This window comes from Panthera pardus, unplaced genomic scaffold (assembly GCF_024362965.1).
Source record: "Panthera pardus isolate Hobbes unplaced genomic scaffold, ASM2436296v1 HiC_scaffold_13, whole genome shotgun sequence".
In the NCBI taxonomy this organism is placed as follows: domain Eukaryota; kingdom Metazoa; phylum Chordata; class Mammalia; order Carnivora; family Felidae; genus Panthera; species Panthera pardus.
The window spans coordinates 82,865,836-83,010,014 of NW_026526688.1; the positions used below are offsets into that span (position 1 = coordinate 82,865,836).

Below are 144,179 nucleotides of genomic sequence, written 5' to 3' on the forward strand. Positions count from 1 at the left end.
TCCCTGAGTTCGAGCCCCACGTCCGGCTCTGGGCTGATGGCTCGGAGCCTGGAGCCTGCTTCTGATTCTGTGTCTCCCTCTCTCTCTGCCCCTCCCCCGTTCATGCTCTGTCTCTCTCTCAAAAATAAATAAACTTTAAAAAAAATCACATTACCCTCAAATGTAACACATACTCAAATACCACATAAAAGATCTGCTCCCAACTACATGTATTTTAATATTACTTGATGGTCCCATGTCCTCTTGTAGAAAGATCAAAGGTGCTTTCTACATGTTCCTGGGGATTTAGATTATTTTGCCATAGGAGACTGAGGAGATAATTATGATAAAATTTCTTCTTCAGCAGACAATATATAATTTACCTTACTAGCTTCAGATTCTGGAAAATTAATTTTGTTCTTTTTAAGCAGGAAGTACATGTCTCTCAACATACGATGAAAATTTTAACTAATTTCTGTTTTTTCAAACATAGAAACTGAGGCAAAGAGCATATTACCTTTTAATTACTATCCACTATTATTACCTTTGGATGAACTGAACTCCTGTAGCTCTGGAATTTTGAATTGCTTTTTAAAAAAGTGTTTCTGAATTTAAAAATTAGAAAGGATAGAGCATTGCCAACAGACTTTCTGGAGCTGGGTAAAATTTCAGCCCCAGACATCGATAACACAGAGATAAATAAGTTTTCCTTATATTCAACATTCACACATGAATCTGTAAACTGGAACTTTTGTTGTCTATGAAGGAGTGAGGAAGGCATATGATGAGGGCAGCATCTAATTTAATAGCCCTTTACCAAACATCTCATTTCAGGAATATAACCCATCTCATGTCAAAAATCCACGTTAAAAACATACCACAGATGTTATCCGTTAGGGGAGGGGTTGAGGTTGGAGGGAAGGCTGTAGAGAGAAGTCAGTTTGTTACGGGAAGTCAAGATCACCAAGAGTGACAGAGAAATTCCCAACAGCCAGAGGACAGAGGTCAGTGTGTGACAGGGAACAAGGGAAGGGCCTGGAGAAGCACTTCTAGGAAGGGATACAGAAAACCAGGCTCCAGCTCTGGTCATCATTTACATTACAGAGGATTTCACATATTACAAAGAGCTTTCTGTACATTACTTTCTTCAGACCTCATTGTGGGAAGGCAGGTTTTACTAGCTACATATTGCAGCCAGGGGAACAGAGACCCAGAAGGCGACCTGACTTGGGTTGTGGCACTTGCCTAAGGGAACATAACTAATAAGCAGAGTCCAGACCTTCTCCCAAACAGGCTCACTCCTCTTCCCAGTACCTCACATTTGGACTCCCCTGTTATTACCAGAAGCTCCAAACTTTACTGTTGGCAACGACTTCTCCTACCATGTAAATTTTAGCATGTTTCATCAGCCTAAGATCCAGTTTGTTTCTTTCTTCTGCTTTGATTGCACAGTATATAGGAAATCTGATTCAAATGTATACACAGTTGTAAATAGTAACAATTTTTTAATAGCTCCTCTTGTAATTTCAAGAAAATTTCAATTAAATAAAAATAACAGAAAAAGCATTTTTTCCAATAACTGCATAAAAATGAGTTAAGCTGGCAGCACAAATTATAGAGTTGTCTCCAATGTATTAAGGTACAGAATTCAATGTACCTGTTGTTTTTATAACATAGTTTCAACAGTGTCTGTGTGCATATACAAGCACTATTCTATGTATATAATATGTATGTATACATGCATATGATATCTATGACATACACATGTGTATATACATATACAGAGATACATATGGAGGCAGCGATATATATAAACACATACATATATATAATGACTTGAAATTAGAGTCAAGTATTTGAAAAACAAGGTATTACTCTATGTGTGTGCCACCAAAGTTTGCTCTGAATCTTTGAAAAAACAATAAGGGTGATAACCAAATGACTTTATCAACAAGAATTAATTGGGTTGTATAAGAGGGCTATGAGAGAAGCTTACAGTGCTGAAGAATTGGTCTTAGATCATTATATTCCTGTGTCTGAGCTTTATGAATGAAAGAACAAACAAATGAGTTAATTCATCTTTATTTGAGGCAATCAATCCATAGATATTTACTGAGTGACTTCTGCTGGCTAAAACCACAATGTTATGAACTCTAGGGGATATAAAGACACAGTCTAAATAGAAGTTAATAATGAAGAACAAACAGGAACAGATAACCAACCTTACAGAGAAGTGAATAATGAGTACCATGAGAGTCTTGTGAACAGTAAGTAGTCAAGTGGTTCAGAAGGGGAGAAATCGCTTCCATCCCAGGGATTCAGGATGTTGTAGAGGGGGTTCAGCTGGTGCCTGATAGGTGATTGAAACTGGACTCACAGAAAAATGGAAGAAGGGCATTCCAGGCAAAAGTAGATACCACAAACTACTCTGTAGTTTAAAAGGGGGTTGGGGGGCTGGTGCCTAGGTGACTCAGTTGGTTAAGGATCTGACTCTTGATTTCGGCTCAGGTCATGATCCGAGTGTGGTGAGATTCAGCCCACATCGGGCTCTGTGCTGGGTATGGAACCTGCTCTATCTCTCTGTCCCTCTCCCCCTCTGTCTCTCTGTCTCCCTCTCTCTCTCTAAAATTGAAAAAAAAAAAAAAAAAAAAAGGCAGGCTGTAGCCTTTTGGGGAGTCATTACCTGACAGACTATATAATTTGAACTCTGTCCAAGAAAGGCAACCACACAAAGCTTTGAGGGAAGGGAGAAGCATGATCAAGTGGTAGGGTGCAAGATGATTAGAGACTTGGGAAATTGTCCAGGCATAAAGTAACAAGTCTGGAGGAGGGTAGTTGCAGTGGAAAAGGAAAGTGAAGATATGAAAACAATTAAGTCTTAACTAACCAAGGCTCTGACTAGACTCTACATCGCCTGGAGGACAGAGATTGCATTGTATTTACCACAGTGGCTGACTCTTAGCAGGCCGGTATTTGGAAATCTGGATTTTTGCAGAGAGAATGAGTACAGAAGAGAAAAGAAGGAAGGCTTTTAATGATTACACTTAAAAAAAAAAAAAAGTTTATTTATTTTGAGAGAGAGAGAGAGAAGAAAGAATCCCAAGCAGGATCCATTCAGCACAGAGCCTGACGGTGGGGTCCGATCTCACAATCACGAGATCGTGACCTAAACTGAAATCAAGAGTCAGAGGCTTAACCAACTGAGCCACCCAGGAGTCCCACTGATTACACTTTTGAACCTAAGCAGCTAGAAGAAAGGTGGCATTGTTAACTAAAATGGGAAAATCAGTGGTGAGACCATTCTGATATTAAAAATGACTATAAGCAAACCTCACCTTACTGTGCTTTGAAGATACTTGCGTTTTTGACAAACTGAGGGTCTGTGGCAACCCTGCGACATGCAAGTCTGTCAGCACCATTTTTCCAACAGCATTTGCTCACTTCGTGTCTCTGTCACATTTTGCTAATTCTCACAGTATTTCAAATTTTTCATTATTATTATTTTGAGTTGCTGTGATCTCATGATAAAATGTTAACGGATGAGGAGTTGGGCGAACACGAAAGTGGTTTCTTGAAACTGCTTCTGGTGAAGATGTGGTGAAGATTGTTAAAATGACAACACAGGAGTTAGAATGTTCCATAGACTTGGTTGATAAAGCAGAGGCAGGGTTTGAGAGGACTGACTCCAATTTTGAAAATTCTACCATGGGTAAAATGCTCTACAATATCATCACATGCTACAGAGAAATCATTTGTGAAAGGAAGTGTCAATCCATGTGGCAGACTTCATTGTTGTCTTAATTTAAGAAACTGCCACGGGCACACCAGCCTTCAGCAACCACCTGATCAGTCAGCAGCCATCAACACTGAGGCAACACCCTCCATCCGCACAAAGATTACAACTCACTGAAAGCTCAGCTGATAGCTGGCATTTTTTTTTTAGCAATAAAGCATTTTTAAAATAAGGTATGTACATTTTTTAGACTTAATGCTATTGCACACTTAATAGACTACAGTGCAGTGTAAGCATAACTTTTATATGTACTGGGAAATCAGAAAATTTCATTTGACTCGCTTTATTGAGATATTTGCTTTAATGCAGTGGTTCGGAACTAAACCTGCACTATCTCCAAGATATGTCTGTAGAATGAAATTCGATAACTGCGTTGAATTGGAATATCACCATTATCCCAGTCCCCGTTACCACACCTAATCTATTACTGACCCACAAAATTGTTTTTAGGTCAGGTCCTGCTGGCGTCTCTACAATAACATGAGTCATTCCTTTCCTCAGGATGACTGTCTTCTTTCCTAAGTTCCTAACGCCAAACTTCTGTAACTCTGGGAAGTAATTACAAGAGCAAAGAAAAAAAAAAGGACTGATTGCGCTCAGCCTGAAACCATAGCACCAAAAAGGCCCAGTCCATTGGAGCACCATCTAGCCCACACTGTATAGCCAAGGGGACAAAAGACAACCCCCTGACAATGGTTCCTCAGACCTCAGATCCCAAGAACCTGTAATGACACCAAACGTGAAATACATCTGGCATGACGTGGACTGTATCACAGGTACACAGAAGTGGGTGAACTGTTCACTAATGAGTAGTACTCACTAGCTATTTTAAGACCAGGAAAAAAAAAAAATTCAGTCCCAAACAGATTATTTAGTTGGACTTATTCTCTCACTTGTTCATCATTTTTTTAATCAGTGCTTCTGTGGGCCTTTTTATACAAAAGGACATTCTCTATTTCTGCCAAGTCTGAAAATGTTATCCAATTCTTCCTCATAAAGACGGCAGTTTGCAAACTTAGCTCACAAATTCAAATAACTGTGTAATTACCCACCACATCTTTAATTTAGAGCGTCTGACATTGTAAGGCATAGAAGTAAAAGTAATGGTACTGAACACCATAAATGTCTCGATAACAAATAAACCAATAAAAATATTACTCAAGATAATGCATGCAGTAAGAAAACTCGTAGAGGATTTATATGTATGCTTAAGGCATCCATTCAAAATTTGCTTTTACAATCACTTTAAATGAATAATAAACATGTTACATTACTAAAAATAAAATCATTCAACACAGTAACAGAAGCAAAGAGAGCAGCTGGCATGTGCACTCTCCTACTGCAGCTGTTTTGTATTATTAAAATTTTACATTTTACAACTGACACTAAAGCAATCTAGACTTTTCCAAATGCTATATTGATTTGGACTACTTAAAAAATGTTTCCCTCATAGCCCAAAAATACAACTTAAAAAAATTTCTTTTTAATGTTTATTTATTTTTTAGAGAGACAGAGAGACAGAGCACGAGCTGGGGAGGGGCAGAGAGAGGGGAGACACAGAATCCAAAGCAGGCTCCAGGCTCTGAGCGGTCAGCACAGAGCCCGACGCGGGGCTCGAACTCACAAACCGTGAGATCATGACCTGAGCAGAAGTTGGAACTTAACCGACTGAGCCACCTAGGCGCCCCCCAAAATATAACTTTTTAAACTTAAAACCATAAATGTCAATCCCCATATTACAGTGGGTCTACATGCTCAAATATATGTAATTGTATATATATGAATTGTATATATGAAGCTCTTAATAAGCTTCATATGCTGCATATTTGCATCTGTTTATAAGATTTTTGTTTCAAGAAGACCTGTAAAGGAAAATAGACACAATCTTCAAAATACAGACTATGTATTCCCCTGAAAATTATGTAGGTATGAAGGCCAAATCTAAAGAGATCTATACATAACAGACCATGTAATTATGTGAAATACGGCAACTGGACATAAACTTTGGAGTAATTCAATGAAAACATCTTACTGGACACCTACTATGTGTTGGGTCCTGGAGGCACAAATAAATGAAAACAATTCTTGCCCCCAAAGGGAAGGCATGAGCAAGGAAACCACAGATGCTGGGATGCCTGGATGCCTCCATGCCAGTTACTTTCTGGGTCATCTCATTTAAATCTCACTCTGAGAGGTTGTCCCATCGCCTCATTCTTTCTCTCCCTGTGAACCTTCTCTCCCCTTCTGTTGTGTCTTCCCCTACATTTATCCACCACTACTTCCCTTTCCTCTGTCTTTTCCTCCCTCTAAGACATCCTAATTACTCCCCCTCTGCCATAAATCCTCCAGAATAGAATAAGAGGCACTGGGAAGATATTGCTCCAAAAGATGGCCTGCATACGAAATTTAAGACCAGGTCAGTGTATGGCCACTATGAAACCCACTCTTGGCTTCAACCTCCCTGCTGCATTACAGCCCCCTAAGGTCAGTTGCTGTCTGCCCAGGAAGCTTTCGTGACATACAGCTTTATCTCTACTATGGGGTCAAAGGACACAGCTCTATACCCATGGTCATTTCTTATGATCCCAATTTAAAATGAAACTAAATGTATGTGAAGGTCCTCTCTCCCTGGCCCATGCTATGCTATACACCCTGTATTGCTACATATTCCCATAGTGCCGAAAAGATGGACATCTTCCAAAAATTGCTAATTTCTTAGCAAACAAAAGAGACTTTGTGCAACAACATTGTGTCCTTTATAGATGACAACCATGCTTGAGTGTGAAGCATGCGCTTTGTTCTCCCAGCAGAGACCAAGACATCGTCTTTCTCCTCTATTTTCTTTTTATGTCTTGATTGATTCATGTTATCTGTCTAATCGTTAAGTATTTGAGATCAGAGCTCTTTTACACTGTCCAAGCACAATATGATCACACATGTTAACATTGTTGACCCTCCAAAATAATAATGACATTTGGCATTAATGATTCAGAAGTTAGTTTTTCTCTCCTAAGCAAAATTTGTCCAGTGACGCCAAGGTGCCCACACCTATCCTATAATCAGGAGGGGGAGAATGACAGCTTGTGCTACTTGATGTGATCTCAGGAAGCCATATCTGCTGGTCTACAGGCTGCTTTCAGCAGGTCCAGTGTGTTTCTCTCATGCTAGGACACACGCAAATATAGTCTCGTTGGATCATCCTGCTACTTTCAGAATCTTCTTTTAAAATACTTTTGTATGCCCATTATAAATTAGCCTTCAGTAAATGATTAGGTCAATTTCCTTTGGCAGCCCTCATAGTTTAATAAAACTTGTTCAAGTTTACTGAATATATTGAAAATGCCCTTGAAAGTCAAAATTAAATAAATTCACCACTTTAAAAATATTAAACATCATAATTAAAGCTTCCTTGCGATTATTCTGAATGATATTTCAAAATCATCAGGTCAATTAGTGAAGCAACATTTACATGACATCTTCTCTGTCTTCATTTTCGGATCACTTTAAATGGGAAAGTTGCAGGAGTTTGTAGTCCAAACTGATGGAAATACACACATTTATAGCCCAAGGATTTCTCATTTGTCAGTTGGTTTGCAAAAAATTGGCTCTAAAGAAATCATGGTAGGAATAAGTGTGGCTACATGATATATTGTTGGTATTCTTTATTGTCATTATTTCTGGGGGGAAAAAACTAGTACTAAAGTGATTTGCTCTTCTTCGTAAGAGGCTCCAGAATTGATTTCCTACCTAACCACCCACACATGAATTTACATGGAGCAGTGCATTAACTCTAAGTATGAATAATCAGTCCCTTACTAATGAGGTAGAATTCAAATTAGACTTTCTCCCTTCAGCTTGCATGGTAAATGTTTTCCTACCAAGTTAGCAATCTTTACAGGTTACAACTAGTTCATAATATTGTTACATACCCACCCTTGGCTGAGGTGGGGCTGCTACACAGGTGGTTCTGAAGGACAGAGTGGTCAGAGCATCCAGCCAAAGAGGGTTATTCTCAAGACTTTAATGGCATTAGCCTTGCCAGTGTCAGACTTGCTTGGGACCCATGACTCTTCCTTCTTCTTCTTCTTTTTTTTTTTTTTTTAATTTTAGAGAGAATGAGAAAGAATGCAGGTACAGAAGAGGGACAGAGTGGGGGGGAGGGGTGGGAGAGAGGGAGAGAGAGAGAGAGAGAGAGAGAGAGAGAGAGAGAGAATCTTAAGTAGGCTCCATACTGGGATTCTGAGCCAAAATCAAGATTCAGCCACTGAACTAACTGAGCCACCCAGGTGTCCCTCTTCCTTTCTGATCTTACCCCTTTTGGAGTGGAAATGTGTATCCTACGCCTGCCCCACCAGTAACTTTGGGTTACTGGTTTCATAGGTTTGCAGATGGAGAGGACTTTTGCCCCAGGATGAATCATATCCCAAGAATCAACCATAACTGATTTAAATGGTATTTGGATATTTTGGACTTAGAGTTGATGCTGGAATTCGTTAAGACATTTGGAGATGTTGGGATGGGGTGAATGTGTTTTGTATGTGAAAATGGTAGGAATCCGGGGGAGGACAAAGCAAGAGTGCCATGGTTTAAACCACGTCTCCCCAAGATCCATACATTTCAGTCTTGACCCTCATTACCTCACAGTGTGATCTTATTTGGAGATAGCATCTTTACAAAGATAATAAAATTTAAATGAGGCCATTAGAGCGGGCCCTAATCCAATATAATTGGTTTCCTGAGAAAAGGGAAATTTGGGGGTGCCTCACTGGCTCAGTTTGTTGAGCGTCCGACTTTGGCTCAGATCATGATCTCACAGTTCGTGGGTTCAAGCCCCATGTTGGGCTCTGTGTTGACAGCTCAGAGCTTGGAGCGTGCCTCGGATTCTGTGTCTCCCTCTCTCTCTGCCCCTCCCCTGCTTGTGCTCTGTCTCTCCCTGTCTCTCAAAAATATGAAGACACAGAGGGAGGAGATGGCCATCTACAAGCCAAGGAGAGAGGCCTGGAACAGAGCTTCCCCTTAGAAGCCCTAGGAAGGAACTAAGCCTGCCGAACCTTGCTTTCAGATTTGTAGCCTTCAGAGCGGTGAGACCATAAATTTCTGTTGTTTAAGCCACACAGTGTGTGGTACTTTGTGATAGCAGCCCTAGCAAACTAACACAACACAATTTAATACTAATGAATTAACACAGAAAATATGCTGATCTTTAAATCATAAAGGTTATGTGATATTTGAACATTTATTCAACGCTATAAATTATACTTTGCAGTAAGATATTGATAAAGCTTTAATTTCCTTATAAAACGTAATTAATAAACATAGAATTATATCTTAAAAGTCATGTATTTACTATGCATATTCTGCATTTGTGTAATTGATTTAAAGGAAAAAAGTCAAAATAGAACACTCTGACAGCATATGCCAAAGAAAAAATAGTTAAAAGTAATAGTAATTATATATAATGGATAAATATGCTACCAAGTCCTTTTCAGAATTTGGCTGAGCTTTACATTTCAGAGCTGAGACCATGATTGTACTATTCAACAAATCAATTCTTAAGAGAATGAAAAGTTGATTTATTAAAAATGCATAATTCCCCATGAGATAAAGCTTGTATACAAATAAATAGAACTATGTCTAAAAGTCAGACTTCCTCTTACTTAACTCATTCAAATTAGATTAAGGAAAAACTCAAATAATGAACAAAATAGCATCCTTAAGTCATTCTGACGTCAGATTCAACTGAGATTTCTCCAAAAAAACACTGCCAATTAAATAATATCACTCATGAGAGCTCTTGCTTCTAAAATTTGAAACTTCTCTAAAGCAAATCTCTGCTAAATAAACATTGTACCTATGTACACTACAAATGAATAAAGAATACCAAGTACATTAGAAAGCATTCAATCTTTTAACTTTGATCCTTTTTTTATATGTGTTCTTCATGCATTCCTTTGAAATAAAAAATAGTTACTTCTTTTATGTGTTGAATAGTTTAAAGGAACATGGTCAGGGGAGCCTGTGTGGCTCAGTCAGTTAAGCATCTGACTTCAGCTCAGGTCATGATCTCACAGTCTGTGGGTTTGAGCCCCATGTTGGTCTCTGTGCTGACAGCTCAGAGCCTGGAGCCTGCTTTGGATTCTGTGTCTCCCTCTCTCTCTGACCCTCCCCCACTCACTCTCTCTCTCTCTCTCTCTCTCTCTCTCAAAAATAAGTAAACATTAAAATTTTTTTTAAAATAAAAAATAAAGTAACATGATCACTTAACATGTCATAAATCACCCCTGAATATTGTCTTTTGTTCTTCCAGGGTCTTGTTTTCAACCAGGAATGAGGCCATTTGAATCAACTCTTTGTACTGGTGCAAAGAAGAGAGCTCTTCATCTACCTCCCACAGGCTCCCCTGCCCTTGACTCCTTGCCACCCATCATCTTCTCTGAACAGCGACAGCCTGAACGGGAACCCTGGAAGTCAGGGGTCATGCACCCAACAGCCGGAAGGATGGCTCTTTCTGGCATGAGAGCTATAGGACCACCTGCTCTTTTCCAGATGTCAGTTGAAATCTCAGAAGAGCAGACAAACCATTCTGATTCCTCTCCTCCCTTTCCCACCCCACACTCCCTGGTTCCCAAAGGCTCTGATAATAAGCGTGCACTTTACATTAATAGGATAGCTAGAAGTCATTGTTGGGAAAATTTCAGAAGGTAATGAATGCAGTGCCACATCTTTGATACAAGCTGCATGGTTACATATAAGCGCATGATGATCTCTTTGCCCCATTGGGTGAAGCTTGCCTTTGACAACACCCTGTAGTGTGTGGAGGCACAGAGAACAGTGGTGCCCATCCCCGGGCACGGAGATCCCTGTCCAGATCCACGCCAAAGAAGATATGGTCCTGGATACAATCATTGAGATGCAGCGGCAACCACTGCCTTCTTCAGGATGGAGGGACCAATAAGAAATACAGACGCCCCGCTAACTCTGTGGGACAAAGCTGACTTGGCCACTGATGGGCTATGTTCTTAACTGACTTAACTCTCTTAAAGTTGCTGTCCTGACAGATGGCAAATGACCTACATGGCCAATGGATGCCATTTTCTTTTTTCTTTCTTTTTTTTTTGAGGGGGAGGCTTATTTGTTTTCTTGACCTACTGCCTTCCTAGAACATGTTCTTCAATGTCTAAGAGACCATTGCCGGCCCCAAGGCCAATTAGAGTAAAGCCTCCAGCTAGGTTTTGCTGCAGTTTATAACGTTAAACATTTGCAAGCAATCTGATTCAAGGCATTCATCTTGTGATATTTAGAATTTAGGCCCTTTTATTCTCCAGCTGGTAGAGAAAAAAAAAACAAAAAAAACAGCTGCAGTGAAGACCAATTGAATAGCTTAGCCCTGACACAGGGAGCAGAGAGAGTGTTGTGGAACTTCTCAGTTCATGGGGCAGGAACCTGACCTACTTGTTCTCAGTCATTTCCCCTGAAAGCTAGATGTGACTTTTCTGAAAATGGACTGCCTCCCTGCCAAAGCATAGGCAGGATATTTGGACACATTGTCTCCTTTGTATGACCTATTAAATGTCATTTATGTACTCCAGAGCAGAGACCATTATTTATGGAGTGGGACTTGACAGAAAGTTCCCTGGAGTGACAGGGACATATGAGGAGTCTTTCCCTGCAGGACGCACTTTTAGTGAAAGTTGAATTAATTTAGAAGGTAAAATGCGGCTCAGTTTAAACAATACATTTGGGATGATGAGAGATAAAAAGCATGCAATATGGATAAGTGAAATTGCTCTGTGTTGGGTGGGCGGGGGAAGCTTTCACAAAATAAATATTTAGCTAGATGTCAAATTTGCATTCTCTAAGCAGAGCTGTCACCAGCCTCTAAGGAATGAACAAAGTCTGAGGATGGGAGCAAGCAAAGCTGGTAACAAAAGGGTTAATGGAACCAATAAGCACAGCTGCAACTTTTTACCCAGACCTTTTTCATTTGCCCTTAAATTTCCGAGTCTCCTCCTTCTGGAAGGTGGATTGGAGGCTTGTCTTTGCATCGCCTCCGTGTGGGTGCCTTTCAAATAAGCCCTTTCCTTGCTGCCCCCTTGATGTCTCAGTGATCATCTTTGCTGCCTGTCAAGCATATGAATTTGGCAAGCTGGCCAGGAGCTTTTTGCCTGTGGTTCGTGGGCCCCCAGCGTGTACTGGGAGTCCAGTGAGGACTCCGAGCACCTGCCTGGGCATTCTTTCCTAGGGACCTTCCCTAGGCAACCCCCCCACCTGGGTGCCGCTAACCTTTGGCACTCAATTTAACTCTTGCTGCAAGAAAAGGGTTTTGGGGTTTGGTTTACACAGACAGACACAGCTCATGTGAGTACTTCGTGGGGAATAGCACCTGAGCATATTTCTTCCTCCTCTCTGGCCGGGCTCTCCCTCTCTTAGATTTCCTCCTCCCATTCGGTTGTCTCCATATAGGCAGTGTGGGTTCTCGTCACCGTCTTTTCTAGCTTAAGCTGATAAGGAAGCCATTTGGTTCAGTCAGTGATGCTCCGACCCTTAGGCAGGAAGTAGAAAGCCATCTGGTTCAGTTGGTGAAGCACTAACTTCTGGGGAGGAACCAACACTTGCAGAGGTACCCTAGGCTTCATTTGGTTTGTTTGCTGCTGCAGCTTTGGGTAGGTTTCCATACAACTGACCATGTTCTAATTGGAAAATGGGAAATGACAATTTGATTCCCAGATGCAGCCGTTGGGCCGTATTCTCCAAAACGGAGCAATCTTTTTTTTTCTTTTAAGCATTGCTTGGCCACAATATTCAGAAAGGTGACCAAGTAATGGTTCCATGAATTATAATACTATCTTGCAATCAAACTTATTTTGTAAAAGAGAAAAACTTGTAAATTGGGCTCTAAAATTTTGTTTGCATCTTTGCATTTGTATGTGTTCATGTATGTGGTATGTTGTGAGATAATTTTTCTACCTTCAAAGGTGTTGCTAAAATAAATTTGTAAAAGAGCTCTATTTAGTTGGTTTAAAGGCAAGCGCTTATAAGAATTTGGACATTCTAAAACTCAGAAAGATAGAAACTAACTCAAATGTATTTCAAATTCATGCAATCTTGGAAAATACTCAGTAGTAAAACTAACTTAGGGTTGTTGGTTTAATTAAAATGGACATGTTTTTAGAATTATCAGCATTAAATGTAAAACTCTTATTTCACTCATGTTTATTGAAAGTCAAATAAGTCAAATAAGTTCATAAGTTTCCATTCCATTTGTCAGGAAAAAAAAAAGACCTGAGAACTTTGTCAAATGCCTTAGAAAGTTTTATGGGCAATATAAGAACAAACAGATGTAAACAATTTTAATAAATGTAATTAAGACTACTTAAAATAAGGGAAACAACTCTGTATGCAAGGAAAGCAAGACTGGTTATTTAAAGAGGGAAAACTTAGGACAAAATCTGAATGAATGTAAAAGGAACATTGCAGAAGGTTTGTGAGAAGGGAATCTTTGGAAAGGAATTTTGTGCACAGTCAGGATGAAGACTATGGAGATTAGTGTGTAAACAAGTGTGTTAGGGAGTGATCAGCACCTGGCAAGGAGAAGGGGAGGGTAAGAGCAAGGTTAGGCAGGAGCTGAGTGGTAGCACATCAACAGAAACCTTAGCTGACTCTCTGAGGAGTTCCAAATGTTGGATTGCCCTTCAGAATCCTCCTAAATTGGGACAAAAGGGTCGGACTTTTATACCCTCTTGTTGAACAGTCATTGGATGTGAGCACCTGGGGAGAAGGCATGCCCTTGGCAAGGCAGCTGTCTTCAGTCAGGGCAACCCCCCAGTGGCATCAGAGAGTTGGGGACCATCGGTGGTGTCCCTACAGCCCAGAATCCGACATTTCTGATGGGGATTCTGGTCAGCACATCCCAGCACCCACCCACCACAGGAACTCGGATCCACACGGTTCCCCGGACTTCCTGGTCTCAACATCAACATGGGAAATAACAGGTAAGAAAAAAGGGAGAGGGGCGCCTGGGTGGCTCAGTCGGTTAAGCGTCCGACTTCGGCTTAGGTCATGATCTCGCGGTCTGTGAGTTCCAGCCCGGCGTCGGGCTCTGTGCTAACAGCTCAGAGCCTGGAGCCTGTTTCAGAGTCTGTGTCTCCCACTCTCTGACCCTCCCCCATTCATGCTCTATCTCTCTCTGTCTCAAAAATAAATAAACATTAAAAAAAAAAATTAAAAAAAAAAAAAAAGAAAAAAGGGAGAGATTGAATCATTTTTTAAAATTCATCTTCCTGGAAAGAATGAGTCTTAATATTATAAGTATACCAGTAAAAGATTAGAATTTGGTGTGTCTCTGTTAAAATGAGATTTTTCTTAGATTATTGGTCTAAATTATAAATAAAGGTTTTTTATTTTTAAACTGTCTAGAAAAATGAAGCTTCTATGTTTTGTCTTTATTAGGTATTTGATTACTTAATGCTGCATCTTCTCAATATTAAAAGTTACAACTATGTAACCCTCTGCATTTACCTTAGAATCTTATTGCCACCTTCGCTGTATAATTTTACAATGATCTCTAATTTTATTTAGGCATGCGCTTTAAAACCTTGATATTTCAGAAACACTTCCCAAAATTAAGCTTCTAAATTAAATCTTTTTGACTAATTAGGCTTGTTTGTTATGTCAAATCACATGGGAAGCATTATCAAATAAGTGATGATAAATCTCCTTAGGTTATGTTACATGGTTGAATGCTAGAACTGTTCAGAATTTGTATAAAATTCCTAAGGTGTTGATATGTCCTGGTGTAATGCCATCACTTGCAATTCTAATTATTAAAGTGTTGTGTGTCACAGAATTTTCTTGTCAATTGCATTGTAATAACAAATACAGGTCTCTGATATCTTTAAGGTCCTAAAACTAAATCTGGAACTAATGGGAAAACTGCAGACAGACTCTTGTTAAAAACATTGCTGGTTCTCTAAAGTTTGCTATTCCAGATTTAAGGCTACCTATGATTTGTAGAAATTTGTAAGATATTCCTTTGTAAACAAATATTTACATTTATCTTTATCTCCCTACCTGATCCCTCCAAAATTCAGACACTTCTATTTTCATGGCAATGTATTTATTTGCATAAGTTTAATAAAAATCTGTTCTCCTGATGTCAGAACACAATGGAAAAAACATTGGTTATATTGCCAAGGCTTTGACTGGAATGTCCTAATTTAGGGAGATATGCATAGACTCAGCTATGACCAGACTGCTTTAAGGAATTAAGGTTGACTTCATGGAGCCAATGTAGTCTCTGAAAAATCAGCCTGATACCTTGCTTACAGGGTTCCAGCAGCCTTCCCAGGTGAGTAAAGAAGGTCACTTCCTGGCAGGTGCAAGAACCTCAGGACACTTGGGGGAACTTGAGAAGAGAGGAATTCAGCCAAACCTGTAGGAATTGCAGGTGAAATCTGATGGCAAGTATTTGGCTTGGCTTCTTAGCCTTGAGAGGCAATCAAAAGTTCAATCTGAAAATCAGATATGAAATTCAATATGAAAGTTTCCAGGAAAGCAGATGTAAAAAACAAGCAAACAAACAAAAACCTATATGGCAAATCACTGTTTTGCTGCACTTAGGGTAAATAATTAGGCCAAGTTTGTCATAACTGGACTTATTTTAGAAACAAATTAGCGCTAATTTAATTATCTTTGGAAATGGGGGTGATTTTAGAGAAATTCTATTTCAGTAGCACACCTTTGTTACTAGTTAGATTCTAGTTCTGATTAACTGTCTTTTGAGTGTTTGTTGTTTGCCTATAACTGAGCTGGGTTCTGAATTCTGGTTTCCTCAAATATCTGGCTATGACTCTCCAAACTAATATTTCCTATTTTCTCCCATTCTCTTGACACGCAATCACTGAGAAATAAAACTGTTCTTTTTACGGAAGCAAACTGAAGCTAGACAACTTGAGGTAAACTTCGAGAAAAACTGCCGTGATGCCCCATGTTTAGACTGTCTTTATGCCTGTTGCTTCATAAACCACTCAAAGATCACCAGAGACATACAGATAATTGAGCAAGTTTATTCCAGACATCCTGATCTGATGGATTTGCTATTGGAAAATCCAGAGTTTGAGATGTTTATGGACAAGAACAGTTGTATGGATCCAAAACCATTAAGAGCTGATTGCAATGGTGACCCATCAGCTATTGTCCACTGCTGAGGACACCAGAAATTAGACTGATTGCCCAAGGGAACAACTGGGCAGATCAAGCTACCAGGCTGGCGGCCTATACTAAGGTCCAAAACCCTCTATAATTATAGACTTTAGTGCTAGACATAGATTTAACTAAAGTATCAGCCCCAATATTCCTTGGAGGACAAAAAAAAAAAAAGCTAAGGAATGGGGATTTAAACACCATGCTGACATTAAAGCCAGCTGGAAATATAATGAATCCTTATTTCAGAACATCTTATGGGAGAAATAATTAACTATATTCACCCAAGCACCTATTATGGGTGAGATGCTACTCTTCAGTGGATCCAGAAGTATATTGCAGATCCCAATATTTAGAGAACTATTAAAAATGTGACAGCTGGACTAAAAAACAATCTTAAGACTGGGCCCGTCCCAGTGTTAAAAGGTATGCAATTTAGAGACACCAAACTTGGAGAAGATTGGCAGGTAGATTTCACCATGATACCAAAACAACAGGTAATTTTTTATATTTTCTATTTGTAGACAACTTTACAGACTGGGTTGAAGCTTTTCCATGCTGTTCAGAGAAGTCCTCAGAAATTGTCAAAACACTTGTAAGCAAAATCATTCCTAGGTTTGAATTGCTGCTAATAACTCAGAGCGACCGTAGAGCTGCATTTGTGGCAAACGTCATACAAGCAGTGCCCAAAGCCTTGGGAATTAACAGAAATTAAACTCCTTCCCAGAGACCCAAATAAACTGGAAAAACAGAATAAATGAACTTTAGCTAGGATATGCCAAGAAACCAACTTGGGAAAAAGCCTTGACAGGTGCCTTGCTTTGGGTTAGAGCAGCTCCTTAGAAGTAGGCTTGGTTTAAGCGCCTGAGAAATGTCATATGGAGGAGTCTACACTTTTTTCATGACTTAAGAGTTCCTGGGGCACCAGGGGTGCCTTGGTGGCTCAGTTGGTTGAGCGTCCAACTTTGGCTTAGGTCATGATCTCACGGTCGGTGGGTTTGAGCCCCACATCAGGCTCTATGCTGACAGCTCAGAGCCTGGAGCCTGCTTCGGATTCTGTGTCTCCCTCCCTCTCTACCCCTCCTCTGCTCTCTCTTTCTCTCTCTCTTTATCTCTCAAAAATAAACATTAATTTTTTTTTTTTTTTAAAGTTCCTGGGGCACCTGGATGGCTTAGTCGGTTAAGCATCTGGCTCTTGACTTTGGCTCAGGTCACGATCTCATGGTTCATGAGATTGAGCCCTGTGGCCAGGGCAGAACCTGATTGGGATTCTCTCTATCTCTTTCCCTCCCCTGCTCATGCTTTCTTTCTCAAAATAAATAAATAAACATAAAAAAAAAAAAAGTATGAGTCCTGTCCTGTCAGGAACTCTATCAGGTACGTTCAGTACATACATTTGCTTCCAGCAGGTTGAAGCACTCCACAGATGTGCCCTTACAGCACCCGAATCCTGGACTTAGTGTTACTGAAGCTGGAAGACCAAACACCCAGAGCACCGACTCCAACTTCCTTGTACAAAACCTTGCAAGGTGCTGTTGACCACCCATCCCTCAGTGAAACTAAAAGGAATTAAGCCATGGATTCATGACACTCAAATTAGAAGAATCCACAGGTTCCTTATATCCTGTCAGCAAGGAGAACATCAAAAAGAACCTCGGTTGGACCAGGAAGCCTCTGAAGGACTTGCAACTATTTAGGAAAGCTAGTTCAAAGAAATATATGGATAAGTACAACAAGCTACTTGGTTAAAACAAATCTCCCTGAAGGCTCTAGATAAACTATAGTACAAGAACTACTATAAAAATATAAAAATCCAGGTAATGTAAAATGTTGAGTTTCAGCATAGAGCTAAAGATTGCTAAAAGAGCGCAGAAAGCTCCCATTCCTCTCATCCTGATCTTTGCCCCATTTTAGCAGGAAGTGGCTAGAATGGCCATTGTCCCAATTTCCTCAAGAATGAGAAAGGATCAAAAGACTGGTAACCTAAGGGTTAACAGGACTAATAAGCACAGCTGCAGCTTTTACCCAGACCCTTTTCATTTGCCTTTAAATCTCACGACCCTCCTCCTTCAGGGAGGTGGATTGGAGGCTTGCCCTCCTGTCTGTTCATCTCCTCCTTTGGCAGCCTCCTGAATAAAGCCTTCCCTTGCTGCATGCTCCATGTTCTAGTAATTGTCTTTGCTGTGCATCGGGCAGATGGACTTGGGTGCAGTTACAAAAAAGTTATCCTATCCTTGCACTATTTTTGTTTGTTTTGCCTGATACCTGGACTTCATAGTACATCAATTACTACTTCTTAATCTTTTATTCATTCAATCAACAAATAGCTATTATGTACCTGCTGTGTGCCAGTCCTTGGCATAAGCACTGGCTATCAGGGTCAACATTGCATCCTCCCTACTCTCACGTTGCTTCATCAAGTTATCCACAAATGCATAATTACAAACTGATTTAAAGTGGCTTGGGGAGCATAGGAAAAAGTGTTCCTGAAGAAGATGGACATGAACTGAGAGGAAGGAGGAAAGCCAGAAGGATGTGGCTAATGGACAATATGAAAAATAGCCATGAGATTTGGCCACATGGAGTTTGCCAATGACCTCAGGTAGAATTTTGTTGATGTTTCTAACATGGAAGCCAGACAGTAGTGTTCTAGGAGGGAGGGAGTGGGAGGATAAGTAATTTAGACAGCAGGAAAAACAAAAACCCAAACCCCACTTTCAAGAGGTTTGGTAGGAAAAAAAACAGAACAGAGAGAATGTTAGCTGGAGGGTTCGAGGACAAAAATAAAAACTTGGTAGTTTAGCCTTCCATCATCTCAGCTGCCTACACCCATCTCTGCCTATGATGAAAATAGCACGTGGACCAGATAGTTGCCCAGAGTGAGTGGTGCTTGGACAGGAACCAAAATTACACTCACGCAGGAACATTCATTTGGTAAAGTTTAATATATGCAAAAAAAGTTCAATGATAGAAAAACCATCCTTTGTACAAGGCAGTAGCTGTATGAACTATAATTCCTCTTGCATTTACAATGGAATTTTACCTGTTTCAATTCAAAAAAAAAATTTTTTTAATTTCTGGGCACACTGGACTAGCATAATTAGGCTAAACATTTTGTTTTAAATTTACCATCTCTTAATATTCTGTTATGTGAACAAATCTATACTAATGGGGTATACTAGCATTCTACCTTAGTGGATTATGTAGACCCCTGGCATTTCACTGGCTGATTAAAATATTTAGAAAATTAACTCTTTCAAGGCAACAGCAGATTATTTCTACTCTGGGAGTCAGTGCTGCTGCTGCTGCTGCTGAAATGAATCCAACCGACATCTGCAACACAGTAAAACAAAATCTGAGGATAACATTCTACATGTTTAAATTCCCCTTGAAGTCATTTTTACCACTACAGTTTTGGATGCCTCTATTTTCATGGACATCAACAAGTCTCACATTTACATTAATTGCATAAGAAAGCGCATTGCCATTTTATTTACAGGAAAAGATCAGTCTTCCCTGTGCTAAAAGGACACCTCTAATATTTTTTTAAAAACAAGGATGGGAAGCTAAGTAACTAACACTACACCCACGGAAGGCAGGCATCCTTAACTAAAAGCCAGGAAGAAAGAGCCTGATGGCATTCCAAGTGTTAAATAGATTAATTCACAGAAATCGATCCAAGGGCCTGGGGTATTCTGCGGTTTCTCTTGACATTCTCACCTCTGGCTACTATATATTTTTCTACAAAGAAAGTACTTAGGAAACAGCATGTCTAATAAACTCAGAGGGAGTCACTGTTGATCAGATTCGGAAACCACATTCTAAAAAAAAAAAAGGAAAGCAGCCAACCTGCGCCCCCCCCCCCCCCCGTTGTGGTATGTGAGACCCACTGACTAGAAACCAATTTTAAAAGCTATTCGAGTTCGCCTGCCTGGATGCTCATCTTTTTCCTCAAGAAGTGAGCAGAAGAAAAATGCCAGGGTTATTTTGGAAGCACCGAATTACAAGATCTGGAATAAGCAGCTTCATCAGACAGGCAGCTAGAAAATCCTGTTTGCAAAACAGCTCCCACTAGCTTCTTTAATGTCCGAAGTGAGACTCAATTTCGGCTAGAAAATGCACGCCTGTCAGCGGTAAGGAAGAGGTATGGTGGCGCTCCCCCCGCCATCAGAAACACGGTTGCCTGGGTGAACGGACCGCGGGAGCGCTGTGTCTTCCACGCGCAGAACTGACCCGGTACAGTCGCTGTCACTCTCCCAGTCCTAAAGGACAATCTCTTTGAGGCGTCCGGGGAGAACATCCCGACCAGCTGGTTTGAAGCAGGCAGCCGGGGCTGCGCGGTGGCCGACTACCCCTCCAGGCACGAAGGTCAGTAAGGTAGCCAGGTTAAAGGCACAAAGGAGAGGAGGGGCGAACTCCGGCACCCTCGCCTTAGGTGTCGGGGCGTTGGGACAAATCCAGCGGTCCCGGGAACTAGCCGAGGAGAGACTTGGGACTCAAGCAGGGCAGAAGGTGGGCAGAGCCCCTTCTCCCCGCAGCTTTTACCTGCAACAGCCGAAGCACGGCCACCGGCTCTTGCTGAGTCCGCGCCTCGGCTCCCGACTGGACAGCAGCCACTCCCTCCCCAGCCTGCACCTGCAGCTGAGCCGGCCCTCTTCGGACTGGGCAGTCTCCGGGACATTCCAGCGCCCAGGTCCCATGGCTGGGACTTCTCGGCGCCCCGCTGGGACGCCCCGGCAGCTTGTCGCGGCGCTCGCCTACGTGCTCCTGAGCTGCCCCGTGCTACATGGACAGGTGCCCTCGCCTGGGACTGAAGCCCACCCTGCGCTCTACTGGCCCACCTGGGGCGCACCGGGCCTCAGTAGCCCTGACGGCCCTAGCGTCCTGATCGCCAACCCCGGACTCCGGGTTCCTGTGGGCCGCTCGCTTTGGCTCGACCCGCTCCGGGACCTGGTGATTCGAGTGCAGCCGGGGGACTGGTGCGAGGTGACGGTGCTGGAAGCCCTGCCGCTGAGCCACGGCGCGCTCTCCCCTGGCCGCTTCCCCTGCGCCTTCGGACCCCGCCAGGTCCAGTACACCCACTTCGGCTCCCGAAGCCCCGGGCGCGCTCGGGTGCGGCTGCAGCTGCGCTACGACGCCCCGACTTATACGCTAGCACTGCCCTTCACGCTGGCTGTGGACGTGGTGTTTCCCCAGCCGGAGCTAGTGATGCGCAACAGGCCTTTGGCGGTGGAGAAGCTGCGGGGCTGGAGCCACGCCATCGACAAGAAAGTACTGGACTTTGCGTCCCTGGTGTCCGCAGGCTCTGCCCCCAGCAGGTGCCGGCTCACCCTTCTTCCTCCCCAGGGCGGCCCACTGCCCAAGTATGGGCGTTTGGTGGACGCCATGGGGGCCCCTCTCCCCAGGGGCAAGGGCGTAGACTGTGAGGCTTTTGTCAGAGCTGGGGTGCGCTACCAGCATACCGCCACCACCCTGTCGCCCAGTCGGGACTATGTACCCTTTATGGCGGAGCTGCTAGGGCCAGAAGACAGAGGCGCGGGGTCAGCCGAGGTGCTGCTCCGTGAGCATTTCCAGCTGCTGGTGAACATCCGCGACGGAGTAGAGAACACCGCACCTCGGCCCAGTTTTGTGGCCCTGATGATGATGGAGGTCAATCAGTTCTTGCTGACAGCCCTGACCCCTGACGCACTGGCTGCGGAAGACACGGAGTCTGACCCTGATGACCTGGTTTTCAACATTCTCAATGCCCCCACAACCACACGAGGGCACGAGGGGTACGTGGTCAGCACTGACGACCCCCGGGGCCTTCCAGTCTCCTTCTTCACCCAGCGGGAGCTTCGGGAACTGAAAATTGCCTATCAGCCCCCTACAAAGAAATTGGATTCAGAGCAGCTCTTCCAGTTGGAGCTGGAGGTGGTGGACGGAGATGGTGCCACCTCAGACCCCTTTGCCTTCATGGTGATAATGAAGCCCGCAAACACTCTGGCCCCAGTGGCTAGATATAACCGGGGACTGCTGCTATTTGAAGGTCAGTCCAAGCCCCTGTCCAGCACCCACAGCCTTCAGATCAGTGATAACGATAACCTGGAAGAAGTGACAATAACTGCAGTTAGGGGCTTAAGACATGGGCAGCTGATGGTGCTTGGGGCACCCGCTGGGTGCAAGCATTTCACACCGGTGGACCTGGCAGCAGGGCGAGTGGTTTACCAGCATGATGGCAGCAACACCTACAGTGACAACATCATCTTCCGGATGGAGGATGGACACCACCAGGTGGAATTCCTCTTCCCCGTCACCATCATACCTGTCGATGATGAACCACCAAAGGTCAAGGCCAACACCGGGCTCTCTGTTACAGAAGGACATGTGGTCCAGATTTCCCCCTTTGTCCTGAGTGCTACTGATATTGACTCTGAGGACTCAACCATCCACTTTGTGCTGGAGGACCAGCCTCTGGAAGGGAAAAAGGAAGAGGGAGGGCAGGATCTAGCCCCTGGTTCCTCCTACTCCAGTCAGTACCAGGGGGAGATGCTGCTGCGGCAGACTGAACCACCTCTGTCCCCTGAAGATGAGGACTGGTCGTATGTGGAAAGAGAAGGACTTTATGAGAAGGTGGTGACTGAATGGCTTCAGCAAGACATAATGGGAGGGAAACTCTTCTACCGCTATCTTGGACCCCATAGCCCTCAACCTGTAGTGGCCCGGCTGACTTTCCATGTACAGGATGACCATGAGCCACCCAATCTATCCAACCAACACTTCTTCACTGTCAGGGTCCAACCAGTGGATCTGAAGAGTCCGGAACTATTTCCAGGAACTACTCTAGAAATGACTGTGCAACAATACCAACTCACTCACTTCCAGAAGAAATTCCTCCAATATACTGATGAGGACTCAGATGACCAGAACCTGTGGTACACCCTGCTGACACCCCCAACTGACACAGATGACAACCACCAAGTCCTGGCTGGAGAAATTGTCCTCACTGATTCGCCAGACATGCCCATCATGCGCTTCACCCAGGCCCAGGTAAATCTGCACCAAGTTGCCTATCAGCCCCCACAGAAGATGCTGGGTGTCACACGACGGGTTGTGCAGTTCACCTACCGAGTGGAGGATGCTGCAGGCAATTGTGTGCCTGGCACATTCACGTTATTCCTAAAGCCTGTGGACAATCAGCCTCCCAAAGTCACCAACAGAGGCTTTACTGTCTTAGAGGGACAAAGTTTTATCCTCAGCAGGAGTGAACTGGGTGTCATAGATCCTGACACAGATGTTGACCAGATTGTCTTCATATTAGTCTGGGGTCCCCAACATGGACACTTGTACTACTTAAACAAACATATGACCCCAGGAGAGCTTTTCACACAAGCTGATGTAATTAATGGGAGTGTCTCTTACCAGCACAGCAGAGACCAGACTACCAATGACACCTTCCATCTGGAGGTAAGTGACGGGGTTCACCACATACCCATCACCATCCAGATTTCTGTGCATCCCACTACAGCTGACAAAACTCCCAGGATCTCTATTACAGGTGGTCCGTTATTAGATGTTTCCATTGATGTACTAGAGAACAGAGCCGCTGAGATCACCACGGGCATCATACATGGCAAAAAGAAGGGCACAGATGACTTGATGTTGTCTTTCATTTTGGAAGATAGCCCAAAATTGGGTACTATTCTCGTGCATGGTTTACCTGCAGAACGATTCACCCAAGAGGACCTCATCAGTGGGGCAGTGGTCTATGTCCACACTGGGGGTGAAGTTGGTTTCCAGAAACAACATGATGCCTTCAGCCTCACCCTCTCCAAGGGTTCTTATCAGTGGTTGGTGGGGAACAGCATAGTGGAAAGAGTGCAGGTGCAAGTGGTTGTGCTGCCTGTGGACAATGTGGCTCCCAAAGTCTCAGTGGCAGAGTCTTACATTGTTGATGAAGGTGGGAAGAGTCCCTTGACCTTACAACATCTCAGTATTGAAGATGTGGACACACCCCAAGATGAAATCCTATGCACAGTGACTAGTCAGCCAGCCTCTGGCTACCTGGAAAACATTGCACCAGCTCCTGGCTCAAAAGAATCACGGGCTGGTAGCCCCATCAGTGCTTTCTCCATCAGTGATGTCCAAGTGAGGCATATCAATTATGTACAGAGTATTCACAAGGGGGTAGAGCCACAAAAAGATCAATTCACCTTTTATTGTTCTGATGGCATCAACTTCTCCCCAAATGTTGTCTTCCCCGTAATCATTTTACCCACCAATGACGAGCAGCCTGAACTTTTTGCTGGTGAGTTTGTGGTATTAGAGGGGATGAGCCTGGTCATAGACACCCCACTGCTCAATGGAGCAGATGCTGACTTGCCACAGAATGAGCTTCGCTTTCAGCTCACAGCCCTCCCTCAGCATGGACGAATCGTACAGCAGCTGGCCACAGGCAGCCAGCCCATCCACAGTTTTACCTTACAGGAGATCCAGGAGGCCTCCACCATTGTGTATGAGCATGATGACTCCGAGACCACAGAGGACAGTTTTGAGGTCTGGCTGAGTGACGGCAAGCACGTTACCCACAGGAAGGTACCCATTGTGGTGATCCTAGTGGATGATGAAACCCCTCAGCTGACCATTAATGATGGGCTGGAAGTAGAGACCAGACACACTAAGGTCATTACAAATTGGGTCCTCAAAGCCACAGATCTTGACTCCGATGAGAAGAGCCTCAGTTTTGTCCTCCGTTCAGGGCCTCAACAAGGGCTTCTACAGCGACTGAGAAAACCCAGAGGGGAGGTGAGGAACAACCTCACCCTTGGGATGAATTTTACCCAGGATGAGATTAACAGAGGCCTCATCTGTTACACTCACACAGGCCAAGGAGTTCTTGACATTGTCAAATTTGATGTGACTGATGGGATTAACCCTTTGATAGACCGCTCCTTCTACATCACTGTTGGCAGTTTAGACAGAGTCTCACCTGAGGTGGTTAGCAAAGGGATTACCCTGACAGAAAGTGGCAGAGCGACCCTTACCACCAATCTGCTTAGCACCAGCGACATCAACAGCCCTAATGAACAGCTTCACTTCAGAGTCACACGGGCTCCTAGCCTGGGGCACTTGGAGAGCTCTGACCACTCTGGGAAGCCCATTGCCTCTTTCACTCAGCTACAGTTGGCTAGCAACAAAATATGCTATGTCCACACTTCAAATGATGAGATAAAGATGGACAGCTTTGAGTTTCAAGTGACTGATGGACACAACCCTGTGTTCCGAACCTTCAGGATCTACATCATAGATGTGGATGATAAGAAACCTATCTTGACCATCCACAAACTAATGCTGCAAGAAGGGGAAAGCAAACAGATCACTCCCTTTGAGTTAACAGTGGAAGATAAGGATACTCCAGATGATCTTCTCCTCTTTACTATCACCCAGCTCCCCATCCATGGCAGGATTTTGTATAATGGCCACCATCCTGTGACCACCTTCACCAAGCGAGACCTGAATGACAACCTGATTAGCTACTGGCATGACGGCAGTGAGGCGACTGAAGACTGTTTCTCTTTGACTGTGACAGATGGCACTCATGCTGACTTCTATGTCTTCCCAGACACTGTCCTAGAGACACACAAACCTCAGGTAATGAGGATCCACATAAGTTCCCTAGATAACAGACTCCCCCAGATTGCCATTAACAGAGGTGCATCGGCCTTGAAGCGCCTTCACACTGGACACATGAGCTTCTTGATTACCAGCAGGTCTCTGAGGACAGAGGATCAGAACAGTGTCCATGGGCTCCTGAAGTATAAAGTGACCAGAGGACCAGAGCATGGCTTCATTATCAACACTGGCCTTGGGAACAAGAGTACGCGAGTGTTTACACAAGGTTAGTAAACAATGTCCCCGATGCCTCTGTCCCTCTCCTTGAGCAGATTAGATCTCCCAGGTCTGTTTAAAATTGTCCCAAGCTCTGCATTTGCAGAAAAATTCTGATTCTGATGAAATACAATGGAATGCAAGATTATTCAGATAACAAAAAAAGGCAAGTAGTCTTTCTTCAGCTATTTCCTCAGGATGCCCATTTAACAGGAACCCTTGGACAGCTAGTAAGGCTTTTAGTTATGCCTTAAAATTACAGAATGCAGGTGGACAGCCTCTGAAAAATATCATCATAAGATATGATTACATTAATTTTGAAAATATCCATTGAATTTCAAATTTTAAGTAAAGAAGCATACTTAGGAATTGTTTTCATAGTTCATTAGTAAGTTTAGTTTTCTGAAGATGATATTTTATATTTAGATTTTAGAGACAAATATTACACTGCACATTTTATTGTGTTCAAATAATTTTCAAGTAATTTCTGCATCTAAAAAAAAAAAGGCATAGAACTAAATTTTCCTAAATGCGGAAGGATATGTTTGAAGGATTTTTTTCTTTCTAAATATATTTGTTGTTACTACTAATGGTGAACTTGAGGCAGGTTCCTCTGTTTTCCCAGGCAATATGACACCTGGTCGCTTTGGTAGCCCTTTACATTGTCTTAACACTTTATCGTGCAGCTCTGTGTGCATGAGATGTGAAGAGATTAAAGGAATTTTCTACATACGATACATTTAAACCTAAATACAGTCTTAGAGTAAAACTTATGAAGGCTGTTTAAAAAATAATTTAATTATCAGAGTACCTGGGTGGCTCAGCCAAGCATCTGATTCTTGATATGGGCTCAGGTTGTGATCTCACAGCCGTGGGATTGAGCCCTGTGTTGGGCTCGTGCTGAGGGTGAAGCCTGCTTGGGATTTTTCCTCTCTGTCCCTTAACTGCTCATTTTCTCCCTCTCTCTCTCTCTCTCTTTCTCTCCCTCTCCCTCTGTCCTTCCCTTCCTCTCAAATAAATAAAACTTTAAAATGAAAATAAAAGGTAGTTTAGTTACATTTTCAGAATTGTCTCTAAAGCCAATGAAATCATATATGGTTTTACAAGAGAGAGAAGAGAGATAGAGAATCCCAAGCAGGCTCCGCACTACCAACACGAAGCCTGATTAGGGGGCTCGAACTCAGGAACTGTGAGATCATGACCTGAGCCAAAACCAAGAGTCAGTCGCTTAACCGAGTGAGCCGCCCAGGCACCCCATAAGAATTATCTTTATAAATAAATACCCCCAAAATGCAAATTGTCTTTAAAATACTAATAATTACCAATACAAAAACACAATAATAGACCCAAGGGACAAATTCTTAAAAATCCAAGAGAATAGGTAATAATAAAAAGTCATGATTTGATTCTCATTTTCTTTTTCCTTAGAATGCAGCCATTGTTCTTGTTTAAATTCATTTTGACAAATAGTTAATGAATAACTGCCATCAGACCAAGCTCCATGCTTTTGCAGAAGACCTAAAACCACATGGACTCACCTCTCCATAGAGGGCCCAGATGTTGTGAAACATGCACATCGAGAATGTCCTTTTTGGGGGGTATTATCCTAAAGTTCATACACATGGCCCAGTAACAAAATTTTAAACTAAGTTCTATTTTTGCTGGTATAACATTAAGAACAATTTAGATTCATGTTCACTTAATCGTTTTTAAAAAGTTAGATTTGTGTTCATTTCATCATTTTAAAATTTCTTTATTGTAGTATTTTCATGCCTTAAAATATTGACTTTTTTTTTTAAGTTTACTTATTCATTTTTGAGAGAGAGAGAGACAGACAGAGAGAAAGCAAGCAGGGGAGGAACAGAGTGAGAGAGAGAGAATCCCAGGCAGATGGTGCTCTGCCAGTGCAGAGCCCATCACAGGGCTGGATCTCACAAACCGTGAAGTCATGACCTGAGCCCGAAATCAAGAGTCGTTCACTTAACCAACTGAGCCACTCAGGCGCCCCAAAATGTTGACGTTCTTAACATCCTCATTTTCTATTGTGCCATTATGATGAGTGAAACTTGCTCTTTCATCAGCTGACATTGATGAGAGCAGGATCTGCTATGTGTTGAATGAAGGCAGCAAAGCAACAAAGGACCTCTTCTACTTCTCTGTTGAAGACAATGGTAAGTCAGTATTGAAACCTTAAAAGGGAGTCTTGGTTATTGAAAAGCAATATGAAATTGAAAAAACTAAATCATTTGCATAGTAATCACAATCAGTATATGTCATAATACAAACAAATGAATTCTTTTTGCTTTATTTGTGATCCCATGTCAAATGGTTCTTGACAAATGTTTTTTGGAAGGCAAAGCAATGAGGAATTTCAATAATGAGATATGAAGTATTTTACCTGACCTAGATTACGTGTGACATCCCATAAGCAGGTAAATCTTTTCTTCAGGAGGTTCTGAGAATCTGACTGGTGGCTTCCTATCATTCTGGAACACATTAGAAAACCCACCCTTAGATTTTGTTAGGATTTTCAGCTCCAGAACTGAATCTTAGTGGCTCCTTCTCAGAATTGCAATCTTCCTGGATGCAGTGAAAAATATATTGACTGGCATAGAGGAAAACTTGCTTAAAAAATCGCCTGTGTGCTGCACCTATATTGGTTTACTCTGTCTTCAAAGTAGCCGATTGGGAAGCAACTAGCTAACAACAGGCACTCTCTTTACACAGCTAGGAATATGCTGACTATGTTGTCAGTGAAAAATTATTTTGCAGTATAACAAGATAATTGCAAAAATTATGTCTGTGTGCTGCTTGCCACTCAATAACTTCTCTCAGTATAAATCATTACTCATTCCCAGTAAGTAACATGCATTTTCTTCTTCAGTCTTGTGTAACCATTCAAGACTGTTTGGAAAGCAGACCTACATGAAGGCCATATGGTATACTGAGCTTGAATCCCAACTGACCCCATGTGACCTTGAAGAAGTTACCTTGTCCTCTCTGTGGTTCATTTCACTCATCTGTAAAATGGCAGTCTTCATACAAGTTCCAGAGGGCTGCCAAGAGGATTAAGTGAGATAATATGTGTAAGCCTTTGGCACAAAGTAGATGCTCATTAATAATGAGTTACCTTCTCCACTTCTAATGAGACGAACTATAGTGGAAACCACTAGCCCCTCCTCTCAATCTTCTCACTTAAAGTTTAAATGTTTATTTAATTTGGAGGGAGAGAGAGACAGAGTGTGTGTGTGAACAAATGGGGGGAGACCAGAGAGGAGGAGGACAGAGGATCCAAAGCAGGCTCTGCCCTGACAGCAGGAAGCCCGATATGGGGCTGGAACTCACAAACTGTGAGATCATACCCTGAGCAGAAGACAGATGCTCAATCAACTGAGCCACCGAGGAACCCTTCACATGAAGTTTAAAAACAGAGCTTTCCTTCATTCCCCAGGTTCCCAAGGATGAAAGTCCCTAAAAAGATGAAGATGAATTTAAGTCTTCTAAACTGATTCACTAATGTAAAGCGCATTTGAGACCCAAATGATTTATAGTGACTATTCTTCTGATTTTGAGTGGGATGATATTCTAAAAAGATATATATCTGACTTGGACACTATGCTTTCTGGGCAACATCAGAAACAGAGTCAGTCTGTGTTGATAAATGTGAATTTTATATTGCGACCATTTTGAATATGTACTTTCTATGGGCCAGACAATGCTTATATACATTATGGCTTTGGGTTTTTACTATAAAATAAGAGGTAAATGTTACGATGCCCATTTGAAAATGAAGGCACCAAGGTTGACTAACTGTACTCATGCCATATAGGTAATAAGAAGGTGAACTAGAATCAAACTCAGGTGTTGCAGGTTTCAAAGCCAAGGTTCTTAACCACTATTGCTATACCACCTCTGTTCAGGAAGATAAAATCATGAACAGAAGTCAGAGAATAAGGCAAAGATAGCACTTCTTCACCTAACAAAGGGGCCCCTAGCAAATTAAAGTGATAAGAATAATCAAGACTCTAAAACATTTGCAGATACATTTACTCATAGTTGGATCTTAAAACACATATGTATGTCCATATGCTGATTAAATATTTATGCATTTATTTGGGGCACCTGGGTGGTTTAGTCGAATAAGTGTCCAACTCCTGATTTCAGTGCAGGTCACGATCTCACGGTTCATGAGATTGAGCCCCGCATAGGGCTCTGTGTGCTGAGAATGACACAGAGCCTGCTTGAGATTCTTTCTCTCTTCTCACTTTCTGCCCCTCCTCCTCCCCTACTCCTTACCTCTTTTGCACATGCTTTCTCTCTCTCTCCCTCTCAAAATGAATAAGTGACCTTTTAAAAAATATTTATGCATTTATTTGTTCCCTGGATTTTTTTATTGTGTTCTGAGTGCCATACACAGAGCTGAGATCCATGTTGCCATTTTTAGAATTCTTGGAATCGTTTACAATCGCTAAAGGACCCACTTAAACATTTTTGTACCAGGTATTTTTAAATTGTATAAATTTATTTCTCTACAATAGCCAGTTTCATCTTTTCTTTAAAAATATTCCAATTTTTAAAATATTTCCCAAATAGAATGAGACAGCATATAGCTTGACAGTGTATAGCACTTCCAGTTATTTAAGCTTTTGGAACTGGACACACTTCTAGGGATACATTTTCTTACCAATGGGCTGAAATAGAATTTGTTGTTGTTGTTGGTGGTGGTGGTGGTGGTACCGACTTTGGAGGCATTAAAAGAAGACTGTGCCCTACCTCTAGGACCATGCATTAGGCACATCCTCAGGTGAGCTCAGGGTCTTAAAGGTGAAAGCATTGTCAGTATGACTCTAGAGCTGCAATTTATTAAAACCCCAAAGCTTGACAGCAGGAAAGCTTTCAGTTCATAGGCTCTGAAACCAGGCTCCCTGCACTCAAACCCCAGTCCCACCGTTTAGTGGTTGTGTATCTTTGAGGAACTGTGCTTTCATTTGCTCATCTGTGAATTGGAGACAATCATAGTGTGTATCTCATAGGATTATTATGAGGATTTTATTGGTTTCCTATTGCTGCTATAGTGAATTACCACAAATTTAGTGGCTTAGAACAACACACACTTGCAAGTCTGTCCATCAGAAGTCCAAAATGGCTCTTACTGTGCTAAAATCAAGGTTTAGACAAGACTGCCTTTCTTTATGAACACCCTAGGGGAGAACCCATGTCCTTGCCTTTCCAGCTTTAGAAAATGTCCCATTCCATATTAAAAGCCATAAGTGTCCAAGTCCTTCTCATGTTGCTTTACTAAGGCACCAACTCTCCTCCCTCCCTCTTTCACTACAAGAACGCTTGTGACTACATTGGGCTTACCTGGATAATCCAGGATACTCTCCCCATCGCAGAATCTTTAATCACATCTGCAGAGTCCCTCTTGCCCTGTAATAAAACATACGTATGAGTTCTGGGAATTAAGAAGCGGACGTCTTTACAGGGTCATCATTCTAAGTACTACAAGTACTAAAGAAACAACCCACACAAGGCATTGAAGAGTGCCTGGCACAAAGCAAACACACAGTAGATGTTATTACCTTTAGAACTTTTAGCCGAGATACCAAATTTTTATTTCCCTTCTTTTAGATAAAAAGAAGTTTAACAATTTATTCCTGAAACTCTATAGTTAAATCAGTTAATTACTTAAAAAGGTCAACTTTAAACTATTATGGTGAGTTATCTTATTGGGGTATTGCCTGGAACTCTTGGTTTCTCATCCTTTTCTCTGCCCACTCATAAACTGATTCCATATTTGTTAGAAGTCTGCTAAGGAGACAAAGGAAGAAGAGGAAGTAACTCAAATCCACTGTACAGGTTTTGCCCGTGCTTGCTCAGGCTCTGCACAAAGGAATAGCTTGCCTATCCGCATCCTGTTTCCTGTATCAATTGTGCCTTTTTCTTTTTGTTCTGCTGTAGTTAAATGAAGTCGCACATGCCACAAACGTAATAGGATACGTTTCTTCTTTCCTCTCAAATAGTTATGAGCATACCTATACTTGTATACAGAGCTGAACTGGGAATTCACATGGAAATTTTTGTCAATGTACCTGGTTTGTATGTTGCATCAGTTGCTGCCTCATCAATTTTCAGTAACCAAGACTAAGGCCATTGCTGTTTAAGATCTCAGTCTTTTTTATAACATTGGTGGTAAACTTCATTATGTTCAAGGTTCTCATGAAAGTCACTGGTGAAATAGAGAATACATTTTAGATTCATAAAGCTCTGAACTGTACCCGTTAAGCATACTGTCAAGTGCATTTGTATTCCTCCTTAAGTCATTATACTTATAGATTTGTCTTGAAATGTTGCATATCTCTACTATACGTAACGCTGAACAGATCTGTTCCACTTACCATATAATAATATTAACTTAATATATATAGCACTTAACATTTCTCCAAAGTGTTTTACAGATGTTATTTCAATTGATCCTTACTATAACCTGTAAGATATAAGTTATCATCTCAAATTTTACAATGAAGAATGGATTTGAAGGATTAAAATGATGCAACCAAAGGAACCATCAGAAACATCAAGTCCATTCTTTCTAATAAGCCACACTGAATGATTATATGGGTGTCAGACAATTTTTAGTTTGGCGATGTACTGTAGATATGTCCTTAAGACCAGAAACAAATTGCTTTATTTTCTCTTAAATTATTCAGCGTCTAAAACCAGTTTGATTAACACTATGCATTTTGATATTTACATTTGACCTGATACTTGCCTCATGGTCTGTATGAATACCAGTTTTCTGTTTAGGTGAACTGTCTTCTTCAAGTTATGAAAATAAAGTAGTGAACAATGATTTTTTTAGGACCAGTGATAGAACTAACCATAAGTCCAGTGAGTCTGCCCCTGTTTTTAAGGTAATATCATGCTTGTTTATTTAGAACTTTAAACTCCCTAGAACACATCTGTGAATTCAAGAGCAAGACAGAAAATGTCTCTGAGTAGTCCAATCAAAATCCATGGCCCAGTATTTTCACACTTGACTCAAAGAAGCCCTTTCCTGGAGTCTAATTACTCTTATTTCCCAAACAATTCTAATTTCATTTTAAATAAAAACAGTAATAAGAAGAGAGTGGAGGGTAAAAAGCAAAGAGTTACAGAATGCAGAAGGGATAGATAAAAATGAGCAGCTACAGAATTCAAATTCAGGAGAAACCAAGAGACAATATAGAGAAGAGACAAAATGTTCCATGTATTTCTATGACTATAATATGGCAGAAGCATAACTGCAGTAAAACTATAAAATATTTTGCCAGCCTTCAGGATGATGTCATAATAAACCTGTATTTAATATGGAAAGAGGTTCATAATGTACTCTTAAAGAAAATCAAGTAGAAAACAGTATGCAAAGTTGTAAAGGATGATTACATTTTCACGTATACATCCATATGTATATGCATAACAAAAAGTCTAAAGTATATGGAGCAAGATGTTAAAAATGGCTTGTAATGGCAGTGATGGATTTTAAGTTGTTTTTATTTCTTTTGACTTTTCTTTACATTTTCTTGTGTAAATGCCCTACAGTGGCCACTATTATCAGGGAAAAAAAAAAAGCAATTTCCATTTAAGAAAAAAGAACACTTGATACATCACAACCAACTTCGTTCAATAATATTGATTTAAATGGCTAACCGTGTTACTCTGGCTTATAAATAATTCAAAAATGTCTCCCTGAATAATGTAATGGATTCAAAAATCCAAACAAAGGAGAATCAGGGTGGATTCTTTTCAGACGGGAAGGAATCAACAGTTTACACTTGTCACTGACTCTTTCCTTCATGAATCCTACCTGCTTATATCTTTTATTCCTTCCTACCGTGACCAGAAATGAACTGTTAGCTCTTGGACAAGCCATAATAAGCAAGGCAGGTCCAAAGGCTATAGAGCAGACGGCTAGAGGGACAAGAAAGGCTCACCACCAGTGTCCCATGTTTAGTACCAATCTGTGGAAGAATTAGTTCAGAGCCACAAAGTGTAGGAAATAGCTAGAGGGTTGGATGTGATGATACTGTGCTAAGCAAAACTTTGTCATCCCCTTTCCTTTGTGAAATATGCTAGGTAACCTTCCCTTTGTGTCACTTGTGATTTGATTTGATTTTTTCACTTTTATACCGAAGCCACTGATTCTTTATAGAAAGAGAGAAGAGGTACTTCTGTTTAGATCACCTTACACGCTGTCTAGACAGTCAACTCAGCCATATTTCCTCTCAGTTTGGAGGCCACACCCGTAGCTTAACTGTCCTGCAGTGATATTTTGCTACAAATTAATTCTTTTAGAAATGGCAACATCTTTCCACAACACTCAGTATGGAGTCATTTTTAGGAAGAGCATTCAGTGAATGGGAGAATGGTAAGGAACAATATTGAAAACTAGCTTAATGGCACCCTATTCAAGCCTTGTTTTTAGCATTGCTAATTATACTTCCTGCTGACAGCTTTAAGTCTTCAATTCTGCATAAAAATACCTGACTGTATGGGTATTTTTAACATAGTCTAAAATGTTTAAACGGCCAATAATTCCTCCACCAGATAACTTGCTGTAAACATTTTTTTAAAAAATAAATGCATGTACATGGTTAAAGAATAATAAACTGTACCTTGATACCTGATCCCTTTCCCCAAAGGAGGAATTGTTCTTTCTGTTTTCTTACAAAAAGAAAATCACATAGCAGAAAATATATGTATATCCTTTTTAATTTACACAAAGGAGATTATTTATTTTTTATGCTTGGCTCTGAGCCTTGCCTTCCTGTGTTTAATGTATGTCTATATTATATCCACACATATATTGAACTAGTAAAAACAGATCAACCTTATCTGCTTTATTTGTTTTAGACAGCTATGTAATATTTTACTTTTGACTGTATTGTAGCCTAATTAACTGGTTATGTAACCCAAAGTATTTTTTTGCTCTCTCATTTTCAGTGCTACTATGAACTTACTCTTGACCTACATTTGTGAATGCATACGTTTTCTTAGCAATGAAAGATGCTGATTTAACCTGGATATTTGCATGTCTAAAACATGTCTAAAACATTCTACCTTTTCCCTAAATTCATAGTTGCTTCAGACATGCAAAACTTTTCCTCACAACAGTACCAAGACAGACATGTAGTTCAGACAGAAAATGTGAAAGCAGTTTATTCCAAAATTAACTATTAATCCTTAGAAGTTAAAAAGTGTCAGCAGGGGCGCCTGGGTGGCTCAGTCGGTTGAGCGTCCAACTTCAGGTCAGGTCTTGATCTTGCGGTCTGTGAGTTTGAGCCCCACGTCGGGCTCTGGGCTGACAGCTCAGAGCCTGGAGCCTGTTTCCGATTCTGTGTCTCTCTCTGCCACTTCCCCGCACATGCTCTGTCTCTCTCTCTGTCAAAAATAAATAAACATTAAAAAAATAATTTTTTTTTAATTGTCAGCAAAGAAAAAAAAAAAAAAAGGAAAGCCTTTGCTTCTGGGAAGTGCTCCCAGAAATCCCTGAAGTTTTATACCCAGTCAGTTATTGCTTCCTTGGCTCTGCTAGGGCTGACTTTGGAGGAGTATCTAGTTTGGGTATTTTTAAGGTCTGTCATGGCTGAACTTGCAAAGATTGAGTCTCCAATTTACAATGAAGTCTGAAGTCTGCAGGTGCAGTGAACTGCCCAGGATGGACCGCTCTTCTGAGTAGAGGTCAAAACAAGTTTTGCTAATCTCTAGCTCACTGGTCAGCGGGGTCATGAGGACCACTATGCAGTGACAACGAGAGAGACAGGGCAACCTCATCCGTTTACATGTCACACGCAGAGTGGAGTCTAAGTCACAGCATTTTATAAAATATTGTGTGTCAGTGCCGGGTGCTGGGCTACTACACCTTATTCACAGTGTGGGAATACTTTTAAACCTCATAATTCTAGATAATTCCCACATCCTATTTTGTGTGACACCAACTAGCCCATGCTTGATAAACATAGCAACTTTTTTAAAATATACTTAATAATAACAAATAGAATTCTTTACTTGGTTTCCACATAGAAAATTAAGTGGGGATTTGAGATAAAAGTTCTTCAGATGTTGAGGTGAAAGTGAGATGATTTCCAGATGATTTTCTCAGTTCTCCATTTTATTCTGCTAGTGCTAATGTTTTCAGCCATATTGTTTTAAACTAAAAATAATATGTGTACAAACAAAATATATTCAAATAGTCCAAAAGAGTTAGCACACACACATACCTCTTGCTGTAATTATGTCTTCCATTAATTTTGAAGTCCTAGAGGTCTGGGAGATAGCAGATAACTTAAATTTTATTTACTTATTGTCTGCTTTTTAATCTTTATGTAAAAAGGGAGTTGTTTAGGATTGTAGTTTGGGCTGTGTGTACCAGGTAAAGAAGAAGAGGAGATAGTCTGGCTGATTAAATTGATGTGTTCAATCGAATCATATAATCCTGACCATAATCTGTGTTAGAATTGAAATGACTTCCTGACAATACCTAGCATATGATAGGTGCTCCAATCATATTGGTTGAGCAAAAGTATAAATACAAACTCATGAAAAAGCTACCAAATCTCAAATTCATTTTATGATTTGTAGAGACTGTATGCTTAGTCATAGTTGTGATTTAAAAAATAATATCGATCATAATTATGGATAATTTGGAAAGAGATTTTTGAAATTAAAAAATAAATGTATTTTAGAGTTTATGATCGACAGCAAATAATCTCAAAGAAAAATTGCTTTGGTCACTTTATCTTTGAGCATGAAAGCATTTTGTTCATCGTTTTCTCCCCATAAAATAAAACACAGGCTTATTTTTTTACCGTAATCTACTTTTTTAAGCCATGCAATTCCATGTATAAAAGTTGAAAGCCAGGCTGAGCATGCAGTAACCTAGGAAAATTCTGGTATGAGAAAATAATCACTCTTCACAAGGATGATTAATGAAAGGAGAAAACATTTTTGAAAGCTAAGAAATCTTATGAATGGTGCTCTTTTAGCATTCTCTACTAGTAAGTCAATACTTACTATATTCAGGGAGTGTCTCCTTTAGATCACATTATTGTGCATCGCTTGCTTTTCATTTTCCAGTTGCTAAATATCCTCATTACCACATACATCAATTTAAGAAACATTTTATTGCTTGAAAAGAGAGTTTATTGCTTAAAAAAAGGCAAAGCTGTTTTTGTCTTGTGTTATGTAAACAGGCTCTTAAAATAATCACTTCAGGGATGAATTTAAAATAAAACTTGACAGGGGTGCCTGGGTGGCTCAGTTGGTTAAGTGTCCAGCTCTTGATTTCAGCTCAGGTCTTGATCTCCAGGGTCATGAGTTCAAGCCCTACATTAGGCTCTGTGCTGACAGCAAGGAGCCTCCTTGGGCTTCTCTCTCCCTCTCTCTCCGCCCCTGCCCCACTCATGTGCATGAGCTCTCTCTCTCTCTGTCTCTCTTTCTCTCTCAAAATGAATAAATAAACATTAAAAAGTAAAAGTAAAATAAAATAAAACCTGACAACTTCAGCATTAAATTCCATGGACATAACACATGTGCCTACTAAATAGATAATTATAAATAAACAAATACACATATGTGTATATACACATATATATATTAGTTTATGAGGTATATATGGACACATAGAGCTCTCTGAACTGAGAAAAACATTTTGACTTACTTGGAATGGCTAGTTAACATGTATCCATCTTCTTGATAATGAAGTAAAGTAGTTTGGTTTCAAATTCAGGTTCAAGATTTATTGAACGTCTATCTTGTCCTGGGTATTGTGCTCGACATTTGAATTCCTTACCTCTCATTTAATCTCCACAGTATCATCATGAGATAGGTATTATCCCCCCATTTTACAGGAAAAAAGCTAACTCTTGGTGACATTGGGTAAAATGACTATTAGTATTAATGTTATTAGCACTTGAACATGTGGAAGGATAAGACAATCACAAAATCCTAGTTCTTATGAAATTAAGTCAGTATTAATATTATCCTTAAATGTATCAATCTGCTCTTTGTTCAGAAATTACATTTTGCTCTGGAATGCAGAAGACATTTAATTTAAAGCAGAAATTGTAGGCAAATACTTGGAAGCTGATGTTTATATACTGCACATGCATAAAGGCAAGTCCTTCAGAGAGAGGAAGACGAGAAGCACAAATGAGCGAATGATGCCATTGCCACTTTTACAAATCAGAAGTCACTGTTTCAGCTTAGGTCAGATGACTCATCTGCAGTTTTGAATGACTGGAGTCACTGAAGACAATATTTTTAATAGAAAAATTATCTACAGATTGCATTCTGACTGAGCTTCAAATAAGTTGGGCTGCTGGGCATTTTGCTCATCATTCACTATCAGGCCACAGACACACTGGCTTGGCTCCATGTACGATAATGATTCAGACTTTTCTAAAGTAATTTGCAAAAAGTGGGAATGAATATGCATATATCCATCTGTGCCCTTTCAGCCTAAATATATGAGAAGCTGTCAGAGAAACAAAACCTATGTAAGAGGCACAGAATGAATATCAAACCCTGGCCTCATTAGCAGGAGACCATGTAGTTAAGTATGCTAAACATCCCTCGTGTTAACCTGGTCAGGTTTCCAGAGGCTGTGTCCTAGCGGTAGCATAAAGCCAGGAAGTCAGTAGCAATGTGATGTCAGCCTCTTGAAATCTCAAGCTAACGTTAGGGTATGGGGTTAACTGATAAAATGATCAAGGATCACAGTGTTTTGTTCATTAGGTGTGTTATTAGAAATAGAGCCTGGGGGCACCTGGGTGGCTCAGTCTATTGGGCTTCCGACTTCGGCTCAGGTCATGATCTTGCGGTTTGTGGGTTCGAGCCCTGCGTTGGGCTCTGTGCCGACAGCTCAGAGCCTGGAGCCTGCTTTAGATTCTGTGTCTCCCTCTCTCTCTGCCCCTCCCCTGCTTATGCTCTCTCTCTCTCTCTCAAAGGTAAATAAATAAATATTAAAAAAAAAAAAAGAAATAGAGTGTGGAAGTAGAATGTTTGGCTTTTGCTACTCTTTTGTGACAAGAGTTTAAGAAAGTGAACATGGGAATGTACCCTTCTGCAGATATAAGCAGAGGGAGCCTTGGAGCTTCCAAATCATCGTTAAGTGACGTCTTCAGTATTCCGCTTTTTGGCTTTTACTTTCTTCTTCTTTCTACCTCTCCTTTCACCTTCTGTCCTCACTTTCCTTCTCGTTAGCTTTTAATTGCTTCTGCACAACTTAGAGAATTAGTTCTGGAGGCTCGTCATATTCCTCTTCTTCTCTGGTTCTTGGTTTTTTTCCAGCCCTGCAATATACTTCACCTATGACTTTATTCACATTTCTTAATCCTACTTATGCATTCTTTTCCATTCTCTAAGATAGTGTTCAGAAAACAGAACATACTTTGGTGTATATATTAAAAAGTGTTTGACAAAGTGTTTGACAAAAATAAAATACTATCATTAAAGCAATCCCTCCATCTTATAATAAGCAACTTTCTTAATACCTGGCCTTAGTTACATCGAACAAATGTGCTGAGGAAGGTATGCAAGTTGTTATTTTGGAAGTAAAAATTCTCTGAAACAGAATGAGGTGTGATGATGTTCATGCAAAAAGAGCGAAGAACATTAGAAACATCCACTAGAAAATAAAATCCTGCTGAAGGGAGAGAAATGGAATCCCTTTGAGCTCAGCCATGTAAAAGGTTTCCTTCACACGAAGAGCTTCAAGAAGCTAGACGTCCCGTCTTTAATCATCAAGGCGGGCACTAAGCCATGCTCAGGACAGGCCCTTTGGTAAAGTTGGCCGTGTTACAGCTGGAAGCATCTTCGCTCTGGAGAGCCAACTGAGTTTCTCAGCTGAAATGATTATGATAGCCTGAAAATGGCTGTGGTCTCTGCTTCCTGTGATGAAAGAAAAATGGAATATGCATCAATTGGCACAGCATTGGGAGAAAAGAAAATGGGTTTCTTGAGACAGTGACTTTCTGGTCTTTTTAAGTGACTGCACAGAGCTGCTGGAGTTAAATGATTATTTGGGGGAAGACCTGTAATGGATTTCCCATTTCCTTTTTTAAAAAGGCAGTTTGATCTTACATGCTCTGTTAAATTAATAAATGCTGCCTAGCTTCAGAGTCTCAGTGGCCAAAATTGTGTGCGTAGATGAATTAAAGACATTAAAGGCAAATCCAGTTTTTCTCCTGTGTAGTTTATTTTCAGTAAAATAAATCTGTAGATCTTAACCCAAGAGATCTGTAGATACAATTCAGACGGTCAAGGAACTTGAATGAAAAAAAGTAAAAAGAATATCTTTATAATTACTAACCTCCACCTAAAATACAGCTTTCCTCCCAATTATACATGTAGATAACAAATGATAATACCACCAGCAAAACTTATGGCTTTGTAACCAACCAATAGGAATAACAGATATTTTAATATCAAATTATGGGAATTGTAGAGATGTCAAAGTATCCTTTATATTCATCACTACTTTGAAATTTTGGTGATAATTACTATTGGAAATTTTTTTAATAGTCTTATGAGATAATTCACGTACCATAATAATTCATATTCATCCATTTAAAGTGTACAGTTCAGTGGGCTTGGGTATACTACATTATTAATTTTTTTTTAATTGTAGTCATATGTGTAGCATAAAATTTGCTGTTTTAGCCAGTTTACACATATAATTCAGTGGCGCTAATTGCATTCACAGTGTCATACAACCATCACCACTATTTTCAAAATTTTGTATATACCCCAAACAGAAATGCTCCAAGCATTACACAGTAATTCCCCAACCCCCCTCCCCCAGCCCTTGTAATTTCTAATCCACTTTCTGTCTCTATAAATTAGTCTTTCTGTATATTTCACATAAGTGGAATCATACAATATTTGTCCTTTTGTGTCTAGCTTATTTCACTGAACATGATGTCTTAAAGGTTCATTCATGTATCAGTATCAGATGTACCAGTACTTCATTTTTTAAAAAAAATGTTTATCTGAGAGAGAGAGAGAGAGAGGCGGGGAGGGGCAAAAAGAGAGAGAGAAACAGAGGATCTGAAGTGGGCTCTGTGCTGATAGCAGACAGCCCGATGCAGGGCTTGAACTCACAAACTGTGAGATGGTGACCTGAACTGAAATCAAGAGTCAGATGCCTAACCAACTGAGCCACCCAAGCGTCCCTCAGTACTTCATTTTTATCGCTGAATAATATTCCATTGTGTGCATATACTACATTTTGCTTATCCATTCACCTGTTGACATATACTTGGGTCATATCCACCTTTTGGCTGTTGTGAATAATGCCATAATGGACACTAGCATAGGAGGGTCTATTCTAGTCCCTGCTTTTCATTCCTTTAGGTATATATATATCTAAGAATGGAATTGATAGGTCTCATGGGCTAATTCTATGCTTAGCTTTTTTGGTAACCACCCAACTGTTTTCCATAGCAGCTTCAGAACAAATGTTTACTATTCTGATAACTGTGTTTTAATATAATTGAGTTTTACATAATTATAACCATTTTCTTGTGTACATTCGGAAACATTGTCTGAGGAACGGTCCCCAGGCTGTCAAAGGGCTTCCATAACACACACACAATATATCAAGAACCTCTGCACACTGGCTTCTCTTTTGTTAAGCAAACTGATTTAAATCTGTGAAATCCTGGCAAGTGTTTGATGTCTAGAACTAAAATTGTCCATCATTATAAAAATAGTGATTTTGCATTACCTTGGAAATTCAGTTCAGCTGAGCTAGACTAAGGACTGAACTTTAAAAATGCTTTCAGAATCAAATTTTCTTGGCTGATAACATAATAGGCATCTTTACTAACAAACATGTTAAGAAAACATAATATGCACTTCAATGGGTAAGTACAAGTTCCGGCTTTCAGTATTCTAGAGCATAAGGGCTGGTTGGATGAGTATACTTTGAAAAGCCAGATCGTTCCTGAAATGTGGCTGATTTATCAATCAGTTACAGTGGAGTTCCGAAAAGAGAGAATAAAAAATATGAATGCTTCAACAATTTGCATCCCTCCCATAGAACTATAGTCGATTTAAAACATCATGAAATGCATTCATTCACAGTCTTGTGCAACCATCATCACTATATATTTTCAAAACTCTTGTCACTTCAAACAGAAGCCACATAACCATTAAACAGTATCTGTTATCATTAATGTGTCATTTATGTAGAGGTTCACTTAACCTCTGTGTTTTTCAATGAGAAATATATTGTAGCCACTTACTCAGTCCAAGTGTTTAAGATTTAGAATATGATTGTCATCAACTATGAAAAGAAACACATAGGAAGAACTTGCCTCAAATTTCAGAAATGGCATAGTTCTGTTCTGACTTAAGTATCTCTTATTTAATTAGCAAATATTTATTGGGTACCTGCTATATGCCAGGCTCATGATATATAACAGGAAAAAAGGCATAGTCCCAGCTGTGAAGCAACTTACAGTCTCATGGGGGATAAGTTAAAAGTCAGGGTAAATGCTATATTGAGAGTCAGTTTAGATTGTTATGAGAGCAAATGTGAAAGGCATCTTATCCAGAACTGAAACGAGGCTTCCCAAGATGTAGCCAGGTGAGGGAAAAAGGAAAAGAAGAGTGGAAAGGCAAAACAGAAGAAAAAGCAGAGGAAATTTGGGGACTGCCGTGAGCTCACTCTAACTGCATGGGTCAGAGAACAGAGGCTGTGGCAGGAGCTGAAGCAGTGAGCAGGCTCCAGACTAGGAAAGATGTTCTCAATGTGTCAGTGGACTTTATGCTGAAAGTGAAGAAGAAACAGTAAAGTTCAGACAGAGCAGTGATGTGATTACCGGGAGCTATGTGCACATAACTTTGCATTATAGAGACTAGATCACAGGCAGAGGCAAAAGTAGAAAGGGGGAGATTGCAGTAAGATAAGTGAGAAATAATGTTGATATAAGCTTAAGTGGTAGCAATGAGTGTGGAGAGAAGTGGATAGATTTTTTTTTTTAATTTGTAGGAGCTAGAATTGACAGTTCTTGAATTTGAGGGAGCAGAGAGAGGAACTCAAGAGTGATGCCTAGTGTCTTCTTTCTAACATTATTATTGTCTCCCTAATATACTGTGTTCTCCCAAAGTTTTAAATGCAAGTGAACAGCCATTCGCCAGTGACTGATGGTCTGTGTCCTACTGGAACAACAGAAGAGAACAGAAAAATATAACCAGCTCGAAAAATACAAGCCTGATATTGCCTTTTGTACAAGGCATAGAGACTCGAAGAGGCATTGGTAACTGAGACTCATGCTAAGACTGATGTTTTGACTGGGCAAGAGGATAATCAAAAAGGGGGACTGTTGAAATAAATTCCTAGGCCCAAGATGGAACTGTTTCTGCCTAGGGTGTCACATCAGGGAACTAAACTTAGATAACTTTCGTGTCCCTGTAAAAGCTCCACTTGACCAGAACTGCAGTATACCCAGTCATCCAATCTCCAAATGCCAAGCCAACTCTGGGCCTTCTCACCCCAATCAAGGGTGACTGGGTGACCCCAGCCAATCAGATTTCTCTATTTGTTTCTTCCTTGGTCTTTATTCTTTATCCTATAAAATCTTCTTGCCTCCCACCCATTTTGCAGTTCTCCAAAAGGAAAATGTTCACTTCATGAAGTGTTAAATGAAATTTGTTTATGTCACCTAAAACAAAACAAAACAAAACAAAACAAAACAAAACAAAACAAAGTGACGCCCAGGTTTTTAACGTGGGAACCTGGGGGACATGTTGGCAAGGAATAAGGAGTTCTGCTTGGAAAATGTTGAGTGTCAAGTTCTCATTCCAGAGCCAGTACTTACCAGCCCTATGGCTTTGGGCAAATCTTAGGACTTTTTGAACCTCTGTCTAAAATGGAGATGCTGATTTCTGTCTGGTTCACAGGATGTGATGAGGCTCTAATAACTTATGCTTGTGAAAGCCCTTTAGAAACTATATAACTGAAGAGTACTGTGATTGAGATGTGAGTACTTCAGTAACTGACTAAAACCTTATTCAGTGTCATCATTGCTATCCTGAATTACAATTTAGAGATAGGCTTAGTGGGAAAATATAAGCCAGGGAATCAGGAGACCTGAATGTCTGCTAGCTCCACAATGGAGGACTGGTCCTCCTCTGAAACATAAAGTTGCCAAACTCATCATCTCCAAGGGCCCTTCTGGCCCTAAAATTATAAGAATGTTGTTAACTGTTGTTTTGAAATCTATTGGATATCCAGCATGATCTTAGTAGGCCTAAGGGGATTATTCTTGTGGACAGCAGTTCAAGAATTTTCAGTCACCATTAGCCTACTTTATGGAGGAAAGAAGGCTCAGGCTTTCTGAGAAACTATTATTACACAAATAAGTACATATGTGATTAATATGTTACTTGATCAATGTGAATGTGTTGCAGAAACAGTATAATTGAATATGACTAAGGGATGGTAAAATGTGATTCATTTGGTGCAATGAAGAGTCAAGAAGGGTATGAAGTAATTCTAGTATCTCCTATTGGATTTCATTTTATGGATTGAATATATGAAGTTTGATTTTCCCTTGTGCCTTTAATTGCAAACAGCAGAAAATCTGTAAAGTCCTAAACAATTCCCTGCTAGATTATTTTATGCTGTGCATTGCTGAACATAAGCAACCACTCCTGGGGCTTCCCCTGCCCCTTAGTTTTGTTTTGTTTTGTTGCAAAATCTATTTATTTACATGAAATTTAAGTACATAAAAATACATGAAATGTAAATATAATATCTTAATACCTTTATTGAGATATAATTCGTGTATCATACAATTCACCCATTTAAAGTACACAGTTTAATGGTGGGGCACCTGGATGGCTCATTCGTTAAGCGTCTGACTCTTGATTTCAGCTCAGGTCATGATCCTGTGGTTGGTTTGTGGGTTTGAGCCCCAGGTCGGGCTTTATGCTGACAGTGCAGGGCCTGCTAGGGATTTTCTGTCTCCCACTCTCTCTGCCCTCCCCCATTCTCTCTCTCTCTCTCACTCTCAAAATAAATAAAATGAACTTAAAAAAATAAAGTACACAATTCAAAGGTATTAGTACATTCCCAGGATTGTGCAACCATCACCACAGTCTAGTTTGCTAACATTTCGTTCCCCCAGAAAGAAACCCGTACCTGTTGGCAGTCACTCTAGTCATTTCCCCTAGCCTGTCATTTTCCCCTAGCCTGCCCTAGGCCTTGCCAACCCCTAACCTACTTCCTGTCTCTATAGATTTGCCTATCATGCACTTTTCATATAAATGGAATCATGGAATGTGTGGCCTGTTGTCTGGTTTCTCTCACTTAGCATAGTGTTTTCAAAGTTCTTTCACATTGTAGCATATAGAAATACATCATTCCTTTTATGGATGAATAATATTCTATTGTGTGGATATACCATTTTTTATTTATCTTTCGTCAACTGATGGGCATTCGGCTTGTTTCCACTTTTTGGATATTATGAATAATGTTGCTAGGAGCAGCCACAAGTCAGTGTTTGTGGGGATGTATGTTTTCATTTCTTTTGGGTGTATACCTAGGATTGGAAGCCTTCCCCTAAGTTTTAATAACCCAGAGCTTAATATGTGTTCTCACTGATGCCATGGGGAACCCTTTATTACAGTTGGAAGACTAATAATGAATGTCAACTAATAGAAAATCGATTGAATTTCTTTTGAAAACACATTTTAGGGCTAGGCATTTTTTAAGTGTGCACAAGTCAGTTGTTTGCAAGTTTATCATCACAACGGGGTGAGAAATCTGTAGTGCAGTAAGTACGTTTCAGAGAGGCTCAGTAACCTAAGATTGTAGTCTGTTTTCTTTAGAGACTTCATGACTTCAATAATGCTTACTGCAAGTAATACCAGTCATTAATACAGGGTTTGTGTCCATGGGGGGAGGAGGGCAGTGAGAAGACTCAGTAAATTTGGCACAAATCCCTTGAGCAGAGTTTTACTTTCCTATTAACACAAGCTTTTCTATTATGAAGCTTCACAGGGAATTTTTAAGACATCTCTAAGACTTCACGGCTGATAGCCTATAGCTATATGCCCCAGGTCCCTGGTTCTTGCCCCTCCTCAGGACAAATTCACTTTCATATGTCCTTAGGATTATTTTGGTGTGAGGTTTAAGAAGCACTGATGGATGGAATTTTTTTTTTTTTCACATGGCTGTGATATGACTTGAAAATAATTTAACTGGTATTTCCTGAGTGGAGTGCCACGGAACTAGTTGTTAAAAGATGTTGCATTAAAAGAAAAAATAAAATCCTGTGTTTAAGTAAGTTTGAGAAGTAATGAGAGTAACAAATTTATAGTTCCTTTAATTTAAAACTTCTCAGAGGCCAGAGAGTTCTCTTGTCTCTGCTCAAAATGAAAGATCTAGAACTACCTGCCACGACCTTCAAAATTAGACCTGTAAAGCATTTCACAGAAGTTAAACCTTTGCCTTTTATTTTAAAAGTTGAGTTGACCAAAACAATTACAGTAATTAGAAATCATCCCAAATGTTAATTTTAGAGCACTGAGGAGATATTCATGAAAAAGTACTCTCTAGATGTAAAACACTCCAATTTTATGAACCACTGAATACAGTTTTGTCTGCCTGCAATGCTTCTCTTCTCTTGTTTTCTCATGTGTGACAGTGTTGGGATTGGTAATGCCATTTCCTTAACTGTTTCACCTGGCCTGTTTTCTGATAAAATGGCTTCATGCTGGCAGACACATTTTCCATGATTAATTAAGCATGAAAGGGTGATTTTTTTCTACACAATTTCACCTTTCAAGCTTTAAATTGATTTTCCTTTGCAGCTCCAATTTTTCTCTCCTGTGAACTCACTTGTTAGGAAAAAGAGCCCTAAATAGGAACCTGCTGGTGTATGGTGTAACGGATATTTGGAAGGGGTCTCTGACAGAGGTTTCTGCAGTCTTTTGGTCTTAGTGTCCAAGGAACATCATACAGGATTTTTTTACCACAACACCCGGAAATCGTTGTCTTGCCTGTTTGAAGAATGAAGAGGTGGACACAAAATGAGCAGCAGGCAAAAGTCTATTAGAGTAGAAGATCAGAGAGGAAGAATAGTATGAAAGCTCTCTTTACAGAGAGGGAACATTCAAAAGTGAATGCCCCAGGACTATAGGCAAGCATCCTTGTTTTATAAGGTTCTGATCAGCTGTCCCTTCCCTTCCCCCTCATTCCTTCTCAGGTTCTACCCTCATTGGCTTGATAGCTCTAGGTGCTGCGTTGTTCATTCCTGATTGGCTCATTTCTATGGTATGAGGGATGGTCTATGGCCTTACGTTCCTTGTGGGTGACACGTTTTTATGGTCTACTACTTATTTTTGGTTAGGTCTTTTGTCAAATTCCTGAGGGAAATTTGCGGGGGAGTAGGTGGTGTCTATCACATTCTTAAGAGAAATCTTACGCATGAGACGGTTTGCTGTTGTCAGACACTCCCAGCATTGTTCCAAAAGATGTGTTTTTCCCACCCAGGGACCTCAGGTCCTATGCTTTCCCTGTCTGCCTATTTTATCCTATCTTTTCCTATCGTACTAGCTACAGCCTGTGCCATCAGAACTCAGTTCCCTGCTTGGACCACCTGACATAGAAATAATAGGAACAGCTCTCCTATGTCTATTCGTACCAGCCATTTCCTCTGCGCTTCTCCGATTCCTTCACTTACATATCTCTTTAACTCTGACCTGTGTCATTACTAAGCCGAGCATACTCTGCACAGCTCACTGCAAAGTAGTATAGCATAATGCAGTTTGGAAATCCTGTTTCAAGAATTGTTGTATGACAAGTTCAGGAAAGTTGAGTCTTCTCTTCCTTCGGGCAGTAGTTCCAAATGCCAAGGAAAATGGGGTCACTCCAGATTAGTGGATGTCATTGCTTTACTCATAGTTGCTCTGGAAGAAGCTGGTTATAAATCATATGCCAAAACATATAAGCTGCATTTAATGGAAAACAAGTACAGCTAGAAGATTGGAAATAATTGCATTCACTCCAATTTATCTCTTCTTTTTATTCTTACCAACAATCATGTTATTGCTTATTCATTTCACTCAAAGTTACTAATGTTAATTTGTAAACAAAAGATTCTTTAATGTGTTGTTCTAAGTCTGAATTTAAATCAGTATCTGTCTTGCTAGCACATACTAGAAAGATTCTCTGCCGGCCTTGAAGAAGAAAACAGCCATGTTGCAAACTACATGTTGAAAGATCCACATGGCAGTCATGGGGTATTGGAGTGTTGGTGGGGTTCATGGGGTTAAGAGCTGACAACCAAGAAAGAATTCTTGAAGATGTCTTTGGTGCAAAAAGGTGATTTTATTAAAGCATGGAGACAGGACCAGTGGGCAGAAAGAGCTGCACTGGGGTTGTGAAGAGTGGCTCCTTGTATACTATGGGACTGTGGGAGGTAAAGTCAAAAGGGAAGTTTCCAAAGTGATTTTCATGTGCTAAAGATTCACAGATTACTGGAGGCCTAGCTATTGTCAAGCTAAGGTTGTTTTTCCCTCTAGCAAAGCATTAACACTAGGACGTTAGGGAATTCCTGGACTTTAGACTATTGATGGGATGTCTTTTTTCTTGTAAACTGGTGGTGACTCTTATTAATTTAACCTTTTTTTTGTCTCTTCCTGTTTTGGGGTAGCCAGGAGTATCCAAGGAACATCATACATATACCACCTGGTGGAGGGGAGGTGGTGTGCTAATTTGTACTTTGCCCTCAGCCTGCCTTATGGTCCCTCATCAGCAGGAAACTTCAAGGGACCTCTAGAAGCTGAGGGCAGCATCCAGCCAATAGCCAGTGAGAAACTGGGACTGTTAGTCACACAACAACAGGAAAATGAATTCTGTCAATAATCTGAATGAGCTTGGAAGCAGATCCTTCCTACTCAAGGCTTTGGATAAGGATGCAGTCCAGCTAACACTGTGGTTGCTGTCTTATGACCCTGAGCCAGGGACTCAGCTAAGCCATGTCTGTATTCCTGGTCCATTGAAGCTGTAGGATAATGTGTGTGTGCTTTATTCAGCTTCTAAGTTTGTGGCAATTTTTACATGACAGTAAAATACTAATACAGGAACCACTCTCTAATAATTATGTCAGAGCCACTTGTGTTTCAGTTTTACTATGTCTTATAATGTATGCCCAGAATATAAAAGAATAGAGGTAACCTTCAGATTTGCTGGATGCTAGGATCAATTATTCAGCTTTTTTCTCCAAGCTCTTCATGTCATTAAGAACAAACAGGCAGGTATGATATTGTGATTTGTACTAAGAATACATAGGAGTGAGGCACCTGGGTGGCTCAGTCAGTTAAGTGTCCAACCTCTGCTCAGGTCATGATCTGATGGTTCATGGGTTCGAGCCCTGTGTTGGGCTCTGTGCTGACAACTTAGAGCCTGGAGTCTGCTTCATATTCTTTGTCTCCTTCCCTCTCTCTCTGCCCCTCCCCCACTTGTGTGCATGTGCTCTCTTTCTCAAAAATAAATAAACTTAAAAAAAAAAAAGGAATACATGGGACGACTGGGTGACTCAGTCAGTAAAGTGTCTGACTCTTGAATTTGGCTCAGGTCTAATCTCATGTTTCATGAGATGAAGCCCCATGCTGGGCTTTGTGCTGACAGCACAGAGCCTGCTCAGGAGTCTCTCTTTCCTCTCTCTCTCTGCCTCTCTTTCTCTCTTTTTCAAAATAAATAAACATTACACTAAGGAATCTACTTCTGAAATCATTGTTGCGCTATATGCTAACTAATTTGGATGTAAATTTTAAAAAATAAAAAAGGAAATAAGATAAATAAATAAATAAATAAATAAACGTTTAAGAAAAAAAAGTGTATATTTGATCTTCTCCCCATTTTGGAACCAAGCTTCTAACCCCCCTTGAATTCCTGTAAAGAGAATAGTCAAGGCATCATTTGTTATGTTAATGAGGCGACTCTAGAAAGCACCTAAGGATAGGGGCTGATTAACTGAGGAGCCAACCTTGTGTTTAGATGGTTAGAAATTTCATTTCCACCCTTTCAACCCCCCACAACCTGTAGGGAGGGAAAAGGGGCTGAATCAATCATCAGTGACCAAAAACCGAATCAATCATGTCTATGTAATAAAGCCTCCATAAAAACCCAAAGGGCCTATTAATTAGGGGAGCTTCCAGGTTGGTGAACATGTAGAGGTACTGGGAGAGTGGCACCCTCAGAGAAGGCAAGGAAGCTCTGCATCCCCTACCCTGGCTGTTTCTGAGTCATACCCTTTTATAATAAGCCGGCAATCTAGTAAGTAAAATGTTTCTCTGAGTTCTGTGAGCCACTCTAGCAAATTAGTTGAACCCAAGAGGGAGTCATTGGAACCTCCCATCTATAGCCAGTTGGTCAGAAGCACAGGTGACAATCTAGACTTGCAATTGTCATCTAAAGTGTGGGCAGTCTTGTGGGACAGGGCCCTTTACCCTGTGGGATCTGATGCTCTCTTGGGGTAGATAGTGTCAGAAATGACTTGAATTGTAGGATACCCAGCTGGTGTCAGAGAATTGCCTGGTGGTATTGGAAAAATTACACATTGGAATTGGTGTCAGCATCATAGCAAACATGCATGGTCTTTACCTCAATCCATCCAACTCACAACACCCAAAGGGACTGAATGTGATGTCTTTCTTTTTTCTTTCCTTTCTTTTCCTTTTCTTTCTTTTCTTCCTTCTTACTTTCTTTCCTTCTTTTTTTCTTTTTCTTTTTGTCTGTTACATGAACTAACTCATTTATTATAGAGTAACAATGTTTCAAATGGTGGAGCTGCTCCTGGCCTTTCAAGTCCTTCAGTCTTCTGATGGCAGATGTTACTGTGATGGCAGAAGTAGTGATGTAGGTCTGGGTACTACCTGCTGCTGTTTTCATGCAGGAATCACAGTGCCAGATCCCCGCAGCTTGTCTTTTCATCTTGGTTTAGCCTAAGAAGGAGCAAGTGTACTTGGCTTGCTGACTAATTTCAATTTTCTTCACCATTTTCCTGAGGGAGACACCATAATGAGTTCCATGTTTACTGATGATTCCAACCTTCTTGGTGCATTTAGCCATGTCATCACAAACTAGGTCTGAGTCCAGAAACTGAACGGGATTTATTTCTACATTCCATTACTTTTGCCAGCTCTGTTTTCTATTGTTTGGTATGGCTTTTAAAACTCTTTATGTATTATTCTTCTTCTAAAGGCAGGAAAAAGTCCATTTGAATGAATAGTTTAGTTCTTTTTAAAATCACGTCTTTAGAGCACACCAGGAAAACCAAATAAACAAGGAGGAAACTGGCACTTTGCACTGGTTTAATATGAAGCACAAAATGGTGAGATGCTATACGCAGTTGGGGACTAATGCAAAAATACAAAAGATAGAAAAAATTTTAAACTGTTAGTCATTCAGAGACTAAAATAAATGTAGTGCTAACAACTGGTCCATTGAAATGAAAATATAATAATATTGACTTAAAGTCCACAGTTCCATTAAGTGCTTAACTGATTCTCTTGCCCTGTAGGTCTGTCCCTTCCTCTCCTCCTTTATCTTCTTAGAGGTATAGAGAGAAATAGACTTGATTTTAGAGTGTTCTTTCTTTCTTTCTCACAGGTCAAATGACTTTCTGATGTCCTTATTGGGTTCTCACAATTCTAATTAATATAGAACCCAGGTCTTTCTAAGGTCCAATGAAGTCGTTAATAAAAGATATAGATATATAACATTTTAGTTGGCCACTTTACTAATCAGTACCCACTGAAATGAAAGCAGTTACTCTCTGTTAGTAAATGAATTCTAGGGCTCTCCAGATCCCAGCATCCTGTGCTGTGCCTCTGAATGTGCACATCCCTATTATGGGCACCAGGGTGCTTACCAAGAGCAACTCTGAGCCATCTTATCTGAAGTATTTGGTTTTTGAGAATTGGGATGTTGATCTTTTGTAATGTGTTTTCACCCATCCTATGAGCTCCTATTGAATTCACAGGAAATCAAAAGATTCTATCTCACTTGGTTTATGTACAGCAAGCCAAATGCTTGAAGAAATTTAGTGGATGATAGAAAAACTGTCTAATGATGAACATTAACTCTTTGTTTCCAGAGTCTGTAACAATTAGAGGAAAACTAGCAACATTTTAAACAGGGGGGCGGGAGTGGGACATGTTTTAAAAACCATTTAAGAATTCTGTTGTTTTTTATTTAACACTGTGGAGTTATATTGCTATCTGTGCTTCTGGAAACACACACACACACACACACACACACACACACACACACACAAACTAGATAGGGTTATCTCCTATTTAAATAGTGAGTAATATAGAGAATATGAATGTTTTTAAAAGAAATACCGAGACCACTGCAGTGGTCAAATAAGGGAGCACTGAGTTTACTGACTTGCCAGGCAAGGAAATACACATCAGTGAGGAAATTCAGGGTGGTTCACTAAAGAGGAGAAGTCAGGGACCCATGTATCCCAGAAAGGGGAAGTTCACTGTGTTTGTGCTAATTAAGGACCAAAGCTTACATACAAGAGAGGGTGAAATGACTCCGTAGTACTGATATAACTGCTTAAAACAAGTCACATTTTTCATTGGTCACAGAAGACTCTTCATTTGGGTCTGGTGAGGATCTAACATACCAATCATTGTTTATCTTTAGCTGGTGGGTGCTTTAAATTCATAGCAGTTTCAGCTAAGGCTGTTTAGAACCAACTGTGGGAGATACAACATCCACTTTTGATATCTCCTAGGCAAGAGCTGTCGCAGGTATAAAGTTCATTTATAGTCCCTCCTATTGATTTTCATCTATCTAGACAAAACACAGTGATTACAGAAGGATAGGCAAATTATCAGATTTTCAGGTCTACACCACAATTTTGATGAGGGGGGCTAATTTTATAAAATATCACTGTCTTTATCAGAGTCCCTTCAGACTCCCTTTGTTACAGAATCATCAGATGGTTGGAATAGTGATGGTGCAATGTTTATGATTTTGTTAACAATTGACATGACACGAGCAATACTTAGGAACAAGGAGAGAAAGAGCATAACTAATGTATATAGAATACCCCCCAACTAGCTTCCTGTTTTACCAAGCCCAAGCCATGAAAGTAGATGTCATAGATTGGTTTGTTCAATTTCAACAACCAGTTTTCTTCTCAGTTTTATGCAAGTCCCATGAACTGGTCCTAGAACTTACACCAAGAAGCAACAAAAGATGCTAACCAGTGTGAAAACAGAATCTTGATTTGCCATTAAACAAACTGGAGCAATTCTGTTATCTATACTATCAAAGCAGGTACACGGAGGCTCGTGTATTAACAATCATGTATTAACAATGTATTACATATATAGTTTCATATGCAATGACAAATAGGTGAGAGAAAGATTTGTATACAGCTTTCGATTTTTATTTTTATTTTGAGAGAGAGAATGAGCATATATGAGCAAGAGAGGGACAAGGGGGGGGCAGAGAGAGAGAGAGAGAGAGAGAGGGAGAGAGAATCTTAACTAGGTTCAAAGCCCAGCATGGAGCCCATTGTGGAGCTCAATCTCAACACCATGAGACCCATTACTGGACCCATACCTTAAACCACTTATAAAAGTTAACTCAAAATGGATCACAGGGGTTTAGTCAGTTAAGCAGTCAAGTGTGCATCTCTTGATTTGGGCTCTGGTCATGATCTCACAGTCGTGAAATGGAACCCCATGACTGGCTCCACACTGACAGTGCAGAGCCTGCTTGGGATTCTCTCTCTCCCTCCCTCTGCCCCTTCCCTGCTTTTGTGCATACATGTGTGTGCACTCTCTCTTTCTCTCTCTCTCTCAAAATAAATAAATAAACTTAAAAAAAATGGATTATAGACTTAAATGTAATCCCTGAAACCATGAAACTCTGGAAGAAAACATAGGGACAAAGTTCTTAACATGAGTACTGGTAATGATTTTTCAGATATGACATCTAAAGCGCAAGCCACAAAATCAAAAGAAACTACCAAGAAAGTGAAAAAGATAACCTATGAAATGGGGGGGGGGGGGGAATTTGCAAACCATAGATTTGGTAAGGAGTTAATATCCAAAATATATAAAGAACTCATACAACTCAATAGAAAGCAAGGAAGAAGGAAAGAAAGATAGAAAGAGTGGGCAAAGGATCTGTATGGACATTTTTCCAAAGAAGATATATGAAAGGTCAACAGGCACATGAAAAGATGCTCAACATCACTAGTCATTAGGGAAATGCAAATCAAAACCACAGTGACATTACCTCATGCCCGTTAGAATGTCCATCATCAAAAACACCAGAGATAACAAATGCTGGCGTGGATGTGGCAAAAGGGAACTCTTGTGCACTACTGGTGGGATGTCAGTCACTAAGGAAAACAGTATGGAGGTTCCTCAAAACTCCTAAAAATAACATATGATACAGCAATTCCACTTCTGGAAATATTCAAAGGAAACAAAAACATTAACAAAAAGATCTGTGCATCCCCACATTGACAGCACCATTATTTACAATAGCCAAGACATGGAGACAACCTTAGTGTCCATCAATGGACAAGTGAATAAAGAAGTTGTGGTATATATACACAATGTAATATTATTTAGCCATAAAACAGGGAAATCCTACCATTTGCAAGAACATGGATGGACCTTGAAGGCATTTTGCTAACTGAAATAAGCCAGACAGAGGAAGACAAATACTGTACAATCTCACTTAAATGTGGAATCTAAAAAAAGAAAAAAAGAGATTAGACTTACCAGAGGTGGATTGTTGGGAAAGGGAGAATTGGAAGAAGGTGGTCAAAAAGTACTAGCTTCTAGTTACAAGATAAATAAGCACTAGGGATGTAATGTACATGATGACCACAGTTAACACTGTTGTACAATATACAGGAAAGTTCCCATGAGAATAGATCGATCCTAACAGTTCTCATCACAAGAATTTTTTTTCCTTTTTTCTTTTCTTCTTTCTTTTTATTGTACCTATATAAGAAAGTAGACATTAGCTGAACCTATTGTAATCATTTCATAATCTATATAAATCAAACCATCATGGTGCATACCTTAAACTTTTCTCAAACTGGGCAGGAAGGGGGAAGTATGGGAAGTATGGATAAAGAATAGAAAAAAAGTATGTTCAGTGGGTATTTATTGATGCCTCAAGGTAACAAGAATTTAAATCTTGTGAAGGGTCTTGTTAACACTCCCAGTCAACATTTCTCTTTCCCTGGGTTGCCATTAATTTAACTTCCACAAAGGAAAAATAAACCAAGAGTCTGTATACCCATGTATGGTATCAGGAGGAATCCAGAGATTTTCCAAAGGCTACAGTGCGATCAGAGGTTGCCTGATGAACAGGATGAGCAGAGGAAGAGCATCACATCCAGCAGGGGATATGGAACATGAGTATAACTAAAGAAAACTTAGTTACAATGAGGAGTTGCTCTGAAGCTCAGATATAGCTAATATTTTCACACCGATGAGGCAGAATCTACAACTGCAATCAAATGCATTTAGAACGTTCAGGGAAATGTAACAGTCATAGAAACTTGTTCTGATACATTTTTTTTTCCATCAATGGCATTCTCTTGTTTTACTATCCTAATTAAAATGTGAAATTAACTCTATTTTGTAAAACTAAGATTTGTAAGCCACAGAATTTAGGTTTAAAAAAAAAAATCATAATCCTTAGCTCCAGAAAATATATCAGGATATATCCTAACACTTTAAGTAATGAGTGCAAATGAATCCCTTCTACAACTCAAGTTTTTCCCCAGAGGATTTTTGAATGGATATTAGGTATATTTTATATGAAAACACTTTTAAACCTTTGTGTTATATCTCTAAACTTTCCTAGCATTTCCAAGCAGTTGTACAGGTTTGGTCAGTTTTATAAACATAGATTTTTCTTTTCCATCTAATATTGTCTTTTTTGAAGGATCTGAGTTTAAAGCTTCATAAAAGCTCTTTGGGCAAATTAGGTAGATCAAAATCGTTCGTCTCTGTCACTGGGGAAAGGGAAAAATTCTTCCCAGAGAATTCATGTTGCAATAGCTGTGTGCTAAATGCATCTGACTGAATTAAAACAAGTAAACAAAACAGGAAGACAGGGTCCAAACATCTAAATATGATTAAAAGGACATGTTGGGAGATGCTTGCATCTAGAATAGTTTCAGAAAAGCTTAATGTATCAGAGGAAAAAAGGGGAAGGGGGCAGGTATTATGGTGACTGTATTAGTCACTGTTCTCCAGAAACACAGAACAGTAGGTGTAGAAGAGGTATAGGAAGTGTGTGTATGAGAGAGACAGACAGAAACAGAGTATTGGTTCACACAGTTGTAGAGCTGGCAAATTTGAAATCTGCAGGGTAGGCCAGCAAGTGGGCAACTGAGGCAGGTTTTTATGTTGCAGTCTGAGTTAGAATTGCTTCTTCTCGGGGAAACCTGTCATTGCTCTTAAGACCTTCAACTGATTGGATGAAAGCCACACCCACATTCCCTTTTACTTAAATTCAACTGATTGTAAACATTGATCACAACGAAAGAATACCTTCACAGCAATGTCTAGACTAGTGTTTGTCAAAAATACTGGGCATCATCTTTTTTGTTGACACGTAAAATTAACTTACATCACAGTAACAGTTTTGCCAAAAACTTTATTTATTGATTGATTGATTTACTTACTTACTTACTTACTTATTTATTTCAATAAGTATTCAATGGGGCACCTGGGTGGCTCAGTCAATTAAGAGTCTGACTTCGGCTCAGGTCATGATCTCACAGTTGGTGAGTTTAAGCCCACATCGGGCTCTGTGCTGACAGCCCAAAGCCTGGAGCTTGCTTCAGATTCTGTCTCCTTCTCTCTCTGTCCCTCCCCTGCTTGTGTTCTCTCTCTCTCAAAAATAAATAAATAAACATTTTAAAAATAAACAAATAAATTCAAGTTAATTAGCTTACTATTGGCTTCAGTATACTATTGGCTTCAGGAGTAGAACCCACTGAATCATCACTTATATATGACACCCAGTACTCATCCCAACAAATGCCCTCCTCAATCCTCATCACCCATTAGCCCATCCCCCCACCTACCACCCCTCCAGCAACCTCAGTTTATTTTCTATCTTTAAGAGTCTTTTATGGTTTGCCTCCCTCTCTGTTTTTATCTTATTTTTCCTTCCCTTCCCCTATGTTCATCTGTTTTCTTTCTTAAATTCCAGGTATGAGTGAAATCATATGACATTTGTCTTTCTCTGACTGCCATATTTCATTTAGCATAATACACTCTAGTTGCATCCACATTGTTGCAAATATCAAGATTTCATTCTTATTGATGGCTGAATAATATTCCAGTGTGTGTGTGTGTGTGTGTGTGTGTGTGTGTGTGTGTGTATAAAACCATAGATAGATATAGATAGATATAGATATAGGCAGATATACCACATCTTCTTTATCCATTTATCAGTCAATGGACATTTGGGCTCTTTCCATACTTTGGCTATTGTTGATAGTGCTGCTATAAACATTAAGGTACATGTTGGGTTGCTCTCCTCTTGAAGCAGACTACAGATCCGCCTTCAGCACCACTGGAATCTCGTGCACGTGCTGCATGAGAAAAGCAGCCACATGTGTCTTAAGAAGTGTTTCTCCTCTGTTCCCTAGTGATACTTATTCCCAGTCTGTTGTGTCAGCCAGTATTAATATATAGAAAGAAATCCAGAATCTGGAAAATTATGGAAATAATTTTGGAAAGGATAATCTTGATAGAAATAGCATATTTTGATCCTTGATTCATGACTTCTGCCTGGGCCTGCCTAGGAAAACCAAAAGTCCATGTAGTCTAATATAACTGTGGAAAATCATGCTGGGCAAAGGACCTTGGCTTAAGGGGCCATCATATTTTTGTTCTATGGTTGGTGCCATAAAATTCATATGCTCTGAGTTGGAAAATATTTCCTTTCCTTATAAACCCCAAGGGACACTTTTTAAAAGAAATTATATGCCTTAAAGATTGAGTTTTCATCTTATTATTTTAAAAAGAGTGAAATTGAGAGAACGGTGTCGCTCGTCCTATGACGCGGAAACTCGGACCATAAGGATCTAGAGACGAAAAGGTTGGAAGACGCAGTCCCCAGCCCTGTGTGTTGGGAATTGAGCGGAGAATGGAAGCTGAAAGTGGAAATCAAGAAAAAGCAATGGAAGAAGAAAACCCTGAAAAGAAAAAAGAAGTAGAAAAAAAGAAACGGTCACGAGTTAAACAGGTGCTTGCAGATATTGCTAAGCAAGTGGATTTCTGGTTTGGAGATGCAAATCTTCACAAGGATAGATTTCTTCGAGAACAAATAGAAAAGTCCAGAGATGGATATGTTGATATATCACTTCTCGTGTCTTTCAACAAAATGAAAAAATTGACCACAGATGGAAAGTTAATAGCCAGAGCACTGAAAAGTTCATCTGTTGTAGAGCTGGACTTAGAAGGCACCAGAATCAGGAGAAAAAAGCCTTTAGGTGAACGACCAAAAGATGAGGATGAGCGGACAGTGTATGTGGAATTACTTCCCAAAAATGTTAATCACAGCTGGATTGAAAGAGTATTTGGGAAATGTGGCAATGTTGTTTATATAAGTATACCACATTATAAATCTACTGGAGATCCAAAGGGATTTGCCTTTGTAGAATTTGAAACAAAAGAACAAGCAGCAAAAGCTATTGAGTTTCTTAACAACCCACCAGAAGAAGCACCAAGAAAACCTGGCATATTTCCTAAGACAGTAAAAAATAAGCCTATTCCTGTCCTTGGAGTATCAGAAGAAAAGAAAAAGAAGAAGAAGAAGAAAGGCCGAATGAAGAAAGAGGACAATATCCAGACCAAAGAGTCAAACATTGACACAAGTAAAGAGACTGTAGGAAAAATGAAAAGATCCAGGACCACATCTGAGGGATCTGAAGTAGAGATTACTGAACCCCAGAAGCCACCGTCAAAGAAAAAGAAAAAACGGGAAAGAGCAGAAGCATCCAGCTTACCTACAATCAGAACAGGGAAGAGGAAGAGAAGTATCTCTGAAGAAGCAGAACACCCAACTCCCAGGTCAAAAGTAAAGAAAATAACGCAGAAAGACAACATTAAAAAAGAAGATGTAGAAGTTCCCAAAGAAAACAAAGATTTAGAAGTCTCTACTGAAGAGGAAAAGGATACTGGAGATGTAAAAGATGGATCCCTTTTAAAAGCAAAAAGGAAGCATAAGAAAAAACACAAAGAGAGGCACAAAATGGGAGAAGAGGTTATACCCTTAAGAGTACTTTCAAAGAGCGAATGGATGGATTTGAAAAAAGAGTATTTAGCACTGCAAAAAGCCAGCATTTCTTCTTTAAAAAAAACAATATCCCAAATAAAATCGGAGTCAAAAATGGAAACAAATGGAGTAGCTCCTAACTCTGGAATAGAAAATGAAAAAACAAACAGTGAAGAGTGTTGTCCCCAGGAAAAGGTTAATGCAACAGGACCACAGTTTGTCAGCGGCGTGATTGTGAAGATCATTAGCACTGAGCCTCTGCCTGGCAGGAAACAAGTCAGGGATACTTTGGCAGCAATCTCAGAAGTTGTTTATGTGGACTTGCTAGAAGGAGATACAGAATGCCATGCTAGGTTTAAAACCCCTGAGGATGCTCAAGCAGTAATAAACGCATATACGGAAATTAAAAAGAAACACTGCTGGAATCTCGAGATCCTTTCTGGTGATCATGAGCAGAGGTATTGGCAGAAGATTTTGGTAGATAGGCAGGCCAAACTTAATCAGCCTCGTGAAAAGAAAAGAGGCACTGAGAAGTTAATCACCAAAGCTGAGAAGATTAGACTGGCAAAGACTCAACAAGCAAGTAAACATATTAGATTTTCTGAATATGATTAAAAAACACTTTTGGTTCACCTCTTAAGATTTCAATGATTACTTGAACTTTTCTTAGGAAATCCATTTTATTATGGTAGTCAATAATAAAGAATGTTTTCCTGAAAAAAAAAAAAAGAGTGAAATTGTAAAAACTATTATCAGTATCATTATTATGCCCACTTAGAATCATAGACCTGAAGACCGAAAATGACCTCAGAGGTTGTACCCATTTTTATGTCTCAGCATGTTCGGTGAAAGACATGGGAGTAAAGCATTACCTTGAAATTGTTTTGTAAACTTCAAGGGAGCTACTAGATTGGATTCCCTTTGGTATAGTCCAGGCAAAGAATAAACTGAGAAGCCTCTTTTTAGATGCTGCTTATGGAATCACCATTCCTTACGTTTTAAATTTTTTAAATATAGTGTATACAAATACTAACTAGTCTTCTAGAAGCTGGAAAGAGTTCATGTAAACACAAAGATGAAATGGAAATCCAGGAGAGGCAGATATACAGGAAAGGCAGGATGAAGGAAACAGAGAAAGGCTTTGACAAAGCAAACACACACACAAACACACACACACACGCACACACACACACACATCTGTGTGTGTTAAACCTCACCCACAACATTTCTTTTCACAGTTGAGTATCTCCTGACCATTATATATAATAGGAGCCAATGTCAAATTATGCAACAGCATAATTCAGAAAGCATATAATCCAAAGTCTTCAAAACAAATTTTGTCTTCATAAAGTATATCTCAAGTGATTGTTACACTGAATTTCCCTTACCATTACTACAGCAATGGGTTTAGTCTGTCACTGACCTATTAGCTATGACCTATTCTGCCATTTTTTATTCTGTGAATCTATAGCCTCATTCAACATGATGTGTAACAGAGCCACTTCCATTTTCCATAAGGGTCTATAAGATTTATGTATTTGGCATTTGATTGCTTTAGTGGAACCTACTGGGACCATTTATAGCTTGTGCTATAAAAAAAAGGCACTTTTATTTCTAGAAAATAAATACTTTACCCAAGAGTTTGTAAGTTGAGTGGAAGCTTTTCATTTATCTAGCAATTGTTGATTTGTGGTCTGGCAGAGAGGAATTGCTGACAAATTGAATGCTTCCCCTGGGAAAAAAAAAGCTCAGCGTATATTCTTTGCCTGATAAGTACTTGCCAAGAATTAGGCTAATGACATCTGTTGGCTCTCTGGCTTGCCCATTTTTGTAAGGCCTGGACTAACAATGGAGATGACACAGAGCTAGGCTGCGGTTTACTTTACCTTCCAACCTTTCCTCCCTAATTATTGTCTTGTCAGACCTTAAGAAGAACTCTACCAGATGTCATTCCCCATTCATTTAGAGCTTAGTTAGATGGTTCCAAGGTTTGGCCAAACCCACTTACAAGGATATATGAATATACTTGGCTCTACATTCTGGGCTGTGATGAATAGAACGTTATTTTTATGTCTCTGCAGAGCTTCCTTTTGACCCTTTTTTCACTGACTCCTCCTTTCCCAACACTTCCAAATCAAATTGCTCTTGAAACACTCTTCTATCTCCTTTGGGCTGACTGCAGGCATAAGCTGAGATGGGGATGTGACATTTGTCTCTTTCTTTGTGGGAGAATAAGTGATTCTGGTTTTCAAACCCACTATTTCAGAGCTGCTTTTAGCTGACACTAGAGTAGCCACCCTGGGGGATGTGTCCCGTGTTGAACACCTATAAAAAACTGTAGGGACTTGGTTTGGTTGGAATCATATCTTCCTAAGGTATAGAGTGTATTATGGCTTTTCAGGAAATATTACTTTCATTACATATACATAACAATTTTTATTATACTATCTCATTTCTTTTTTTTTTCTGTTGGGTTGTGGGGAAGGAGAGAAATGCTAAGCTACAAAACAAATAAAACTGTGGAATCATTCTTAAGAAAATGAAAACACGTATATAAAAGCCATCCATTTCTTGAGAATTCAGTATAACCACCACAATGTTAGTATTGCACTTGAAAGCAATGTAAGCAACATGTCAAAGAGCAAAGTGGCCCAATTTAACTAGTACTTGGAAATCCTTGCAAGCTCCTAGCATTAGTTCATTTATTTCTGTCCACTTTTAAAAAAAAGCGCTATTAAAAAAAAGCTTAGCATACCATCACAGCTATTTTATTTATTTTTTATGTTTATTTATTTATTTATTTATTTATGTTTATGTTTTCATTAATTCATAAAATATTTATTTATTTAAATATAATTTATCATCAAGTTAGCTAACATACAGTGTATACAGTGTGCTCTTGGCTTCAGGAGTAGATTCCCATGATACATCACTTACATGCAACACCCAGTGCTCATCCCAACAATTGTTCTTCTCAATGTCCATCACCCATTTTCCCCTCCTCCCCACCTTCCCCCCCATCAGCCCTCAGTTTGTTCTCTGTATTTAAGACTCTCTTATGGTTTACTTCCCTCTCTGTTTGAAACTATTTTTTTCTCCTTCCCTTCCCCCATGGTCTTCTGTTAAGTTTCTCAGATTCCACATATGAGTGAAAACATGGTATCTGTCTTTCTCTGACTTCACTCAGCATAATACCCTCCAGTTCCATCCATGTTATTACAAATGGCAAGATTTCATTCTTTCCCATTGCCCAGTAGTATTCCATTGTGTGTGTGTGTGTGTGTGTGTGTGTGTGTGTGTATGTATATGTATATGTATATGTATATGTATATGTATATGTATATATGTATATGTATAGGTATATATCACATCTTCTTTATCCATTATCAGTTATTACAGACATTTCAAAGAGAAGACGTTACTTTTGCATGGTGTCTGGCTGCATCAATTACTGAGATAAAGAACAAAGTATTCAGCCATGCCTTATACTATCTCATTTCTAATGCCAATCAAGCACAAACCTATATGTCCAGTGTTATGTAATCAGTTTCTAGAACATGAGCAGAACACTGGACTATGGCGGGGGGGGGGGGGGGGGGAGTTAAATAATATATACTATGGAAATGTAAAAGAATATTTTTTTAATTTTTTAATGTTTTATTATTTATTTTTGAGAGTAAGTGAAACAGAACACGAGCAGGGTGGGGCAGAAAGAGAGAGAAACACAGAATCTAAAGCAGGATCCAGGCTCTAAGCTGTCAGCACAGAGCCCGTTGAAGGGCTCAAACTCACAGACCACAAGATCATGACCTGAGCCAAAATCGGATGCTCAACCGATAAGCCACCCAAGTGCCTCTGTGAAAGAGTATTTTTATTATTTTTTTTAAAGATGTCTCTAGAACTAGACCCTCAAGTTTAAAGATCAGTTCACAGGCTGTGCACACAGTATTTTGCAGAAGTAGTTCTAAGCTAAGAGGATAACAACCTGGATTGCAGGTTCTGACTCTCTTTCTAACTAGAATAAAACCACAGGTCCATGCTATGATATCACTACATTTTTTAAAAACCATTATCTACATTTTTATGAAGCAAGGTAATATATTTACAAACTGCACCTAGGTCAAATTATTGGCAGTGCTCATTCTATTCTTTAAATCTATGTTTAGGTCAGTTTTTCTCCAGGAGGCAGTCAGTCATTCAACAAGTATTTATTGAGCCCTGTAATTTCTAGGATCTTTGCCAAGGGCTAGGAACTCCATAATGAAAATAAGCTACTGATATGGAAAGAGAACCAGACGTAGAGACAATTCACTCAAGTACTAGCAAGGAGATATGTTCATGAGTGACAGAGATGAGCCATCACCCAGGGAAGTTTTTCCAAGGAACAATGTTCAAACTGGGCCTTGAAGGATGACTAAGAATTTTTAGCTTCACCGTTAGCTTCACACACTGCACATAACTTAGAATAAGCCAACTCATAGGCTCCAAAGGCAGCAAGAGAGGTAGGAGATGACGGGAGGTGGGGAGCCATGGTGGAAAGAATCCAGACCATGGAGGGCTTTGCATACTTTTAGATTTATTGACTAGCTATGTGACCTTGAGTGAGGCACAATTACTGAACTATATATAGGCACTTCACTTGTCAAATGTCATGTATGCCCGTCCCTGTATTCAAGGTGGTGGTAAGCATTGGATTTTCACATGAGATCTCAGATATGAAAGGACTCAGTTGCAATATACCAGTGGGGTTAAGATCACACCTCTGGATGTGCCAGTGCACCTCTGTACCCAGATAGTTGGTGTGCCTTCCCAAGAACTCATCCTCCTCACATGTGGATAAACCTCCTGAGAGCTTAAAGTTTGCATTTGATTTATCAAGTTGCACCAACTTATGCTGAGTAATACTATTTTTCCAAACTGGGACATAATAAGTTAATATGTTTTCTTTATTGCTGTGACCGTGCCACCTACCAAGGGGGACAGAAAGAATTAGGGAATGATAAACCTGGAAGGAACTCAGAAAGGTTTTATTTTTTTTTTCAATATATCAAATTTATTGCCAAATTGGTTTCCATACAACACCCAGTGCTCATCCCAAAAGGTGCCCTCCTCAATACCCATCACCCACCCTCCCCACCCTCCCACCACCCATCAACCCTCAGTTTATTCTCAGTTTTTAAGAGTCTCTTATGCTTTGGCTCTCTCCCACTCTAACCTCTTTTTTTTTTTCCTTCCCCTCCCCCATGGGTTTCTGTTAAGTTTCTCAGGATCCACATAAGAGTGAAAACATATGGTATCTGTCTTTCTCTGTATGGCTTATTTCACTTAGCATCACACTCTCCAGTTCCATCCACGTTGCTACAAAGGGCCATATTTCGTTCTTTCTCATTGCCCTGTAGTACTCCATTGTGTATATAAACCACAATTTCTTTATCCATTCATCAGTTGATGGACATTTAGGCTCTTTCCATAATTTGGCTATTGTTGAGAGTGCTGCTATAAACATTGGGGTACAAGTGCCCCTATGCATCAGTACTCCTGTATCCCTTGGGTAAATTCCTAGCAGGGCTATTGCTGGGTCATAGGGTAGGTCTATTTTTAATTTTCTGAGGAACCTCCACACTGTTTTCCAGAGTGGCTGCACCAGTTTGCATTCCCACCAACAGTGCAAGAGGGTTCCCGTTTCTCCACATCCTCTCCAGCATCTATAGTCTCCTGATTTGTTCATTTTGGCCACTCTGACTGGCATGAGGTGATATCTAAGTGTGGTTTTGATTTGTATTTCCCTGATAAGGAGCGACGTTGAACATCTTTTCATGTGCCTGTTGGCCATCCGGATGTCTTCTTTAGAGAAGTGTCTATTCATGTTTTCTGCCCATTTCTTCACTGGGTTATTTGTTTTTCGGGTGTGGAGTTTGGTGAGCTCTTTATAGATTTTGGATACTAGCCCTTTGTCCAATATGTCATTTGCAAATATCTTTTCCCATTCCGTTGGTTGCCTTTTAGTTTTGTTGGTTGTTTCCTTTGCTGTGCAGAAGCTTTTTATCTTCATAAAGTCCCAGTAATTCATTTTTGCTTTTAATTCCCTTGCCTTTGGGGATGTGTCGAGTAAGGGATTGCTACGGCTGAGGTCAGAGAGGTCTTTTCCTGCTTTCTCCTCTAAGGTTTTGATGGTTTCCTGTCTCACATTCAGGTCCTTTATCCATTTTGAGTTTATTTTTGTGAATGGTGTGAGAAAGTGGTCTAGTTTCAACCTTCTGCATGTTGCTGTCCAGTTCTCCCAGCACCATTTGTTAAAGAGACTGTCTTTTTTCCATTGGATGTTCTTTCCTGCTTTGTCAAAGATGAGTTGGCCATACGTTTGTGGGTCTAGTTCTGGGGTTTCTATTCTATTCCATTGGTCTATGTGTCTGTTTTTGTGCCAATACCATGCTGTCTTGATGATTACAGCTTTGTAGTAGAGGCTAAAGTCTGGGATTGTGATACCTCCTGCTTTGGTCTTCTTCTTCTTCAAAATTACTTTGGTTATTCGGGGCCTTTTGTGGTTCCATATGAATTTTAGGATTGCTTGTTCTAGCTTCGAGAAGAATGCTGGTGCAATTTTGATTGGGATTGCATTGAATGTGTAGATAGCTTTGGGTAGTATTGACATTTTGACAATATTTATTCTTCCAATCCATGAGCAGGGAATGTCTTTCCATTTCTTTATATCTTCTTCAATTACCTTCATAAGCTTTCTATAGTTTTCAGCATACAGATCTTTTACATCTTTGGTTAGATTTATTCCTAGGTATTTTATGCTTCTTGGTGCAATTGTGAATGGGATCAGTTTCTTTATTTGTCTTTCTGTTACTTCCTTGTTAGTGTATAAGAATGCAACTGATTTCTGTACATTGATTTTGTATCCTGCAACTTTGCTGAATTCATGGATCAGTTCTAGCAGACTTTTGGTGGAGTCTATCGGATTTTCCATGTATAGTATCATGTCATCTGCAAAAAGTGAAAGCTTGACTTCATCTTTGCCAATTTTGATGCCTTTGATTTCCTTTTGTTGTCTGATTGCCGATGCTAGAACTTCCAACACTATGTTAAACAACAGCGGTGAGAGTGGGCATCCCTGTCGTGTTCCTGATCTCAGGGAAAAAGGTCTCAGTTTTTCCCCATTGAGGATGATGTTAGCTGTGGGCTTTTCATAAATGGCTTTGATGATGTTTAAGTATGTTCCTTCTATCCCAACTTTCTCCAGTGTTTTTATTAAGAAAGGTGCTGAATTTTGTCAAAAGCCTTTTCTGCATCGATTGACAGGATCATATGGTTCTTATCTTTTCTTTTATTAATGTGATGTATCACGTTGATTGATTTGTGAATGTTGAACCAGCCCTGCATCCCAGGAATGAATCCCACTTGATCATGGTGAATAATTCTTTTTATATGCTGTTGAATTCGATTTGCTAGTATCTTATTGAGAATTTTTGCATCCATATTCATCAGGGATATTGGCCTGTAGTTCTCTTGTTTTACTGGGTCTCTGTCTGGTTTAGGAATCAAAGTAATACTGGCTTCATAGAATGAGTCTGGAAGTTTTCCTTCCCTTTCTATTTTTTGGAATAGCTTGAGAAGGATAGGTATTATCTCTGCTTTAAACGTCTGGTAGAACTCCCCTGGGAAGCCATCTGGTCCTGGACTCTTATTTGTTGGGAGATTTTTGATAACCGATTCAATTTCTTCGCTGGTTATGGGTCTATTCAAGCTTTCTATTTCCTCCTGATTGATTGAGTTTTGGAAGAGTGTGGGTGTTTAGGAATTTGTCCATTTCTTCCAGGTTGTCCAATTTGTTGGCATATAATTTTTCATAGTATTCCCTGATAATTGTTTGTATCTCTGAGGGATTGGTTGTAATCATTCCATTTTCATTCATGATTTTATCTATTTGGGTCATCTCCCTTTTCTTTTTGAGAAGCCTGGCTAGAGGTTTGTCAATTTTGTTTATTTTTCAAAAAACCAACTCTTGGTTTCGTTAATCTGCTCCACAGTTTTTTTAGATTCTATATTGTTTATTTCTGCTCTGATCTTTATTATTTCTCTTCTTCTGCTGGGTTTAGGCTGCCTTTGCTGTTCTGCTTCTATTTCCTTTAGGTGTGCTGTTAGATTTTGTATTTGGGATTTTTCTTGTTTCTTGAGATAGGCCTGGATTGCAATGTATTTTCCTCTCAGGACTGCCTTCGCTGCATCCCAAAGTGTTTGGACGGTTGTATTTTCATTTTCGTTTGTTTCCATATATTTTTTAATTTCTTCTCTAATTGCCTGGTTGACCCACTCATTCTTTAGTAGGGTGTTCTTTAACCTCCATGCTTTTGGAGGTTTTCCAGACTTTTTCCTGTGGTTGATTTCAAGCTTCATGGCATTGTGGTCTGAAAGTATGCATGGTATGATTTCAATTCTTGTATACTTATGAAGGGCTGCTTTGTGACCCAGTATATGATCTATCTTGGAGAATGTTCCATGTGCACTCGAGAAGAAAGTATATTGTCTTGCTTTGGGATGCAGAGTTCTAAATATATCTGTCAAGTCCATCTGATCCAATGTATCATTCAGGGCCCTTGTTTCTTTATTGACCGTGTGTCTAGATGATCTATCCATTTATGTAAGTGGAATGTTAAAGTCCCCTGCAATTACCACATTCTTATCAATAAGGTTGCTTATGTTTATGAGTAATTGTTTTACATATTTGGGGGCTCTGGTATTCGGCGCATAGACATTTATAACTGTTAGCTCTTCCTGATGGATAGACCCTGTAATTATTATATAATGCCCTTCTTCATCTCTTGTTACAGCCTTTAATTTAAAGTCTAGTTTGTCTGATAGAAGTATGGCCACTCCAGCTTTCTTTTGGCTTCCAGTAGCATGATAAATAGTTCTCCATCCCCTCACTCTCAATCTAAAGGTGTCCTCAGGTCTAAAATGAGTCTCTTGTAGACAGCAAATAGATGGGTCTTGTTTTTTTATCCATTCTGATACCCTATGTCTTTTTGTTGGCGCATTTAGTCCATTTACATTCAGTGTTATTATAGAAAGATACGGGTTTAGAGTCATTGTGATGTCTGTATGTTTCATGCTTGTAGCGATGTCTCTGGTACTTTGTCTCACAGGATCCCCCTTAGGATCTCTTGTAGGGCTGGTTTAGTGGTGACGAATTCTTTCAGTTTTTGTTTGGGAAGACCTTTATCTCTCCTTCTATTCTAAATGACAGACTTGCTGGATAAAGGATTCTCGGCTGCATATTTTTTCTGTTTAGCACACTGAAGATCTCCTGCCATTCCTTTCTGGCCTGCCAAGTTTCAAAAGAGAGATCAGTCACGAGTCTTATAGGTCTCCCTTTATAAGTTAGGGCACGTTTATCCCTTGCTTCTTTCAGAATTTTCTCTTTATCCTTGTATTTTGTCAGTTTCACTATGATATGTCGTGCAGAAGATCGATTCAAGTTACGTCTGAAGAGAGATCTCTGTGCCTCTTGGATTTCAAAGCCTTTTTCCTTCCCCAGTTCAGGGAAGTTCTCAGCTATTATTTCTTCAAGTACACCTTCAGCACCTTTCCCTCTCTCTTCCTCCTCTGGGATACCAATTATGCATATATTATTTCTTTTTAGTGTATCACTTAGTTCTCTAATTTTCCCCTCATACTCCTGGATTTTTTTATCTCTCTTTTTCTCAGCTTCCTCTTTTTCCATAATTTTATCTTCTAGTTCACCTATTCTCTCCTCTGCCTCTTCAATCCGAGCCGTGGACATTTCCGTTTTATTTTGCATCTCGTTTAAAGCGGTTTTCAGCTCCTCCTGACTCTTCCTTAGTCCCTTGATCTCTGTAGCAAGAGATTCTCTGCTGTCCTCTATACTGTTTTCAAGCCCAGTGATTAATTTTTTGACTATTATTCTAAATTCACTTTCTGTTATATCATTTAAATCCTTTTTGATCAGTTCATTAGCTGTTGTTATTTCCTGGAGATTCTTCTGAGGGGAATTCTTCCGTTTGGTCATTTTGGATAGTCCCTGGAGTGGTGCAGACCTGCAGGGCACTTCCCCTGTGCTGTGGTGTATAACTGGAGTTGGTGGGCAGGGCCGCAGTCAGACCTGATGTCTGCCCCCAGCCCACCGCTGGGGCTACAGTCAGACTGGTGTGTGCCTTCTCTTCCCCTCTCCTAGGGGCGGGATTCACTGTGGGGTGGTGTGGCCCGTCTGGGCTACTGCACACTGCCAGGCTTGTGGTGCTGGGGATCTGGTGTATTAGCTGGGGTCGGTAGGCAAGGTGCACGGGGGCAGGAGGGGCAGGCTTAGCTCACTTCTCCTTAGGTGATCCACTTCAGGAGGGGCCCTGTGGCAGTGGAAGGGAGTCATACCCGCTGCCGGAGGTTTGGCTCTGCAGAAGCACAGCGTTGGTTGTTTGGGCAGAGCAAGCAAGGTCCCTGGCAGGAACCGGTTCCCTTTGGGATTTTGGCTGGGGGATGGGTGAGGGAGATGGCGCTGGCGAGTGCCTTTGTTCCCTGCCAAACCGAGCTCTGTCGTCCCGTCCCGGGGCTCAGCAACTCTCCCTCCTGTTGTCCTCCAGCCTTCCCACTCTTCGAGCAGAGCTGTTAACTTATAACCTCCCAGATGCTAAGTCCCGCTTGCTGTCAGAACACACTCTGTCTGGCCCCTCAGCTTTTGCAAGCCAGACTCAGGTGCTCTGCTTGGCTGGCAGGCCGCCCCTCCACCCCGGCTCCCTCCCGCCAGTCCGTGCAGCGCGCACCGCCTCGCCGTCCTTCCTACCCTCTTCCGTGGGCCTCTCGTCTGCGCTTGACTCCGGAGACTCCGTTCTGCTAATCCTCTGGCGGTTTTCTGGGTTTTTAGGCAGGTGTAGGTGAAATCTAAGTGATCAGCAGGATGCGCGGTAAGCCCAGCGTCCTCCTATGCCGCCATCTTCCTACTGATCAGAAAGGTTTTAATTCCATCCCTCTTTGGAGAGAAAGAACAATGAGGTTCTGAGAAAGACCCTCTTGCTTTCTCTGGCTCTATCTAGATGGTATCCAAAAATGAGAATGATTGTTCTGATCTCCAAAGAGGAATTTGCTGTATGTATTGCATTGGTCTGCATTGCATTGCATAATATTACATTATATTACATTACATTACATTACATTACATTACATTACATTTACATTCTCTGGAAGGAAGAGTTTGCTTCAACATCCTCCTTGAATCCTGTAGGGTCTTGAGAAGGAAGAAGGCACAATGTTTTCTCCCTTTCAGTTATGCCATGTGGAGCCCCAACTCCCAAAGAGAAATGGCCATTGCATGTGATCATGCAATTGGTGTATTTTTTCTTTCCTTCTAGTTGGAAACTTCTGCTAATACAGTCTCATCCTTTTTTTAATATTCTAAAGTCTTGCTTTGAGAGTACTTCGGGTAGTTTTGTTTTGTGTCAAGGGCAGGATGTGGTGCCCCTATTGAGGCATGCAAAACAATCAAAGAAAAGCTTCTGGTCTTTACTTTTTCCCCCTGCTTCCACTGCAGTAATATTGAAGAACTCTATTTTAAGAAGGCGAGAAAGGGCACAGATAACTTGTATTGTCATACATAGCAATAACATGTTGGGTTTTTATTCTTCAAAATGGAGAGCCAAATATATCATCAAGACAGTTTGGGGACATCTCCAAAAAGAATACCAAACACCTCTGTCACACTGCATTATACCTGCCGCCCCTGTAGCCCCTCCCACCTGGCGGTGAACACAAAGATCTCTTCCTCCATCACCTGCCCACACATTTCCAAAGACTGCATAAGTGAATATAGAAACACGGTCTGGGAAGTAACATTGCTGTAGCTTAGAAGAACACAATGAGAGAAATGACTGTAGATAGCTCATCTGTTTGCTTTTTAGTTTTCCCCTCCTTTTCTGAAAAACCTGATTTGCACAAAACAACCTGTTGTTCCTCAAGAAGAGAATGGACATGCACCTGTGTGTTGGGGACTCCAAAAGGAGGGCCACCTCTCCTCCCCTGCTTTGGGTCATGGGTGGTCACACCCTGAATCATTGAAGGAAGAATCAGGCAGGCCCATGGAATTACTGAATAGAAGTGAATTATGCAAAAGAAAAGAGGGTGGAATAATATCCTTGTGCAGGAAGGGGATGTGGCATATCTCACCCAACAAAGAACATGGTTTTAAATTGCTACTCACAACTCCAGGAACACTGGAGACAGCTAGGGAAAGAAAATGGAAGTTGATCTGACATGCAATTTGACTTTTTCTCTTACCTAATTTTGTTAATTCTTCCATCTCAAGTTACTTTCTTTTCCCTGAAATTATACCTCTACTGGGGAAGAATACATTATATTTATTATAGTTCTATTCTGTAGACATGCAACTTAGCTATACACATCAAGCCTCAAACACATTTCATCACAATGAGGCACTGTGAAGCATTTTCCAAAGGAAAATGGTATTAACTGACACTACGTGAAAATTGATAGTGATAGGTATTATGATGAGGTGATGCTTATGGAAGTCAGATACATTTTAAAGTTGGTGGCTGTAGAAGTTAAATGCTTATGACAATGAAGCTATTTGAAAATGTCATGGAGTATTAAAAAACATGAGTATGATATTAGATTTTCATTGGGTAATTATTAAACATTTGAGATCAAATATCCTATTCAATTAAATCTTTTTTCAGGCTCAAGGCCATAAGCCATTAACATTTGACAATGACTGCTACCTTATCATTTAGTACTTGATTTGACTCATTTGAGAGTCAGCATTTATTTGTTTTTTGTTTTTATTTTTTTCTCAACATGGAATGCTTCATGAATTTCTATGTCATCCTCACACAGGGCCATGCTAATGTTCTCTGTATTGTTCCAATTTTAGTATATTTAGTATATGTGCTGCCAAAGCAAGCATGAGAGTCAGCATTTATTTTAGATGTATTTTCAAAATTGTCTTTAGCAATACATAATCTATTTTTCATTTTAAGGTGTTTTCCAATCATTTCATTTGAAAAGAAGAGATTATATCAGAAACCAAAATTGGTACCTATGTTACATCAAAATTAGATCTTCCTGAATATAGTATTTGGGTAAAACACTTAGGATATATTTCCTTTTAAAAAAAAAACTCAATGGGAGATAATTATGAAAATGTAAATGCATTATGCCCTTCAATTCAAGAAGCTTGAAATTCTGCAGTTCTTTTCTCCATTATTACTTCCAATTGCTTTCTAAGCCATTGCCATTCCAAAATTCACTTTTCTACTTCTCTTCACCTCACTGTGCACTCAGATCTTTTCCTCGTCCAGACTGGTCCTGTCAGTTCCTATTCCCTGACTCCTATCTCTTCCATCTTGTTTGTCTCTTATTTTTCTTCTTTCACATTGGCAGATTGCACACTTCCTAGCCCAGAGCTCCACATGTATCAGGCACTTGGGACATGTTGGTCCTGTTTACCCTCATCCTACATCCCCCATTATGAGCTTATATGTTCTGTTTAGAACATTAGAGCATTAATTTTGTTCTACATAGTTCTTTTCTTAATAATTCATTCTCCTGACTCATGAAGGGGGAAAAAAGGAACTTAATAATAATAGCTCAAACCATAAAAATGACGTGCCCACACTTCCCCACCTACATGGTCTCTCCCATCCAGTGCCTCCTGTGCCCCTGTCTACCACAGTCTTACAGATGGGGGAGCAGGGATGGAGGCACCTGCCTATGGCACAGAGATCACGTGTGGGAGGGCTGCCTCTGGTCTTCCCACCTAAACTTAACGACCTGATGCTTCCATTTCAATAGCTGCCCAGGAAAAAAGTGTGATGGTTAATCAGATTCCATGAATATCACTCTTGTCCCCAACTTTAAACTCTCATTTGTCCACAGGAAAAATAGTTTTAATGTCCTTGATATTGTATCCTTCTGATTTTCCTCAGATTAACTTAGATTCAGGCTACCTTCTGAAGTCAACAGGGAATGTTTGATTATCAATGTCAAATTCAAATCCAAAATGTTTCATTTGTCATTCTCCCAAAATAGGAGTATGAAATATAGGAACATTTAAAAAAATTTTTTTAACATTTATTTATTTTTGAGAGACAGAGAGAAGCAGAGCATGAGCAGGGGAGGGGGAGAGAGAGAGAGATACAGAATCTGAAGCAGGCTCCAGGCTCTGAGCTGTTTGTTATCACAGAGCCTGATGCGGGGCTCGAACTCAAGAACTGCAAGATCATGACCTGAGCTGAAGTCGGACACTCAACTGACTGAGCCACCCAGGTGCCCCAATAGGAACATTTTTTATCAGAGATGCAGTAACATCCTTTAATTTCATCTGCACCAGTGCTTCTCAATGAAAGATTATTTTTCTCCCTAGGGGACATTTGGCAATGTCTAGAGACTTTTTTTTTTTTTTATTGTTACAATTGGAGGATAGGGGTAGGTGAGAGACTGCTGTCGGTTTCTAGTAGGAAGAGGTCAAGGATACTGCTAAACATCCTACAATCCGAAGGACAGCCCCTCACAACAAAGAATTATCCAGCCTAAATGTCAATAGTATTGAGGTTGAAAAATGCTGCCCTAGAGTATAACTAGATATGTAGCTGTTATCATTTGATATAGCAAATAACAAAGTATCATCCTTTGATAAGAAGATTATGGTTATGCTTGAAACTCTCCTTTTTTTTTTTTTTTACTTCTGGATGGTAGTTTTATATCAGACTTACACAGTGGGATGAAACTAACTCAAAGGCTTCTTATTTTCCATTTTGTTACTTATTTTCCTTCACTGGCTCCCAAAGGCAACTGTCCCCAACGTTTAGTTCTTGATCTTCTTCTTTTTTTTTTTTTACAGTTACTTCCTTATTGAAATACATAACATCATCTATGCAAAGTCTTTCATAAATTGGACTTTCATGCAATCCAACGTCTGCATTCTTATTCATTATACATTAAACCACCTCTCATTATTTGGGATGTAATTGTTAATGCATCAGCTGGCTGCCTGCCTGCTTCTGGGTCCAGGGGAAGAAGCTGCACCTGTGAAGAGTGCTACCAACTGAAGCCTGGGAGGGCACAGCTAAGGCCTAGGCAACCATCCTCTCTGGCCCCCACTGGAAAGGATCATAGTCACATCCCACACCTCCTCTCCTCCTCAGAATGCCCTGACTTCCAAAGCTAAGGGCCCTGTAACTGACCCTCACAGGTGGGACCTCCATCTTAGCAGGGGCTCCCTGGCCATTCCAACCACTTCCTCTTTCTTATATTCCAATCCCTTCTACCCCCCACTCCCAACCCTTTCCCCAGCAAGTGATGGTGCATAGCCAACCAATAGGAGAGACTAAGTCAGAGCCACACATGCAAGTCAAGGTGACTGGTAGAGACCAAGTCCTTTCCTCCACATTGCTCCTGGCTTGGCTCCTGTTTCAAAGTCCAGGGACCAACCGGTCTGAGAGTAGAAAAGGGCAATGCCTGAATCAGCTTCTTCAGGGCCCGGGATGTCTGATGTCAGGTGCTCAGCCAGGATCATACTACTCTAAAGACAGTGTCTAAGAGGCAGTGTCTGACAAAGTACAAAAATTGTATAATATAGGAGCATCTGGGTGGCTCAGTCAGTTAAGCATCTGACTCTTGATTTCGGCTTAGGTTATGATCTCACAGTTTCATGAGTTCTAGCTCCACATCGGGCTCCACCCTGACTCTTCAGAGCTTGCTTGGGATTCTCTCTCTCCTCTCTCTGTCCCTCCCCATCTTGGACTCTCTCTGTCTCTCTCAAATAAATAAACAAAAAAATTACAAACATTGGGGTGCCTGGGGGGAGCCTGGGTGGCTCAGTCAGTTAAGCATCCGACTTCGGCTCAAGCTATGATCTCTCAGTCCTTGGGTTCCAGCCTTGCGTCAGGCTATGTGCTGACAGCTCGGAGCCTGAAGCCTGCTTTGGATTCTGTGTCTGTCTGTCTCTCCCCCGCTCATACTCTACACATCTCTCTCTCTCTCTCTCTCTCTCTCTCTCTCTCTCTCTCAAAATCTCAAAAATAAATAAACATTAAAAATTTTTTTTAAAAATTGGGGCGCCTGGGTGGCTCAGTCGGTTGACTTCGGCTCAGGTCACGATCTCACAGTTTGTGAGTTCGAGCCCTGCATCGGGCTCTGTGCTGACAGCTCGATCCTGGAGCCTGCTTTGGATTCTGCGTCTCGTCTCTCTGCCCCTCCCCCACTTGTGTTCTGTCTCTGTCTCTGTCTCTCAAAAATGTAAAAATAAATGTAAAAAAAATTTTTTTAATTATAAAAATTTTATAATCTATATTTAGCTCTTTATTGTTATTTTGAAAAACTGGACTTTAAAACTCCCTCTCAGAGACTCCCTGTATCACAGTACACCCAAATATACATTTCTTGCCTTTGTCCGTTCCTGAAACTTTTTCCCAAATCTCCAAGTATCCAAAATAACTGATGAACTTTTCCTTTGGACTTCTTATCATCCCTTCAAAGCCAAATCTGAAATTAAACTCCCAGGTTGTCTTCCCCTCCTAACTTCTCTATGTCTGCTCACATTACACAATTCCTCCCGCTGCCCGATTTAAGCTCAGAGTCCCTCTCTGACAGCCTTCCTCACGTGTTCTGGCTTCTCATCCCCCAAACCTGTCAATTCTCCTTTATTCTCTCTAAACTGTCCATTTCTTCTCCACTATCACCGCCCAATGCTTAGGCCCTTACTGTCTCATGCAATCTGTCCACATCCTTTCTGAAGAAATTATACCTTGTGTCAAGTGACAAAAATAATACAATTGAGCAACCAGTTTGATATCCTTTATTCAAGAGAAGGCCATTCATGGACTGGGGGAGGCAGTGCCTCACAAGCAGTGGAACACTTCCCACAGGATTTGGGCGCGAGGGCAAGTCTCACAGAGCATTAGAAGAGGCAACCCGGAAACAGTGCATGGTTGGCTGGGAGGCTGGGGATTTCCTTATAAGGCTCACATTTCCCTTTTGAAGTATTTGAGTAGCCAAAGTTGAGTTGGAGGCTTGTATGTTGAGTTTCCTTGACAGGAGTTTCCAGTAAGCACAGGCTGACTTAGGTTTAGATTTTGTGACATGGACTGGGCCACTGGTCCATTTTGTGGGTCCTGATATACAAATTAACTTTATCACTTGCATGTCTTTTGATCCACAACACTTAGCACAAATCTTAGCACTGTGTTTGCTGATTGGTTAGAATTTAAAGTAATTATTTATAGGATGTGTAAATGAGCAAACAAATGGTCTTCTGTACCTAACTGATTTATACATTTAAAAGTACTGATTTGTACTTATTTTCTCCTGCTTCTCCATTAAATTATGTGCATCGAAGTCAGTATAACCTTAATGTGACCACTTTCTTTGAGTGCCTACTGTGTGCCAGGCATCATTCGTCGTCATTTTTACCTTTACTATCCCGGGTAATCCTTACAGCTCTGAGGAAGATATTATTCCTGTCATTGTTATTGTTATCATGCTCATTTAACAGTCAAGGAATCTATAATTCAATGGTACTTGGTAACTTTTCTGAGTCCATATAGCTAATTAGTAGCAGAGTGGTCACTTGACACGATATCCAAAATCCCTGCTGTTTCTGTGCCACGTGGCTGCTTCTTGGGATTATCTGTACATTTTATTTTAAGAATCTGAGTACAGAAAAACTATTGGTGACAAGAATGTAAAAGGGCCCTCTACTATTTTCACCTAGTTTTTGCATCCTGATGTTAGGACACAAATACCATTTAGATATCTAAATCTTCGAGCGCTTTTCACTAAGAACTGCCTTCCTCCTCAACCTCACACTGCAGCCAGGCCACACCTAATAACACCACAGCTACCCACACCCAAGCTTGACCATTGAAATGCCATGAGGCTAATCTATCTCTGCTGGTCATGTGAAATAAAGATAAGCAAATCAGGATACATGGGGGACACGCAGGATACATGCATGGACAAGTGGAGAAAGCTAGCTGGTATTCAGAGAATACAGAATGAAGCAAACACCCAGAGAGAAGTCTTAACAAGAAGCCATGTGGATCTAGGGGGCAGAAACTTAGGGTAGCTGCTAGAGTCTAAAGATTTTCAGACCCCGTTTTTTGAGAAATCCATATCATATACATTTGGGATGTGAAAATATTTTTGTCTCTACTTGTTGATCCTTTTTCATCATGGATATTTTGATTCGGAGAATCTTGTTTGCAATAGATTTTGCCCATTTCCATTTTTTAAAAAATGTTTATTTATTATTTTTGATAGAGAACAAGTGGGAAAGGGCAGAGAGAGAGGGAGACAGAGGATCTGAAGTGGGCTCTGTGCTAACAGCAGAGAGCCCAACATGGGGCTCAAACTCACCAACTGTGAGATTATGACCTGAGCTGAAGTTGGACGCTCAACTGACTGAGCCACCCAGGTGCTCCTTGCCCATTTCCCTTTTGAAGCATTTGAGTTGCATTGATCCAGGAGCATTAATCATAGGAGTGGCACTCAGAGTCAAAACCAGAGCACAGGACTAGAAGTCTGCAGTCCAGACAAGACCTTGCCACTACCCTGCACAGACCTGGCCCAGTTACTTTATTGTCCTGAAACTACTTGCCTAGATATACAATGAGACTAATATTTGTCCTACTCTGTAGTATGGTTATCAGAACAAACTAAAGCTTATATGACAGAACTTCAAAAAAGAGTAAACTTAAAGTATTATTTTGACTCATGATTTCAAAATCAAAACAAAACAAAACAAAACTACATACTTGATGAATTTAAGTGGTTTCAAACTAGAAACAAGACCAGTATCATATCTTTAAATAACATAAAAGGATTTCTGGTATATTTGTCTTACACTTTTCTGTACTTATCAAAATATCCACAGTAATATCAATAATGTTCTTTAAAGAGAAGATAGATGGATCATAAACATGAAATTCAGCAGGTGCATTTACCTTGCATTTGTATATCAGTGCGTTCCTGGTGCACCAAATGAGCACAACTTGTGATGTAATCAATTATGATTTTAGCTGTATGTTCTTTTAACATTTTTTTTCAGTGGTGGTGCTGGGAGGAAAGGTTCTTCCCTTCCTCCTACAATGGATACTTGGCAGTCACACAACTTTTCTAATCACTCTCAGATAAAAACATCTTACAGCCATATTAAATCAAAAACACAGTGTCAGTCTGGTCATTAGAATTCACAGCCCGAAGCAATAATTAAATCAGAACTTGTTCTGTGTTATGCCTTCTCTGCAGCTATTAGCCAGAGCTGGGACAAGGGGGGAGGGCAGAGGCCATCTTCTGCTCTTCCCATGTTCATGGTTCTCCTGGCTTCCTAGTAAAGCTTTGATCCTTCGGCTAGCCCCAGAGAGAGGGGAGATGGGGGACAGAGCATAGTCTGGTGTGGCAAGTATTGTTGCATCCGATGTTGGGGCCCCTGGATGGCAACTATTTAACAGCGACTCTTTCTTCAGTTGGTGTTTTCATGAGTCCCTTAAAGAGTCCTGACTATGGAACATGCAGTTCCTCATCTTTCACCGTTTCTGCAGTTGACAGGGATCTGGTGGTCAGCTTCCAGCTTCCCACTGGGATCGCATTGCCTCCTCGACAGGTTCTGTTGGGCAGATGACCCACCTCTGGCCCACACACATGCTCTCCTTGTCCCAGTCTTCATGGTACTTAATTACTTCCCAAAAGCAGGCCTCTCCACTCTCCTTACCCTGCCAAAGCCACATGAACTTTTTTGGTAATGCATCAGTCACATGAAGGACATGTCAGCTCTCTAACAGGTTCATTGAAGCCCACTCTCCCTGGGCTGGAGGTGAAGAATGTAGCTCTACTCCTTGCCCACACCCTACTTGGGTGGTGGTAGAGATGCCCATCAGCTTTTTCTAAAGTACTCTCTTTACAAATCCTCCATTCTTGTTCTACATGTTGCCTTTTTATGATATGCTCGATCTGATTTAGGGGTTTAGTAGTTGTGGAACTGGTTAGTAAAGCTTTCTGTTGTAAACTTTGTAGGTGGTAGTCTGCCTATACTCACTTTGTTAGCTCATATCTATTATATTGGTGCCTCAGTTTCAACTGAGGCCTAGAGAGTCCTATTTCAACATCCTTTTACAAGTGATTATTTGTAACAATGGCTCTCCAGTGGAGGGAAACCTGCTCTTTCTTCCAATCCACACACATTGCACAGGCTCAATATGGAGCCAGGTTAATCATCATCAAAGAAGCCTGTGACCCAGTATGGACAAGAGGAAATAAGATAGACCCCCTATATCCTTGTCTCTTACAGTCCACTTGGACAGTTTTTAAACAGTAAGAATCTGAGTTCAGGTGCCTGGGTGGCTCATTCTGTTAAGCATCCGACGTCAGCTCAGGTCATGGTCTCGCAGTTTGTGAGTTTGAGCCCCTCATTGGGCTCTGTGTTGACAGCTCAGAGCCTGGAACCTACTTCAGATTCTGTGTCTCCCTCTCTCTCTGCCCCTCCCCTGCTCATGGTCTGTCTCTCTCAGTCTCTCTCTCTCTTTCTCTCAAAAATAAATAAACATTAAAAAAAAAGAAGAAGAAAAAAAGAATCTGAGTTCAAGACATCATACCAGATCCTCACAGTAATAAAATAAGGAAATATAATGTGGGCACTGTGTTCGGGGAAATTGTAGCCTATTGTGAGAGCAAATGGATATATAAACAATACAAAAGAGTATATCAGAAGGCAGAGAAAGAAAATGAGGGGAGAAAGGAAGCAAACAAAGGAAACAGTGAGCAAAAGATGGGAGTGTTGAATATGAGTGAAATTTAAAACTACCAAGCTTTGGTTCTTTGGAACCCTAATGTGTAAGACCTTTTAGGAATAGACTCAGGTTAATAATCCTGCATTAAGCAGGGGGAACAGGGCCTCACATAGGGCTCATGACATTCTCTAGAAAAGCAAAGCACTTCTTTCTCTATAAAAAAGGAGCATGTATTTTGAAACCCTTGGCTTTAGAAGCAAAATGCAAACCCTGCATTAGATGATTTTTCTATCTAATTCTCTCACTGTCATCCAACTTCTCCTTTACCCTTATCAATTGCAGGAGGAAATAAGCTAACACATCAACCTTTCCATCTGAACTGGGCTTGGATTTCTCTGGAGAAAGAATACTACATTGTGGATGAAGACTCCACGTTCTTAGAAGTGACCCTCACGCGCAGAGGGTATCTTGAAGAAACATCCTTTATCAGTGAGTAAATTTGGATTGGTTGATGGTAATAGGTAACAGAAACATGACATCTAAGCTTGGAAACAATTATGAGAGAACAGATTGGAAGAGAATCAGCAACCGGTTTGGGGAAACTTCTAAAGAAAATGTATGGAATGGTGCCATAGTTTTTACTCAATGTGAGTTATGGGCTTAAATATACACTCCAACTTTTCATCCTCCTCCTCCTGTTGGGACTTTCCTGGAAGGTTACATTATTTCTCTTTCCAACCCAGAAGATGCCAGGAAAATTTCATAGCCACATATCACAATCCCCAAGTCACTCAGTTTCTTTTCAAGTTGTTTTTAAGCATATAATACATGATTATGCTTAGTTCCAGCTATTTCTTTTGAAAAATTATTTGTGAGTACATGGTAATTATTATGTTTTGTTGTAGCTATTCTTTTGATTATATATAATTGTTTTCACCCTGCTATTAGATTATAAATTCCTCCAAAACATGTACAGCATCAAATTTTTCTATGTTCTACAACTTGGGGTAAACAGATATATAATGACTACATAATACATGTCATTATCATCATTAATTATTAACAATAATTTTTGTAATAATGCATTAGATTTTTATAATATCTGTAGCTGCCAAAACTTTCAGAGATCATTTTGTCTTTATTTTTTGCTAACTATTGACAAGACAGATAGGAGTGTGTTATCTTCATTTTACAAATGAGCTTCCTGAGTTTCCCAGACATTCGGAATCGAGAGACCTGCCAACATATCAAAACTATTTGGAGAGAAGCCAAGAAGGAGACGGCTGAGAACAGGCAATTAAGAAAAGACAAGCTTTTCCCCAGTCTCCTCTCCAGGCCTGAGGCTCTGGGATCAGACTGTTCCCCTAGGAAAAGAGGTCAGCATAAGAACACTCTGATTTCTGGGTGGTCCTCAGCCTTAGTCTATGCTGCGGGTTACTTTCTCAACACACAGTAGAACCTAGTGCAGGAACTTCAGGTGAAATATGCCTCCTTTTTCTTTTAGGGTTCTGTCTTTATAATTCTTTATCTCAGGGATTTCTCATAGGCACAAGATTGGGGTATGTCAAGAAGTATTTTCATATCCTGCCTAAGGAAAAAACTCATCTATCTGCCCAGAACCATTTGGATGGTTATAGAGTAAACTCTTCAGAGAGATGTCCCTAGCCTCCCTATCTGAACCAGCCCCTACACAGGTGCTATCCCCATGTCCTGCTTTATTCTACATGGACCATCCCTGGCATGCCTCATATGTCCATCTGTCCACTGTCTGTCTTCCTCAGTAGATTTCCAGCTCCACTAGGGCAGGTACTACATCCTGGGTAATTCTGAAAACAGCATGGGGCATATGGTAGTCACCCATGTATTGTTAAGTAAACTACATACAGTCAATTCTTCTGTCCTACAAAACACTACTTAAAACCACATCAACACCAAAGTAGGGAACCTTAGTGCTGCAAGAAGTCCATCTAATCCCTTCACCCATGCTGGGGCTGGCAGTCAAAGTGAAGGAGCTAGAAGAAAACAAGACAAAGCAAAACAAAACAAACCAACTGTGGGGTTTGAATTCCTGCTCTGATACATATTGTTTTTTGTGATGCTTTAATGACCTTCAATGTCTTTATCTGTAAAATATCCATCTCAAGATTAGTAGATTAAATATGATGTGTGTAATTCAATCTAACATAGTCCCTGGCACACATTAAATACTTAATAAATGTTAAATATCATTATTATATCATGGCACTCAAAATCCAACAGAATTGAAATCACTTGTTTATCTTCCCTTGTAAACCTCTTTTTTTTTATAATTTATTTATTTTTGAGAGGAGGGAAAGGTCAGAGAAAGGGAGAGAGAGAAAGAATCCCAAGCAGGCTCTGCACTGTCAATGCAGATCCCGATGTGGGGCTCAAACTCACAAACTATGAGATCATGACCTGAGCCAAAATCAAGAGCAGATGCTCAACCGACTGAGCCCCCAGGCCACCCCGTCTTCTAAACCTCTTAAAGGGTAGTGGTGGCTGTACCTCAGCATTGCATTCTTAGCACGTCACACAGAGTGCTCACCAAATATTAAGTAGTCATGTTCCTATTCAATTTATACAGCAGTACCCCCTACCTCTGCTTAAGCTGTGGCTAAGGACAACAGACACTCCCTCTTCTTATTTTCTCCAATTCCAACATGTGGCCAGAGGAGGCTCTTCCTAAATATTGAGCATTCATTCTTGGTTACCAAACTAGTATTGATGCAAGCTTTCTTCAACAGTTTTTAAAAGTCAACACAAGCTCTCTTACCTTGGAAATTATTTTCACACTCTATAGATGTGGGTGTCTTTGAAAAGATATCAGATTCTCTGAGAATGAGTCAGAGGAAAGGGTAAAAGGAGCTATTCAGCTCATTTTATGTAAAGCTTTCCACAATAGCTGGTGTCAAGTCATAATATTCAATTTCATACACTGGAACAACTACAGAGTCTTCACCTTATAATGAGAACTAAAGTGATGAGGTGTAGGTATTCTTGCTGCATTAGGCTTTCTTTGGGATGTTGGAATCAAACCAAACAATCTAGAATACTGCTTGAACATTTTGTGGTGTGGGGAGGCTCTATTCAGCCTGGATAGAGTAGCACCTTTTACCCTCATACCTCACATTGAGTACTTTAACACTGTGTTGCTGGTGTTCAGTTTCTTCAGTGAGTCTCTGATTTCCTATTTCCTCACAGACCTCAGATCTATCCCCATCTCTCCATTTTCACCAACAGCACCCTATGTGTCTGGAAAATTACTCACAATTCTCTTACAATCATAAATCGCTAGATACATAAGGAATCAAGCCACGAGGAGTACAGATCTGCATGAGAAAAAAAATTAATTTAATTAATGAAAATTATTAAAATTATTAGATACAAAATATTCACTCAATAAATACTCATGGAATACTTATTACATGCCAGGCACTGTTGTAATCACCAGCAGTGCATCAGTGAACAAAACGGCCGAAGATCTCCACCTCCATATGGTGCACACACATTCTAGTGGCTTCTTTTTTAGACTCTGAGCTCTCTGGAAGCTAAGACAGTTTTGTACTCATCTCTGATAAGCACCTGGTAGAGTTTGGCACATCAGATGCCCTCAATAAATATTTGTAAAATAAATAAGTTGAAGACTGTTCTCTCTTTTTGTCACTCCTCCTTCCCTGCTTTCCTCTCACTTCCCTGTACTTCTACTTACAAATACTCTTAGCCAATAAGTATAGTTTATAAATGTCTCTTGGGAACATTAAAAGAAGTAATTTCCATGTTATCTGTTTTTCATCAACAAAAGAATCTTCTTTGAAAGAAGAATATTTCTTCAGTCACTTGGCTTTACATTCATGGTCTCCCAATTCCTATTTAGGCATTGTAACCAAAGATGAAACTGCAAAGAAAGATAAAGATTTTAAAGGAAAGTCCCAGAAACATGTCCAATTCAGTCCTGGACAGACTACAGCCAAGTGGAGAGTGAGAATTATGTCTGACAATAAATATGAGGCTTCAGAGACCTTCCAGATCATTCTGTTGAACCCTGTCATGGCTGCACTGGAGTTTCCAGAAATGGCAACTGTTGAAATTGTAGACCCTGGAGATGGTACGTGGTTTCTCTTGATATGATTTATCAACCAGTACATGTTCCTGTGTCCATTGCAGGCATTATACCTCCTCCCTCGGACTCCATAAGCCACTGAATGTGTTCATACCATTTAGGATTTAAAGCTAAGTAGATCACTTAAAGGCAGTAATTTTTCCTTTGCCTTTTAAGGTATTTTTAAAGAAATAGAAACAGAAATTATTGAAATAGACATGACTTTACCAGCATCCCTTTAGAATATGCACAAGACCTTGTAGTTAACTTTCTACACACTCAGTAGGGCATAGCCTTGCCCCCAGATGGCTAATTCTCAGGGGTCATTCCAGGCCCACTATCTTCTCACAATTTTCTGGGAGCTCCCCACCAGATCAGAGGGGCACTTTAGATATCCCTTGTCCTAGATGCAGCTTCTGGGAGCAGTCAACTTGGTTTTAGTATGTGTTCCAAAAAGTTCTGTTATAGTTGTGTATCATATTCTTGAATTCACAGATTCATTTTATTCATTTATTTGTTCATTCATACAACAAATATCTCCCAAGAGAAAGGGGAAGAAAAGTTTTAACTAATAATTGTGCTACTTCCTGCCCCTTTTTGTAAAAGAAGAATACTCCTTAAAGGGAGGTTTTAAAATTCATCTTTGAATTTTAATTAGACACATTGATTATCACAGTAGTTGAAAGAATTCAGGTGTCACCTAGGATTGCATGACTTACTACCAGGGCATAAGTCTGAGTTAAATTCACAAGAATGCATGGAGAGTCCTCTGTATTAGTATGTCCTAAAATGCATAACAGAGAACAGTAGTATAATAGAATTTCTACAACAGGGTCAGAAAGATTTCCATGGACCAAAGAAATCTAGAAATTAATTATTTCAAATATCGTCCTTCCTTTGAAGCATCATAATTCATGCTAGCATATTAATGTTTCTAAAACACTCGCCTGTAAAGAAACCTGTTTAACTTTGTTTAACCGGTTTTCCCAAACTAGACCATGGACTTTTTTTTTAATTTATTGTCCTTACGGAAAATCCTTTAAAATCTCTTGGTTATAGTTTTCTTGAAATACAATTTGGGAAATATTATTCTATACGCTTTGCATTTTGGCAGACAAAAGTAGAAAACATTGCCCTATCACCCAGTGAACAAATAGAAAACATTGCCCCAATACCCAATCTTATCAGTTTTATTGATAACAACACTTAGACACATGAATCAACTATGAAAGCCAAATGTTAAGATACATGGCTAAAGCAGTAAGAGTTCTGAGGTGAGAAAGTAGAGAGAACATCATAGTCCTAAGCTGTTAAACCTCCTGGAGGAGGGAGGGTTTGAGCTGAGTCTTGAAGAATAAATGAGATTTGGCATGGATGGAAAGGAGTAGCCTTTTCAAAGTGTGAAAATAGAGAACATATCTGAATAACCCAACATTAATGTATTTTTCCAAGTTTTTTCACATGACATTAATAACTTTAGCTTACTTTTAGCTTCTTCCATTATGCCAGGTTTTTGAATCAAGGTATGTGAAGACAGTAGACTACCACTGGAGGGTAAAATGGAAGAAAGAAAATTATCACTTTTCTTCTTCCTCTGTAACTCAGGACCAATATTTACTTGGAGGTAGTAACTGTTGAAACTAATTTAGGCAGCAAAATAAAGAAGAAAAAAATTAACCCATAATTAACTACACAATTCAACATTGAATTCTGGGTTTTCACTTAGTAATAGTTCCAAAAGAAGAAAGTATAGTATACAATATTTTCCCTTCTTGCTTTCAAGAGGAAGATTCTATGCGTATATATGTTATGAAGGAAAGAACTGAAGAAGTTAAATATGGTTTGATCCAGATAGTTACTTCAGTTGTCCACTTGACGCTGTGAGTAGGAACAACCCACTTTAAATTTTTATATTTTTAAAACAAACACACATAAAGCGGTGCCTGGGTGGCTCAGTCGGTTGGACAGCCAACTTTGGCTCAGGTCATGATCTCACAGCTCGTGAGTTCAAGCCCCACGTTGGGCTCTGTGCTGACAGTTCAGAGCCTGGACTCTGCTTTAGATTCTGTGTCTCCCTGTCTCTCTGCCCCTCACCCACTCACACTCTGTCTTTCTCTGTCTCTCAAAAATAAATATTTTTAAAAATTTTAAACAAACACACATATTTAATTTTACAGTGTGCATGCTTAATGAAAAGCCCTGGAAAACATTGAAAAGCCCAAAGAAAAATAGTACACACAATTCCATCAACAAGAGATGACCAATATTCATATTTCAGTGAATATTCTGGTAAGGTGTATACATGCATAAATACACACACATGTGCCTGCATGCAGGTGCACACACTGGACACAGTAAATTTAAGTGAGAATATTATTTTTAAAAATAAGGATATGAGCATATTAACTATAATTAAAATAAAAAGCCTGATTAAAAAAAATAAGGGTAGGACCAGCAACTTATTTTTCTCAAAATATTAACTGGCCAGGTTCTTCCACACAATGTCTGTCCAATAAGTGTTGAATAAAATTTTTGTTGAATAAAGCAGGGAAAAAATTTTTCTGCATTAATGAATTAGATTACCTGACCATTAAAAGCTTTTAAAAAAATAAGCAATAAAAATAAAGTAAGGGCAGAAATGTGTGATCTCTATATAAAAGACCTAAAATTTGACCTCAAAAAAAAAAAAAAAACAAGACACAATTTCCGCAAGATTTTCCTTTCCATTTTAGTGCTAGCTTTCCTTTTTTAACCTTTCAAAAGCCTCCTAAACCCAATTGCGCTGCCTCTCCAGCTCCACTTAATAATAAACATTTCCTATTCCCACTCTATTTCATGTAGTCATTTGTGTTGGAGAAATATAGGGGGCAAAGACTATGTATATTTCTACTCAGGTTACAATATCACCAGTATCACCAATCCAACTGCAGTCTTGATAAAGAGTCTTCTACCATCTTTTCTAGAATCAACAGTTTATATTCCAGAGGCAGAATACAAAATAGAGGAGCATGTTGGAGAACTTTTGATTCCTGTAAGGCGGTCTGGAGATTCTAGCCAAGAACTGATGGTCATTTGCTCTACACATGAAGGTATGAGGCTTTGTGGGGTACAGATACCCAGGAATAAGATTCTTAGGATTGTGGGGATGTGGGGAGTAGCTGAGTGGTAAGTCAAGTGCTTCGGGAGGACTGGGAAGCCTGGACCAGCCCCTGCTCTGTGCCCTGCTGCTTGACAACTTTGTAACCACATGCAGGTGCCCTAACTCCTCTGGAGCTGGTCTCATCAAACAAGGATAAAATTTTACTCAAAATTGGGATGAAAGCGAATGTTGTGACTACCTCATGAAGTTTTTTGAGGGTCAAATGAGATATTTTATGCGGGAATAGTTTAAATATGCTGGTGGAAAATATAAATAAGGGATTCTTAATTTTAATAGCTAGCATTGCATTGAAGAAACAACGCAAAGTAGTCCATATGTCTATTCAATCTCTTCTCTCTCCTCACCCCCAACAATTAAAAATACTCCCTAATTATGGGCCCGGGTGTCCTCACACCTCAAAATAACATCCCATTCTTTCTGACCTCTCCACTTCTATACAGTCAAAATTGAATTGTCCTCTGTCCAATCCCTCAAAGTCATATTTTCTCACTCATTAGAACTATGTAATAAGCAAAAAGGATGGACCTATAAGAAGACCATGCAAATGAGAAGAATAAGCTGTAAAAATAAACTACATTTTTCTATGTTCACACTAGTAGTTCACCTCTGACACCAGATGTGTGCGGGTTTTTCCCACACCAAACAATTCTCCAGTTTCTATGCACACCAGCTGAGTACCCTAAAATTCAATTCTGATGCCATCTACCTGGAGATAACACAGACCCCAAAGGGTAAGAGCTCCATCCCGGAAGACTGCCTCCACTTCAGACACCTATGTCAAGTTTAGGCTGTTAAGGTTGTTACCTGTGTTTCTGAATTACTGGGTATCAATTAGAAGTTCCCACCACCCCTGTTTGTGTTTCTAAAATTTTCTAGAACAGCTCACAGAACTCAAGAAACCATTTACTTACTAGATTACATGTTGTAAAGGACACAACTCAGGAACAGCAGATGGAAGAAATGCACAGGCAAAGTATGTGGGAAGGGGCGCAGAGCTTCCTTGTCCTCTCTGGGTGGGTCACCTTCCCAGCACCTAGACATGTTCGGCAACCCAGAAGCTCTCTAACTCCTTTGTTTAGGGTTTTTGTGGAGGCTTCATTACATAGCCATGATTGATTAAATCATTGGGCATTGGTGATTAAATTTTCTTCCAACTCCTCTCCCCTCCCTGGAGGTTAGGGAGTAAGGCTGAAAATCCCAACCCTCTAATCACTGGTTGGTTTCCCTGTCAACCAGTCTCCATCCCAAGGCTATCTAGGAGCCCTCACCTCTAGTCATCTCTTTAGCATGCAAAAAGAAACATCACTTCAAAGATTCTAAAGGTTTAAGGAGCTTGCATACCAGGAAACAAGGACAGAAACCAAATATATATTACTTATTATGTCACAGGCTAATTTATTCAGAGCTCACCATAGCAAGGGGATCAGCCACCATCACTTGCATTTGGCAGAGACTCAAAGGCAGGCAGAGGATTGAAATGCTTTATTGTGGAAAAAAAGGAAGCTATTCCTTGATTAGAGGCTGTTGGCATAAGGAGGCTGGGGGTCTGCATATTAGATTAAGGAAGTATATTTGGCTTTCTCTGGTTGGTCCTAAATCGGAAGCCCGGGCAAAAATTAGAGAAGCTGGCAGTTACTAACTCCTGACCATTTGAAGCCAATTGTTACAGTGGTAGTGGTTTCACTTCATCGACTGGTTGCTGCAGAGAGATGGTGGGTCAGATTCCTATTTTTATATATGGTCTGACCACTCTCTGTTCATATATCCAATCTGTCCACATCTGTGCTCACACTTGCTAAACATCCAACAATGCACAGCACAGCACCCACAATTAAGAATTATATACCCAAAATATTAGTAGTGCCAAGGTTGAGGAGAGGAATGAGAATAAGTTCTCCTCTGCCCCAAGGACAAGGAATTTGGCAGTAAGCAGATAATTCATTTTGAGATTTTCAAAGCCAACTACAAGGACAAGCCCCTGTAGTACATCTTCACGATCTTCATGTTTGTGTTCAGCTGTATGTCTAGAGATGAACTGCCCTGTCGCCTATTCTGTAACTAAGACTGCCCTCTTGAAGGGATCAACTGCACTGCCAGCTACATGTAACTTCAGAATCTCTTAAGTTTTAACCTGCTGTTCCCCCATGTGGGAAGTGAAAAGCAACAAGAAGAAATAATAAGGTGAGACAGCCTTTGAGTCCTTGCCAGGTGATCCCTGGAAGGCTATGCTTCTCTTTCTCTCCCAAGTCCACACAGGGCTCTGGTTGAAGTCTTACAATGAATGAGGACCTGGGCGTACAGGGGAGTGGCTGTAGGTGGGCCAAGAAGCTGATGGAGAAAGTGCACTCATTCTCTGCTCCACGCTTCCAGATTGGCTTCTGATACCAGTGGCATATTCTCTGTCCACACCCATACTGTCTGGAAGACAATGATTCTAGAGTTTCCCAGATGTAAATAAGAGGAATGAGGTGGTAAAAAGCCCAACTTGGAAGATCAGTTGCAATTGCTAAGTTGGAAGAGACTGCTAATGTCTGCCTATCCCTCTACTTCTGGAACGAGCTACATTGTAGAAAGACAAGCAGAGCAAACTAAGAAGTTCAGAAGATTTGGCAGTGAGCCAACTAAAATAAGGGGATGCCTCCCCCCAACATGGGAGAAGCTACACCCAGATCTAGCTTCCCATAGAACTCTTCAATGGGACCCAACTTCCAATAAGGAAGCACCTGAATCTTGACCCACACAAAAGACAATTCTCATGCTTTCAGTAAAAAAAAAAATATTTTCTTCCATTTTGAGTTTATTTTTGTGAATGGTGTAAGAAAGTGGTCTAGTTTCATTCTTCTGCATGTTGTTGTCCAGTTCTCCCAGCACTATTGGTTAAAGAGACTGTCTTTTTTCCATTGGATATTCTTTCCTGCTTTGTCAAAGATTAGTTGGCCATACTTTTGTGGGTCCAATTCTCTATTATATAGAATAGAGTCTCTATTCTATTCAATTGGTCTATGTGTCTGTTTTTGTGCCAATACCATGCTGTCTTGATGATTACAGCTTTGTAGTAGAGGCTAAAGTCTGTGATTATGATGCCTCCCACTTTGGTGTTCTTCTTCGATATTACTTTGGCTATTCAGGGTCTTTTATGGCTCCATACAAATTTTAGGATTGCTTGTTCTAGCTTCAAGAAGAATGCTGGTGCAATTTTGATTGGGATTGCATTGAATGTGCAGATTGCTTTGTGTAGTATTGACATTTTAACAATATTTATTCTTCCAATCCATGAGCACAGAATGTTTTTCCATTTTTTTGTATCATCTTCAATTTCCTTCATAAGCTTTCTATAGTTTTCAGCATACAGATCTTTTACATCTTTGGTTAGGTTTATTCCTAGGTATTTCATGATTCTTGGTACAATTGTGAAACTCCACACCCGAAAAACAAATAATCCAGTGAAGAAATGGGCAGAAGACATGAATAGACACTTCTCTAAAGAAGACATCCAGATGGCCAACAGGCACTTGAAAAGATGCTTGTCACTCCTCATCAGGGAAGTGCAAATCAAAACCACACTGAGATATCACCTCACACCAGTCAGAGTGGCTAAAATGAACAAATCAGGAGACTACAGATGCTGGAGAGGACATGGAGAAACGGGAACCTTCTTGCACTGTTGGTGGGAATGCAAACTGGTGCAACCACTCTGGAAAACAGTGTGGAAGTTCCTCAAAAAATTAAAAATAGATCCTATGACCCAGCAATAGCACTGCTAGTAATTTATCCAAGGGATACAGGAGTGCTGATGCATATGGGCACTTGTACCCCAATGTTTATAGCAGCACTCTCAACAATAGCCAAATTATGGAAAGAGCCTAAATGTCCATCAACTGATGAATGGATAAAGAAATTGTGGTTTATATGTACAAAGGAATACTACGTGGCAATGAGAAAGAATGAAATATGGCCTTTTGTAGCAACGTGGATGGAACTTGACAGTGTTATGCTAAGTGAAATAAGTCATACAGAGAAAGACAGATACCATATGTCTTCACTTTTATGTGGATCCTGAGAAACTTAACAGAAGACCGTGGGGGAGGGGAAGGGGGAAAAAAAGTTACAGAGAGGGAATGAGGCAAACCATAAGAGACTCTTAAAAACTGAGAATAAACTGAGGGTTGATGGGGGTTGGGAGGGAGGGGAAAGTGGGTGATGGGCATTGAGGAGGTCACCTGTTGAGATGAGCACTGGGTGTTGTATGGAAACCAATATGACAATAAATTTCATATTAAAAAATTTTTTTAAAGAATAAAAAGGCCAGGGTTTTCCCCTTGGAGAACAAAGCCCCGGTGTTCATGATCACATCCTGACTCTTGCACATCCTTGTGGAACAAGAACTTATAAATCTGTATGTGCATTTGAGTGGCATCGTGGTATTTATCTTCATCTAATCCCCACAGATACTTAAAAGTCTCAGGGGATGAAAGTTTAGTTTGGTCTTTTAAACCTTATAGAAGTCTCATTAAAATAAATCCTTACCCATTCTTATTTTCATGAATAAAATATACATAAGCTCTATAAACAGTGGAATGGAAAGCAAACTCATGCTTTGTACATTAGTAGGAATTCACAAATATTAGAACTGTATTACACTTACAGATGTAGATGAAATGAGTAGATGAAATGAGTGGCTATTTTTATGTTGTACTTTGATGGGGATGTCAAGTTCCCACCATTAAAGTTTCAGTCTGCCATGGCATTGCCTGAACTTGCTACCTGCCCGATTTGCGCATCATCAGTATTCTCACACAATGATATGGGGGCATCGTACTTTAAAGAAATTCTTGGGGTGCCTGGGTGGCTCAGTCGGTTGAGCATCCTACTCTTGTTTTTAGCTTAGGTCATGATCCCAGGGTTGTGGGATCAAGCCCCACATGAGACTCCAACCTGAGCATGAAGCCTGCTTAGTATTCTCTCTCCCTGTCCCTCTGCCCCTCTCCCCTGCTTGCACTAAATAAGTAAATATTTAAAAAATTTATTTGGGAGAAGAAGAAGAGCTGAAGGAATAAACTCTCTCGATGAGTGAGAACTATTACTCCCTAGAGAAATGTCTTAAGCTCAAAGATACCTTGGGAAAGGATGTGTGCAAATTAGTTCTTGGCCCTGTTTTATTGTCAAGATAGATGATATCCATCTTTTTCTTCTCATTAGTTACATCCTTGTTAGGAAACTGCTCTTACTGGGAGAAAAAAAAAAAAAGGCAAATGAAGAGCAAACCACAGAACCTAAAACCAACGTCCCAGGACTGGTACTGAACCATCCTGTGGTTTTGGTCAGCCCCAAGTCAAATATGTTGAGGTTTTTAAATGATCAACTTTCTCCAGTTGTAAGGGACTATGTGGTAAGCCACAAGCCACGGCCCAGCCCCACTTCTCTGATTGGCTTGTTTCTCTGGGTCATGTTAGGAGGCAGAAAGCAAATTATTCTGAGCAGGTTCCAAGTACATTCAAACAAAAGACCTTCTCTTTTTTTTTCTTTAAAAAAAATATTCTGGGGGCACCTGGGTGGCTCAGTCGGGTAAGCATCCGACTTTGGTTCAGGTCATGATCTCACAGTTCGTGAGTTCAAGCCCCTCATCGGGCTCTGTGCTGACAGCTCGGAGCCTGGAGCCTGCTTCAGATTCTGTGTCTCCCTTTCTCTCTGCCCCTGCCCTGCTCACACCCTGTCTCTGTCTCTCAAAAAGTGAATAAACGTTAAAAAAAAATTTTTTTTTACTTCTGTTTCTTTGAGTATAAGTATGTTTGTAGTTTATAGAAGTTATACCTTGCATTTTGGGCGGGGGGGGTCCTTTGGATCATTCAGAAGTTCCTTAACTGTAGGCTTGCTGGGGGTAAACTCCTTCAGTTTTTCGTTTATCAGAACATGTTTTTATTTCAACTTCCATCTTGCAATTCTAGGTTGACGGTTATTTTCTTCCAGCATTTTGACACTTCATCATCTTCCAGCTCCTTGTGCTGTTGTTGAAAAGCCTGCCCATGGTCTAAAGTCATCTTTGCAGTGATCTGTCTTTTCTATGCGTTCAAGATCTCACATTTGTTTGGCTGAATCTGTGAAAGATCTGAGGGCTTTACTTGAGGATGCTTTCCTCCAAGGAGGATTTGTGTTGCTTTTTCCAGGATGTAAGAGCAGCGCTGACCCAGAAACACTCCTGCTCCCCTGCATCCCCAGACTTAATTGTACAGTTTCAGATTCTGCTCTCTGATGGAGCCTTGGCCCGGGGCCCAGTGTCCCCTGAAGTGTGAGACTGCACTTGCTGTCAGGATGCACCAGCTTCCGAGTGGGATTCCCTTCTCTAGCTTTATGGTATTTGGGGTTTGGGGGCTTTAAGATCTTGCTTTTGTTTTATTCTGGCCCTGGAGATTTTCCTTATTCCTATGAGCATAGAAAAGTTAGAATACTATTTCCTCTAGATGATTTGTAGTGGGAGAGCACCCCGGTACACCCCAGTAGTCAGCCAAACTACTGGTAACTCTTCTAGACTCTTCTAGACAGAGCTTCTGGTGCTGCTCCAGCCCAGCCTTTCCCAGCCTTCCTTTCATTCCACTTGCTCCTGCACCTCCCCCAATCATGGACCCTCCTGGGCATGAAATGAACTGTGCCTGGGGCTTCTGACAATAACCTGCTTCAACCAGGAGTTAAATGCTACTTTTCTAAAGAAGAGTGACTTTCTGTCTTGCTGCCCTATTAAAAAAAATCTATGTTAAATGAAATTTGTATGTTTAAAAGAATTTACAATTAAATACTATAATAACTAAAGATAATGTGGGGAAGTAAAAGATGCCCCATCAGGAGATGAATATTTTACTTATGGAGAGTCAATCAGGGAGTTCTCTACCTCAATTTTCTCATTGATAAAGTGCCCTAGCCACCTCAGAAAGTTATCAAATACTGTAATATAGTGATTCAATTAACCTGTAGTGTAGTTTCTTCATAGAACTTTCTCTGACTTTAAGTACCATCTATGATTTTTATAAAGCAAATGTACTATGTAGCTGCATAAACTAAGCCATATAGTCTCTGTAAAGAAACAATTTTTTTTAAATAACTTCATAGATTCTCCCACTCCTAGTGATGTCTGAACAACAGACATATTATAGGAGAGCCTTCTCTAATGTTCCTTGCAAGAATGCTATAGAACAACCACTGGTCAAGTGGCCTAACAAGACTCGAGGCTCAGTTGCTAAAGCATCTTTTTGAAAACAACCTGGAACCACATTCATGCTCCTTGGACATGCTTTATTATTAAAAAAGAGATATGTACAGACTATTGCCAAGGAACCTGATCTTATAACTCAGGTTATATTTGATGTTTTCAGAACAGAATTTTCTCTCTTAATTCCTGGGGATCTTAACTTACTATCAATAAAACAGAGCTTTAATTTTTTTTAACTAAAATAAATACCAGGGGCGCCTGGGTGGCTTGGTCGGTTAAGCGTCCGACTTCGGCTCAGGTCATGATCTCACGGTCTGTGAGTTCGAGCCCCGCGTCGGGCTCTGTGCTGACAGCTCAGAGCCTGGAGCCTGTTTCAGATTCTGTGTCTCCCTCTCTCCCTGCCCCTCCCCTGTTCATGCTCTGTCTCTCTCTGTCTCAAAAATAAATAAACGTTAAAAAAAAAATTTTTTTTTTAAATAAATAAATAAAATAAATACCAGTATTCTCTCTCCTTGCCTGTTACATATAACTGATCATTGGGTTTCCAAATTTAAATTTCCAGAATCCTAGGAAGAATGGACCAGTTAAATAAACTGAATTTTTTTTTTATTAAAAGAGATATAAATTAGACTACCTTTCTCTATCAATGCTTGTTGTTTTAAAATTTTAAAAAAATGGGGCGCCTGGGTGGCTCAGTCGGTTAAGCATCTGACTTCAGCTCAGGTCATGATCTCACGGTCCGTTAGTTCGAGCCCCGAGTCGGGCTCTGGGCTGATGGCTCAGAGCCTGGAGCCTGCTTCCCATTCTGTGTCTCCCTCTCTCTCTGCCCCTCCCCCGTTCATGCTCTGTCTCTCTCTGTCCCAAAATTAAATAAAAAACGTTGAAAAAAAAAAAAATTTTACAGTCTTTATTCTACCTAAATCTGGTCTGCCTAAGTCATTTAAATTACTGTAACTACTTTTTACTCTTTTAGCTCTAAACCTGTTGTGTTGATATTTTTTTTTAATACTGCAGAAAAATATACTGACTTGAACTCTTGGTGGGGATTATAAAATGGTACAACGGCTATGGAAGTAGAGAGGTTCCTCAAAGAATTAGAAATAGAACTGCTATATGGTTCAGCAATTCCATTTCTGGGGATATATCCAAAGAAGTTGGAAGGAATTGAAAAGATATTTGCACACCCTTGTTCATAGCAACATTATTCACAGTAGCCAAAGTGAGGCAATCCAAGTATTCATGGACAAATGGATGGATAAACAAAATGTGATTTATGTGTACAATGGAGTATTACCCAGCCTTAAAAAAGAAGAAAATTGGGGCACCTGAGTGGCTCAGTCAGTTAAGCATCCGACTTCGGCTCAGGTCATGATCTTGCAATTCGTGGGTTCGAGCCCCGTGTTGGGCTCTGTGCTGACAGCTCAGAGCCTGGAGCATGCTTCGGATCCCGTGTCTCCCCTCTCTCTGCTCCTTCCCCACTTGCACTGTGTGTGTGTCTCTCTCTCAAAAATAAATAAACATTAAAAAGAAGAAGAAGAAAATCCTATCACATGCTACACCATGGATAAAACCTTGAAGACATTGTGCTAGAGGAAATAAGACAGTCACAAAAAAGAGATAAATACTGTGTAATTCCACTTACATGAAGTACTTAGAGTTGAAAATTCATGGTGGTTGCTGGAGACTGAGAGGGGAGGGGAAAGTGGGGAGTTGCTATTTAATGGGTATAGAGTGTCAGTTTTGTAAGATGAAAAAATTCTAAATATTTCACAATAATGTGAATAAACAACACTATTGATATGTACACTTAAAAATGGTTAAGATGGTAAATTTTAGGTTATTTTTATTTTACCACAATAAAAAATTGCACTAATTCCCAGAAATCCTACTCCTAAGTATGTCCTCAAGAGAAATAAAATTATGTACCCATTCAAAGACCTGTACTAGAATATTTATAGCAACATTATTCAGAAGAGCTAAAAATGGAAAACAACCCAAATTATCAAGTGGTGAGTAGAAAAATAAATTGTGGCATAGTCATACAATGGAGAATACTATTCAGTAATAGAAAGGAAAAACAAAAACCTGATGAATCTCAAAAACATTGTGCTAAATGAGAGAAATCAGACACAAAAGAGTAAGAAATGTATATTTCATTTATATGAAATTCTCATAAAGGCAAGTAAATCTGTAGTGACAGAAAACAGATTAGTGGTTTCTAGGGCTGGGAGACAGGAAAGGAGAAGGATTGCAACAGGTATATGTCATCTTTTATGGGTGGATAAAAATGTTCTGTATTATGCTTGTGGTAATGGCTACATGACTGTATACATTTGTCAAAACTTATCAAATGGTACGTTTAAATTTGGGGATGTTAATGTATGTAAATCATTACAATAAAATTTAAAACACAGTGCATCTAAACTGAAATCTTCCAATCAATCCTGTACTTCCTCTAAAATAACTAGTAATTTTGTGGCTGCATTTTGGTGCCATGCAAGGAACTCTAGTCAGGGCGTGAAGAGTCAGATTACGTAGACAGTACTCTGTAGCTCTGTGGCTATGGGAAGGGGAGAGACAGGAAGACATCTGTACCACGACCATGGCATGGACTCTCTGATCCTAATTTCTCTGCATTTCAGTGTTCCCATCTGTAACATGAACGAATTAAGCTAAACCAAGCCTAGTATTTTGTGATCCTTCAGTTTATTTAGCCCCTAATTTAACAGAACTTATTCAGTATGTACCCTATTTAAAGACCACTAACTGTGAAATAACTGTTCTGAAAGCCTTCTAAGTACAATATTAATAACTATGATTGTCAGAGGTAAGTATGATTTATAATTCAGATAGCATTGTGCTCCATGCCGTTACCTAAAAATAGTTTGAAGAACCAGTGGGGAACAGGTTTCCTACTTGGAATTCCATTTCTTCTCACCTTCTCTGTTCCATCTCATATTCCTACAGGTTCTGCCTCAGGCTCCATTCCTTCAACTGCATTATCTTTCTCTGACTACGTCTCCCGTCCAGAAGATGGCGCCAGCATCCTCCACTTTGACAAGGATGAGGCTGAGAAAAGCTGCCGGGTCTTGATCATCGATGACTCCCTCTATGAAGAGGAGGAATCCTTCAGTGTTTCACTGAGCCTGCCAGTGGGAGGGCGACTGGGAGCCCAGTTCCCCACGACAAAGGTGGTTATCCTGGCTGATCCTAATGATGGTAAGTCCATTTCCTGCTTTCAACTCTTTTTTTTTCCCTAGGTAACCTGCATGATTCTTTTTTTTTTTTTCAACTTTAGCTAATTAACATATAGTGCAGTATTGGGTTCGAGAGTAGAATTCAGTGGTTCATCATGTCACATACCCAATGCTCATCACAATAGTGCCCTTTTTAATACCCATCACCCAGCTAGCCCATCTTCCACCCACCCCTCTCTGTCAACCCTGTTTGTTCTCTATCATTGAGTCTCTTGTGGTTTGTTTCCCTCTCTTCTCTCCACCCCCTTTCCCATATGTTCATTTGTTTTGTCTCTTAAGTTCCACATGAGTGAAATATTTTGTGTTCATCTTTCTCTGACTGACTTATTTCACTTAGCATAAATAGATCTATGTCATTGCAAATGGCAAGATTTCATTCTTTTTGATGGCTTAGTAATATTCCATTGTGCATATGTGTGTGTGTGTGTGTGTGTGTACCACATCTTCTTTATCCATTCATCAGTTGATGAACATTTGGGCTCTCTCCATAGTTTGGCTATTGTTGATAGTGCTGCTATGAACATTGGGATGTATGTACCCCTTCAAATCTGTACTTTTGTATCCTTTGGATGAATACCCAAAGATGCAATTGCTGGATCATAGAGTATTTATATTTTTAGTTTTTTGAGGAACCTCCATACTGTTCTCCAGAGTGGCTGCTCCAGTTTGCATTCCCACCAACAATGCAAGAGGGTTCCCCTTTCTTCTCATCCTTGCCCATACCTGTTTTTTCTTGTGTTGTTAATTTTAGCCATTCTGACAGATGTGAGGTGATAGCTCATCATAGTTTTGATTTGTATTTCCCTGATGATGAGTGATGTTGAGTGTCTTTACATGTGTCTGTTAGCCATCTAGATGTCTTCTTTGGAAAATGTCTATTCATGTTTTCTGCCTATTTCTTAATTGGATGTTTGTTTTTCAGGTATTGAGTTTGATAAGTTCTTTACAGATTTTGGATACTAATCTTTTATCAGCTATGTTGTTTGCAAATATCTTCTCCCATCTTGTAGGCTCCCTTTTACTTTTATTAACTCTTGGCAATAACTGCCTTATTATTACATTGTCCTTCAACAGTTGAGAGATAAATCTATTTGATGTTCCTTTCTCCAAAGACTGTGAGAGGCTTGTCAAATACATAGATATCACCAACCCCAAGAACAAAAAAATAATTCAGGAAGATAAAATATTTGTGTATGAATTTATTAAAAAAACAGCCTAAGGATGTGACCCAAGACTTAGAAAGAAGCCAAGAAGAGGACCAAAGTTAAGTATCTGATTCTCCAACCTGGACTGCCCACAGTGACCCTCATCTTAGCAGCATAAGGGGGCTTGCTCATAACAGTAAGTACATGATTCTTCAAATGGTACAAGGGTACCATGGAGCTCCCATGTCTAGGCATCCAGACTTTTCTTCCTACCCTATGTGACAAAAAATTTGGCTCTAGTTCCAGGGTATCCCAGCTGAAATTTGGCCAGAGAAGAAGGGGTCTCCTCACTCCTCAACACCAACCCCATGCCCCAGATGTGATACAAAGTATCAAGCCCAATATTATTTTCCTAGGTTTCAATTGCCCTTTCTACAAGAGGCACTTTCAAGAGAAAATGTTGATAAAGCCAGGAGCAGGATCAGACTATCTGATTACCAGTCTCAGACTGCTTCATCTCTCAAACATGCTTCTGTCAGGATTTGAGCGGCCGTGAGTTGCTGTGTTCAGATCTAGGCAAGATTAGATGGCATTCTGAGGCTGGGCATTACCGCCTCTCCAGGTGACGTTGGTCAGGTCAAGCTATCTGGAGCTCAGTTTCCCAATCCATAAAGTAAGGAGGTTTAAATGTGTTATCTCTAGGGACCCTTCCAACTCTAGAATTTGATGTTTCTTTTTTTTTCCCAAAGTATGTATGTATGTATGTATGTATTGAGAAAGAGAGTATGAGTGCATATGAACAGGGGAGGGGCAGAGAGAGAGGGGGAAAGAAAATCTCAAGCAGGCTCCACGCTATCAACACAGAGTCCGATGCAGGGCTTAATATCATGAACCCGTGAGAGCATGACCTGAGCCAAAATCAAGAGTTGGATGCTTAACCAACTGAGCCACCCAGGCGCCCCTAGAATTTGACGGTTCTTGAAGTCCTTCTTAAGGCTTTAGTTAATCATTACTCATACCTATAAAATGAAATACCCTATAGAATATTTGAGTATTTTTTAACTGTTGTCATGAACTTAAAAATTTGTGTTAAAATATTGCTCCTAAAAAATCAGGGAAAATGGCTAATCACTGAATTTGAATGGCCTTCTGATTCAGGCTACCCATTTTGTTTTCTGTTTCTCCAAGGCTTCCTCCAGATAAATAAATTCCTATTGTTTGACTCATGCTATTTTTTCTACTTGGGTTCTAGGAGATCCCCCAAAATAATATCTGTACACTCTATAGTTTTTCATGCTGTAACATTTTCTAAGCATATAATGAGTTACACTTTGATAAGGAAGTACATTGCAATTTTACCCACACATTTAGGAAGAAATTTTTCTTAAAAATCATCCTGAAAAACTAAAGCAAAAGTAAAGAATAAGATTGTCCAACCTTCAATGATTCTCTTTTTTTTTCCCAGTGAGAAGTATATTTCTTACAACCTCTTTCCCTAACACTTTTTAAGAGTTTATCAAAACACCAGAGTGTCTTGCAAAACTACAAATACCAGAGATGAGCATAAGTGATCCAACAGACATCAGAGCTAAGCAAGAAATTTCACAGGGCTCAGAATGGACTATGACTTTGTTGGTGTGCTCAAAAGTGAGTTTACTCTTGGACCCAACTTATGGAAGAGCTTGGACCGAGCTTCTTAACCCAAATCTCAGTGTTTGTGTGTACAGTAAGAAATGAGTAACTGTCAAAGGGGTGGACATTCAAGTCTATTGGTCAATATGATAGGCTGAATAATGGCCCTCAAATAAGTCCATGTCCTAATCCCTCAAAGAGAAATACTTTCTCTTTGAGTCCTGACATATCCCCACTTACTTTTTACTTTAAAACCTTAGTAGTTTCAAAATGTTTTTTTTTTAATTTTTGAGAGAGCACAAGTGGAGGGGGAGCAGATAGAGGGGGTGACAGAAGATCTAAAGTGGTCTCTGTGCTGACAACAGTGAGTCCGATGTGGGGCTTGAACTCACAACTCATGAACTGCTAGATCATGACCTGAGCTGAAGTCAGACACTCAACTGACTGAGCCATCCAGGTACCCCTAAAAACCTTAGTAGTTTTAAATCTTACCATGTTTAGAATGGAGAAATGGTGTCACTCTCCAATGCTAAATATAAAAAGAAAGGGAAAAAAATAGAACAAAAAGGAAGAAAATTAACACAAAATCCAGTATATGATACAGTTGTTAACTTACAGTATTGTTTGTAATGATTTTAGTAGATTCTTAAGTAATTAAGTCATTCAAGAAACATTTATAGTGACCTACTGTGCACTTAGCACAGGACCACAAAGTCAAATAAGGTCTTTCTCTTGCTTTCCTGTCACATCTGACTTGATCTCTACTTAGACTTCTCAAAATCATGACATCTTTTGAATGGGGAAACAGTCATGTACAGAACTAATGGAAGATTTTTAGTTCGGTATAAACAATCTTAATCGCTACATACTTTTCTGAGCAAGTCACTGTTAGTAATGGTTGAATCCAGGAAACTTGCATTCAGATCCTTTAACATTTATTGATGACGGAGCACTTTGCTAAGCTTAGAAAACCCCAGTACCCACTCATTAAAGGAGACTACATGGGCAACGACCTTATAAGCAGGAAATTGTTTGATGTGCATCTTAGCAATGCCATCAAGCCACAGAACCACCTCTATCTAGCCTGGGCAAAGACTGTCGGGAGTCCTGGACTCTCAAGGTCCATGGTCAGAATACTCTTCCTTTTAACATGCTGGAATGGACAGCCCATTCTTTCTTCTGGCTGCTTTCTCTTTTCTAGGTCCCACACAGAGTAAACTTCATAAAGCAATTTTGCTACAGATGTGACCATACTAATCTAGCCCCACTCTGCTGAGGCTGCACAGTCACGTTCCCTGTAGCCCCAGATGGACTGTACTGAGTAAGTGCCCTAAAACATCCCAATTCCACAGTCAGAATTAATGATATTTCAGCAAAGGTATTCTGTAAAATTCTAAGGTGTGACTTCCTCCCCTTTCAGGTCCTGGCAGTGGCGCTCAGGTAACAACTGCCCCTGAATGACTGCTATGGGTGCTTCTTCCACTTTAGTCACTAGACTTAAAGGTATTCAGAGATTTTGCCATTCATGATGCTACTGGTTCCTTTGAATGGTACCATTTTACCTTCTCCTTGAGAAATAGCCACGTGTGCCTACCACGTGATTATAATCTTTTGGAATACCGATGTTAAATGACAATTCCTCTAATTCAGTTTTTAAGCACTAAACTTTTATCAAACTCTAATGTGTAGTCTATCTCAGGCAGTAATATAGTTGTCGTTTCAGTCAGGAATAACAAGTGTCTTACAAAATTGACGGTTTGGGAAAATATTGAGCAAAGTGCACACTCATTTTCCAGGGTTAGGATTTTGTGTGTAATTTGCCATAGTCTGGGCACTTGTTAAGAACCAATAATGCTTTCTTTGTTCAGACATGTCGAGTCCATCATCTTGTAGCAGAAGTAGGTTTTCATTTAGGCCAACTATCCAGCAGTCTAAAGATGTGGCCAAGCCAGTTGAAGGAAAACTTTTTTTTTTCTAATTAGAATTGGAATGCAATGGGTTTTTTTGTTTGGTTGGTTTGGGTTGTTTTAGATAATTTTTTTAATTGACGTATAGTTGGCACATAATGTTACATTAGTTTCAAGGGTAAAACATAGTGATGGTCAAGTCTCTATGTTATGATGTGCCCACCACAAGTGTAGCCACCATCTGTTACCACACAACGCTATTACAATACCAATGACTGTATTCCCTGTGCTGTACCTTTTAAGGGATGAAATGTTGTTATTCTATTTAGCTAGATTCTGAGAAGTGTTTTGCTTCCTTAAACAGAGATCAAATATCCCCTTGTCAGATGGGTCACCTACAGGAATACCTTTGTAAAGGCAACTACCATGGAGTAACGCTAAGAAAAGAAATCATTCAGGAGCAGAGGCAACTGAACCATCCAGGATCCTGGCCCTGCACTACCACAGAATCCCTTATAAAAAACAGCAACTGATGAGGGCAGATACCACAGAGTATGGCCAATAAGTATTAGCTAAATGAATGCGTGATAGGCTTCAGACCCTAACTTCCACTGGCCCTGTACCAGGGGCAGGAGGAAACTGAGGACACTTTTTTTTTTTAATGTTTATCTATTTTGAGGGAGAGAGAGACAGAGTGTGAGTGGGGGAGGGGCAGATAGAGAGGGAGACAGAATCCGAAGCAAGTTCTAGGCTCCAAGCTGTCAGCACAGAGCCGGATGTGGGGCTTGAACCCACGAACTGTGAGATCATGACCTGAGCGGAAGTCAGACGCTTAACTGACTGAGCCACCCAGGAGCCCCCTGAGGACACTTTTAATTAGCAAATTGTGTCTGTTTTATATTTAAACACTTATAGCAGGTTCCTGTTTTCTACTGAGGATGTTTCTTTCAGTTTTTATGATGTGATTTGAAAACTTGTAATCTGCTACAAAGAAAGAATTGATGTCCAGTTTCATAGAGGGCTGTTAGTTTTGTCCTGAGGCAATAAGATTTGTATAACATGCATAAAATTTGCCTATAAAGATTGCCACATAGATTAGTATCTTTATCATTGAATGGGTATTGAACAGAATGATGACAGATTTAAGAAAACATTGTAAAGAAAAATTGCGTAAAGAAATTGCATATAAACAAGGTGTCATTTTGGTGAAATCAGCACATCCAACTTTTTTTTTATGTGGTTAATACTGTTGCAAGACCAAGATAAAGTTCAACACATAAATGGTTTTAAAACCTGAAAGACCTTTTTCTGTGCTGTAAAACTAGGAAACCATTCAGAAGAAAGAGTATCACTGTGCTGTATAGGCTTGTTAATTGCCACAGGCTTCATAAATAGAAAAAATTATTTCAGTTCTTTTTTTTAAGTTTTTTTATTTATTTTGAGAGAGAAAGAGAGAGAGTGAGAGAGAGAATCCCAAGCAGACTCCCCACCATCAGCACAGAGCCCAATGTGGAGCTTGAACCCACAAACCATGAGGTCATGACCTGAGCTGAAATCAAGAGTCAGATGCTCAACCAACTGAGCCACCCAAACACCCCACTGTTTTTGTTCTTAAACTTGGGTGCCATAGTTCACTTTTTGCAGCTTAAAGTCTCGTAAGATGTATTTTTTTCTTTTGCACTGATTGCCACTGTTGTCTTGCACATATCTTTCTGGAAATGCTTACTACATTTGACGTTGTGACCACTCATTTTTCTCAAAACTCTCTGCTCTTGATACTCCTGGTTCCCCCTTTCTTGCCACCAATCCGTTTTTTCATTCATCTGTCTGTCCTTCCTTTTTCTTTCTTTCTTTTCTTTCTTTTTTTTTTTTTTTTGTTTCTCTTTTGCACTTTTTCCCCTCTGCCAGTTTCCCTAAAGGTTGATTCCGCCACTACAATTCTCTTTATTCATCCATATTGGATGATTATATCATCTGTACAGGATGGACTCCAACTTGTGTGCCTAACACCCTCAAATCTTATCTCGAGCCCTGATTCTTGAACTCCAGATTCACACATTAAACCTTTCTAGACCTGTCTACTTGGATATCCCATCAGATGTCATCATCTTGCCCTCTCTTACTCCTGGTCTAGACTATTTCCCCCCCTATATTCCCAACTAAGTTATCGACAATTCCACTCCCACACCCCCAGGGCATCCTAGAAGCTGCCTACATCCAACCACTGGGTGCTGCTCAGGACACTTACCCCATTCATCTCCCCCTTCAACCTTAATACTAGTATGTACTTCAAACCATGCTCATGTGTCACCTGGTAATTGCAGTAGCTTCCTACTTGGTAACGTTAACTCTTCCTTCAATCTGTAGCTCACACTGAAGTTAGACAGATGTACAGAAAACAACAGCAAAAGCCAACCACCTTTCCACTGCTTAAAATCGGTTCCCACGTTCTATAGAGTCTAAAAAGTAAAGACTCATTTACTTCAAATTGATCCAAGTCCCTGCAGTATCTGGCTTCTACCTTCCTCTCTAATGCATTCCCAATATCCCTTTACTCTCATCTCATATATCACTAGGAAACAAAGGCTTGTATTTCTCCCCAGACACTAGGCTTCTTCAGGCTTATGTGCCTTTTTCCGTATTAGCCACTCTGTTTGGAACATTCCTCCCAGCTTTCCCATTGGTCCATTCTCCTTCATCCTCAGATCCAGCACAGCTTTATTCCTCCCAGGACTCCTCCTTTGAGCCTTGACATTGTGCCTTCTCTTGTCCAAGCACACAGGGGTCAGCTGATTGAAACTGGTGTGGCTGCCCTCTTATACCAAAAATACCTTGAGGGCAAAATATACCTACTCCTCTATATCCCCATTAGCTACCACAGTGCTTAGAGCACAGAGGGGATGTTCAGTAGGTGTTTAACTGAACAAAACAAAATTGAATTTGACTTCGTGAGGCCTGATATTAAAGAACTCATATTGACTCATAGGCATCACCTCTTTCTTTCCTAAGAATTCAGAAATCATTTTAAATAAACTGTTCGAGAATTTTTCTAGAGATTAAGCTTACCAGTTTGCTTCTGGATTTTATTTTCTCTGCTGAGGCAACTGAAAAGACATTTTCCTACCTTCCATCTTTTGACATCTATCCTGTTCTGAGGGGTTTCTCAATGTTTACCAATAGTGCTTCTGTCACTTCCTCTGAAAGTCCTTTCTGGATCTTGTCATGAAATTTCCCTGAATCTGGACATTGAATTCCACTGAATTACATGCCAGTCATATCTCTTGTAAGCGCTTCACTTCCCAACTTGTCATACTCCTTTTCCCTATTTCTGTTTAAAGGACATTCTCTTTGAAAGGAGATCAAAACACATCTATGGCTGTGGAATCAATTTAACGTAAGTGTGCTGGGGTCACAAGCATCATTTTCTTTGAAAGGAGATAAAAACGCATCTATGGCTGTGGAATCAATTTAACGTTAAGTGTGATGGGGTCATGCTCTCATAATTGCCTACCCTTAAGGATTACTGCCATCACCTCAGTTCTTTAGACAGACCTAGGACAAAGATAACTAGAGACACTGCTGGGCAACACAGAGGCAGTCTTTTCTCCATTTCAACAAATCTCCTGATGCACCATACACAGAGCATCTCAGGAGGGTTTCATTATTTTTCTTCCAAGTGGCACTATCCTCCTCTTACATCTTACATCTGACTATATTCCTAGAGGCTTGGCACATTTTTTTTTCTGCATAGCAACATATGTGACCCAAGTATGTTTTCTCTTTCTTACCTCTTGCCCTTCCCTATACGTAATACAGAATAAGTTCTGTGCTAAAATATCAGATCACTTTGTCCCAACCTAAAAAAAAACAAAAACAAAAAACAAAACAAAAAAAAAAACCCTTTGTAATAAGTTCAAAATGTAACAGAAGTGAGTTAAAATGATTTTTTTGACAAATTCTTCAGTACTTGTAATACACCAGCCTCCGTGTCACTGAGGGTACGCTTGGACTATAGTCCCTGACCCTGAGAAGTGTGTAAGGTTGTCATAAAAACACAGAATAGCGTGTTAGCTTGGTAGCTCTAACATTTTAACTTTTTACAGAGGTCATAAATCAAGAGAAGGAGTTCTTTTTTTAATGTTTTTAACATTTATTTCTTTTTGAGAGACAGAGAGAGAGCGCAAGCAGGGGAGGGACGTAGAGAGAAACACCGAATCTGAAGCAGGCTCCAGGCTCTGAGCTGTCAGTACAGAGCCTGATGCAGGGCTCAAATTCACGAACTGTAAGATCATGACCTGAGCCAAAGTTGGATGCTTAACTGATTGAGCCACCCAGACATCTTAAGAAAAAGAGTTCTAAGGAGACCGTTTGGGAAGTAATGTGTGTCCTGTACAATATGGAGGACACAGTGAATTGACGTTTGGCTCTACCTGGAAAATCACAACGTAGGAGTCAAGCTGGTTGGGTGCTCTGATGGATGAGCAAAAAAGAGGGGCTGCTTCAGGATTAGACAGTATTCCTAGAGTTTGTCAAGGCAACAGTTGCAGAAAGGTTGCCATGGACCAAATGTGAGCCAGGCACACAGGGGAGAGAGCCAGAATGAACTCATCTTAGGTCTTGTCTGCAGGCGCCATCTAGAGGGGTGAACGAGCCTAAGCAGAAGCACTGCCAATGCTAATGGACTGAGAAATGATTAAGTGACCCACAAGAATAGAGATGCATCATCCTCATCAAGGGAACAGCAAATGAGAAATACACAACTACGGGAGTGAGGGCTCTCTAGAGAACACACAAAAGTGCCCGTGAGAAAGAGAATCAGTTTTCTTCCATCGTCTAAGACCAGAGCATGTGATCACCATGATGATAGCCACTAAGAAAGAACTTCCCTGCTCCTTTTGCCTTTCCTCCCTCTGTCCTGTCCCAAGCTTGGAAGTATCTGAAATATTCATCGGCAGCAATGGGGAGATGGCTTGAAAGGTCTAGGCAAGAAGAAAAGACAGAATGCCCCCCCCCCCGCCTCTTCTGTGAGCGCAGTCCTCCCATCTACGGTGAGCCCATAGCAAGGGTGCCCCACCCCTCAGGCACAGAGCTACTCAGAATGTTAGGAAGCATGGGGTAAAGAATGCCGAATTTCTTGAGTAAGTTATATATGGGTTCCCAGAGCAGGTAACTCTTAATCACATTCTTAAAGAATGAGTAGAAATGTGTGAAATTGGATATTTGGGAAGAGAGTTCCAGCTCAGGAAAAATCACCAGCAACAGTGAAGGCCCAGAAACACACAGTGTGTTGGGTATGCAGTGAGCTGTTTAGTGCAACAGGGCACAGGGCCAGTTGTGGTGCCCAGTGATTCCAGAAAAATGGACTCCAGTCAGATAAGGAGAGGTCTTGTATGCCATGTTAAAACTTTGAGTAAAACTTTCCTCAGCATTAAGAAATCTACTAAAATACATCCTGAGTAAATAATGCTTATTAAATTTGATTTCCACCTTCCAAAATTTTAAATTTAATCCAGATATGCTCCCGTGTTGCATTATGCTTGCAAAGATGTCACCTCTATAATGTTAACTTTCCATTTACTCTCTCGGGGGTCATTCCTCCATGGTGAAGCTGCTTCTTGGTGTTTACATTTTTTTCTTGCCTCCAGATTTCACAGTCTACACAAACATTCATTTTAAAACCTTTCCATGACAGCTAGTATAGCTGTCTGGTATAACAGCTAGCTAAACCTGTGTAAGCTTTAAATAGTCAGCTAAGTTCATGGGCTACTTTTTGAAACACCGAGAACAAGATATAAATAGGTATACCCATAAAAGTCCTAACTTTCTCATTGTCAAACTTTTCCTCCCTTCAGGAGGAATATAGGCTACCCTTCTACCTGCCCCCTAAAGTCTGATTTCCACTTTGGCTTCCTCAACCTACTCTATCTAGGGACCCCCTTCTCTGCCTCCAGTGGAGCATTTCTGGCATCTCAGCTCATGGGATCCTGCCACCCCCTAGGATTTCTGTCTATCCCTGTGATCAACAAGTGTTATGAAAAAAGGAACAGCAGCAGTCCTCAAATTCAGAACCCTGGCTAGACTGTCCCTCAACATAAAGAGCACTTTCTCCTGAGAAAAAGCCTTGTAAATTCCCCACCATCCTTTCCCAAACAATAACTGACTTGCTTGAGTTACAGCTAGTTGGCCAATTTTCCCCAACAGAGAAATTTCTTTGTATGACAGAAATCTCTTGAAACAGAAAAGTGAGTAGAATTCTAGCTGATCTTATCTCACTGCACCTCCTGGAGTCAAATTTGTGGCATGTGATTCTGACATGGGTGTGTGTGTGTGTGTGTGTGTGTGTATGTATGTTGTTTTTTCCTTCTCCAGTCTGTGGGATCTGTCAAGTCTGATGATTGTGACAAACATCCAGGGTCACAGGGCTAATGAGATAGTTGGCCTGGTGGGCTGAAGTATTCTTAATTTGTCCTTTGGTGCCTCCCTAGAGCCTACCCTGCACTTTGGGAATGCTGAGTATCATGTCGATGAAAGTGCTGGCTCCTTAGAGATCTGTGTCTGGAGGACAGGCCCTGACCTTTCACAAGCATCATCTGTCACTGTGCGCTCCAGGAAGACAGAGCCAGCATCAGCAGAAGGTGAGAGGACCATTTTTTAAAAAAATGTGTCATGGGGTACCTGGGTAGTTCATTTGGTTGAGCATCTGACTCTTGATTTCGGTGCAGGTCATATCTCATGGTTCATGAGTTCTAGCCTCGCATCAGGCTCTGTGCTATCAGCTTGGGATTCTCTGTCTCCCTCTCTCTCTGTCCCCTCCCTCTCATGCTCTCTCTCTCTTTCAAAAATAAACATTTTTTTAAATAAAAAATATATCATTATCAAGATATATGTATAGGGTGGAGACTAGTCTGTTAAGTGTAGTATGCCTGGTCTTTGTTAATGGACCCTGATTTTAAGTTTCTCCTACCTGAGCACATAGATGGTCTGTGTATGTAATGACTTTTGCTGTTTATAAAATAGACTTTATGATCCATTCATTACCCATTGGATTGTCATGGACCCAAATTAATTTTCTGAAGTTCAGAATATTTGTAGATACTATAAGCTGTTCATAACAGTGTTTCAGACCAAAATACCTCTTTAATGGCTGAATCAGGCCTGTCTCCTGGGGAAACCCAGGTACTGTTAGATCCTAGAAGGATAGGAGGTTTGCACTCTGACTCAGGCATTTTCCTTGGGTTAAGCATCGTGTCTTCATGGCCCACTCACCTTTGCCCCTCTTGATACGGACAATTAAGGCCTGGCTGACAGTGGAGCTAGACAGTTCTGGATACTACCTGCTCTGGCAAGCCTGTCAGCTGCTTTACCAAAAAATAAAACAAACAAACAAAAACCCAAAACACAGAATAATTCAACAGGAAAAGAAAGGGGAATTTCCATCTACAATGATATCCACATTTTCTCATTTGTCATCTGGGAACTTTTAGTCTCCTGGGTCATGGACAATCAGTTAGTTCAGGATATCCAAGGCACATGAGAATATTTTAAGATAAAAGCACAAATCTTGCAAATAAAACCCAGCAATATTAAAGTCTACACTAACTAATGAGGCATCAAGAGAATAAAATCTATATTGACCTCTCAAATTGTAAACCCAGTTTTAGCATGTACCCATAAACAGGAATATAAAGAAGGAAAATAAAGACAGATTTAGAGCACGGTGCTTGCTCTTGGAAGAATTCACATGTTATAACTCTCCAGTGATTATATCATAGCACATGGTACATGAAACCAGTAATGATCCTTACAAGGTTTTTTAGTGGGTTTTTGGTTTTTTCTTCTTGCTTTTTTTTCTTTTCTCTTCTTTCTTTTTCTTAATTTACAGAGGTCATTTTTCACTCTCTATGTGTTTGTGGAAACAAAAATAAATAGACTAATTGGCTTATTGGGCTATTTTGCTTATGGTTGGGAAAATAAAATTAGAATTAATTTAGATAAATCCCTTTGCATACAAGTAATGACCCTTCTGCTAGCTCTCAGGTGGGGATGGACTAATAGAAATAATGCATCTGTGGAGCACCTGGGTGGCTAAGTCAGTTGAATGCCCAACTTCGCCTCCGGTCATGATCTCACAGTTCATGGGTTTGAGCCCCACGTCGGGCTCTGTGCTGACAGCTCAGAGCCAGGAGCCTGCTTCGGATTCTGTGTCTCCCTTTCTCTCTGCTCCTCCCCTGCTTGTGCTCTATCTCTGTCTCTCAAAAATAAGTAAATGTTAAAAAAAAAATTTTTTTAAGTAATGCTTCTGCTCAGCTTGGTTAATTAACAATAATAATTATGCATACATAGTTATACTATATCATTATAACTTGTTACATAAATAATAATTATAATTTCTTTGTACTAGATGCCTACTATTTGCCAGACTCCATGCTAGAATCTTTGCTGTATTATCTCTAATCTTCACAACAACCTTGTAAAATAGCAATAATTACCCCATTTTGCAATTAAAGAAACTGAGACTCAGAGAGTTTCAGTAGTTGGTACAAGTAAGCAATAGACTCAAGACCTGAACCAAAGTGTAAAAGATCCAAAAGTCTCTTTTCCTTGCTCTCCTGCCCTGGTATTTTTCAGCATAATCTTGCTTTGTCTTTCTTAAATGTAATTATTTAATGGCTTTTTTAAAAAATATCTTTGCAACAATCTCAAACTCACAGAAAAGTGACAAGTACAGGAAAAGCAGGGTTTTTTTCCCTGAACCATCGAGAGTAGGTTGTCAATAAATTTGGAACCATCTCTCTGAAAACTTAGAATGCCATTCCTACAAAGATATTTTCCTCTATGACCACAATGCAAGCATAAAATCAGGAAATTAACTTGATAAAATTACTGCAATTTAATCTAAACACCTCATTCAAGATCCACCAGGTCTGATGTTTCCTTATAATTAGATTCAGGCTCTGCATCTTTGGCAGGAAAGTTGCAGAGATGACACTGTGTTGTCACTGGAGCCAATCAAATGGCACACCTTTTCCATTTATCCTATTAATGGTGGTGTTAACTTTGATCACTTGGTTAAGTGGTATCTTCCAGGTCTCCCCACTGTGAAGTTATTTTTCTTCCTTTGCAATTAATAATTATTTTATGGAGAGATACCTTGAGACAATATAAATATTCTGTTCCTCGATTTATTAATATATTTATATTACCTAGGGTCTTCTATTGTATTCTACTGGTTATAATTTACCGCTGTCTTTACATTTGATGACTTTTTTAAATAAGTAGCAAAGAAATTATATGATTAGGTGAACTAACTTACAAAATAATTAATAACGCAGAAAGTGGCACCAACTCCATGACTTAGTAAAATTGAGCAGAATGTGATAAGGTTAACCAAATATCTAGCAAAGGTGAATGAGTGAAACCTAATGAAAATTAAATTCCTGATAGTTATCTTAACAATAAAAATTAAAAAGATAAATTCTTCACTACAAATTGAAGTTGCCTTCAGAGAACCTTCAGTCTATCAGTGGGATTTTTGTGGAAGTACTTAAAAAGTGATGTGCCTGGTCTCAACATGGAGAACACTGATGAGGATGGCCCATGTTCATGGATGAGAGACTATCATGGCATTCAGTAGAATATGGAAACTTTCTCTTTCTGGGGGTTGAGCCCACAAGATATGATTCTGAAGTTGCTGTGTATATAGGAGAATGTGATTATTCCCTGAAGAAAATTTTTCTTTGAAGGAAAACTTGTGAAAGTGAATCCTACAGTCTCACTCTTGACCTTTCCTTTCCCACTAGCTGGAATAGATTATGTTGGCGTCAGCCGAATTCTGGGCTTTGCACCAGGAGTGCATATGCAGATATTCCAAGTGACAATCCTTGATGACCTGGGACAACCCATCTTGGAGGGTCCAGAGAGGTTTGAATTAGTTCTCCAGATGCCAGTGGGTGCAGTGCTTGGAGAACCAAATAAAACCACCATTTTCATCAATGACACCATCACTGACTGTAAGCAGAGTACTTGTAGTTCCTTTGATTGAAAGACTTTAAGGACTTAACAGCCAAAATATGTCTCCTAACAACAGAATGAAACTGTACTGTATTAACAGCTTAGCAACTCTGGAATATCAATGATATTGTACTGTTATTGATGTTATATGTATGCTGGTGATATACACAAATATAGCTTATGTGACTGTATGGGTACAGAGATATGCACATATACAGAGAGAGGACTGAGCCCACAAAAGATTAGACTGTGTTCTTGTTTTCCTTTTCCTATTTTCTTTTACTTTGCTTCTAAAGCTTGTGAAAAACATTGTCATCAATTAAATCAAGAGTTAAGAACAAAAGGGTCGGCTTCTCTTTGCCAATTGATGCTCAACGTGAAGCACCTTTCACCCACATACATACTGTCACCCTCTTTCAGTTTTTCAGGTTATTGTGATAAGAGTGCCCTAACTGAAATTTTCCCATATGCTGAAATCTCCTTTTTGCGAATTGCTCAATTTTCCTCCACAAGTCCTTTTATCAGAGCCACTTAGGTAGGAAAATCCTTTCATCACCTCTCCCTTCTTTTGCAAATGCCTTTATAAAAGATGATTTTTAAAAAGCAATAAAATGATTTTTTTAATGTATCAAAAAAGAGAAGAAAGAAAAGTTGAAGAGTTGCATAATCCCTAAACTGCCCAATTAGTTCTTAAAGAAGTTTAAAGTTGGCAATATAAATTACCGACAGCATGCCTTAGCTAATACCCCATAAATCCGAGTTTCCCAACTATTTTGAAAAACACATCTTCGTTCCCGTCATATCTTTTAGGTATTTCTTTGACAAACGCTTTTTAAATCTGTTTCAGACAAGACTTAACCTATTTGCAAGCCAACATTGCACATAAGAACCGTTCCAAAAAACAAAACAAAACAAAACAAAACATTTCAAGAAGCCTTCCCCACAGATAGTGAAAGGGACGAGAAGGCCCTTGGCTGCCACGTGATCTATGTATTTAGGTAGAGAAGTCCCTGTCATCAACGTGGGTTGAAGCAACATCAGCTTCTCCAACCAGAGAGGAGATTTTTCCAAGCTACCTTGTAACTCTTGACCTCACTTCTCCTTAAAATGAGAAATTTGGACTTGATTTCCAGTTCTAATTCCTGTCTGAGTACTTATCTATCAACAGAAAATCACTCTCCCTCATCTTATAATTTGCCCAGTTACCAGGATCAAAAATCTTTTAAATTCAGTTCAATTCAACAGATATTTATTGGGCTTCTCCAATGTGTCAAAAAGATATGAACGCTTCATAAATGTTTTTTTTTTTTAAGTAATGAAAAAACTATGTATTGGCCAGGGTAACTCTTAGGTACACCCAACAGTCCCCAAGTGAAGCAACCATCCTAAACTTCCCATTGAGCACCTCTGTGCCCATGATAAGTCCACATTGTCAGCCTTATACAGAAAGCCACAGAGGATTCTAGTTTGAACCTGAAATTAATCCCGGTCTTCCAGTGTTTTTCAGCCATTCTCTCTCGACCTCTTCCCCCCACCCTTCTGTCTCTCATTCTGTCCTTGGTGAAGGAACTCCATCGAGAAGAATGCAGTGTTTATGCATGCAACATTTTTGTTGGGTAACATTACCAACAGTGCTTTCTGTGAGGTCAGTCTGTTCGATTCCTAATTTCCTCCCAGGAAGACATGCCTGGAAGCAAAATGACTTTTTTTAGGCTTCTAGGATTTAACGTGGTGTATTCTATACAACTTTAGTTGTACTAAATGAATGTACATGCTGAATGAAGGTGATCTAACAGTCTAAAAGAGTGAAAAATGCCCAATTTCCTACCAAGAATGGACTGACACACTATGGAAAATTGGACTCATTTTCATTCCTCACATATTCTTTCCTCATGCTAACATTTTTAGGGAATAAAAAGTATGTACATATTTTTCTCATTAATACTTAATGGAGATATACCAGACACATCCAGGATGTTGCTGCTATTGCATAAACTATACGTGGAAAAGTGTTGTATATTTTATTCTAGTATCCAGAGTCCAGCTTAAGGAGCCCAATTTACAGGAGCCCTGCCTGAAAAAGACAAGCAGCCAAGCGCAGTCATTTTACTGGAGCAGAGGAGAGGAGACACCAGCTGTCAGTCCATACACTGCTGTACCCACCAGGTTTCAGCCCAGTTGATGATGGACCATGAGGAGCAGCCCAACACTGATGACTCCACAATCCATTTTCTACCAGGTAAGCATTCTGCAAATTTTTTGCCATGAGGCACCACAATGTTGTACCTCCTAACCTTATTATAATAATGAATAATTATAAACAACCTAAGTGTTCCATGCTAGGGAATTTGTTAAATGATTTATGGGATATCTACTTGATTGAATAATATGAATTCTAGATTACCAGTGATCATGTTGCTATTGTAATCTTTAAACATATGAAAGAGAGTAAAAAGGACATGTCTGGAAAAGATAATAACTTTGTTTTAGGGTAATGAGATTACCAGCCTTTTTTTCCCCCAAACCTACTGAATAGTTACATTGGTAAATATATGTGTTCAAGAGCACATTGTTGCTACTTATGACATTAAGAAAATTAAGCAGGTTATAATGACCTCACTCTGTTACATTATCACAATTTATGACAGAAGCAAATGGGGTCCCTTGGGAATATTAGCTCTGACTTTAGAAAAATGAGCTGGATACAAAGAGGTATCCCCAGAACTAAATACGATAGAAGTGAAAATAAAAGAAAAAGGTAAACAGAGTTGCAAAACTGGGTTTCACCAAAGGTGTCTCTAAATATGATGAGACGGAGACAAGGAAACAAAACAGAATCTCACAGGTGTAATAGGCTGAAAATGGCCTCCAAGGAATTCAGGTCCTTCCTCCCTGGAGTGCATGAATTTTGCCTTACATGGAAAAAGGATCTCTGCACATGAAATTAAATTAAGGGTCTTGAGATGGGAAGACTCCTGGATGGGCCCAAACTGTGATCACAAATGCCCTTGTAAGAGAGAGATGCTGGAGATCACACATAGAAGAGAAGAGATTGGGTGATGGGGCCACAAGCCAAGGGAGGCCAGCAGCCACCAAAGCTGGGAGAGACAAGAAGTGGCTCCTCCTCTAGAGCTTCTGGGAGCAGAGCCACCTGCCCTCGCCTAGATTTTGTCCCAGTGATCCTGATTTCAGACTTTTATATTTGTATACCTCTGTAAGTCAAATTTATAATGCTCAGATGAAGGGCAAGTAATGATGTGATCTTTCATATCCTTTAAAGAATATTTTCAGAGCAGGGGGCATATATGCAGCGGTCTTCCTTTCTCTTTACTAATTTACCAGCCTCTCTTGACCTGAGGTTCATGTTGTCGTTTGAAGGACCAGTGCCTCAGACTCCTCCATTCTTAGTATTGAGGCGAATCTTGACACTATGATATGTCAACTGAATTCAGGTGAGAACAAACACAAATATGTTGGACTTTTTATGAAGCCTTGTTCTTTTCACTCTACAGTGGAACATCAATTTTAAAAACATGATAGGCAGTCAGGAATCATCCCAAAAGCTTGCCTTCTCCACCCACCCCCACATTTATAATGTTAAACAAGGAATTTGGGTTCAAAATTATAATCAAGACAAAAGTATACCATAATTTTGTGTTAAGAATATTATATTATAATTCTTTAAAAATTGGTGATTCATGCAGTGATCTCTACTAACCAAGAATTTAATTAACCAGAACCACTCAATCCATCTTTCTAGAAATTCAGCAGTGCACTTATTGTTCTTAATATGATCTATTTGTTTAGCAAATATTAGGATGCATGAAAAAAAAACCAGTTTACTGCTGTAAAAGATGTGGATGTGATAGTGTTCTATAAGGAAACAAGATTGGGATATTCTACATTAGGCCTCATAACGTGACTAGCACAAAGCACCCACATAAATGACTGAATGCAGATCATGCATTTGAAATTCCTAAAACATCTTCAGTGAAAGAAAGTTTGAGTCTGTCACATTACTCTTTTTTTGTCCAGCACCTAACACCACACTTGGCACATAGGATTATTTTCAAGATTATTTTCAAGAGCAAATAAATTGATGACTCTAAATACATGATTAAAGTACTATTCTTCTGGGGTGCCTGGGTGGCTGTCGGTTAGTCCAATTTTGGCTTAGGTCATGATCTCACAGTTTGTGAGTTCAAGCACCATGTCGGGCTGTGCACTGACAGCTCAGAGCCTGAAGCCTGCTTTGGATTGTGTCTCCCTCTTGCGCTCTGCCCCTCCCCTGCTTGTGCTCTCTCTCTCTCTCTCACTCTCTCTCTCTCAAAAATCAATAAATAAACATTTAAAAATAATAATAAAGTGCTATTCTTCCTAAAGGAATTTTTTTGGGTCAGGGTCCCAACAGGAAATCATGGCACACTCAAAAGCATTTAACTGGAGAGTGTTCAATGAGGGGAATATTGCAGAGGTGTGGGCGGGATTACGGCAACCAAAAAGGGGGCAGAAAAGCACTGAGGGAGCAGCGACCATTGTCACCATCATGAGTCCTGAAGAGGCAAGGACAGAGCAGTGTGCCAGAACCTGGAGAGAACAATAGCTGGAACCCTACAGAGAGAAGAACCACCCAGTAGGAGCCATATGTGCAGGGAGAGTCAGGGAATCAGTATCCTAAGCTCTCTCTGCTCCCACACCCTGCTCTCCTGAGGGCACTTCCCATCAGGCAGATCCAACAGGAAGCCAGAGGGAAAGGGAGCTCATGGTCCACTGGTGTCATCTTCCCGGGTACCAGAGAACTGGGACAGTGGATCTGGAAGAAATGGACAGAGATTATTACCGGCTCACAAGTAAACTATACAGACAACCTCTATGGGAATTATGGGCATCTGACTCATAAGAAAGCTCCGCTCATCATTACCAAGTGCGTGTTCTACATCTGAATCTGAAGGACAAAGGGACAAAGTAATGCAATAAAATAAGGACTACAGTTTCTTCGGTATGGTCACTTTAGTATTGTCAGTAAACATCTCACAGCGGAATACTGAGATAATCTAATGAAAAATAAGGCAATGCCCTGGGACCACATATTACCATACAAAATACATTTGTGTATTTCTATTTCAGATGGCCAAACCTATTGTGTGCATTGAAGACACGCATAGTGTTGCAGTCATCACCTTTCCAGCTGTTGCCCAAGTGATGTCTCTTCTCATTGACGATGACGCATCGACCCCTGAAAACAAGGAAAGACCTCTGCTGGTTTCCCACTTGCATATGTGACCGTAGGACACATTTTCAGTGCTCTGCTCAGCCCAGCACACATTAGCCCCCAAAATAGTCACTTGCGCTCATAGCTAACAAATGCCACGGCTATGCCATAAACAAAACTCTGCGAGCTTCCTATTCTATCTTACTCTTATTTCTCTGTAATCTGAAATCCTGTAGGCCCAAATTACATTAACACATTGATGTTGGTGTTTTTTGGTGTTTTAGTCTGTAGGTAATGATTCTTCTCCAATTGGGAGTATGGGTACTTGCCAACAGGTCTCTGACTGGATGTCAGGTTATACCAGACCAGATCATAATGGGAAATTTGATGCCTCTCCCTCAAACATTAGTGATATGTATTCGAACTATTTTAATGAAAACAAATATGGTATGGACTAAAATAGAAAACTGTCCTTACTAAGACAAGCCACACATTTTAAAAGTGTTTTCTCATTTCTGCTTCTTGCTCAGCTCCCCAGGGTGACATGTAAATACATGACCAAATGGCCTTTTTGCAGTCAGAGCTACTAAGTAGAAATGTTTGATCCACACAGACATATCCTAAAAGAATGCGTCTTTTTCTCCCAATTTTTGTCTCATCTTAGGCCTGTAATCCCCAAATCTTCCAATTACAAGATTTGTTCTTGACTGAAAACATTAATGACACCTTAACCCCGTATGGCTGGCTGGACGGGGCCTCCAGCAGCAGTGATGGGGACTGCAGGAAGCCGACTGCAACACTTTCTTCACTGACACAAAATCCATCACACTTGACCCCATCTCGGTCCAAGCCGGCTCAAGAGGAGAGTGAGCAGCTTGAACTGTCAGTACCAGTGGTGATGTGGAGCTTGCACTTCTGAGTCCAGTTGTCATTGTAAACAAAGAGGACGGGGAGTGGTAGTACCCCAAAAGTAAATTCCTTGGCACAAGGGCTGCAAAACGAAAAGAGAAAATTATAATTGCTTGAAACCTACAGAAGTTGGTCCATGTTGTATTCATTCTTCACCATTGAAATAATGTGACTTCTGGCATATGTAAAATATCTCAGAGCACATTAAGCCAGATTTGGGGGTAGGCATTTTTTTACATCTATTTTGCATCTTTTTCTGTACTATAATGAGATGAATGGAAGATAAATGGATTTTTTTTTTAACTTTCCAAAAAAGAAAGCCCATACACTTGTTAGTTTGAATATAAGTTGGTGCAGCCACTGTGGAAAATAGCATGGAAGTTCCTCAACAAATTAAACATAGAAACACCATACAATCCAGTAGTAATCCCACTACTATTTACCCAAAGGAAATAAAAACACTGATTCAAAGATATATGTGTCCCTATATTCATTGCAGCATTATTTATAATAGCCAAGATATGGACGCAATCCAAGTGTCCACCCATGGATGAAAGAAGATTCCATACACGTGGAATATTGCTCAGCCATAAAAAAAGAATGAGATATTGCCATTTGCAACAACATGGATGGACCTACCAGGCATTATGCTAAGTGAAATAATTCAGACAGAGAATGACAAATACCATATTTGTCATATGATTTCACTTATATGTGGAATCTAAAAAACAAAACAAGGGGCGCCTGGGTGGCTCAGTCAGTTGGGCGTCCAACTTCGGCTCAGGTCATGATCTCACAGCTTGTGGGTTCAAGCCCCACATTAGGCTCTGTGATGATGGCTCAGAGCCTGGAGCCTGCTTTGGATTCTATGTCTCCCTCCCTATCTGCCCTTCCCCCACTCATGCTCTGTCTCTTTCTGTCTCAAAAATAAATTTAAAAAACATTAAAAAAATTTTTAATAAATAAAAATTAAATTAAATTAAAAAATAAAAAGCAAAACAAGCAACATAAATAGAAACATAAATACAGAGAACAAACTGGTGGTTGTCAGAGGGGTGAGCTTTTATACCCATAAAATGAATGTTAAATCAAAGGGATAGCCATTTTCAGGTCACAGAATGCATGCCCAGTCTCAGCGTGTGAAATGGATAGCAACTTTGTCTAAGATAGAGCACCCCATTCATGAGATAGTGTGTGTAAGTGGTCCACAACAGGGCTAGTGGGTGGGACTCCCCATGAGGAGGAAGCCTCTACAAACAACCTGGACCTCATATCAATGCAAACTCCATGCAACAATTTTTAAACCTAATGTGTTTTTAAATTAGGGTCCAGACTCCCCTGCTCCTCAACCCCCTAAGACACTCCCAGCCATCTAGCCATTGTAGGCAATAAGTATACTTGAGTTTCTTCCTCCTCTTTCTTTTCTCAAGTCATTCTGAATCTGATCTGTTGTGTGTTTTACATAAAAATCAACTAATAAAAAATAATTTCACTAAGCAGGTGTTTGTGTTCATGTGTACTTATAATTTTTTATGTCTACAGTCCTATCTTTCAAGGACTAGAAGAAATCCATCAGAGGGTCAGCTGAAAACCTCCACAGAGGGAAGTGTTCCATACATTTGCATCTTGTTGAAACAAGAAATCAAACCTCTTTGGACAGGAATTGTTTGGGAAAAAAATACATTAAAAGACGGGTGTCTGGCTGGCTCAGAAAAGCACACAATTCTTGATTGTGGGGTCATGAGTTTGAGCTCCACATTGAGTTTAGAGACTACTTAAAAATAAATAAACAAACTTTTTAAAAAAATACATTAATGGGTGCCTGGGTGGTTTAGTCGGTTAAGCATTCAACTTTGGCTCAGGTCATGGTTTCGCGGTCCATGAGTTGGAGCCCCACATCAGGCTCTGTGCTAACAGCTCAGAGCCTGCAGCCTGCTTCAGATTTTGTGTCTCGCTCTCTCTCTACCTCTCTCTCTCTCTCAAAATAATAAACATTAAAAAAATTAAATACATTAGAAGATTATTATTAATCAATTTATTCCAAGATTGTCTCCCTTGTAATACAGAAGTCAATATTTTCCAAAGACAATTGTCAGTGACTCCATTTCCTCATCTGCAAAATGAGAGTATCTTCTTTGTAGGATTGTTGGGAATAAATGTGATGACGTATGTACATTAGTAATTATTAGGCACTCGACAAATTGTAACTACTATTTCTTTCCTTATTAACCCTGGACTAGCCAGTCACTTATGTTTTCATTAGAATCTGTTTCTCCAGGTCGCTGTCAGCCTCATCTGCTGGCACAGAAGAAGCTGAAACTTCCTCAGCCAAGATTTAATATATGGGCCTGATGGCGACTGATTATCCCAATCTGATCAAAATAATTATGATGATGTTTAAGGCAAATGGTAAGCATTACTGTAAAACCAAAGCTATAATTATTGCTTTCACTGAGAGAGAAGGGGGACCCTCCGGGCCATGCCACAGGCCACTGGAAAAACTAGAGCTAGAGATGGGACCCAGGTGCCCGTCCTTGAGTCCTTACCTATGTAGGGTACCTCTCTGTGAATGCTGCCTGTTATCTCCACATGGGTTTAGGCCAATTTCAAGCTCACTCTCAGTCCTAATGGCACCTGTGTGGGCAGTCACAAGTGCTCCAATTTTCTAGACAACAGTAAGCTTCACCAAGAATGCTTCACCACAACACCTGCCAGGCATGGACAGAGCAGCCCTTATGAGTACTGTACTTCCCTGAGAACTGTCTGCACCCTCCACTTTTACCAGAAATCGGTAGTTACTATGACACGTCTTAACTGCTGGCTGAGCGTGGTGATGACCAGGTGGTCTTCTGAGAGTCTCTGCTGAGAAGGGACAAAGCAGCATTCCAGTCCCTGTGACCGAGGACAGACAAGCCATGCAAGACTTGGAGAAAGCCTAAGTGTGGGGGATCCCGGGTTCATTAGTGAGGCTACTCCAAGACTAAAATTTCAAATGAGCTTTAGATGCCATTGTAATCCATTATCACTAGCTACTTATTTGAAGTTGACAGAAAAGTTTTTTTAAATCATTTTCTCATGTAATCCTTAGTCACATGCAAAATATTTAAAAACACCCCATAATAAAAATTTTTTAAAACCCTGAGTTACTCAGGGTAACAGGGGCGGAGTTAAGGCATGAACCCACATCATTTCCCAATTGTACGCCTCCCCATATGCCATATGAAGTAGAGAATGCATTCGAATGCCCGCAAGGAGCGATGAGCACGTACACGTAGCCGTTAGGGATGGAATTGAACAAGGAATCCCGGAAGCCACGGACAATGAGGCTTGCACTGATTCAACTGAAATGTATGGGCAAATGTGCTTTAATACAGTGAGCTTAAAGCTGGTAACCAAAGGGTTAATGTGCCTACTAAGCCCAGCTGCAGCTTTTTACTCAGCCCTCTTTCCATTTTCCTTTAAATTTCCCTGACTCTTCTCCTTCCAGGAGGTGGGTTGGAGGCTCGCTCTCCCGTCTCCTAGTTTGACTGCCTCTCCAATAAGATTTTTCTTTGCTGTACCCTCTATGTCTCCATGGTTGGCTCTGCTCCACACCAGGCAGGAGAACTTGAGTTTGGTAACAAAGCTGAGTTGCTGTCTGGGAGTTTTTGCCAGTGTGTTGTCAGCCCCCAGCTGGTCACGGGAGTCCAGTGACAAGTCCAAGCAACCTCTAGGCTCTGAGTCTTAGGGGCTGCCTGGGGCACAGACCCCAACTGGGAGCCATAGACCTTTGGTGTTAACTCCTGCAGCAAGCAAACAGTTTGGGGGTTGGGTTTCGACAGACTTCTCTCTCTTGGTGAGTATTTCATGTGCAACAGCACCCAAGTTTCTTCTTCTTCCTGTTTGGTTTGGATTTCTTAGCCTCCTTTTCCTTGCATGATTCAGAAAGGGGTGACAGGAAGTTGTGTGGTTCCATCGGTGAAGCTCTGACTTTGGGAGAAGAACCAATGCTCACAGAGGTACCCTGGGCTTCATTTGGTTTGTTTGCTGCTGCAGCTGTGAGTAGGTTTTGATAAAACCAGCTGTGTTCTAATTAGAAAATAGGAAATGACAATTTGATTCCCAAATGCAGCCCTTTGGGCTGTACCCTCCAAAACTGGGGAGCATTGAGTTATAAACCCATGAAAAGAAATAAGATGGTTTGTGTTGTTGTTACACTGCTTGGCAACATTTATTAGACTCTGAAGAAAAATGACTAACCTATCCATAAATCCCAATACTATCTTGTAATTAGATTTGTAAAAGGGAGATTTGAAAATTGGGCTCTTAACGTGTTCTCCATAAATATTAGTAAAACAAAGGCTGTAAGATTTTGTTTGCATCCTGTTTGCGTAGTTGTACATGTGTCCACGTATGTTGTAAATGGGGGATAATTTGTCTACCTCCAGGTGGTATTGCTGAAGTTAATTTGTAAAAGCAACTAAGCTCTGCTTAGTTGGTTTAAAGGCAAGCCCTGTGAGAATTGGGCATTCTAAAACTCAGAAAAATGGAAACTAGCCCAAATGTTTAAGGCTTTGTGATCTGGGAAAACATCTGATATAAAGGATAATTTAAGGTTGTTTAATTAAAATGAATAGGGGGGCGCCTGGGTGGCTCAGTCGGTTAAGCGGCCGACTTCGGCTCAGGTCATGATCTCACGGTCAGTGAGTTCGAGCCCCGCGTCGGGCTCTGTGCTGACATCTCAGAGCCTGGAGCCTGTTTCAGATTCTGTGTCTCCCTCTCTCTCTGACCCTCCCCCATTCATGCTCTGTCTCTCTCTGTCTCAAAAAATAAATAAACGTTAAAAAAATTTAAAAAATAAAATAAAATTAAAATTAAATGAATAGGCCTTTACAGGTGTTAGCATTAGATGTAGAAAACTTCCGCCTGTGTTTACTGAAAGTCAGGTAGTTTCATACTAAGTTCTAAAGATGACTAGAAATGTTACGGGAAGCAACTCTGTATGCAAGGAAAGCAAGACTGGTTATTTAAAGAGGGAAAACTTAAGACAAAATCTGAATGAATGTAAAAGGAACATTGGAGAAGGTTTGTGAGAAGGGAATCTTTTTGGAAAGGAGTTTTGTGCACGTCAGGATGAAGATTATGGAGATTAGTGTGTAAAAAAGTGTGTTAGGGAGTGATCAGCACCTGGCAAGGAGAAGGGGAGGGTAAGAGCAAGGTTAGGCAGGAGTTGAGTGGTAGCACATCAACAGAAACCTTAGCTAACTCTCTGAGGAGTTCCAAATGTTGGATTGCCCTTCAGAATCCTCCTAAATTGGGACAAAAGGGTCGGACTTTTATACCCTCCTGTTGAACAGTCATTGGATGTGAGCACCTGGGGAGAGGGCATGCCCTTGGCAAGGCAGCTGTCTTCAGTCAGGGCAACCCCCCAATGGCATCAGAGAATTGGGGACCATCGGTGGTGCCCCTACAGCCCAGAGTCCGACATTTCTGATGGCGATTCTGGTCAGCACATCCCAGCACCCGCCACAGGAACTCGGATCCACACGGTTCCCTGGACTTCCTGGTCTCAACATCAGCGTGGGAAATAACAGGTAAGAAAAAAGGGAGAGATTGAATCATTTTTTAAAATTCATCTTCCTGGAAAGAATGAGTCTTAATATCATAAGTACCCCAGTATAAGATTGGAATTTGGGTTTTCTGTTAAAATGACAGTTTTCTTAGATTAGTCTAAATTATAAACAGGTTTTTTTTTTGTTTGTTTGTTTTTTATCTTTAACCTAATCTGCCTAGAAAAAAGTTTGTTTTGTCTTTACGGGTCTTTGACTAAAAGCTGAAACAACTGTGTAATCTTCTGCATTTGCCTTTAGAATCTGATTGCCACCTCGCCTAAATACATAAGTATTAGATTTTTGCAATGATCTGTAAGCCTATTTAGACATGTTGTTTAAAACCTTCTGATCTCTGACAGACTTCCTAAAATTCAACTCCTAAAATAAGTCTCTTTTACTAATTAGGCCTGTTTACTTAGTATGTCAAATTACATGGGAGGCATAGAACTATTCCAGAAAGTATATAAAATTCCTAAGATTTTGATATATCCTGGTGTGTCATGACTTGTAATTCTGACTATTGAAGTATGTGTCACAGAATTTCCTGGTCAGTTGCACTGTAATGACAAATACAGGTCTCTGATACCTTAAAGATCATAAAAATAGAGTAAGAATTTCTGGAACTAATGGGAAAACTGCATTCCAACAGAACAAGAATTAATAACATGGGACTGAATGAATTGAGGCAGGTAATTCTATGGCTTTTGTTTGAAGCTTTGCTGGTTTTCTAATGTTTACTTTTCCAGGTTTAAGGAAACCTTCCCTCTTAAGCTATTTATGACTTACTGAAATTTGATAAAATAATACTTTTGTAAACAAACATGAAACATTTATCTTTCTTTCCCGGACTGATCCTTCCAGAATTCAGAAACTCCAAGTGAATGTTCTTCTGTTTTCACAGTGATGTATTTATTTGCAAAAGTTAAATAAGAATCTGCTCTTTATGTCAAGACACAATTATAAACGTTGGTTGTATTACCAAGGCTTTGACCAGAATGTCCTATTTAAGGGAGATCTGCAGAGACTTAACTATGACCAAACAACTGGTGTGGTTCCAACTTTAAGGAAATAATGTTGACTTTATAGAGCCAATGAATCCCCTTGGAAAAATTGACCTGGTACCTTGCTTACTGAGTTCCAGCAGGCTTACCAGGTGGATAAGAACCTGCCACTTCCTGGCAGGTCCAAGAACCTCAGGATATTTGGGAGACCTTGAGAAGAGAGGAATTCACCAAAACCTATAGGTATTGCTGGGGGAGTCTGATGGCAAGTATTTGGCTTGGCTTCTTAGCCTTGAGAGGCTGTTAAAGTTCAATCTGAAATTCCTTATGAAAAGTTCTAGTAAAGCAGATTAGAAAAAAAAACTATATGGTCAATCACGATTGCTGTGCTTCTATAAATAATTAGGCCAAGTTTGCTACAACTGAGCAGAATAATCTTAATTTGGCTATCCTTCATGGAAATGAAGGTGATTTTAGAAAGATTATTTCAGTAACACCTTTTTGTGGAAGTTAGATTTCAGTTCTAATTAACTGTCTTTGAGTGTTTTATTTGCCTGTAAAACTGGGCTAGATGCTGAATTCTGGTTTTCTTGAATATCTGGCTATGACTTGGAATAGCTGAGAGCTAAAACTGCCCTCTTCCTGAAGTCCTGCCAACTGAAGCTAGACAACTTGAGATAACAGAAAATTGCCACAATGGCCCATATTAAGACAGTCTTCATGCCTGTTACTATATGAGCCTCTCAGAACAAGTTTATTCCAGCCATAGGGATCTGCCACTGGAAAAATCCAGATCTTCTGATGGTCACAGATGCGAGTAGTTTTCTAGACTAAGAACAACAAAGAGCTAGGTACATTGGTGACCCATCAGCTATTGTCCGTTGCCAAAAACACTAGAATCAGACAGTTGGATTGTTCCTTAGTGCAGTCAGGCAAATCAAGCTGCCAAGTTGGCAGCCTGTGCAAAGACCCTGTGTGATGTTTAGTACCAGACCTAGACTTAACTAAATATCCATTCCAATATTCTCAAGACCTAAGAAGAGTTGCAGAATGGTGATTTGAACACAATGCTGCCATTAAAGCCAGCTGGAAATATAATTAACAGGGATAATTCTTATCCCAGAACATCTTCTGGAAAAAACAATTAGTCATATTTCCAAAAACACCCATCATGAGCGAGTTGCTGCTCTTCAGTGGATCCAGAAATATATGGTAGGTCCCAATCTTCAGAGAACTGTTCAAAAGATGGTCTAAAAATGTGACATTTATGCCAAAAACACTCCCAAGACAGGATCTCCACCAGTTCTAAAAGGCGTACAAATTTGAGGCTCTGAACCCGTGAAGACCAGCAGGTAGACTTGACTAAAAAAACAAAAAAACAAAAAAAAGAGAATTTTCAATATTTTGCTAGTATTTGCAGACCCCTCTACAGGTTGGGCGGAAGCTTCTCCACACCCTTCAGAGAAAGCCTCAGAAGTCGTCAGAACACTTTCAAACAAAATTATTTCTAGGTTTGAATTGCCACTAATAATTCAGAGCAGCATTTATGGCAAAAAGTCATGGGAACGGTGTCCAATGCCTTGGGCATTAATGAAAAGCTTCCCAGCAACCCCAATAAACTAGAAAAACAAATAAACAAAAAAACAATGGGGGTGGAGGAAGAATCTTTGGCAAAAACTTGTCAAGAAAGCAACTTTGGAAAAAGCCTTGCCAGTTGCTCTACTTCAGGTAAGAGTGGCCCCTAAACTGTAGTGATCATCAAAGTTGAGGTACTGAAACCAGTAACCAAAGCCTTACTGATAACAATCGATTAACACATATTTTGTATATTATATATATAATACAGTATCCTTATAATAAAGTAAGATAGAGGGAAAAATTAAAATCCTAGAGAAAATACATTTATAGTATTGTACTAGGTTGGGGGAAAAAATCCACATTTAACCGGACCCATGCTATTCAAACCTATGTTATTCAAGGCTCATCTATACGGTGTTCTGATGGGCTCAAGTGTAAAAGCCAAACAGATAGCCTCACCAGATCCAGAATCTTCACTGCTGAGATGTACCTCTCTGCATTATCATGAGCCCAGAACTTCCCTATATTCCCCCTTGGGGCAAATAAGCAGCAGGTCAGACCAATCTAGAGAGAACTAACATCCAGACACAAAAAGCCTTGAAAATTACCATATACAGCTTATTTATAATAATATAACCAAGAAATACTTTCTTGACCCCTCTCGTTGTTGGTTGCCTGGCATCTAAAATGGCAAGAAGGTTCTTCTCTTTGGGGAGCATCTGTTCCTGTCAGGACATATCCAGAACTGAGATCTGCAATGAGGCTGAAAACAGAGTCAACCACTCAAGAGAAAAACATGTTTGTAAGTGCTGTCGTTGGTGCCTACATGAACCCATCATGTGAAACTTAAGCAGTGGAGAGAGCAAAAGAAATAAAGCATCAAGAGATTTGAACTGAGGGAGATTTAGTAACCAAAGGGATGGTTTATCTCCCTGTCTCTTAAAAGTCTTAGTGCTAGGGGTGCCTGAGTGGCTCGGTCAGTTAAGTGTCCGACTTCCACTCAGGTCATGATGTCACAGTTAATGAGTTCAAGCCCCAAGTCAGACTCTGTGCTGATAGCTTGGAACCTGGAGCCTGCTTCGGGTTCTGTGTCTCCCTCTCTCTCTGCCCCTCCCCGCTTGTCCGTTGTCTGACTCTCAAAAATAAACTTAAAAAAAAAAAAGTCTCAGTGCTAGAAAACCCAAAATGTTCCTGATGTATACTTATGAGGGTTTGACTTTCTATCCTCACCATTTCAGGTGTGAAATCTGCTCCAGGCTTACGTGACTGTGTGCACCCCTCTTGTCTCCTGCATCGTTCACACCCCAGCCTGCATTGGTGGCCGGCAATCAGGTGCAGCACCCTTTCGTCTGTGACCCGGCCATCCTGTGGAGAACAGGGGTCTGCAGAGCCCCAGAGTCTGAGCTTCCAGGTGAGCCTTGAGAAGACCTCAACTGATATTTGCAATTTCACTTTAACTGCTAGGACTGCTTCGTCTGTCAAGCACTGGGTCTCAGGTACAATGCAGATGCAAATGAGGGCTTGCATTTATTTGTTTAAGGTTTATCCCTGCTATGGAGAGACTATGCTCAGTCTAGTTTTGAAGAAATTCCCTCTCACTTGTTTTATGACTATTAAGGGTGAGAAGGAAAACTGCTGTGTCTGCAACACTTAAAAACAGTTGGGCAGGAGTATCCTGCAGGGCATGTACCATTCATTTCCTTAAACTGGCTCCAGGAGAAGAGGCAAGAAATGGGAGGGGGAGGGGCACATGGGTGACTCAGTCAGTTGAGTGTCCAACTCTAGATTTCGGCTCAGATCATGATCCCAGCGTCGTGGAATCATGTCCTGCATCAGGCTCTGCACTGAGCGTGGAGCCTGCTTGGGATATTCTCCGTCTCCTACTCCTACTCCGACTCCAACTCACTCACACACACAACCAGAAAACCTACTAAAAAGCAATTGGTGTGCTAGGATTAAAGGGAATCTAAAATGAAAAGGAGAGTTAAATTACACCTTACAAATCCAGGGTGAACAAATGACCCCCGGCCAACTCCTAGAAAAGAGTCAGAATGTCTGCTGACCTCCAACCTGCTCTTGAGGAAAGGTGGTAAGCACTCTTCCTCCAAACAGTAAACCAATGTCAACAATATTCCTCTTTTCCCCTCTGCTTGGGTACCATATTCCCAACCAGCATGAGCATCAACAAGAAAAACAGACTGGTGGTAAACCTAAGGGCAGAGTTTTGCTTCCAAGGACAGCTAGAATGTCTAATCAGGGTAAGTCTTGCTTCAAGAAAACAGCACCACCTCACCCAAAGAAGTTGCCAATCTGCATGAGAAGCTTTGACAAAAGTTCAAATATTCACCATAGAGAAATACCAGTGGTTGGTAGAAACAATGCTTATTCTCTGCTGGATTTCTCTAGCCTCTTTGAAACAAGAGTATGTCTGATGAGTAAGAGCGATGCTCACTGTAACCCAGCATTGGAAAGTTGCCACTATTGTCTATGATCTATCCCTTCCCTGACCACTTGGCACCTCTCTGTCCTCTCAGGTGGTATCTGCACACCATCCGGATGTCCCCTTCACTCTGTTCCTCTTAAGGAGTAGATCCACCTTCCACCTTCCATAGGCCAGCACATCACTGGAGTTTCATCTCTGATTTCCCAGTGAATTCAATTTTCAGGACAGGATTTGGTCTAGGAAGAGAACAAAGTTTCTGTCATCCAGTATGGCATTCAAATCCTGGGTTCTTCAGTGATGAAAACTAATAAAGAAAAACTTGTAAAATATAACATCAAAAAAGCTAATGTGCTTTAGCAAGAAAAATATATGCATAATTCATCGGACTTTGCAAGCATTAATTAAAGTCCTTTTTTGTCAATGTAAAGCCACCAGCTTTAATTAAATTCCAAGAGCTTTTTTATACTAGAGATCCAGGCTATGCTATATGAAACGGTGATGTCCTAGAGATAAGACCCATCCATAGAGGGTGCCATAGAATTAGAGGTGACTACGTAGAACCTTGGTTCTCATAGCCTCATTACTCCAAGATGAGGTCTCATCAGAGCTGGGGGACCTCTCCAGACACAGGGGATACCCATGTTGCCAGTCTTGGGCAGAGAAGGTGAGGTGCCAGTCCACTCCTGAAATGATGCTCTTCTGTACTTTTATGTGTACCAATAAATTACCCCACTTCCTTATTTTCCCACTGAGAATCACATCATTTGTCTTTTTCTCACTACAATATTGGTTCTAACAGCATAACCTCTGATCATCATGGTTAAGTTAATGCTGCAAGAGCCTGTGTACTAAAACCTTAACAGATCCAAGACTATTCTGGGATGTATACAGTGAAAATTACATGTATTGCTGTTCCACACCAAGAACATTTTACCTATTATCTGTTACCTAAAGGATCCCATCAGCTTTGAACTTGACATCAGGTTCCAACAGGTAAGGATATTTTAGTAACAGCTTCTTATCTGTATGTTTCAAGGCTTCTACTAGGTTAATACATGCCTTCTAGCATATCCTTAGTTTGGATTTTACCAGTTCATACTGGGCTGTCAATTCACTTGTTTAGATCTCCTCCGTTAATCCTTATATTTTTAGGAGTGTCTGGCCACACACATGTTCCACCCTAAACCAATTGATTTGACATATAGCCTATCATCTCAAAGGGATTTTTAAGGCTAAAAAGGGGTAGAAAGATTAACTTTTTTTTTTTTTTACTCAATTTTTCTAGAAAACCAAAGTGGTATTTTGTTTTTAAAATTGGATCCTCAATTTATCCAAAGGATACAGGAATGCTGATTCATAAAGGCACATGTACCCCAATGTTTATAGCTGTTCTTCCAATAATAACCAAATTATGGAAAGAGCCCAAATGTCCATTAACCGATGAATGGATAAAGAAGATGTGATTTATATATACAATGGAATACTGCTTGGCAATGAGAAAGAAAGAAATCCTGCCATTTGCAACAATATGGATGGAATTGGAGGGTATTATGCTAAGTGAAATAAGTCAGAGAAAGACTGATATGTTTTCAGTCATATGTGGATCTTGAGAAACTTTACAGAAGACCATGGGGGAAAGGAAGGAGGAAAAACAGTTTCAAACAGAGAGGTAGGCAAACCATAAGAGACCCTTAAATACAGAGAACAAACTGAGGGTTGATGGTTGAGGAGTGGGGATGGGGGGAGGGGGAAAATGGGTGATGGTCATCGAGGAGGGCACTTGTTGGGATGAGCACTGGGTGTTGTATGTAAGCGATGAATCACAAGAATCTACCCCCAAAACCAAGAGCACACTGTATACACTGTATGTTGGCCAACTTGACAATAAATTATATTTAAAAAAACAAAAACAAAAACTGAGGCCGAGAAACATACCTAAGCAAAAGATAGCTTGTATAACCAAATAGAGATGAGTTCATGTAACCAGCCTATATTAACATTCAAGTACTCTCTGCTTCAAAGTCTCATCTCTCAGCTTTATGAAGGACTGACCGATAGAGTGCTGCTTTTTAGTGGGTTTTACTTACATTTTTAAAAAATTTTTTTATTTGCTTAATTTACATCCAAGTTAGTATATGGTACCACAGTGATTTCAGGAGTAGATTCCTTAATGCCCCTTACCTATTTAGCCCATCCCCCACTCCCACAACCTCTCTAGTAACCCTCTGTTCTCCATGTTTAGGAGTCTCTTATGTTTTGTCCTCTTCCCTGGTTTTATATTATTTTTGCTTCCCTTCCCTTCTGTTCATCTGTTTTGTATCTTGAAGTCCTCATATGAGTGAAGTCATATGATATTTGTCTTTCTCTGACTAATTTCGCTTAGCATAATCCCTCTAGTTCCATCCACGTAGTTGCAAATGGAAAGATTTCATTCTTTTTGATTGCCGAGTAGTACTCCATTGTATATATATACCACATCTTGTTTATCCATTCATCCATTGATGGATATTTGGGTTCTTTCCATACTTTGGCTGTTGTTGATAGTGCTGCTATAAACATGGGGGTGCATGTGTCCCTTCGAAACAGCATACCTGTATCCCATGGATAAATACCTAGTAGTGCAATTGCTGGGTAGGGTAGTTCTATTTTTTTTTTTTTTCAACGTTTTTTATTTATTTTTGCGACAGAGAGAGACAGAGCATGAACGGGGGAGGGGCAGAGAGAGAGGGAGACACAGAATCCGAAACAGGCTCCAGGCTCCGAGCCATCAGCCCAGAGCCCGACGCGGGGCTCGAACTCACGGACCGCGAGATCGTGACCTGGCTGAAGTCGGACGCTCAACCGACTGCGCCACCCAGGCGCCCCAGGGTAGTTCTATTTTTAACTTGTTGAGGAAAGAGCATACTGTTTTCCAGAGTGGTGGCACCAATTTGCATTCCCACCAGCAGTACAAAAGAGATCCTCTTTCTCCACATTCTCACCAAAATCTGTTGTTGCCTGAGTTGTTAATGTTAGCCATTCTGACAGGTGTGAGGTGATTATCTCATTGTGGTTTTGATTTGTATTTCCCTGATGCTGAGTGATGTTGAGCATTTTTTCATGTTTCGGTTGGCCATATGGATGTCTTCCTTGGCATACATGTCTTTTCATGTCTATTCATGTCTTTTGCCCATTTCTTCACTGGATTATTTGTGTTTTGGGTGTTGAGTTTGATAAGTTCTTTATAGATTCTGGATATTAACCCTTTATCTGATATGTCATTTGCAAATATCTTCTCCCATTCTCCCTTTTAGTTTTGCTGATTGTTTCCTTCACTGTGCAGAAGCTCTTTATTTTCATGAGGTCCCAATAGTTTATTTTTGCTTTTGTTTCCCTTGCCTCTGGAGATGTGTTGAGTAAGAAGTTGCTGTGGCCAAGGTCAAAGAGGTTTTTGCCTGCTTTTTCCTTGAGGATTTTGATGGTTTCCTGTCTTACATTGAGGTCTCTTATCCATTTTGAGTTTATTTTTGTGTATGGTGTGAGGCCAACGTGATAACCACTAAACTACGGAAACCCACAATCCTGTTTCTGCCTGGTTCCGAAATATTTTTGTGTATGGTGTAAGAAAGTGGTCCAGATTCATTTTTCTGCATGTCGCTGTCCAGTTTTCCCAGCACCACTTGCTGAAGAGACTGTCTTTGTTCCATTGGATATTCTTTCCTGCTTTGTCAAAGATTAGTTGGCCATACGTTTGTGGGTCCATTTCTGGGTTCTCCATTCTGTTCCATTGATCTGAGTGTCTGTTTTTGTGCCAGTACCATACTGTCTTGATGATTACAGCTTTGTAATACAGCTTGAAGTCCAGGTTTGTGATGCCTCCTGCTTTGGTTTTCTTCAAGATTCCTTTGGCTATTCAGGGTCTCTGTGATTACATACAAATTTTAGGGTTGTTTGTTCTAGCTCTGTGAAAAATGTTGGTGCTATTTTGATAGGGATTGCATTGAATATGTAGATTGCTTGGGTAGTATCAACATTTTAACAATATTTGTTCTTCCTATCCAGGAGCGTGGAATATTTTTGGTGTGTGTGTGTGTGTGTGTGTGTGTGTGTGTGTCTTCTTCAATTTCTTTCATAAGTTTTCTATAGTTTTCAGTGTATAGATTTTTCACCTCTTTGGTAAGATTTATTCCTAGGTATTTTATGGGTTTTGGTGCAATTGTAAACAGGATCGAGTCCTTGATTTCTGTTGCTTCATTGTTGGTGTATAGGAATGCAACCAATTTCTGTGTGTTGATTTTATATCCTGCAACTTTGCTGAATTCATGAATCAATTCTAGCAGTTTTTTGGTGGAATCTTTTGGGTTTTCCATATAGAATATCATGTCATCTGCGAAGAGTGAAAGTTTGGCCTCCTCCTGGCCGATTTGGATGCCTTTTATTTCTTTGTGTTGTCTGATTGCAGAGGCTAAGCCTTCCAATACTGTGTTGAATAACAGTGGTGAGAGTGGACATGTCTGTCTTGTTCCTGACCTTAGGGGGAAAGCTCTGTTTTTCCCCATTGAAGATGATATTAGTGTTGGGTCGTTCATATATAGCTTTTATGATCTCCAGTTATGCTCCTTCTATCCTTACTTTCTTGAGGGTGTTTATCAAGAAACGATGCTGTATTTTGTCAAATGCTTTCTCTGCATCTATTGAGAGGATCGTATGGTTCTTGTCCTTTCTTTTATTGGTGTGATGAATCACATTGATTTGTGGATGTTGAACCAGCCCTGCATCTCAGGTATAAATCTCAATTGATCGTGGTGAATAATTTTCTTAATGTATTGTTGGATCCCATTGGCTAATATCTTGTTGAGGATTTTTGCATCCATGTTCATCAGGGAAATTAGTCTATATTTTTCCTTTTTTAGTGGGTTCTTTGGTTTTGGAATCAAGGTAATGCTGGCTTCATAGAAAGAGTTTGGAACTTTTCCTTCCATTTCTATTTTTGGAACAGCTTCAAGAGAATAGGTGTTAACCCTTCCTTAAATGTTTGGTAGAATTGTCCTGGAAAGCCATCTGGCCCTGGACTCTTGTTTTTTGGCAGATTTTTGGTTACTAATTTGATTTCTTTACCGTTATGGGTCTGTTCAAATTCTTTTATTTTTCTGGTTTCAGTTTTGGTAGTGTATATGCTTCTAGGAATTTGCCCATTTCTTCTAGACTGCCCATTTTATTGGCATATAATGGCTCATAATATTCATTATTGTTTTTATTTCTGCTGTGTTGATTGTGATCTTTCCTCTTTCATTCTTGATTTTATTTATTTGGATCCTTTCCTTTTTCTTTTTGATCAAACTGGCTAGGGGTTTATCAATTTTCTTTAATTATTTCAAAGAACCAGCTTCTGGTTTCATTGATCTACCATTTTTTTGGTTTCAATAGCAGTGATTTATGCTTTAATCTTTATTATTCCCTGTCTTCTGCTGGTTTGGGGTTTTATTTGCTGTCCTTTTCCCAGCTCCTTAAGGTATAAGGTTAGGTTGTATATCAGAGACCTTTTTTTACTTCTCAAGGAAGGCCTCGGTTACTATATACTTCCCTCTTATGACTGCCTTTGCTGCATCCCAGAGGTTTTGGGTTGTGGTGCTATCATTTTCATTGGCTTCCATGTACTTCTTAACTTCCTCTTTAACTTCTTGGTTAGTCCATTCATTCTTTAGTAGGACGGTCTTTAGTCTCCAAGTATTTATCTTTCCACATTTTTTCTTGTGGTTGATCTCGAGTTTCATAGCGTTGTGGTCTGAAAATATCCACAGTATGATCTTGATCTTTTTGTACTTGTTGAGGGCTGATTCGTGTCCCAGTATGTGGTCTATTCTGGAGAACGTTTCATGTGCACTGGAGAAGAATGTATATTCTGCTTTAAGATGAAATGTTCTGAATATATCTGTTAAGTCCATCTGGTCCAATGTCATTCAAAGCCATTGTTTCCTTGTTGACTTTTTGATTAGATGATCTGTCCATTGTTGTGAGTGGGGTGTTGAAGTCTCCTACTATTATTGTATTCCTATTGATGAGTTTCTTTATGTTTGTGATTGATTTATATATTTGGGTGCTATCATATTTGGCACATAAATGTTTACAATTGTTAGGTCTTCTTGGTCTATAGACCCCTTGATTATGATATAATGCCCTTCTGCATCTCTTGATACAGTCTTTATTTTAAAGTGTAGATTGTCTGATATAAGTGTAGCTACTCCGGCTTTCTTTTGTTGACCATTAGCATGATAGATGGTTCTCCATCCCCTTATTTTCAATCTGAAGGTGTCTTTAGGTCTAAAGTGGGTCTCTTGTAAACAGCATGTAGATGGATCTTGTTTTCTTATCCATTCTGTTACCCTGTGTATTTTGATTGGAGCATTGAGTCCATTGATGTTTAGAGTGAGTACTGAAAGGTATGAATTTATTGCCATTATGATACTTGTAGAGTTGGAGTTTCTGGTGGTATTCTCTGGTCCTTTCTAATCTTTGTTGCTTTTGGTATTTATTTATTTCTATATATATATTTTTTTCATCTTTTCTCCCCTCAGATAGTCACCCTTAAAATTTCTTGCAGGGCTGGTTTAGTGGTCACAAACTCCTTCAATTTTTGTTTGGGAAACTTTTTATCTCTCCTTCTATTTTGAATGACAGCTTTGCTGGATAAAGAATTCTTGGCTGCATATTTTTCTGATTCAGCACACTGAATATATCCTGCCACTCTTTTCTGGCCTGTCAAGTTTCTGTGGATAGATCTGCTGCAAACCTGATCTGTCTTCCCTTGTAGGTTAGGGACTTTTTTTCCCTTGCTGCTCTCATGATTCTCTCCTTGCCTGAGTATTTTGCGAATTTGACTATGATATACCTTGTTGATGGTCGGTTTTTGTTGAATCTAATGGGGTCCTCTGTGCTTCGTGGATTTTGATGTCTGTGTCCGCAGGTTAGGAAAGTTTTCCGCTATGATTTGCTCACATAACCCTTCTACCCCTATTTCTCTCTCTTCCTCTTCTGGGACCCCTATGGTTCTGATGTTGTTCATTTTTAATGAGTCACTGATTTCTCTAATTCTTAAATCATGCTCTTTTGCCTTAATCTCCTTCATTATTCTCTGTAAGTTTGTCCTTTATATCACTGATTCTCTGCTCTGCCTCATCCATCCTTGCTGTTGTGGCATCCATTTGAGATTGCAGCTCAGTTATAACATTTTTTATTTCATCCTGACTAGCTTTTACTTCTTTTATCTCTGCATAAAGGGATTCTAACCTATTTTCAACTCCAGCCTAGTATTTTTATTATTGTAATTTTAAATTCTGGTTGAGACATCTTGCTTGTATCTGTGTTGTTTAAGTCCCTGGCTGTTGTTTCTTCCTGTGCTTTCTTTTGGGGTGAATTTCTTTGTTTCTTCATTTTGAAGGAAGAAAAGGAATTAGGTAAAAAGAAAAATTAAATTAAAACACACACACACACACACACAAAATCAAATAAATGATGCTAGATCCTAGGTGTGTTTTGGTCTGGGTGTTGAAAGGGGCTTGATAGATTAGAGAAAAAAAGGGGAAAGAAAAAAAATCATTTGAAAATTTTAAAAATGAATACACTGAAATCGAATAAAATGACATGATGAAAGTAAAATAGAATTTGAAAAAATTTTGAAAATTTGAAAGAATTTTGAAAAAGTAAAAAATATAGTAGAAAAAATTAAATTTTCATAAAAATTAAAAATATTTTCTCTTTCTGTATTCAAGAAAAAGAAAAATGAAAAAAATTGAATAGATGGACCAGCAAACAGACTGAAATACGATTTGAAATTACTTTGTTTTCCCCTAGAAGTCAAACTATGAAGTGCTTTACAGTCTGTAAACTAAGTAGGTGGAGAGATTTGTGTTCCTGAAGAGCGAAGTTGGCCCATTTGGGCATGGCTCTGTTTATCCTCTAGATGGCGCTGCTTAGCTTACTGGGGTGGATTGTTGTGGTGTTTATAGGTGTGTATGCACATGCACAGGAGCGGTGAAAATGGTGTCACCCAGCTATCCAATCTCTAGTATTGGAACTCTGTTCTCCCCTATCAGCAATCACACACCTGTTCTTTGTCTTCAGCTTGCCTCCACTCCCTGCCTTTACCCTGTCCATGACCAAGCCTTAAGCAACACCTCCCTCCTGAGTTTTATCTCAGGTGTGGCTGTGTTTTCTGACCCCTTATTTCTGAGGGACTGCGGTTTTAACCCATTCTGCCCCTCTGCAGGAGGGTCTCACTGACAGTGGCTGGGTGCCGGCCGCACCCAGGAATGTTTGCAAGACTGTACTGCTGCCAATGCCCAGAGACTGTGGCTGGATGCCAGCCCACCCCAGAAAAAGCACACAATCGTGTAGCAGCAGTGTTTCAGGAATTATGGAAAACCACAACACACATCTAGCACCAGGCTTCACCCCCAATGACCTTGTTCCAGCACCAGCAAATGTGGTTGTTTTTCCGGGTCCACTGGGGCCTGTGCCTATGGGGAAGACACAGCCTCTACCAGATGTCCTCCCAGCAAGGGAACTGCCTCTCCCCATGTTGCCTGAAGACCCCCAGACTTCACTCTGCTCCAGGATTCGCCCTTCTCACCAGGGCACCTCCAGATCGAGCTGTGGAGTTTCAGACTGTGCTCCCCCTGTTTATAGTGTCTTAATGGAATTTAAATCCTCTCCTTTCTCCCTTTTTAGTTCAGTCCCTGTGGCTGTTTCCATTTTTCCACTTTATCTCCAGCTGCTTTTTTTGGGGGGGGGGTGTTTTTCCTATATTCTCTGCCCCCCCTGCCCCCCCCCCACCATCTCCATCCTCTCTCTGCATACAAAAATAGCTCCCTGCCCTCTGCGGCTTCTCTCTCCCCCAGTTCACTTCTCCACGCTACATATCTGCTGAGTTCTATGGTTCTGGTTGTGCAGATTGTTGTGTTAACCCTCAAATCAGTTTTCTAGGTGTGCAGGATGGTTTAGTGTTGATCTGGCTGTATTTCAGGGACGTGAGACCCAAAAAAACCTTCCATGCTCTTCTGCCATCTTGGCTCTTCCTGTTTTACTTTTAAAAGTGTATAACCAAGAATACATTCAGTTTAAGTATGTCAAAGGGTTTCCAAGACCATATTTTATAATTTATAGTAGCTACCGGCACTTACATAAATTGAATGTATTATGGGTTATATACTTATGTCAAAAAGTTTCCAAGATAATATCTTATAATATATAGTAGCTACCAACACTTTATTTTGCTAGATATACCATTAAACAATAAATAAGGTTTCCTTAATCACCATTTTAATATTTAAGGCTTTGCAGTAATCTTAGCAATTTAAGAATGTGTAAATGTTTTTTGAGAAAATACAAATTATCCTCTTCTCTACTTATTTTAGAATAACTTAGTCTTCAAAGTTATCCAAAATTACCTAAAAAAAAATTTGGTTTGAGAACCACAGATAATTCATACTGGTCTTCTACTCAAACTTCTCCCATTGTTTTTCATATCACTCAGAATAAAAACATAATCTTCCACCATATCCTACAAGACTCTATAGTATCTAGTCCCCAAACCTGCAGCCTAAGCTCTGCCCTCCCCCTGGCTTATTTCTTTTTAGCCATAAAGGTCTAGCTTGCTGTTTCTCTTGCTGACCTCAGTCTTTACACTTGCTGTTTTGTCTGCAGATTTCATCTGGTTATTTGCACAAAGCTCCCTCCCTCCCTTCATGTCTCTGCTTAAATGGAGCCTCCTCAGAAAACATCCTGTCTAGAAGAGCCCTTGTCAATCTTCCGTTTTCCCCTAGTCTTTTAAATCCTGCTTTATTTTTCTTCACAGCATTTACCACTTCATGAAAGTGTTTATATATCAGTGGTTCTCAATCAGGAATGATTTTACTTGCCAGAGGACATTTGGCAATATCTGGAGACATTTTGGTTATCACAACAGGGAGAACGTTACTGGCATCTAGGGGGTGGAGGCCAGAGATGCTTCTAAACATCCTACAGTGCACAGGACAGTCTCTGCAATAAACTTATCTGGCCCAAAATGTCAATAGAATTGAGACTGAGAAACTTCTTTAATTTTTTTTTTTTTTTTTTTTTTTTAGAGACAGAACATTAACAGGGAAGGGGCAGTGCGAGCAGGAGACACAGAATCCAAAGCAGGCTCCAGGTTCTGAGCTGTCAGCACAGAGCCCAACGCAGGGCTCAAACTTGCAAACTGCCAGGTCATGACCTGAGGTGAGTCAGATGCTTAACCTACTGAGCCACCCAGGTGCCCCAAGAAACTCTTAAATAAATCATTTGTCTCCCCAGGATTAATACAAACTCCATGGGAGGTTGTGTCCATTGCTCAGTTATTCCCAAAGCCTAGCTTTTAATGCATTTATATATTAAATGGAGTTCAGATCCACTTTCCAAAATACTATACCAAACATGTGTATGGTCTTCCTTCCTGTTGTCTCCAATGACTAGAAAAGTCTCTTTGACCTTCTTAGATGCTCTGCAAATCCTAGATCAATTGGTATACTAGCACTCACTAGGAAGAACTTAAGAAGTTATATTCTCTGATCTACATTAATCTATAATACATAACTATTCTTTATAACTTAAACTAAGAATTCTCAGAAACTTAACCTAGTGATGTTAATCATGTCTTTAAACCACAGTATTGTGGGATCTATCACTTTCATGGTGTTGCTTGGCAAGCCTTATGTATGAGAGACTATATTGCTTCATCATTTTAGACTTATAAATCATAACTCTATTTTGAATTATTTGGGTTTCATTACATAACTGTCTCTTTTTCTCCTACCCATTAGGTCAGTGACCCAGTTGCAGCTAATTTGGTCTCAATACCCAGATGTTCCTTTTCTCCAAAAAGGAGCTTTGAATATCTGATGGGTCCATGAGTTTTGAGGAAGAAACTGATGTGATCTTTTCTGATTGTGAAGGCCCTTCTATATCTAAGGTACAATTTAGAATTATGTTCATAGTTAGTATACATAAGTCCACAATCTCTAGCCTAATGGTAGCAAATAAATGGCCCCTGTAACAATGTGACATCATTCTCTTTCCCAACTTAAGACAAACATGTTAACCGTGTTCTCCCTGTCCTACTGAAACCCCCAAATCTCCAAGTGGCTACTACTAGCTATCAGAATTGTCATGAGCAATGAAACCTGATACTGTTTATGATTTAAAATACCACAGAAGCTGCATGCATGAGTGTGCTACCATTGGCCAGGAATCCTAAATTTTATCATCTGTTGGTAAAATCTTAGTATGAACTTAGGCACAAGGATATCACTTTCAGTAATCTTAAAAATTCCTCATTTCTTCAGGATAAGTAATCTATTGTTAAAAACTTTGAGAGAGTAATGCTATCCTCTATCTCAATAACTTTTATATATTTCAGTTTTATTAGGAAGTTCCTGGAGCACCTTATATTCATCATCTGATGTATTGGCTGTTCCTGACAAAATCTGGAAAGTGTCTCCTTCAGGTCTCTCTGATCTTTTCCATTCTTCAACACTTGTAATCACTAGCTTTGCGTCTAAAAAAGAAAATCTAAATGCCAAACTCAGGAACACACTTTAGCACACAACTCTCATCTGATCTGACTTTTTCCCCTATGGTCAACATGACATTAGACTTGCATATTTTCTTTCAGGTTCATTGATCTAACAGTGGACCCAGTTCAGCATTGCAACATTGAGAAGGTGTTCCTGTGTACAGAAACAGATGAATGTGTCCCCACATATTCCAGGACATAAGTATGGCTGTGTGGCCGACTTACCCTCCATACTCTACAGGACCAATATCCTGGTATGTGATTTTTGTATATTTATTAACATCTATTCTGTCAGTAATCTACTACCTTAGGGAAAAAGGGGCATAGCTAGCCAATTAGATATGCTGAGCCCAGTTTCATGAGCTTTATTTAATGGTGATTCTTGAAATAAAACATTTACACTTTATTCAGAAAGAAATTTATGGACCATTTACTTTTGAATATTAGCATTTAAAAGCTAATACCAAATATCTCCTGTCATCTTCTAAGATAAAGCTCATCCAGAGATCCAAGTCAGAAAACTTGGCAATGTGAATTTTAATACTCAGCCACAAGCCACAAGGAAGCACTTCCTTTAGGGGAATGGCCAGGATCTGATGTTTTCAGCCAGTCCTCTGCTGCCCTCTTTCAGGTATATATGTCCAGCAACTCACATTTCAACAGTAGCCTCCAATTTCCCTGTCCCTATCACTTCTCCTACTTTGTAAACTCCCTAAAGCAGATTCTTGTTTGCTTCAAAGGTGACAACTGGGAGATAGGGACATATCCACACAATTTACACTGTCTGATCAAGAGGGCATGCAAACAGCATTTGGAAAGAAGAGTTTGGAGTATCATCAGTCCATATTCTTCTTTGCTGGGGGCAAAACCTTGAAACAGTGAAAGAGCCAATCCTGAGTTCCTGACCCAATCTCAGGATAAAAATAGGAAAATTAATATTCAACATATCACCCTGAACGATTCTAAATAAGTGGTCTTCAAACTAGTTCCCAGATGACAAGGCTCATGAGAGCAAATGGATGTGGAAACTATAAGTATGGATACTCAAAGCAGTACCATGTCCATTTTAGAGGGTGCATTTTGTCTCTTATTACTGTTTAACAGACACCTTTATATTAACATCCAGATAATATGGTTTTTTTTGTTTTTTTGTTTTTTTTTTTTAGATCAATGGACTTCCCTTCTTCTGAGACATATGCCTCAGGTGAGAAACAACCCATCTGTAAGCAACTTTAACAGTAATCAGACCATAACTCCATTATATAGTTATGGTGACTCCTCAGAAGTCCAAACTGTCCAGTGAATTTTGAAGACCATTCTCTGCCAAGTTGAGCTTGACTGTATCTGGGAAGCCGATCTGGTTGTCTGTACATCAACATGGGAAACTGCTTTTCTGATTTCAATCCAGAGTAACCATTTAAAAAGTGAGTCTGAAAAGAATATACAGCAGATATGCTGGGAATTACTTTTTTTTGTTGTTGTTAAAAACTGTCCTTCCTGTGAGAGAACCCAATCCATCCAAAATCATTGTCAGCAAGACTCGTTCTTTAACCACCAAACCAGTGCCTTGGATTCATTATAAGAATGAGGTTGCTCGGGTGTCATTCATTGAATTACTGACATGCTCAGCACTATTCTTCTACAGTCTTATGACTAGATTTATTAGTTTAAGACCAAGTCACAATCACAAGTCCAATAATTCCATTTAAAGGAAAGGGAAACGATAACCAACGGGTATATGGAGATGTACTAATACAGTATGTCTGAAACTGCAGTATGCCTGAACCTGATGGGTTTAAGACTTAAATTTCAGGGCCCCACCCACAGAGATTCCAATTTAGTAGATTAGAATATGATCTGAGAATCTATTTTTAACAAGCTCCCGGCTGCTGCTACTGCTGCTGGTCCTCAGACCCTATACAGTGGGGTAAAACTCCACTCTCCTAACATATTTGGGATGTAATGACTTAAATGCTAGCATATTGAAACTCACCAGAGGGGCACCCGGTAAAATTATCTGCATCCCCAAAATTTAAGATGAAAGCCTTTTTTATAGTATTGAATGATTTTCCTCTCCTAAACTCAAAAAAAAAAAAAAAAAATCCATGTTATCTTGATGTCATGTTAATATAAAGGTATTGTTAAACGGCTATTGAGGTTTTGTTTTATTTTGCTTTGGCAAAATGTGTTTTACAGCAGTGGCTTTTCAAATTTTTTGTGCATATGAATCACCTTTGAATATCTTATTAAAATGCAGAGTCTAGTTCAGCCTATCTGGCCTGAGGCTTTAGATTCTACATTTCTAACAAGCTCCTAGGTTCTGAAACCTTTACCTATTACTGTTAAGTCTAAAGATTACTGTGATATCAATTTTCAAAATACATCAGACTCAGGGTGATACTTCCCCCCCCCCCCCCCCCCCCCAGGTCAAACTTGCAATGCTGAGCGATGCCTGAGACTTAAGCAGAAAAGTGGTTTCAGGAAGAGAGGTGTACGTGGTGAGGACATTAGAATGCTACCCCAGCTGTTTCTGCAAATTTTACCAGTGATCAGTGACCACCCAATCTTAGGCATTGGGATATGGCATAAAACTTGACTGCCATAAATCTTAAGTGTGGGGCCTATACACCAGTATTTTGGATCCAGATACAGCAGCCATATCTCATTTTGTTGCACTTTGCAGATACTGTGGGGGTTTGTTTTGTTTTGTGTTTTTGTTTTTTTTACAAATTGAATGTATTTTAAACTTAATTATAATTGTTATGGCGACCTGGGATCTTTGATGTTACTGTAATTGTTTGGAGTTCCATAAACCATGACCATGTAAGAGGGCAAAATTAATGGATAAATGTTACATGTGGTCTGACTGCTCCCTAACTTGGCTGCTCTGCACCTCTCTCCAGGGTTTCTTGTTAGGGACTCATGCAGCTGGTGACTCTCGGTTGAAACTGGTGCTCACCAACCATTCTGAAAATCCTAGGGCCCTTTGGAATAATGCTAAATGTACTCTGCCTGTGCTCTGTGCTCTATAAGTGGAAGAACAAAACCTGGATGACAGTACATCTGTTTACAACATGGTTTACTGAATACTGATGAGACCTACTGCTCAGAAAAAAGTTCCTTTCAAAATATTACTACTTATTTGACAATGTTGAATGCATCTGGTCCACCCAAGAACTCTAACAGAGATAGACAAGATGCATATTATTTTCATGTCTAACACAGCATCGATTTTGCAGCCCATGGATCAAGGAGTCATTTCGACTTTCAAGTCTTCTAATTTAAGAAATGCACTTCATAAGGTTGGCATAGTGATTCCTCTTCCTGATCTGGGCAAAGTACACTCAAAACCTTCTGGAAAGAATTCACCATTTTAGATGCCATTGAAAACATTCATGATTAATGGGAACGGGTCAAAGTATCCACATGAACAAGAGTTGGGAAGAAGGTGATTAGAACCCTCTGGAATAATTTTTGAAGGGTGTCAAGACATAAGTGGAATCT

The 144,179-nt window shown here is 40.0% G+C and overlaps 2 protein-coding genes, 2 non-coding genes and 1 pseudogene across 4 annotated transcripts; 2 read left to right on the forward strand and 3 right to left on the reverse strand.

The window, feature by feature from the left end:
- The first annotated feature begins 20,139 nt into the window (after positions 1 to 20,139).
- Positions 20,140 to 112,891, forward strand: FREM3 (FRAS1 related extracellular matrix 3). Its single transcript, XM_019420442.2, has 8 exons — positions 20,140 to 25,850; positions 27,922 to 28,011; positions 80,282 to 80,428; positions 83,835 to 84,065; positions 87,023 to 87,148; positions 97,388 to 97,639; positions 108,847 to 108,996; positions 112,162 to 112,891. Exons 1-8 carry the CDS (start codon positions 20,672 to 20,674, stop codon positions 112,401 to 112,403), a joined length of 6,417 nt encoding a protein of 2,138 aa, XP_019275987.2. The 5' UTR covers positions 20,140 to 20,671; the 3' UTR covers positions 112,404 to 112,891.
- On the reverse strand, positions 28,249 to 50,966 carry LOC109246557 (60S ribosomal protein L37a-like; annotated as a pseudogene).
- LOC109249865 (la-related protein 7-like) lies at positions 57,951 to 59,826 on the forward strand. The gene has a single exon (XM_019420463.2). The coding sequence runs from the start codon at positions 58,056 to 58,058 to the stop codon at positions 59,799 to 59,801; it is 1,746 nt and encodes a 581-aa protein (XP_019276008.2). The 5' UTR covers positions 57,951 to 58,055; the 3' UTR covers positions 59,802 to 59,826.
- On the reverse strand, positions 62,549 to 62,668 carry LOC128776828 (small nucleolar RNA SNORA15). The gene has a single exon (XR_008421988.1). It is a non-coding gene; the product is annotated as a small nucleolar RNA SNORA15 (small nucleolar RNA).
- On the reverse strand, positions 72,006 to 72,111 carry LOC128776779 (U6 spliceosomal RNA). The gene has a single exon (XR_008421954.1). It is a non-coding gene; the product is annotated as a U6 spliceosomal RNA (small nuclear RNA).
- Positions 112,892 to 144,179: the final 31,288 nt, after the last annotated feature.

What these genes read in the sequence shown, in the direction of transcription:
- FREM3 (XM_019420442.2), top strand. Translation starts at nt 20,672, where the DNA reads ATGGCTGGGACTTCTCGGCGCCCCGCTGGGACGCCCCGGCAGCTTGTC. An exon ending in AATTGTAGACCCTGGAGATG is followed by an intron (nt 84,066 to 87,022) that starts GTACGTGGTTTC and finishes CATCTTTTCTAG; the next exon opens with AATCAACAGTTTATATTCCA. An exon ending in CATTTGCTCTACACATGAAG is followed by an intron (nt 87,149 to 97,387) that starts GTATGAGGCTTT and finishes ATATTCCTACAG; the next exon opens with GTTCTGCCTCAGGCTCCATT.
- LOC109249865 (XM_019420463.2), top strand. Translation starts at nt 58,056, where the DNA reads ATGGAAGCTGAAAGTGGAAATCAAGAAAAAGCAATGGAAGAAGAAAAC.